The sequence below is a fragment of the Mesoplodon densirostris genome, chromosome 2 (assembly GCF_025265405.1).
Source record: "Mesoplodon densirostris isolate mMesDen1 chromosome 2, mMesDen1 primary haplotype, whole genome shotgun sequence".
NCBI classification, from domain to species: Eukaryota; Metazoa; Chordata; class Mammalia; order Artiodactyla; family Ziphiidae; genus Mesoplodon; species Mesoplodon densirostris.
The window spans coordinates 130,162,188-130,306,366 of NC_082662.1; the positions used below are offsets into that span (position 1 = coordinate 130,162,188).

The 144,179-nt window shown below is 37.5% G+C and overlaps 3 protein-coding genes across 5 annotated transcripts; all 3 read right to left on the reverse strand.

The window, feature by feature from the left end:
• Positions 1 to 10,239: 10,239 nt before the first annotated feature.
• On the reverse strand, positions 10,240 to 10,693 carry LOC132483132 (signal recognition particle 14 kDa protein-like). Its single transcript, XM_060088386.1, has one exon. It carries the CDS (start codon positions 10,691 to 10,693, stop codon positions 10,361 to 10,363), a length of 333 nt encoding a protein of 110 aa, XP_059944369.1. The 3' UTR covers positions 10,240 to 10,360.
• A 731-nt stretch (positions 10,694 to 11,424) lies between these two features.
• MAP1LC3C (microtubule associated protein 1 light chain 3 gamma) lies at positions 11,425 to 29,802 on the reverse strand. The gene is made up of 4 exons (XM_060088387.1): positions 29,745 to 29,802; positions 29,583 to 29,638; positions 12,370 to 12,476; positions 11,425 to 11,590 (listed from the first exon to the last, which is right to left on the reverse strand). The coding sequence occupies exons 1-4, from the start codon at positions 29,800 to 29,802 to the stop codon at positions 11,425 to 11,427; spliced, it is 387 nt and encodes a 128-aa protein (XP_059944370.1).
• A 10,450-nt stretch (positions 29,803 to 40,252) lies between these two features.
• EXO1 (exonuclease 1) lies at positions 40,253 to 81,436 on the reverse strand. Of its 3 annotated transcripts, XM_060088390.1 has the most exons (15): positions 81,251 to 81,436; positions 80,730 to 80,938; positions 79,353 to 79,526; positions 74,356 to 74,475; positions 71,492 to 71,615; positions 70,379 to 70,516; positions 69,217 to 69,429; positions 67,155 to 67,342; positions 66,377 to 66,473; positions 59,766 to 59,991; positions 56,496 to 56,742; positions 51,273 to 51,831; positions 47,134 to 47,235; positions 43,847 to 44,040; positions 40,253 to 40,955 (listed from the first exon to the last, which is right to left on the reverse strand). In XM_060088390.1, the coding sequence occupies exons 3-15, from the start codon at positions 79,511 to 79,513 to the stop codon at positions 40,817 to 40,819; spliced, it is 2,508 nt and encodes an 835-aa protein (XP_059944373.1). In that variant the 5' UTR covers positions 79,514 to 79,526; positions 80,730 to 80,938; positions 81,251 to 81,436; the 3' UTR covers positions 40,253 to 40,816. The 3 variants fall into 3 exon arrangements, with proteins under 3 accessions (XP_059944373.1, XP_059944372.1, XP_059944371.1); XM_060088389.1 differs by lacking the exon at positions 47,134 to 47,235 and having other exon boundaries at positions 56,496 to 56,739; XM_060088388.1 differs by lacking the exon at positions 47,134 to 47,235.
• Between the last annotated feature and the right edge of the window lie 62,743 nt (positions 81,437 to 144,179).

Here is a 144,179-nt window from a genome sequence, read left to right on the forward strand (position 1 = left end):
TAAGCATCAGCTGGTGACCATCTCACACAATTCCACAGAATTGGCTGGTATTCCACAATACCAGCCAATGGAAACTATCTGTTCTCATGTCATCCTCCTGGAACCAGAGCCCAACACTGGGCCAGTCTGGGATGACTCATATACACAAATCCTGGAGTTCCTTGGGGCATCTGGTCAACCCCAAGGGGAGAGTGGTTGAGGGTTGGAGAGCACCTTGGAATTTGGTCTGCATCTGTGGCACCTTGTTGCAATGGCACTGACAGCTCCAGCTGGTCCCAGCCAACAGAGGGGAGTCAGAAATTAAGGAGGACACTTCAAAGTACAGGGCTTCTTGAGGTGTGGGTCCTATAATGCAGGGCAGGGATCCCACTTGCCTGGGTTTAAGGATTACACTCTGAGTCTTTACTTTCCACTTAAAAATTCTATTTCTGATTTTAAAAATAATTACCTGTATATTATGGAATATTTACAAATTACAAAATATTTCCAGGAATCCCACCACTAAATATTAATCATTCATATTCATTTGACTATTTATTAAGTGGCTACTCTATGCCAGGCACTGTGCTGGGAGCTGTGAATAGAGCTGCATACAAGATAGGCACAGTCCCTATCTCCATGAAGCTTATACTCTAGCATGTTGATCGTATTTTTAATTACTAATTAAATTTTTTTCAATTAGATAATTCATTTACATGGTTCAGATTCAAGAGGTACAAAAGAGTAGACAACAAAATATTCCTTTTTAGGGCAATGAAAATACTTTGTATGACATTATAATGAATTTATTCTTTATACATTTGTTCAAACCCATAGAATGTACAACACTTGTATCTATGTGAGAAAATGGATATTAGCTGAACTTATTGTGGTAATCATTTCACAATATATATAAATCAAACCATCATGCTGTATGCCTTAAACTTATATAGTGATGTATGTCAATTATTTCTCAATAAAACTGGAAAAAATAAAAAGAATGTACAATACCAAGAGTGAACCTCTTGGTAAACTATGGACTTTTGGTAATTAAAATGTGTCAATGCAATTCATCCATCGTTTAAAAAAAAAAAGTACCTGTTTGATGAGTGAGTATATGGGAAATCTTTATACTTTCAATTTTGTTGTAAATCTAAAACTTCTTTAAAAAAATAGTCTTAAAATATTTTCCTGTCTTCACTCATTTTTTCTCCCTGAAGGCCATCAAAATTACATGTATATAATAAAATACATCCCAAAGTATGCATATTCCTTCTCACCACTTTTATTTAAAGCTAAGAGTAACATAGAAAATACAAACCACTTAATACATATGTATCTAGGTTTTTTCATGTAAAATACACCTTGGAGATTATTCCATATGAGTTCCTAAGGAGTTTTCCCTTTCTATCTTATAGTTGCATAATACTGAGCCAAATATTGTCAATTATTTAATGAGTTCTCCCTGATGGATGTTTCAATTTATTTTCCACACTATGCTGCATTAGTAAACTTTCACTTATGATAATATATTGCAAATCTGTGAGCATACCACAAAATACCCTTACAAATGGAATTGTTGCACCAAAAGGTGTGTGAATTTATAATTTTGATAGGTATTGCCAAATTGTTTTCAATGGAGTTTGTACCAAATAACATTCCAGCCAGCAATGGATGAGAGTCTTGATGGCTGGTGACACTGACGTATTCCCTTTCAGGCTTAGTTTTCTTAACCACCTTCAGATCATATAGCACACACAGTTTGATTTTTTTCCTTTGTAAAACTATTTTATTCTCCAAGTAGAAAGAAGTGATCTATTCTTTTCAGAAAAGTGATCTACTATTTCCATCATACTCTTTTCCATGTTTCATGCATAGTTGACACCACCCAAGGTTATAAAAAGCTGAGCCATATTATAGTTTCCTTTTATATTTTATTTTCCTGTTTTTAGAACTTAGTAAGTACAAATATTTAGTAAGCAGGATTTAGCCAGGTAACCAATCATATTTACACTGGAAACCATCAGGCCATGTTCAGAGCCAGGCCACTTATCTTTGCATTAGATGGAGGGAAATAGCAGAAGTCAGCAGCAGGGCAACAGCAAAACAGTGAGGGATAGTGCTTCTGCTTGTGCTGGCTAGATCATTTCCCCTGATTACGGTGATCTAGGATGTGAAGTGTGAGAAAAGAGAGATGTTTAAAATGCAGTGATAAGCAGTTTTTACTTAGCTTTGCTCAAATCTGCTCACACACACACACATTCTAAGAAAACAAAGCTGCTTTCATTTTATTTTTTAAATACAAAATATTCAAGAATACCATTCATCCATAAATACTTCCCAAAATTTTAAAAATTGTGTACTGTTTGTAATTTACTTTTTCTCATCTAATGTATCAAAATAATTTTATCATGTCATTAAATAGTCTTCTCCAGCATTTTTAATAGCTACAATATATCCATCATAGGGTGAACACATATTTATTTAACCAATCCTCCAACATTTTAATGTTTGGAGTAGGTTTTTGTTTTTTTGTTTTAGAAGCTGTGACATCAGCATATTACCTGGAACAAATGGGTCATTTTCGTACTCATATTCCCCATAACAATATCTTATGAAAATATTTTTAGGTTTCTTATTATTTGCAAGGGACAGCTTTATATGCATTATTGGAAGCAGAGCTAAACCATTCATAAAAGAATTGTATTCTGTTTAGAAATCCAGATTATTTACAAATTTAACAAGATAATTAACATACAAGGCAGTGTGGGCTCTGTCCCAATGAATGATACAGTCAATAAGAGAAAGGATTAAGAAGGAGAGATTACTGGATTACTGGGTTTCAGTGTGTCAGGAAAGGCTATATGTAGACTGTGATACTCAACATGTACAGTGACTCATCTGGGCCTCACCCCCAGAGATTCTGATTACACTGGTCTGGGTGGGACTCACACATATGCATTTTAATAGCCATCATGAGGACCACTGGTTTAGAAGGTGTACTTGTAGGATAAGTAGATTCACATAGAAAAAAATAGTGTGCTGGGTATTATAAATGGGCAGAGAAGGTTGTGAAGATCTATATAAACAATGGACAGAGATGAGAAATATTCATCCAGAAATATAGACTCTTGGAATTTAGAACTGGGAGGAACACAAAGACAGTCAAATCACTCTGCTCACATACCTTTCTAGTTCCCTTTAGATGACACAATAGTTCACAGGAACTTTTACCTACAGAATCTTATCTGACTTTCATACTTACTCTGTGGGGTAGGAAGAGATGATTAACCTTGTGTTACAGTTGAGGAAACCCCAACAATTCTTGGCCAATGACTAATATTGGACTGTGCACAGACTTAGTAGAAATGAGAAAAAGAGTAGAAAGATAATTAGGGGAATTTCCATTTTCCATGATGGCAGGCTATGTTATATTTCTACTGAAGACAACTTAAAATGATACAGTATGAAAAAAACTTAAAAGTTATTGAGGGCCTCCCTGGTGGCGCAGTGGTTAAGAGTCCGCCTGCCGATGCAGGGGATACGGGTTCGTGCCCCGGTCTGGGAGGATCCCATATGCCGCGGAGCGGCTGGGCCCGTGAGCCATGGCCGCTGGGCCTGCGCGTCCGGAGCCTGTGCTCCGCAACGGAAGAGGCCACAACAGTGAGAGGCCCGCATACCGCAAACAGAAAAAAAAAAAAAAAAAAAGTTATTGAAGAGATAACTTTTTCAAAATTATTGAAGAGATAATTTCTTTAAAGTTATTGAAGGGCTTCCCTGGTGGCGCAGTGATTGAGAGTCTGCCTGCCAATGCAGGGGACACGGGTTCGTGCCCTGGTCCAGGAAGATCCCACATGCCGTGGAGCGGCTGGGCCCGTGAGCCATGGCCGCTGAGCCTGTGCGTCCAGAGCCTGTGCTCCACAATGGGAGAGGCCCCAACAGTGAGAGGCCCGCATACTGCAAAAAAAAAAAAAAAAAAAAAAAAAAGTTATTGAAAAGAAAGCTCAGAATTAAGAAGTCAAGAAACAAGAGGGAGGTGGCAGGCCATAGTTCACTCTTGCCTGGGGCATTTGCAGATCTGGCTGGAAACTGGAGAAATTGAGCTGAGACTCAAAAGGGCAGACTGAACCAGAGTATACCTGCTTCCCTTTTTTTTTGCTTCCCTTTTCCTATTTCTTTTCAAGTGGGAGGAGTTTGGGGTTGAGTGGGGAAAGAGAACTTGAGTTTGGAAAACGAATGGTGACCTTATGAACACTTGCAGCTCAAGTTAACACTATCAGGCACTAAAATATATTTACTTTTAAATGGTTACAGATTCTTGGTATACAGGTGCTTGGCATTTGCAAATGCGAAGCCTCTCTGGAGGAAAGAATGCTTATCCTCGGCCTCTGGAAAATTTCACAAATAAACCTTCAAGGGAAAAATGTAGCACAAAATCAAAGATAAGTTAGCACAACAAGGAAATAAAGTGACATGAACCAATAGAAAAACCAGCATAAACTAGCCCCCAAAGACCTCAAATGCTAGAAAGAGATTTTTTTTTTTTTTTTTTTTTTTTTTTTTTGCTGTACGCGGGCCTCTCACTGCTGTGGCCTCTCCCGTTGCGGAGCACAGGCTCCGGACACACAGGCCCCGCGGCCATGGCTCGCGGGCCCAGCCGCTCCGCGGCATGTGGGATCCTCCGGGATCGGGGCACGAACCCGCGTCCCCTGCATCGGCAGGCGGACTCTCAACTACTGCGCCACCAGGGAGGCCCTAGAAAGAGATTTTTAATGATAATTATGTATAAAAATTTTGACAAGCTTAAAAATATCTTCAGGGAACAGGAAACTAACAAATGGAATAATAGATTTGTAAAAGAACCAAATAAAGCTTCTACACATGAAAAAATAAAATAACCCAAATTAACATTTCAGTAAAGTGGGTTTTAGGGTAGATTGAACACAGAAGAGAAAATGATAGACCTGGAAGATAGGTCAGAAGATATTATATAGAGTGAGAGAGAGAGAAATATAGAAACTAAGGAAGAGAGGATAAGAGACTTCAGGGAAGAGTAAGAAGGTTCCAGAAGGAGAGAGAGCATTGGCAGAGGCTGTATTTGAAAAGATTATGTTTGAGAGTTCTCCAGAAGGGTGAACCGTATCAATCTACAGATTCAAGAAGCTTAATGAACTCCAAGGAAGATAAACAAAAAGAAAACCATAGCTAAACACATCAGAGTAAAACTGCAGATGATCAAAGAGAAAGAGAATATTTTAAAAACATACACCCAGAGAGAGAGAGAGAGAGAGAGAGAGAGAGAGAGAGAGAGAGAGAGAGAGATTACCTTCAAAGTCAGATTGATAGTTAACTTCATTAGCAAAAAATAGAAACCAAAAGAATATGGAAGGACTTCGTTAATTCATTGAAAGAAAATAATTGCAAACCTAAAATTCTATGCTGAATAGAAACATGTATAAAGAATGAAGATAAAATAAACACATTTTCAGGTCAAGAAAAAAAGAGAGTTCATCACCAGCAAACATCAATAAATTAAATGATAAAAAGAAGTGATACACATATGGATATGAATGAATTCTGCATCAGGCAGCAAAATTTGTCCTTTAGTTACCCCTCCTTCTCTGTTTTTCTCTTCCTGCTTTTCAACATCCTATAAAAATGTCTTGTGTAAAATATCTCTGCTTGTAATATCTAGAGGGGTTCCTGTTTTCTGCTCTGCTTCATGATTTTCTGCTGTTCTTTCTCGGTTCTTCTCCATGTGCCACTTCCTGGACCAGCTTGACTTCCTCAGGCTCCAGGCCCTTCAGCTACATCTTCAGTGTCTCCCTCTCATTCTCACTCTCCTACTCCCTGCTCTCCAAACAGTGTTTGCAGTTCTGACTCTCATATTCTGTGACACAGAGGAGTGTCCGGCCACTCTAAATGGTCACTGGTGTCCTCCTCACACAGTGGACGAGCCAGGTATTTTTGGACTGAGAGGATATAAAATAATGTCCCTGGTGATCTTTGGTTTTCCCTAAAAACCTTTGGGATATTCTGTGTGTATTATCCCCAATTTGGGGGCATGGTCTGTGAAAGATACCACCCAGTAGTTAGTCGGCACCTTGTCTCCCTCTCAGGCCTGAGCTGTGGTGAACGATGGAACTACTATGTTTGGGGTGGTGCCAGAGTCCAGTGTTTCCATGAACTCGTCCATTTTTGGAGTCTGGCTAATGTACTGCCTTCCAATGAAGCACACAGAGCTCCCCGATGCCAGCAGCATTCTCATCTCCATTCCAAACCTTCTCCATCCCCCCCAGCTTCTCATCTCTTTATGCCCTCCTAGAAGCTTCTTCTAGAACATCATACCTCTAGGATACAAGTCTAACTTTGTCACTCTCTTCCTTAAAATCTTTCAGTTACCTAGATTGGATTAGTATCTTTAGTAACTTCAGGACATTAACCTTTATATAAAGGATATTAAAAACTTCCAATAGCTTTCTTTCTTAGGCAGGGTGAGCTTTCTAACATGGAACCTGAACCATGGCACTCCAGACCTTAGAAGCTTATACCATCCCTTCCAGTCTTCTCAGGATAAAATTCACTCTTCTTAACTGTCCTTCAAGGCCCTCACCTCCTATCCAGCCTCATATGGCACTGTTCCTTACTTGTTCCACTCACTTCTCAAAGTTCCAGCCACACTGGAATGATTTTAGTTCTTCAAACATTCCATCCTGTTTTCTGTACCCAGAATATCTTTCCTTCTCTTCTTGGTCTAATTCTTTCTCACCATATATTTACTTCAACATCACATCCTCCAGTAATTATTCCTGGACTCCAAATTTGAGTGGATGCTATATGTACCTATCTAGAGCACCGTATCCCCTTATCACACTGCACTGTAATGTGCTGACCCATTGTGAGCATACAGTAGAAACCTGTTTCATGAAATAAAGTCAAATGTATGTATTTTACCATGCACCTATCATATGTCACTCTCTAGCACTGACATGACAACATCAAGCTTTTACAAGGCACCATTTATATATGTATATATATATGTATATATAATATATATTAGCTAATGTGTGTACATATTTGTACACACATATTAGCTAATATGTATATCTATCTATCTATCTATGTACCTTAGTTAAGCACTATATTTGGCAGATATTTACTCTAAAGCAGAGAGACTTTCTGGATTATGGTATATGAGTGTATTGGGGTATAGATCACAAGAGCAAGGACCAAACCTCTGCGCACTTAATAAGGAAGAAGGTAATTATTTCAGCCCAAATACCCATACTGACCAAGTGGCTACAGTAAGGGTGGAGAGCCACAAGGCCATTCTCCCTGGAGTCCAGCAGGAGACAGAGTGAAGCTGGAAGGCTAGAGCCAGCCACAATCACCACTGGCCCAGGAAGGCAGAAGACCAAAGGCAGGCAGAGAAGAAAGGGTGAAAAGTGAAGAAACATGCATTTATTGGTGAAAAATAAATCACAGAAAGCATAGGATGTGGTTGGTGGAGGAGTGGGCCCGGTGTGCTTTTTAAAAGTATGTGGTTGATGAAATATGGCCACAGATTCTGAATTGAAGTTTTTTCCATCAAGAGGTGCTGTTTCCCCCACCGCCTTAATCTGGGCTTTACCAAAGAATGTGGCAGAAATGACACTAGGCAGGTGTCCAGAGCCAGAGCTACAAGAGGACTTGCATTTTCCACTTTGCCCCCTTGGAATGAAGCCCTGAAGCCCCCATTTGAGGAGCTGACCTAGCTTTCTGAGGACAAGAAGCAAAGCGAGTGGTCCAAGCCACCAGCAAATAGCCAGAACCAAAGGCTGGGCCTGGTGACAGTGGAGGGCAGCACTTCTCAGAACTTCCAGTTTCGGTTCCTCCAGCTGAGTGAGTGAGCCCAGGTGAAAACAGCAGAGGAACCTCCAACCAATCCACAGAAGCATGGGAATTACCACGATTTCTCCATGGAAATAATAAACCCTTGTTTTATGTCACTGAAACTTAAAGTGGTTTGTTATGCAGCAATAGTTAACAACAAAGTTGTGTTTTGTGTCGTTTTTCTTCTTGGTGGTAAAGGCCTGAATGGAAAATAAAATGGAAGTAATTGATGGGAGGGAACATCAAAAACAGGCTGAGTACAGAAGAAATAGTTCCTGAGGAATCTTCTCTTGAATCTTCCTACTTCTACCGTCTGTATTCCCACCCCTCTAGTCATTTCTACTTCCATTCTGGTGACTAATGGATAATTTTCATTGTTGTTATTTTTAGTTTAATTGAATGTAACGTAATCATCTAAAATAATAGTTAAGTTTAATTTGGTTTAATGTTACAGTGTTCATTGTTCAAGATAAACTGGCCCAGATTATTCTGTGGGGGTGGTAAAGAAATTGTCAAATGAAATAACTGAAGACTGGGTATAAATGAAAGCAAGACTCATTAGAGACTCCAGGGTCTAGAGAAAGGACTAAAAGAAAGTAGCTACCAATAAATTATTTGGTGAACCTTTATTATGTGCCCATTGTAAATAGAGCCACTGAAAACATCCTGCTCCAACCAGAAAAGTCAAAACATGTAGGGAAGCAGCATCAGTAAAAATCCTGGAAATCAAAACATCACAGCTCACTTTCCTGCAAAGTGTACAAGCTCTCCCCCAGATCTATGCAGGGCGGGCTTCTTCTCCTATGGGCTCATTTCAATTGTCACTCCTCAGCGAGGTCTCCCTGACCACCAAGGTAAGGTATCTCCCCATCTCTGTCCCAGTACCCTGCCTCCTGGCCTTCATACCACTTATAATGCTTCTCTCTGTTTTCTCTCTTCCCTCACTGGAGAGAGCTGCATGAGGCTGGGCCCTTATTTGTCTTGTTTCCTGCTGTAGCTCCAGTTCTTTGAAGCGCCTGGCACACAAGAGATGCTTAATCAATGTTTACTCACCATAAGTGAATAAAAAAACAAACAAAACAACAAATTAATAAAGGGAAACTTCACTAAAATGGAGTCAGGAGGCCAAGGGGGAGCTCTCACTCAATGTCAATACAGATCCCAACAGAAAGAGATGGTATCTTGCATCTTCTGCAGGAAGTGACACTACTATCACCAGCAAGATTTTCTTCTTGCAACAGCTCAGCCAATGAGAGACTGTCACAACTCAGACAATGTTTGTTCATAACAACCCCTCCTAACTTCCCCTTCTCCTCTATAAAAGATTTTCCTCTCCTTTGTTTTACCAGACTTGCATGTGGTTTGTCATAGTTGCACGTCCCAAACTATAATTCTTTGCTGCTCAGGAATAAACCCATTTTGCTGTTAAAAAAAAAAAAATTATCCTTTCTCATGAAATTACTTTTTCCTTCTCCAAACCGAGTTCAGACTGCACTCCCCTGGAAGCTCTCCCTCCTTCGGGCTCCCCCACGCTCCCCATTAACTATTTTTATGTGACCAACCTCCTCCACATTTCTGTGTTCACAACTGTGTCTCCCACGCGGGGTAGTAAGCAAGTGTAACTCAGCTTCAATTCAAGCACTAGTAGGTTCTCACCAAGTGAAGAAAAGAAGACTGGTAGAAGGGATAAGAGACTGGGTTCTACCCCAGTCTGCCTGATTTCAAAACCTGGTTTTGTTGCTTGCTAGTTGTTAGGTGAGTTTCTTGACCTTTCTCTGACTCAATTTCCTCATCCTTAAAATGGGAGTAATAATACTTAAGAGATGAAATGATTATGAGGACTTAATACATGTAGAGTGCATTGAACAATGCCTGGCCCATAATAAGGATTTTTTTTATCATCATTAACTTGGAATCTCTATTCTTGATGATTTTGTAATAGGCTTACCCTTAGTTTGGTTAAGCAAACTATCATTTGGCTATGAGAACTCTTTAAATTTGCTAAAGAAACTATGATGATAAAATTATACAGCAAGTTGGGAAAAATACCCATGAAATAACACAACTTTTTGTAAAATTGTCAGGTTTCAATTCCAGTAACCCATAAGACAGGGCTTAAAGCCTATTCATAATCACATCATTCCAAAATGAGGAGCTATTGCCAGAAACTTTTTATGGGGTGGGAAAAGGAATAAAAGATGGTCAGTGCTGATAAATACTGGTTTAATGATACAGTGCTCTTCACAGATGGCGACAGAGACTGTAAACTATTATCCAGAAACGTACAACCATACAACACAGACCACTTAGCCAGACCTAAATTAAACCGGCTTCTTGTAACTACCCTGTAGACACTACAGCCCTTCTTCCATCCAAAAATGACCCTAATCTCACATGAAAACAGTTACTGTAGGGGAATCAGAAACCCAGCTTTGTGGCCAAAAGTAAAAACCAAAGGAAAAATAGCAATTCAGTGGTTAGCTGGTGAAAGCGGGAAATCTGGTGCCCTTCACTGCACTGCTTTGCTCTTCTTAGTCTTGCTCTTTTTGCCCCTCTTCTTCAGCCCATCCATGCTAGCTCTCAGTAGGTTTGAACAAGCCATCTGAAACATATTCACTTCTTTGGAGCTCACCACAGTGCTGATCTTCTTTTTCCCATCAGTAGCTTTTAACAGACACTTGTTTTCTGAGGGCTCAAAGCCCTCCACAGAACCCTTCCTTGGAATGGGTTTAGTTCGACCATCATACTTCTTCAGGGTGGTGCACATGCTGCCCGACAACTGGCACTTCTGGAAGAGCCTGGTCAGCTCCGTCAGGAACTGTTCTCTCTCCAGAAGCACCATCCTGGCGCTGCTGGCTCCACTCTGTCAGCATAAGCCCCAAGCCCCATAATAAGGATTTAAACACAATTCATTATTTAAAAAATTCTATTGCAAGGAAAACTAATCATTTAAATTATTTGAAACTGAGCAGTAACAACTTTGGCATAAATCTGTGTGGCATAGACAGACTAAAAGAATATAAGGGGAAATAACCAAGTCAAGTGAATGCTGTGGAAATAACAATAATCTTTAACGACACAGATAAGACCACTTCCCCTCTGTGTCTATCCCCCTGCCATCCCCACCATGAGGCAGTTCACACTGGTTGCATTAGGCTCCACGGAGACTATCCACACATCTCAGGTTCTCCATGCCCAAGCATACGCATGACTCCTGCCCACAACAGGGTGATCAAACCCCTCAAGGGACTCTAGCCTGGCTTCCACTAGAGGAGACGCTTAAAATACCTCCCCAGTTCATTGCACAAGTTAACCACTTAGAAAAGACTTACTATTTACAAAATTCTCAAGAGCCACCAAAGAGCATGAGCATAAAAGGGAATCAAGACAGGCATTGCCTCACTGTCATGGTTGGTGCTGATCACTGCAGGGCGTCCTTGCCCCCTGGACCATCACTGCACACACAGAAAGAAGTCTGTGTCTCCTGCATTGGTGAATGAATTGGTTAGAGGATACGTGTTATAGAGGATAGCAGGGCCTGCCCCCAAGGTTGCTCCCATTCTTAGGGGCTGCTCACCCCAAGCAGCCAAACATCTGGGAGGCATAGGTCATGTACACGAAGCCATCCTCATCCTTGTAGTCCCTGTAGATTTCTGCCACGGTCACATTCATACTTCCGAAGCTCTTTTTGTTCACCGGCAAGTAAAAGGATTCAGTGGCCCCTAAGACCATGCAGCTCCTGGGTTGGGGAAGAGGGTGTGTGTGTGTGTGTGGAGCGGGGGCTGGCAGGAAGGGAAAAAGTTAACCTGGAAGGGAACGACCCCTGATCCATAGGCTTTCTTACCTCTGTTTGGCTAGTGTCTGGCCGTATCAACCCAAGATGCCCCCACCTCCCCACTCTAGCCCAGTTATCCTCAAACTTTAGATTGTTTTGATAGCAGAGCAAGGTGAATCTGTTGGTAATGGTTAGCCCTATCTACCCACCCTCAGACCATACATTAGAGGCACAGCCAGTACACTCCCAGTCTCAGCTAGGAGGGGCTAAATTTATGTTGTGGGTGGGAGAGGAAATAGTTTCAGAATGTGGTTAACCAACACTGGATAATCCAAAGCCCTGCCACAAAGGGGAAAATATTTAGAGGTAAAATGCTGTCACTGGGCTTTTAAAATCCTGAAAACAGAGGGCTTTGGGCCAGTTTCCAAAGATTCCTTTGAAAAATTCTTAGAGAAATTTGAAGACAGAAATTAAAACACAGTGCCACTAAAATGTTGAAGCAAAAGAAAATATAGCTGGTACATCAACATTGGAAGCTCCCGCTTATTTTAGTGTTGTAGCAAGGTACTGGACATCTTTTTAAAATTGGTTACTTATGAGATCATCCTTTTTAAAGGCAGAGTTGAAGAGAAAAGGTGAAACACAAATCCTTCTCCTTTTCTCTCTGCCATATCACATCTCTCATTATACCAAAAAGCCCAGGGCCACACAACACACATCCCCATGAGCACTTTGTTACCTACTGGATCACACTGAGGAACTGGGTCACGGTCAGCTCCTGTGTGACCAGGAACTTGGTCTTGTCCAGTGAGGGCAAGAGCTTCTCCCTGGTGTAGCGCTCCACTGTCACCTGTCAAGAGTTTCGACCTTAATCTCTTCTGAAGAAACTGCCAAGAATACGCCTCAGTTCTCTATGTCTTAGAAACTTGGAATAGAGAGAAGGAAGTCATTGGCTGTTTTTTTTTTTAATTTTTAATTTAATTTTATTTATTATTTTATACAGCAAGTTCTTATTAGTTATCTATTTTATACATATTAGTGTATACATGTCAATCCCAATCTCCCAACTCATCACACCACCATCAACCCCTCACCCCCCGCCACTTTCCCCCACCGGTGTCCATACGTTTGTTTTCTACATCTGTGTCTCTATTTCTGCCCTGCAAGCCAGTTCATCTCTACCATTTTTCTGGTTCCACATATATGCATTAATATACGATATTTGCTTTTCTCTTTCTGACTTACTTCACTCTGTATGACAGTCTCTAGATACATCCAAGTCTCTATAAATGACCCAAATTCATTCCTTTTTATGGCTGTGTAATATTCCATTGTGTATATGTAACACATATTTTTAAACATCTTTCTTGAAGTATAATTGCTTTACAATGGTGTGTTAGTTTCTGCTTTATAACAAAGTGAATAAGCTATACATATACATATATCCCCATATCTCCTCCCTCTTGCATCTCCCTCCCACATTCCCTATCCCACCCCTCTAGGTAGTCACAAAGCCCTAAGCTTATCTCCCTGTGCTATGCGGTTGCTTCTGACCAGCTATCTATTGTACACTTGGTAGTATATATAAGTCCATGCCACTCTCTCACTTCATCCCAGCTTACCCTTCCCACTCCCTGTGTCCTCAAGTCCAATTTCTACACCTGAGTCTTTATTCCTTTCTTGCCCCTTGGTTCTTCAGAAACTTTTTTTTTTTTAAGATTTCATATATATGTCAGCATATGGTATTTCTATCCTCTTTCTGACTTACTTCACTCTGTATGACAGACTCTAGGTCCATCTACCTCACTACAAATAACTCAGTTTCATTTCTTTTTATGGCTGAGTAATATTCCATTGTATATAGGTGTCACATCTTCCTTATCCATTCATCTGTCGATGGACAATTAGGTTGCTTCCATGTCCTGGCTATTGTAAATAGAGCTGCAATGAACATTGTGGTACATGACTCTTTTTTTTTTTTTCCGTACACGGGCCTCTCACTGTTGTGGCCTCTCCCGTTGCGGAGCACAGGCTCCGGATGCGCAGGCTCAGCGGCCATGGCTCACGGGCCCAGCCGCTTCGCGGCACGTAGGATCTTCCCGGACTGGGGCACGAACCCGCGTCCCCTGCATCGGCAGGCGGACTCTCAACCACTGCGCCACCAGGGAAGCCCCATGACTCTTTTTGAATTATGGTTTTCTCAGGGTATATGCCCAGTAGTGGGATTGCTGGATCATATGGTACTTCTATTTTTAGTTTTTTAAGGAACTTCCTTACTGTTCTCCATAGTGGCTGTATCAATTTACATTCCCACCAACAGTGTAAGATGGTTCCCTTTTCTCCACACACTCTCCAGCATTTATTGTTTGTAGATTTTCTGATGATGGCCATTCTGACTGCTGTGAAGTGATACCTCATTGTAGTTTTGATTTGCATTTCTCTAATGATTAGTGATGTTGAGTATCCGTTCATGTGTTTGTTGGCAATCTGTATACCTTCTTTGGAGAAATGTCTGTTTAGGTCTTCTGCCCATTTTTGAATTGCATTATTTGTTTTTTTGATATTGAGCTACATGACCTGCTTCTAAATTTTGGAGATTAGTCCTTTGTCAGTGGCTTCATTAGCAAATATATTCCCCCATTCTAAGGGTTGTCTTTTGGTCTTGTTTATGGTCTCCTTTGCTGTGCAAAGGCTTTTAAGTTTGATTAGGTCCCATTTGTTTATTTTTGTTTTGATTTCCATTTCTCTAGGAGGTGGGTCAAAAAGGATGTTGCTGTGATTTATGTCATAGAGTGTTCTGCCTATGTTTTCCTCTAAGAGTTTTATAATGTCTGGCCTTACATTTAGGCCTTTAATCCATTTTGAACTTATTTTTGTGTATGTTGTTAAGGAGTGTTCTAATTTCATTCTTTTACATGTAGCTATCCAGTTTTTGCAGCACCAATTATTGAAGATGCTATCTTTTCTCCACTGTATATTCTTGCCTCCTTTATCACAAATAAGGTGACCATATGTGCATGGGTTTGTCTCTGGGCTCTCTATCCCGTTCCATTGATCTATATTTCTGTTTTTGTGCCAGTACCATACTTCTTGATTACTGTACTTTGTAGTATAGTCTGAAGTCAGGGAGCCTGATTCCTCCAGCTCCATTTTTCTTTCCCAAGATTGCTTTGTCTATTCGAGGTTTTTAGTGTTTCCACATAAATCCTGAAATTTTTTCTTCTACTTCTGTGAAAAAAGCCATTGGTAGTTTGATAGGGATTGCACTGAATCTGTAGATTGTTTTGGGTAGTATAGTCATTTTCACAATGTTGTTTCTTCCATTCCAAGAACATGGTATATCTCTCCATCTGTTTGTATCATCTTTAATTTCTTTCATCAATGTTTTATAGTTTTCTGCATACAGGTCTTTTGTCTCCTTAGGTAGGTTTATCTCCTACAGAGATAAACCTAGGCTTTGTCTCCTAGGTATTTTATTCATTTTGTTGCACTGGTAAATGGGAGTGCTTCCTTAATTTCTCTTTCAGATTTTTCATCATTAGTGTATAGGAATGCAAGAGACTTCTGTGCACTAATTTTGTATCCTGCTACTTTACCAAATTCATTCATTAGCTCTAGTAGTTTTCTGGTAACATCTTTAGGGTTCTCTATGTATAGTATCATGTCATCTGCAAACAGTGACAGCTTTACTTCTTCTTTTTTGATTTGTATTCCTTTTATTTCTTTTTCTTCTCTAATTGCTGTGGCTAAAACTTCCAGAACAATGTTGAATGATAGTGTTAAGAGTGGGTAACCTTGTCTTGTTCCTGATCTTAGTGGAAATGCTCTCAGTTTTTCACCATTGAGGACGATGTTGGCTATGAGTTTGTCATATATGGCAATTATTACATTGAGGTAAGTTCCCTCTATGCCTACTTTCTGGATCATTTTTATCATAAATGGATGTTGAATTTTGTCAAAAGTTTTTCTGCATCTACTGAAATGATCATATGGTTTTTATCCTTCAATTTGGTAATATGGTGTATCACATTGATTGATTTGTGTATATTGAAGAATCCTTGCATTCCTGGAATAAACCCCACTTGATCATGGTATATGATCCTTTTAATGTGCTGTAGGATTCTGTTTGCTAGTATTTTGTTGAGGATTCTTGCATCTATGTTCATCAGTGATATTGGCTTGTAGTTTTCGTTCTTTGTGTTATTTTTGTCTGGTTTTGGTATCAGGGTGATGGTGGTCTCATAGAATGAGTTTGGAGTGGTTTTCCCTCTGCTACATTTTGGAAGAGTTTGAGAAGGATAGGTGTTAGCTCTTTTCTAAATGTTTGATAGAATTCGCCTGTGAAGCTATCCCTTCCTGGGCTTTTGTTTGTTGGAAGATATTTAATCACAGTCTCAATCTCAGTGCTTGTGATTGATCTGTTTATATTTTCTATTTCTGCCTGGTTCAGTCTTGGAAGCTTGTACTTTTCTAAGAATTTGTCCATTTCTTCCAGGTTGTTTATTTTCTTGGTATACACTTGCTTCTAGCAATCTCTCATAAACCTTTGTATTTTTTTTTTTTGCTTATACAGCAGGTTCTTATTAGTCATCAATTTTATACACATCAGTGTATACACGTCAATCCCAATCACCCCATTCATCACATTGCCACAGTCACCACCCCCCCGCGGCTTTCCCCCTTTGGTGTCCATATGTTTGTTCTCTACATCTGTGTCTCAATTTCTGCCCCACAAACTGGTTCATCTGTACCTTTTTCTAGGTTCCACATATATGCATTAATATACGATATTTGTTTTTCACTTTCTGAGTTACTTCACTCTGTATGACAGTCTCTAGATCCATCCACATCTCAACAAATGACTCAGTTTCATTCCTTTTTATGGTTAATGCTCCACTGTATATATATACCACATCTTCTTTACCCATTCGTCTGTTGATGGGCATTAAGGTTGCTTCCATGAACTGGCTGTTGTAAATAGTGCTGCAATGAACATTGGGGTGCATGTGTCTTTTTGAATTATGGTTTTCTCTGGGTACAGGCCCAGTTGGGGGATTGCTGGATCATATGGTAATTTTATTTTTAGTTTTTTAAAAGAACCTCTATATTGTTCTCCATAGTGGCTGTATCAATTTACATTCCACCAACAGTACAAGAGGGTTCCCTTTTCTCCACACTCTCTGCAGCATTTCCTGTTTGTAGATTTTCTGATGATGCCCATTCTAACTGCTATGAGGTGAAACCTCATTGCAGTTTTGACTTGCATTTCGCTAATAATTAGTGATGTTGAGCAGCTTTTCATGTGCTTCTTGGCCACCTGTATGTCTTCATTGGAGAAATGTCTATTTAGGTCTTCTGCCCATTTTTGGATTGGGTTGTTTGTTTTTTTAATATTGAGCTGCATGAGCTGTTTATATATTTCAGAGATTAATCCTTTGTCCATTGATGCATTTGCAAATATTTTCTTCCACTCTGAGGGCTGTATTTTCATCTGGTTTATGGTTTCCTTTGTTGTGCAAAAGCTTTGAAGTTTCATTAGGTCCCATGTGTTTATTTTTGTCTTTATTTTCATTATTCTAGGAGGTGGATCAAAAAAGGTCTTGCTGTGATTTATGTCAAAGAGTGTTTTTCCTATGTTTTCCTCTAACAGTTTTATAGTGTCCAGCCTTACATTTAGGTGTCTAATCCATTTTGAGTTTATTTTTATGTATGGTGTTAGGGAGTGTTCTAATTTCATTCTTTTACATGTAGCTGTCCAGCTTTCCCAGCACCACTTATCAAAGAGACTGTCTTTTCTCCATTGTATATCCTTGCCTCCTTTGTCATAGATTAGCTGACAATAGGTGCGTAGGTTTATCTCTGGCCTTTCTATCTTGTTCCATTGATCTATGTTTTTGTTTTTGTGCCAGTGCCATATTGTGTTGGTTACTGTAGCTTTGTAGTATAGTCTGAAGTCAGGGAGTCTGATTCTTCCAGCTCCGTATTTTTCCCTCAAGACTGCTTTGGCTATTGGGGGTCTTTTGTGTCTCCATACAAATTTTAAGATTTTATGTTCTAGTTCCATAAAAAATGCCATTGGTAATTTGATAGGGATTGCATTGAATCTGTAGATTGCTTTGGGTAGTATACTCATTTTCACAATATTGTTTCTTCCAATCCAAGAACATGGTATATCTCTCCATCTGTTGGTACCATCTTTAATTTATTTCATCAGTGTCTTATAGTTTTCTGAATACAGGTCTTTTGTTTCCTTAAGTAGGTTTATTCTTAAGTGTTTTATTGTTTTTGTTGCAATGGTAAATGGGTGTTTCCTTAATTTCTGTTTCAGATTTTTCATCATTAGTGTATAGGAATTCAAGAGATTTCTGTGCATTAATTTTGTATCCTGCAACTTCACCTAATTCATTGATTAGCTCTAGTAGTTTTCTGGAGGCATCTATAGGATTCTCTATGTATAGTATCATGTCATCTGCAAACAGTGACAGTTTCACTTCTTCTTTTTGAATTTGTATTCCTTTTATTTCTTTTTCTTCTCTGATTGCCGTGGCTAGGACTTCCAAAACTATGTTGAATAATAGTTATGAGAGTGGACCTCCTTGTCTTCTTCCTGATCTTAGAGGAAATGCTTTCAGTTTTTCCCCATTGAGAATATTTTCTGTGGGTTTGTCATATATGGCCTTTATTATGTTGAGGTAGGTTCCCTCTATGCCCACTTTCTGGAGAGTTTTTATCATAAATGGGTGTTGAATTTTGTCAGAAGCTTTTTCTGCATCTACTCGGATCATCATATGGTTTTTATTCTTCAATTTGTTAATATGATGTAGCACATTGATTGATTTACATATATTGAAGAATCCTTGCATCCCTGGGATAAATCCCACCTGATCATCATGTATGATCCTTTTAATGTGTTGTTGGATTCTGTTTGCTAGTATTTTGCTGGGGAGTTTTGCATCTATATTCATCAGTGATATTGGTCTGTAATTTTCTTTTTTTTTTTTTTTGTAGTAGCTTTTTTGGTTTTGGTATCAGGGTGGTGGTGGCCTCATAGAATGAGTTTGGGAGTGTCCCTTCCTCTGCAATTTTTTGGAAGAGCTTGAGAAGAATGGGTGTTAACTCTTCTCTAAATGTTTGATAGAATTCACCTGTGAAGCCATATGGTCCTGGACTTTTGTTTTTTGGAAGATTTTTAATCACAGTTTCAATTTCATTAATTGTGATTGGTCTGTTCATATTTTCTATTTCTTCCTGGCTCAGTCTTGTAAGGTTATACCTTTATAAGAATTTTTCCATTTCTTCCAGGTTGTTCATTCTATTGGTATAGAGTTGCATGTAGTAGTCTCTTAGGATGTGTTGTATTTCTGCAGTGTCTGTTGTAACTTCTTCTTTATCATTTCTAATTTTATTGATTTGAGTCCTCTCCCTCTTTTTCTTGATGAGCCTGGCTAATGGTTTATCAATTTTTTTATCTTCTCAAAGAACTAGTTTTTAGTTTTATTGATCTCTGCTATTGTTTTCTTTGTTTCTATTTCATTTATTTCTGCTCTGATCTTTATGATTTCTTTCCTTCTGGTAACTTTAGGTTTTGTTTTTTCTTATTTCTCTAGTTTTTTTAGGTGTAAGGTTAGATTGTTTATTTGAGATTTTTCTTGCTTCTTGAGGTAGGCTTGTATAGATGTAAACTTCCCTCTTCGAACTGCTTTTGCGTCAGCCCATAGGTTTTGGATCATCATGTTTTCATTGTCATTTGTCTTTAGGTATTTTTTGATTTCCTCTTTGATTTCTTCAGTGATCTCTTGGTTATTTAGTCACGTATTGTTTAGCCTCCATGTCTTTGTGTTTTTTACGTTTTTTCCCCTATAATTCATTTCTAATCTCATAGCGTTTTGGTCAGAAAAGATGCTTGATATGATTTCAATCTTCTTAAATTTACTGAGGCTTGATTTGTGACCCAGGATGTGTTTTATCCTGGAAAATGTTCCGTGAGCACTTGAGAAAAAAGTGTAACCTGCTGTTTTTGGATGGACTGTCCTATAAATATCAATTAAATCTATCTGGTCTATTGTGTCATTTAAAGCTTGTGTTTCCTTATTTATTTTCATTTTGGATTATCTGACAATTGGTGTAAATGAGGTGTTAAAGTCCCCCACTGTTATTGTGTTACTGTTGATTTCCTCTTTTATAGCTGTTAGCAGTTACCTTATGTATTGAGGTGCTATGTTGGGTGCATATATATTTATAATTGTTATATCTTCTTCTTGGATTGATCTCTTGAACATTTTGTAGTGTCCTTCCTTGTCTCTTGTAACATTCTTTATTTTAAAGTCTATTTTATCTGATATGAGTATTGCTACTCCAGCTTTCTTCTGATTTCCATTTGTATGGAATATCTTTTTCCATCCCCTCACTTCCAGTCTGCATGTGTCCCTAGGTCTGAAGTGGGTGTCTTGTAGACAGCATATATATGGGTCTTGTTTTTGTATCCATTCAGCAAGCATGTGTCTTTTGGTTGGAGCATTTAACCCATTCACGTTTAAGGTAATTATCTATATGTATGTTCCTATTACCATTTTCTTAATTGTTTGGAGTTTGTTTTTGTAGGTCCATTTTTTCTCTTGTGTTTCCCACTTAGAGAAGTTCCTTTAGCATTTGTTGTAGAGCTCATTCGTTGGTGCTGAATTCTCTTAGATTTTACTTGTCTGTAAAGCTTTTGATTTCTCCATCGAATCTGAATGAGATCCTTGCTGGGTAGAGTAATCCTGGTTGTAGGTTCTTCCTTTTCATTGGATTAAGTATATGAAGCCACCTCCTTCTGGCTGGTATAGCTTCTGCTGATAAATCACCTGTTACCCTTAAGGAAGTTCCCTTGTATGTTATTTTTCATTTTTCCCTTGCTGCTTTTAATATTTTTTCTTTGTATTTAATTTTTGATAGTTTGATTTATATGTGTCTTGGTGTGTTTCTCCTTGGATTTATCCTATATGGGGCTCTCTGCACTTCCTAGACTTGATTGAATCTTTCCTTTCCCATATTAGGGAAATGTTCAACTACAGTTGCTTCAAATATTTTCTCCATCCCTTTCTTTTTCTCTTCTTCTACTGGGATGCTTACAATTCGAAAGTTGGTTAGTGTAATATTGTCCCAGAGGTCTCTGAGACTGTCCTCAATCCTTTTCATTTTTTTCTTTATTCTGCTAGGCAGCAGTTATTTCCACTATTTTATCTTCCAGGTCACTTATCCATTCTTCTGCCTCAGTTATTCTGCTATTGATCCCTTCTAGAGAATTTTTAATTTCATTTATTGCACTGTTCATCATTTTTGCTTGTTTAGTTCTTCTAGGTCCTTGTTAAAAGTTTCTTGTATTTTCTCCATTCTATTTCTAAGATTTTGGATCATCTTTACTGTCAATACTCTGAATTCTTTTTCAAGTAGACTGCCTATTTCCCCTTCATTTTTTGGTCTGCTGGGTTTTACCTTACTCCTTCATCTCCTGTGTTTCTCTGTCTTCTCACCTTGCTTAACTTCCTCTGTTTGCATCTCCTTTTTGCAGGCTGCAGGTTTGTATTTACCGTTGTTTTTGGTGTCTGCCCCTAGTGGTTAAGGTTGGTTCAGTGAGTTGTGTAGGCTTCCTGGTGGAGGGGACTAGTGCCTGTGTGGGGTAAGGCTGGATCTTATCTTTCTAGTGGGCAGGACTGCATCCGGTGGTGTGTTTTGGGTTGTCTGTGATCTTATTATGATTTTAGGCAGCCTCTGTTCTAATGGGTGAGGTTGTGTTCCTGTCTTGGTAGTTGTTTGGCATAGGGTGTCCAGCACTGTAGCTTGCTGGTCATTGAGTGGAGCTGGGTCTTAGCATTGAGATGGAGATCTCTGGGAGAGCTTCCGCCATTGATATTACTTGGAGCCAGGAGGGCTCTGCTGGACCAATGTCCTGAACTAGGCTGTCCCACCTGAGAAGCACAAGCCTGAGACCCGGCCAGAGCATGAAGACCTTGTCAGCCACACAGCTCAGAAGAAAAGGGAGAAAAAGAGAAAGAAATAAAGAAAAATAATAATAAAGTAATATACTTATTAAAATAAAAATAAAAAATAATTATTAAAAATAAAAAAAAGTTTATAGTAATAAGAAAAAAGAAAGAAAGAAAGAAAGAAGAGAGCAACCAAACCAAAAAACAAATCCACCGAGGAGTCCTTCAAGACGGCGGAAGAATAAGATGTGGAGATCACCTTCCTCCCCACAAATACATCAGAAATACATCTACATGTGGAAGAACTCCTAGAGAACACCTACTGAATGCTGGCAGAAGACCTCAGACTTCCCAAAAGGCAAGAAACTCCCCATGCACCTGGGTAGGGCAAAAGAAAAAAGAAGAAACAGAGGAAAAGGAATAGGGAGAGGACCTGCACCTCTGAGAGGGAGCTGTGAAGGAGAACAAGTTTCCACACACTAGGAAGCCCCTTCACTGGCAGAGACAGTGGGTGGCGGGGTGGAAGCCTCAGAGCCATGGAGGAGAGTGCAGCAACAGGTGTGCAGAGGGCAGAGCAGAGAGATTTGTGCCGATCAGAACTTACTAGCCCGAGAGGCTTGTCTACTCACCTGCCAGGGCAGGTGGGGGCTGGGAGCTGAAGCTTGGGCTTTGGAGGTCAGATCCAAGGGAGAGGACTGGGGTTGGCTGCGTGAACTCAGCCTGAAGGGGGATAGTGAGCCACAGCTAACTGGGAGGGAGTCCAGAAAAAAGTCTGTAACTGCCTAAGAGTCAAGAGACCATTGTTTTGGGGTGCACAAGGAGAGGGGATTCAGAGAACTGCCTAAATGAACTCCAGAGACAGGCGCGATCCACGGCTATCAGTGTGGACACCAGTGAAGGGCGTGAGACACTAAGGTTGCTCTGCAGCCACCAAGAAGCCTGTGTGCAAGCACAGGTCACTACCCACACCTCCCCTCCTGGGAGCCTGTGCAGACCACCACTGCCAGAGGCCTGTGATCCAGGGACAACTTCCCCAGGAAAACACACGGCATTCCTCAGGCTGTTCGAATGTCATGCTGGTCTCTGCCACCGCAGGCTTGCCCCACATTCCGTACCCCTCTGTCCCCCCAGCTTGAGTGAGCCAGAGCCCCCTAATCAGCTGCTACTTTAACCCCGTACTGTCTGAACAAAGAACAGGTGCCTTCAGGTGACCTACATGCAGAGGCAGGGCCAAATCCAAAGCTGAACCCCAGGAGCTGTGCAAAGAAAGAAGAGAAAGGGAAATTTCTCCCAACAGCCTCAGGAGCAGCAGATTAAATCTCCACAGTCAACTTGAGGTACCCTACAACTGTGGAATACCTGAATAGACAATAAATCATCCAAAAATTGAGGCAGTGGACTTTGGGAAAAACTGTAGACTTGGGGTTTGCTTTCTGTATCTAATTTGTTTCTGGTCTTATGTTTATCTTAGCTTAGTGCTTAGAGTTTACTATTATTGGTAGATTTGCTTATTGATTTGGTTGTTCTCCCCTTTTTTATATGTAGATATATATTTTCTTTTTGTGTGTGTGAGTGTGTATATGTATGCTTCTTTGTGTGATTTTGTGTGTATAGCTTTGTTTTTACCATTTGTCCTAGGGTTCTTCTGTCCGAATTTTTTTTTTTAATGTAGTGTTTAGCGCTATATATCATTGGTGGATTTGTTTGTTGGTGTGGTTGCTCTCTTTTTTCATTGTGTTAAAAAAATTTTTTTATATTTCTTATTTTAATAACTTCATTTTATGTTATTTTAGTTTTTCTTTCCTTTTTTCTTTTTTTGTCCCTTTCCTTCTGAGTTGGGTGGCTGACAGGGTCTTCATGCTCCAGCCTGGTGTCAGGCCAGTGCCTCTGAGGTGGGAGAGCTGAGTTCAGGACATTTCTCCAGCAGAGACCTCCTGACTTCATGTAATATCAAATGGCGAAAGCTCACCCAGGGACCACCATCTCAATGCTAAGCCCCAACTCCACTCAATGACCAGCAAGTTACAGTGCTGGAAACCCTATGCTAAACAACTAGCAAGACAGGAATACAACCCCACCCATTAGCAGAGAGGTTGCCTAAGATCATCCTAAGTTCACAGACACCCCAAAACACACTGGTGGATGTGGCCCTGCCCACCAGAAAGACAGGACCCAGCCCCACCTACCAGAAGAGTCACCACTCCCCTCCACCAGGAAGCCTACACAACCGACTGAATCAACCTTAGCCACTAGGGGCAGACACCAAAAACAATGGGAACTGCGAAACTGGAGGCTGTGAAAAGGAGACCCCAAACACAGTAAGTTAAGCAAAATGAAAAGACAGAGAAACATACAGGAGATGAAGGAGCAAGGTAAAAATGCACCAAACCAAACAAAAGAAGAGGAAATAGGCAGTCTACCTGAAAAAGAATTCAGAGTAATGATAGTAAACATGATTCAAAATCTTGGAAATAGAATGGAGAAAATGCAAAAACGTTTAACAAGGACATAGAAGAACTAAAGAGCAAACAAACAATGATGAACAACACAATAAATGAAATTAAAAATTCTCTACAAGGTATCAATAGAAGAATAACTGAGGCAGAAGAACGGATAAGTGACCTGGAAGATAAAATACTGGAAATAACTACTGCAGATCAGAATAAAGAAAAAAGAATGAAAAGAATTGAAGACAGTCTCTGAGACCTCTGGAACAACAGTAAATGCACCAACTTTCAAATTATAACGGTCCCAGAAGAAGAGAAAAAGAAAGGTACTGATAAGATATTTGAAGAGATTATAGTTGAAAACTTGTCTAAAATGGGAAAGGAAAGCGTCAATCAAGTCCAGGAAGTACAGAGGGTCCCATACAGGGTAAATCCAAGGCGAAACACACCAACACACATATTAGTCAAACTATGAAAAACTAAATACAACGAAAAACTATTAAAACCAGCATGTGAAAAACAAGAAATAACATACAAGGGAATCCCCATAAGGTTAACAACTGATTTTTCAGCAAAACTCTGCAAGCCAGGACATATTTAAAGTGATGAAAGGGAAATACCTACAACCAACATTACTCTACCTAGCAAGTATCTCATTCAGATTTGATGGAGAAATTAACACCTTTACAGACAAGCAAAAGATAAGAGAATTCTGCACCACCAAACCAGCTTTACAACAAATGCTAGGGGAACTTGGATAGGCAGGCAACAAAAGAGAAGGAAAAGACCCACAATAACAAACTCAAAACAATTAAGAAAATGGTAATAGGAATATACATATCGATAATTACCTTAAAGGTAAATGGATTAAATGCTCTAACCAAAAGACATAGACTGGCTGAATGGATACAAAAACAAAACCCATATATATGCTGTCTACAAATGACACAGTTTAGACCTAGGGACACATACAGACTGAAAGTGAGGAGATGGAAGAAGATATTCCATGCAAATTGAAATCAAAATAAAGCTGGAGTAGCAATTCTCCTATCAGACAAAATAGACTTTAAAATAAAGATTATTACAAGAGACAAAGAAGGATGCTACAAAATGTTCAAGAGATCAATCCAAGAAGAAGATATAACAATTGTAAATATTAATGCACCCAACATAGGAGCACCTCAATACATAAGGCAAATGCTAACAGCCATAAGAGGGGAAATCGACAGTAACACAATCATAGCAGGGGACTTTAGCACCCCACTTTCACCAATGGACAGATCATCCAAAATGAAAATAAATAAGGAAACACAAGCTTTAAATGATACATTAAACAAGATGGACTTAACTGATACCTATAGGACATTCCATCCAAAAACAACAGGATACACTTTCTTCTCCAGTGATCATAGAACATTCTCCAGAATAGATCATATCTTCTTGATCACAAATCAACCTTTGGTAAATTTAAGAAAATTGAAACCATATCAAGTATCTTTTCCGACAAGAGTGCTATGAGACTAGATATGAATAACAGGAAAAAAATCTGTAAAAAATACAAATACATGGAGGTTATAGAATACACTACTGAATAACCAAAAGACCACTGAAAAAATCAAAGAGGAAATCAAAAAATACCTAGAAACAAATGACAATGAAAACACGACGGCCTAATACCTATAGGATGCAGCAAAAGCAGTTCTAAGAGGGAATTTTGTAGCAATAAAATCCTACCTCAAGAAACAAGAAACACCTCAAATAAACAACCTAACCTTACACCTAAAGCAATTAGACAAAGAAGAACAAAAAACTGCAAAGTTAGCTGAAGGAAAGATATCATAAAGATCAGATCAGAAATAAATGAAAAAGACATGAAGGAAACAATAGTTAAAATCAATAACACTAAAAGCTGGTTTTTGAGAAGATAAACAAAATTGATAAACCATTAGCCAGACTCACCAAGAATAAAAGGAAGAAGACTCAAATCAATAGAATTAGAAATGAAAAAGGAGAAGTAACAACTGACACTGCAGAAATCCAAAGATCATGAGAGATTACTACAAGCAACTATATGCCAATGGACAACCTGGAAGAAATGGACAAATTCTTAGAAAAGCACAACCTTCCGAGACTGAACCAGGAATAAACAGAAAATATAAACAGATCAATCCGAAGCATTAAAATTGAGACTGTGATTTAACATATTCCAACAAACAAGAGCCCATGACCAGATTACTTCACAGGAGAATTCTATCAAACATAAAGAAGTGCTAACACCTATCCTTCTCAAACTCTTCCAAAATATAGCAGAGGGAGGACCGTTCCCAAACTCATTCTACGAGGCCACCATTACCCTGATACCAAAACCAGACAAAGATGTCACAAAGAAAGAAAACTACAGGCTAATATCACTGATGAACATAGATGCAACAATCCTCAACAAAATACTAGCAAACAGAATCCAACAGCACATTGAAAGGATCATACATCATGATCAACTGGGGTGTATCCCAGGAATGTAAGGATTCTTCAATATATACAAATCAATCAATGTGATACACCATATTAAAAAATTGAATGAAAAAAACCATGTGATCATTTCAATGGATGCAGAAAAAGCATTTGACAAAAATCAACACCCATTTATGATAAAAACCCTCCAGAATGTAGGCATAGAGGGAACTTACCTCAACATAATAAAGGCCATATATGGCAAACCCACAACCAACATCATTCTCAATGGTGAAAAACTGAAACAATTTCCTCTAAGATCAGGGTCAAGACAATGTTGTCCATTCTCACCACTATTATTCAACATAGTTTTGGAAGTTTTAGCCACAGCAATCAGAGAAGAAAAAGAAATAAAAGGAATACAAATTGGAAAAGAAGAAGTAAAGCTGTCACTGTTTGCAGATGACACGAGAACCCTAAAGATGCTACCAGAAAACTACTAGAGCTATTCAATGAACTTGGTAAAGTAGTAGGATGCAAAATTAATGCACTGAAATCTCTTGCATTCTTATACACTAATGATGAAAAATGTGAAAGAGAAATTAAAGAAACACTCTCATTTACCACCACAACAAAAATAATAAAATACCTAGGAATAAACCTACCTAAGGAGACAAAAGACTTGTATGCAGAAAACTATAAGACATTCACGAAAGAAATTAAAGATGATACAAACAGACGGAGATATACACCATGTTCTTGGATTGGATGAATCAACATTGTGAAAATGACTATACTTCCCAAAACCACCTACAGATTCAATGCAATTCTTATAAAACTACCAATGGCATTCTTCAGAGAACTTGAACAAAATCTTTCACAATTTGTAGGGAAACACAAAAGACCCTGAATAGCCAAAGCAATCTTGAGAAAGAAAAACAGAGATCTAGGACCATGCTCCCAGTCTTCAGACTATACTACAAAGCTACAGTAATCAAGACAGTATGGTACTGGCACAAAAACATAAATATAGATCAATGGAACAAGATAGAAAGCCTAGAGATAAACCCATGCACATATGGTCACCTTATTTTTGATAAAGGAGGCAAGGATATACAATGGAGAAAAGACAGGCTATTCAATAAGTGGTGCTCAGAAAATTGGACAGCTATATGTAAAAGAATGAAATTAGGACACTCCCTAACACCATACACAAAAATAAACTCAAAGTGGATTAAAGACCTGAATGTAAGGCCAGACACTATAAAACTCTTAGTGGAAAACATAGGCAGAACAGTCTACAACATAGATCATAGCAAGATCCTTTTTGACGCACCTCCTAGAAAAATGGAAATAAAAACAAAAATAAACAAATGGGACCTAATGAAACTTAAAATCTTTTGCACAGCAAAGGAAAACATAAACAAGATGAAAAGACAACCCTCAGAATGGGAGAAAATATTTGCAAATGAAGCCACTGACAAAGGATTAATCTCCAAAATTTACAAGCAGCTCATGCAGCTCAATATCAAAAAAACAAATGACACAATCCAAAAATGGGCAGAAGACCTAAATAGACATTTCTCCAAAGAAGATATACAGATTGCCAAAAAACACATGAAAGGATGCTCAACATCACTAATCAATAGAGAAATGCAAATCAAAATTATAATGAGGTATCACCTCACACCAGTTAGAATGGCATCATCAGAAAATCTACAAACAGCAAATGCTGGAGAGGGTGTGGAGAAAAGGGAAGCCTCTTGCACTGTTGGTGGGAATGTGAATTGGTACAGCCACAATGGATAACAGTATGGAGGTTCCTTAAAAAACTAAAAATAGAACTACCATCCGACCCAGCAATCCCACTACTGGGCATGTGCCCTGAGAAAACCATAATTTTAAAGAGTCATGTACCACAATGTTCATTGTAGCTCTATTTACAATAGCCATGACATGGAAGCAACCTAAGTGTCCATTGACAGATGAATGGATAAATATGTGGAATATTACATACTGTACAATGGAATATTACTCAGCCATAAAAAGAAAAGAAAATGAGTTATTTGTAGTGAGGTGGATGGACTTGGAGTCTGTCATACAGAGTGAAGTAAGTCAGAAAGGGAAAAACAAATTACGTATGGTGACACATATATATGGAATCTAAAAAATAAATAAATAAGTTTCTGAAGATCCTAGGGACAGGACAGAAATAAACACACAGATGTAGAGAATGGACTTGAGGATATAGGGAGGAGGATGGGTAAGCTGAGAAAAAGTGAGAGAGTGGCATGGACATATATACCTTACCAAATGTAAAACTGATAGCTAGTGGGAAGTAGCCACATAGCACAGGGAGATCAGCTTGGTGCTTTTTGAGCACCTAGAGGGGTGGGAAGGGGGGAGACGCAAAAGGGAAGGGATATGGGGATATATGTATATGTATAGCTGATTCACTTTGTTATACAGCAGAAGCTAACACACCATTGTAAAGCAATTTTACTCCAACAAAGATGTTTAAAAAACAACAACCAAAAAATAAATCCACCAATGATAAGAAGCACTAAAAACTATACTAAATAAAACAAAAAACAGACAGCATCCTACAAGCTTCTTGGGCTGGTGAGTGCTGGTCAGCACTGATCGTCTGTGCGGGAATCTCTCTGCTTTGCCCTCTGCACCCCTGTTGCTGCACTCTCCTCCATGGTTCCAAAGCTTCCCCACCCCCCCCACCCCCTGTCTCTGCCAGTGAAGGGGTTTCCTAGTGTGTGGAAACCTTTCCTCCTTCACAGCTCCCTCGCAGAAGTGCAGGTCCCGTCCCTATTCTTTTGTCTCTGTTTTTTCTTTCTTCTTTTGCCCTACCCAGGTACGTGGGTAGTTTTTTGCCTTTTGGGAAGTCTGGGGTCTTCTGCCAGCGTTCAGTAGGTGTTCTGTAGGAGTTGTTCCACGTGTAGATGTATTTCTGATGTATTTGTGGGGAGGAAGGTGATCTCCACATCTTACTCTTCTGCCATCTTGAAGGTCTCTTCCTGGGTTTTGTTTTCTCAAAGAACAGGATATCACAGGCATCCCCTGAGGAGTTCAATGTCTTACCGGGATCTTGCCAGGGAACTTCACTCGGATTCCAGCAACTTCCTCCCTTCTGGTTGCTGTGAACATTTAAGATTAAATGAACACATCAGCATGGAACAGAAGTCTGTATCTTCTTCTCTCCCTGTCTCAAGGGCCAAAACCTAGCTATTCTGAGAACTTTACCTAAGCTCTTTCTCTGCTTGAAAGGTCTGAGGCTTGGGCTTTTCTGTGGAGTCTGCATTTTGCTCAACAGCTGTGTCTGTGTGTGATTAAAAAAAAAAAAATCTCACAACCAGGACCTAACTCATTCTTCCAGCTGCTTCCAAACTGCCTGTAGGATCCCAAAGGAGGCTTTTATGTAGGTCTGTGTGACATCAGCCTTCTCCATCCCTCCCTTTTCCAGATCCCACCTCCCTGGGCAGGAGCAGGTCAGTTCTGAGAATGGGAATGGAACAGCCACCTTCTTCTGGTTAAAGAAAGTCACTTCGCTCACTGCCATTTAAAAATTTGTCTTTGCTCAAGAAATTAAGATTTACAATGTAGTGCATTTGTCGTCAGTATAAATGGTCCTGTGAGCTAAGGAGTTATGGATAGAAACAGTCTTGTGTGAGGACATTTTAATACTATAGTAATGAAGTAAGGTGAAGATCAATTCACCTTACCCTGAAATATGCTGCTATTTTTCACAGTAAGAAATAGGTATTCCAGAACAGATGAGTAATTTGTCCAGATAAAAAGATATAAAGCCAGAGTTAAAATCCAGGTGTGTATCAAAGTAATATTATACTCTGCAGCTTACCAACATATTTTGTCATATTTTTTACATGGTCTAGGTAAATGTGTGTAGGTCTAGGAATGTGTGTAGAACACTTATTATCACACTCCGGGTCTTGCATTTAAAAGATGATGAAACTGAGATCCATGGAAATTGACTCACTGGCCTAGGGTCAAATGGACAGAGACAGACCCAGTTCTCCTTGTTCTCAGACCAGGATCTTCCACACCATCGTGCTTCTTTTATGCATTAATTATGGTTTTAGTGGTTCAGCTTCCCCATTTGATGCTGACTACCTCCCTACCTCACATCCAGGAGCACAGTGGTCCCTCTGCATTATTCAGAGCCATCCATGTTCTGAGAATAAATAGGACCATTTGAATCTTCTCTGCTGTCTCTGAAGGTACCATGATCTTCACAGGTCATCCCTGGTCCCATTCCATGCAGGACAGTGGACATTAAAAATTCTTCAGCCTAATGATGATGACATAGAGAAAAGTGACCAAACAATCTCCAGGTTTGTTGAGGGACAGAAAGAAAAGTAGGTTATTCTGCTCTTTACATAACTACTTAAAAACTTCTCTCTCTCTCTCTTTTTTTTAAATTTTGCTTTTCCCTGCCTAGGAAACTAGGACAGTAGTTGCTGGACTCACTCTGAGTCCTTTAGTCCAGAGGGAGGAGAGGAAACTTGGCTTCAGTAGTTAGAAGGATGTCTTAGAAGGCCTCCAGAACCTAGAGCCACTCCTCCATGGACAGCATCCTTCCCCGACCCTACGCAGGCCCAGTGGAGTAAGTTGGGGCAATGACTTGAGGTGCTAGAATCCAGTTATGGTCTGACAGTCTTCCACAAAGACATGATTGCCTTGGGACCATTTTCTCTTCCCTTGCTTGAACTCCCCCTTCCTCTCCATCTCCCCCAATATCATCTAACCAATCCCTTAAGCTCTGGGCTTTCAAAATGTCTTTTCCATTACTCAAGAAGAAAGTCTCCTACATATTTCATATTAACTTTATAATATTTTCCTTTCATAGCTACCTATATTTTATTTGAGAAAAGTAATCATTATTACCATTAAATGGTTCTATAGTTAGGATAGGCTATGCAGTAAGAAATATACCCCTAAATTTAATAGCTAAACATAAAAAGGTTCATTCTCACCCACATTACAGTCCAGTATATGTAGGAAGCCCACCGTCTGGCACTGTTCCAGAAGAAATTCGGGTTCATATGCTGCTTTACACTTGCAATTCTGTCATCTCAAAGTCCTTTGTTTCCACAAGGTCAGATGAGAAAAATAGGTGGAAAAGACACACTTACACTTAGCCTTCTCAGACTTAATGTGCTTAAGGTGGTACCTATTGAGTGTTCATTCACCTTCCGTTGATGAACACTAATCATATGACCCTAGTTATAGAGAGGCGTCTAACATAATCACTACTTTTTCCACCACAATGATTATATTCCAAGCAACTCCTATGTTCTTTATTAATTTTATATTTTAATATTCCACAAGAAAAGTGTGCTCTGGGAGTTATACCACTTGGGGCTGAACTCTGGATCTATCACCTACTAGCTGTGTGACCTTGTGCAAATTGATAAACCTCTTTCTCTGCCTCAGTTACCCTGTGCGTAAAATAAAAATAAAAATAATATCTACCTTGTGGGACTGTGAGCATCAAATGAATTAGTTAATATATGCAAACACTTAGAACAATGGCTTATACATACAACTCAATAAACATAAATTAATGTTTTCACCATTTGGTTGATGAATAGCCTGAGGATCAGAGGGGTAACACAGCCTATGAAAAAGGTCAGTCTGGACAACAGACTTGGTTTATCAACATCACGAATGTCTTCATCATCACTATTATCCTTCATTGGAATAGGGAGGAAGCACACTTATTGTGTTTGACACTGTGCTTACTAAACACTACCTATATTTTCTCAATTATTTCTTCTGAAAAACAAGAACTGAAGCTCAGAGAAACAGAATAACATGCTCTGGATTGCACAGCTGGTGAGATTTGAACAACACAAAAACCATGCTCCTAATGTGTTCTGGAATTTTAAATTAAAAACTTGGGAGTAGAAAATCTTGTGGTCTTAGGGGAAATATTTTCTGAAACATTTCTCTAGCAGCCTCCTCGTCCCAGCAGTTCTGATATGGACAGCCTGTCACCCCACTGTATAGATCTTCAAAGTTCAGATCAAAATGAAGAATGCACCCTCTATTCCCCCAAATGCAAAGACTATTTGTTCCTTACTCCCCAAACACCATCATAGATGGTCGCTTCAGAAATCAAAAGATGGAATCCCAGAACAAAGGTGAGTAGGCTGCCTTCAGGTCCTTTGGATGTCAGGGTAAATGATTTAAAGTCCTGTCCCACAGCTCCAAAAATCCACTGTCATATTCCTTGGTCTCCTTTCATGAGTCAACTTTGCAGGTGTTTGTGTCTTATGGAAAAAAAGCTGTTCTGACATCAAAGCATCCCTTGGACATAGGAAAGTAGAAAGGGGAAAATAAGCTTAATATGGATTTGGAACACAATTTGGAAACCAGATTGGGGAAGGTGGCAGGCCTTGATGGAATCAGCCACAGAGGGAGTTGCAAGCCCATTTTTCTAAGATCCTAGACAAATTCTTGCTTTCTGCACCTCATTATTTATTGTAATGTATTCCTGAAGACACCTGGCCATTGGCCCTGTGGCCTCCTAAGAAACCTCTATTTTTAGAATGGTCTGGTTAAGCTAGTTTCACTTTTCTGTAAACATATTCTGTGCATCCCTTTCTCTAAGCTTTGGTCACGGAAAGCATCCTCCTCATCCCAACTGCCTCTTATCTATCTTCATTTCATACACCCCATTCAAGCACAGTCAGGTTCCAAATTCTAAAAAGGTCCCAAAGAAGATATATCTATTTCTCCGGGAATATCTGCTATAGGTACAACTCATATCCAACTAATATGACCAAGCACGTGTATATTTAACTTTTCTTGTGTACATGACATATAAATGGCTCTGGCTCATTCCCATCAAACATTTCCTTCAAAGTGTAGAAGATATAGAGGTAACCAAGACACAAAACCTACCCTCACTGAGTGGCCACACTTGAACATTCCTTTCTTGTCCCTGTTCTGCATTAATTGGGCCATTTGTTGCCTAGGTCTAATCTTATCTAAGACAAAAATATACCTGTGAAACACCCTAACAGGAATGGTATCCAGAATGATTTATATCATGAAATGGAGTAAACCTTCCAAGGAAGGCTGTCAAGTGTTTCTCCCTCTTCTAGCCCCTCTTCTGTAAACTGACTTTATATATCTTTGTGGCTAATAAAATTATTAAAACATTCTTATTTTGGTTTAATAAATTAGCTTTAAAATCTTAATTACCATGAAACCGAGAGTTTATTTTTTTCCAAAATGCAGTATTGAAATATTTGATGCAACATTGTTTAAATACTGAAAACATTATCTAAATATTAAGAAATAAGTAAATTATGACATGCATTTTATGGAGTTAAAGAGAGTAATTAATGGTAAACTAATCTATGTATATTAACAGGAAGAGATGTTCAAATCCTATGTGGATTAAAAAAAGTTAGTTTCAGAAACTATGTTTTAAAGAAGTTACAGACCCAGCAATCCCACTACTGGGCATATACCCTAAGAAAACCATAATTCAAAAACACACATGTACTGCAATGTTCATTGCAGCACTATTTACAAGAGCCAGGACATGGAAGCAACCTAAATGTCCATCGACAGATGAATGGATAAAGAAGATATGGCATATATTATACAATGGAATATTACTCAGCTATAAAAAAGAATGAAACTGAGTTATTTGTAATGAGGTGGATGGACTTAGAGTCTGTCATGCAGAGCGAAGTAAATCAGAAAGAGAAAAACAAGTATCGTATGCTAACACATATATGGAATCTAAAAAAAAACAGCACTGATGAACCTAGTGGCAGGGCAGGAATAAAGATGCAGATGTAGAGAATGGACTTGAGGACACAGAGGGGGAAGGGGAAGCTCAGACAAAGTGAGAGAGTAGCATTGACATATATACATTACCAAATGTAAAATGGATGGCTAGTGGGAAGCTGCTGCATAGCACAGGGAGATCAGCTCTGTGCTTTGTGACCACCTAGAGGGGTAGGATAGGGAGGATGGGAGGGAGGCTCTAGAGGGAGGGGATATGGGGATATATGTATACATATAGCTGATTCATTTTGTTGTAGAGCAGAGACTAACACAACATTGTAAAGCAATTATACTCCAATAAAGATATTTAAAAAATAAAAGGCCTTGATATATAAAAATAAATAGATAAATAAATTAAAAATAAAATGTCACAGAAAACAAAACTTCATAAAAAAATACCCACCAATTGGACAATAGGGAAGATTAGGATTGGGGGTATTAATCAAAAGAGACTTGAAGTTGGTCTGTAATGTTGGAATTTTTATAACAATATATTTTGTGCCCTACTTGTATAATTAAAAGAAACAAAAGTAAAACATTGTATACTAGGGTGAGTTTTTAAATAGACTTAAAGCATGTGGAATTCTCTTCAGACCTTAAGCAATGTGGAGGAGCTGCCCTCTTGTGGAGCTTTTGGAACAGTCTTTAAATAGTTACTCATAAATCAAAGAATTTACTGTTTGGTTCACAGAATTTTGGAGTTGTAATTTCTGAGTTAGATGTCAACCCCTCATGTTTGTCCTGTGAGAAAAAAGAACACAACATAGGTTCAGTGGTTTACCTAAGGTCACTTCGAGTTTTCGGCAAGTCAGAATTATAAATCAAATCTTCTGATCCCTATCTGGAATTCAGTTATTCTTCTGCCTCCCCTAAACCATGAGTCAACAAGTGTTAAACACTGACATTGTGTTTAGAGAGACTTCAGGTGCTATACAATATACAGTGCCTGGTAGCCATAAGTCATTTAATAAGAATGTGGAATGCTGACCATATTGCCAGGAACTTGCTGGGGGTTGAGAAACAAAGGTGGATAACACTTTCTGTAGTGGATTGTAAAGTCAAATATAATTGACATAGTTTTACATTACCCTCAGCCTGCATCTAGTCATTAAACAAGCAACAAGTAACAAGCAACAACAGTCTATTGCTGCAGAGGGGCGAGGGGTTGGAGATAGACCCCTATGAGGCACAAGTGCATGAGGAAGGCCAGAAACTGAGGATAGAGCAGGAACACTGAAAAACAAACAAAACTAAAAACGCTAGCACCACACTAGAGGAATTTGAAGTCAGTGGTGCACTTGTCATAGCAATAACAAACCCAAACCAATTAAACTCCTGACAAGAGTTTACAATGTCACACTCTAATCCCTAGTGGAAGAGGCATGCCCATTTCCAGGCATATCATTTACTTTAGTCACTACTGTTCTATATCAACATATGGCATGCAATCAAAAAATATGAGACACACACATACACACACAAAACAAGGAAAAAGAAAACAATGTCAAGACACAAGATACAGAACCAGACTCAGAGATGACCCAGATATTAGAAATACCAGAAAAGGTATTTAAAATAACTATAGGTAATATGCCTTGTGTAAAATATGGATATGTGCATGAGCAGATTGGGGGAATGTCAGTAGAGAAATGGAAACTGTAAATTAGAAATGCTATAAATAAAAACAAAAAGCTCAAGGAAATAATTGGTTAACTAGAAAATGGGTTCATGGAAATTACCCGAACTGAAATACAAAAACAGAGTAGAAAGTAATCAGAACAGCACTAATAGCTGTGGGACAATTTTGAGCAGTCTAACGTGTGCAATTGGAATCCCAAAAGAAGAGCGAATGGGAACTACATAGAGAAGTGGGACTGGGAATCATACTGCTCAGTTTATTTTCACTTTATCCCTTCTTTTCAGCATTGAACCTCACCTTTCCCTCAGCTGTGCTTCATGTCCTTCAAGATCAGAGGTTGTCTGGTGCCAATTGTCCAGAGTTAACTTTGGGAAATGATAGTTGCTTGATTTTGTGCATGAGGGACAGGATATGTGACATCAAATTGCTGCCGTTCCTCTATCCTAAGGTACACATTTTAACATTGTTGAGAATAAATAGTGTGTACCTTAAAGTTGATGGAGTTTTTTTCCAATGGTACATAAAATAATGATGCATCTTACAATCAATTATATCTTCAATTTGATGGAATACTAATACTATTTAAAAATTACTGTAAAACAGAAAATATGAAAGACCACACAAAACAAGTAAATGGCTTAATAAATTATAAGGCCAACATTTTACTTTATGATATGGATAGCCTAGTAAGTTATTATAAGCAAACTCTGTCATAAAATACACCACCCAGGAAATAAAACTTTGCCAGCAATTCCCAGAATCTGTTCCATGTGCTTTGCTTTAATATCAATGTCCAACCACCCCACCCCACCCCCTGTAACCACCACCCTAAATTTTAGTTATCACTTCTTTATATTTCTCTATTGTTTAATCACCAGAGTGTGCATCCCTAAATAATCTAGTTTAGGTGTCTTCAGCAGCCATAGCTCACGGGCCCACCCGCTCCGCGGCATGTGGGATCTTCCTGAACCGGGGCACGAACCTGTGTCCCCTGCATCGGCAGGCAGGCGGACTCTCAACCACTGCGCCACCAGGGAAGCCCTGTCCTTTTTTTAATATGGAATTTTCCTCTCCATTCCCTTCCTTACAATTTATCTGTTGAGAATCCAAGGGCATTTAACCTGTAGTTTCTTGCAGACTGGATTTTGCTAATTGCACACACATGTTGCAGTCCCACATGTTCCTCTGTCCTCTGTATTTCCTGTAGTTCGGCAGCTGGATCCAGAGGAATGATCAGACTCATCTCCAATCCCTTGGCAAGACTACAGAGGATGCTGAGTTCTTTCATTATGAGACATAAAATGTCTGGTTATGATGTTAATAGCAGCTGACGCTCAAAGCCTAAATCCATTAATCCACTGGGGGTTGCAAAATGGTGATATTATCTCTTTTTCATTATTAGAACAGTAAAAAGAGATTTATCTTGTTTTATTATGCATTGGTACAGTACAGACAGGGAAAATGCCTGATATTTCTTTTATTTCCCCATATTAAAGATAATGAATTGATATTCTATCATCCTCTGAAGGTGACCAATTTTTAAAAATATGTTTATGATGGGTTCCAGTAAACAATTATTATCTTTTCAAGATCAAATTCTCCCATGTTTGGACAGTGGGGGCCTCTTCAGGTGTCTCCTTAATCATTTTGAAATTACATTAGTAGTCAGTAAAGGCTTCTGTTTTAACAAGATATCCCAGGCTTGTCTTTTACACTTCCTTTCCAGACTATTTTTCCAAGAAGCTCTCATTTCTTTTGGTGAAAAATGGTATTTTAAGACTACAAGCTGAGTGGTAGGGATGCTCATTGGTACTGGATTGGTTAATTTTTTTCTGGGTCTCTTCAGTATGTATATATATGTATATACATGTATATATATAGTATGTGTGTATATACATTCATAAGTCTCTATCAGTACTCCCAACTCAAGTTTATAGCTACATTAAAAAAATTAACCTGTTCTGTATTTTATCTGTATCTCCTCTCTAGACATTAAGAATCCTGGTTCTCAAGAAAATTGGGGATGAATTAAAATATCCCATATTCATTTATTCTATCCCACATTATATACAGAATGGTCCTAAAATAACAATATCAGACTACTACTACGAGCTAAACCAAATGTTTTGCATATGGTCTCTCCTCTGTAATTGTACTACCTGTGTCATCTGGACATACAGCCACTGCATAACATACTCTCTCCTTTACCTCTCAAATTTTTAATTGCACAAGTCACTATGTTTGATGGTCACCACCAATCTTTATGGTGCTGTTTCTCTATTTTAGTTATTTTCTGATTCCTCAGAAAGAGCTTAGTGAGCAGTATTTTCCAAATTATTGTTCGATGGATAAGTTTGTGCCCTTTATAATTGAAAGTTGATTTTGTTGAACATAAAAGCCTTTGCTTACATTTTCCCTTGAGTATCTTTAACACGTTACTCCATTTTCTTCATGTATAAAGAATAATTGTGAAAAAGTCTGATGATCATCTTTTTTTTTTTCTTACATGTCACTTGCTGTTCTTGCCTGCCCAGAGGATTTTTCCTTTCTTTAAAGTAACTTGTTGTCACTTATGTTTTGGTGTTGGCAGTTTTGGATCAATAATCTTGGGTATAATAGTGCATTTAAAAAATATTGTTTCAAATCTTTTAAAAATTAAGTTTTCTGAAAATAGGTTTTTTTTTTCTTCAGAGACTCCTATTATCTGTATATTGGACCTTCTGCCTCATCTTCAACATTTGTCACTTCCTACTCTTTTAAAGTGTTTTTTTCCATTTTGTTTTGATTTTTACCTATTTCTTTTAAGGCATCATCTATCTGTATGTTTATTTGCTTGTGTTCCTTCTATTTTAGCCTTAATTTCCGAAATTTTTTTCTAATACTTTCCTGAGCTTATCTTTTTCTCTTCTTCTGAGTTTTTCCAATTCTAAATTTCCTTCATATCCTACACTATTTTCTTAATAACTTCTAGCACATTTTGAAATAGACTGGTTTTGATCTGCTCTGGGGACCTTTCTGGTAGATTTTCGTTATTTGTAAAGATGTTATTCTGCTCTTGACTCTTTTAAATCAATTTTGTTAGGGATTGATCTAAAAACTTTTATGTGGTTTCTTTTTAAGTAAAAATAATTTTCTTTAACTTTGAGGAGGCATGGGTCATGGGAGCTTCTCAAACCTCAGCTGTTTTGTTGTTGTTGTTTTTGTTTTCAGTGTTCAAAAACAAAAACAGTATTCTGCTGAGATTTCTTGGTCAACAACTCCTCCCTTCACTGTATTTAACCTTATATTCCTTTGTGTCTATTGTCAGTCTCCTGCTCAATTTTGGTTTTGTAGCCAGCAGTTTCTCTTCTGTGGAGCCTTGACAAATATGGCAAATCATTTCAAAAGTTCATATGGACTACATTGCTTCATTCCTTCAGAAATTACTGTAGGTCTCCTGCACTCACTCACCACTGGAATGCTCAAAGCCTCTCCCAGTTTCAAATGGCTGTTTGCAACTTGGCCTGCTATGTGTTTCAACAAACATTCTATATAAGTTCTGTTCTCAGGTCCATTTAGATGCCCTATTGCCATCCTCTACTTCTCCCAAATAGATGCCAGTACCACTTTGTGGTCTTGTGGCTTTTGGTAGCTTGTCTTCACCCACTTCTATTTCAGGATTTAAGTATATGATGCCATCTAAATTTGTTGTAATGTTGTTCATTAGTATTTTGACTTTGCTATCCAGTTGTTGCTATGCGACAGTTCGGAGATTGACAAACTACAGCACTGCTGCCATCTTCCCTTTCTTAATTTGTTCTATAACAGGAAACATTCACAGAAAGTTCAAATTTGCTTTTGTTCTTTGTATTTGATCTTTTCCAGATTTAAAAAAAAATTTTTTTTCTTTTAACATTTTTATGCTGTTTCTTACAATGTTACGTTTTTTGTTCCACTCTGACCTCCTCCACTAAGTCTCATTTAAAAATTAAAATGCTCTGGATCCCTTTCCTTTATCCTCTATATCTCAGACACGTTTACAATTCCTTTACTTCCTGTCAGACTGTCACTTACTTCACTTCCTTACTTCAGATCTTCACTTGCATAGCTGGTTTTCTTTCCAAGAATCTATTTCTTTGCAGAGTATGTACACATCATAGACCCTGCAGCTTTAGTATTTTACATTGCACCTAGGATACTAGTTTTAAATATACGTTAAGGAATTTTTAGCCCGCACTTCAAAAAAGACATATAAGAGAAACAGGCTATTTTGAAGGTTAAGAATATTAATGATATAAGTAGTTCCTTTCATATGATGCTGAAACCAATTTTCTTTTACCGTCAATCTGTAACCCAACCAAACTCTTCAGGGAAAACAGAGCACTGCCCCATATATGCAATGATCTTCAACCCTTCCAACTACCCCTCCCATCCCAGCAACTGTATTTCCAATTCAACGCTGAAAGACAGACAGGAAAGGCAGGTGAAAAAACTATAGCTCAAAGAAACACAGTAATTTCCTCTAGTATAAAATGACCACAGAATTGTGGTTTCCCATTTACCATCCTTGTACTTGACAACATTACAGAAATCTTTAGAGTAGATTTTTGTAAGTTCCAAGGGACTTGCTCAATTAACATTAAAACTTCAAAAACCTGTCAAAACCAAAATTATTTCTCTAGTTAGCTTATGAAAATATAAAAAGCTGAACAAAAAGTTACATAGTTAATATACAAAATGTACTCTATTTAAAAATAAATAGCACAGATCTAAGAACAAATCTTTCATACTGATAACTGCTTCATTCTCAAACAGGACATGAAATTGATAGAGATTCTCTTGCAGGCAATAGCCTCCCAGCTGCCTGTGTTTATTGGAATATTGCTCTCTGAACACGCATACAGTCAGAATTGTTAAATATATCCTCTTCTTCTGGAGTTAGTTGGATGTTATCTTTGACTGGAGACAGGGGATCTGGCTTCTTATAAGAAGGAAGCTTTTCAGAATCTCTGCAAAAGATAATATAATAAAATGAATTTATTGGGTATTTTTAGGGTAGTGTTAATTAGAAAATAATCTACCTGGACAAAATAGAGGTATGTAAAGAGGATAAAACCCTCTACTGTATAATTTGTCTCAATTTATTATATGACACATTCAGGTTCTCCTCTGAGTATGCCCAATAAAATTTGAGTTTTGCTTCTTAGTACCCATGACTGCTTTCTAAATCACCTTTCAAAGTAGGTGCCAAGCCACTACTAAATATATACTAGCTAAGGCACAATGGTTCCAATAAACAAACTTTAGTTCTTTTCTCTCTAGAACCCTTCTCAAGTCTGGCTGAGGACCAGAATGAGTGAAGCATAAACAAATGTTTAAGCCCTATCTTTTTACTCCTCCCCTTCTCCCAACTTTTGGAAGGAAGTTCTATGTCTATAAAAATTAATCCTATTATGAAGATAACAAAACTGATTCTATGTCCTGTCAACAAAAATTCAACAGGAGTAATTAAGTCTTATTTTTCTAAAAGGCATTTAAGAATACTGTTGCACCCTTAATTTCCCTCTAGTAGCAGTTCTCAAAGTATGAACCACAGATGCCTAAAAATTCCCAAGACACTTTCAGGGGGTTTGTAAGATCAAAACTATTTTCATAATAATATTTAGACTTTATCTGCCTTTCTTACCGTGCTGACATTTGTACTGATAATCCAAAAGCAGAACTGAGTAAAGCTGCTGGCAACTTAGGAGGAATCAAGACAGTAGCACCAAACTGTTTAAGAAATACTAATAGTATTAAAAAAAAAGTCTGTCTCAAGAACATTCTTGATGAGGTAGTAAAAATCATAAATTTTATTAAATCTCAACCCTCTCAACTTCTTAACATTCTGTGACAAAATGAGAAACACACAGAAGTCACTTTTGTTACATGATAAAGTATGATGTCTATCTCAAGTAAAAGCATGTGTGAAACCATAGTTATTCAAATTTAGGTATTTGGCAAAGGGCTTCTCTAGAATGAACAAAGAGAGACTGTTTGTTACTTCAAAGAAAAAAACCTAACAGTATTTGTTGCCAATGACAAAACTCAAGCTTTCAAGTGAAAATTAGGATTTTGGAAAACTGATATCTGTCACTTGACAGCTTCCCAGTACTTAAAGACTTTGCTGATAAGATTGTGATTTTTAAATATTGTATAATGAAATGTGTCAACAATTGGAAGATAAGCACAACTCAATAAACCCACATTTTCCAAATAATCAATGCCAATGTTATAAAATCATGCATGAGTAAAAGATGCACACAAAGTAGAATATGGACCAATGGACTGTAATGTTACACAGAGTATAAAAAGTCAATTTATATGGTTTCATATTCTACATTACAATTAACTTTTAAGAAACTACCACTTGTTGAATTTTGGTGTAAAATAAAAGAAAAATTACAATTAAATAAAAATACTATTATGCTAAAATGCATTTTCCAATTACAAATACATGTGGGGCCAGATTTTCTTCATATAATTCAACCAAAGCAACATTTCATAACAGATCAAACACAGAAGCAGATACAAGAATGCAGCTCAGTTCTATTAAACTGGACAGCAAACAACTGCAAAATTATAAAACAATGTGATTCTCACTTTTTTGTTTTGAAAAACATAGCTATTTTTTGTAAAAATATACTATCAATTTTAAAATGTAATGAGATTGTTGTCATTTAAAAATAAATAAATATTTTTAGATGTCCATTTTAATTCCTAAGATGGTTAAATGTTGACAAATATAACCCACATAAACCAAAGTACTTTTGGGCACTCAATAATTTTTAAGACTAAAAAGGGTTCCTAAAGGCAAACAGTTTGAGAACTGGACTTCCCTGGTGGTCCAGTGGGTAAGGCTCTGTGCTCCCAATGCAGGGGCCCAGGTTTGATCCCTGTTCAGGGAACTAGATCCTGCATGCATGCCTCAACTAAGAGTTCGTATGCTGCAACTAAGAAGCCCACATGTTGCAACTAAGAAGCCTGCATGCTGCAACTAAAAAAGATGCCAAGTGCCACAACTAAGACCTGGCACAGCCAAAATAAATAAATAAATATTAAAAAAAAATGTTTGAGAACTGCTGCTATATGGTTTAATCTAGACTTAACACAATGTAAAGTAAAAACATAATTGTCCAGCACTTATTACAAAGTGTTTCCACTCATACTATCTCATCTGATTGTGATAATATTTCTATTAGGTAAGGTTTAATCTTATCCCATGTAAGTCACCTACCCCCTTCCCTCCCTCCCTTTCTCTTTGTGTTTATTCTTAGCACATTTGCTTTAATAAGAACAAGAAAATAAAGTAATTATAAATCTATGTTACTTTGTGGCTAATTTTGTTGTCTAACAGATGCAATTTGGTTCAAAAAATGTAGATATATAGAGGGTCAATTCTCTTCAAACAGTGTTTACTACATACATTAGAAATCTAGTTAATTCATCATATAAACTCACTGATTCTTCCCATTTTAGATGTGATAATTTAGGGAAACAAACCGCTTTAAATCCAGAAGTACCATAGAGCATTACCTTCCCACTCCCATGTCTACAACAACATTTAGAAGAAAAATAAGACACTTAAGGCCTGGAAAAGTAATTTGCTTAACAACAGAGAGACCCCAAAGCCAGACTGAGAACTGACGTTTTTAGTTTGCCACCTTTTCACTAAAAGAAGGTACAGAAACTGAAGTTAAATATTCTTACAAAGAGTCAGTTAAAGGGACTAGAGGAAAATAATTCTCTTAGGGTAAGAGAAAAAGAAGTTGATTCATATGAAAATAGAAAGAGGAGACAGGGATTGAAATTACAGAAAAAAATTATTTATCATTTTAGAATAAGTTATGAGATAACTCACTTTTTAAATACAAAATTTTTCCAGAGTTCATTGATTTTTATCTGTAATCCCGGCGTATTCTCAGCATTATGATGATTTCTCTTATGGATGCTTGATGGCTTCTTGCTCAGCCCACTGACTCTGGCAGGTACTAAAGGTTTGATCTTGGTTGTAGAAAGATTGTCCACAGAACTAGATTTATACAGCCCAGGAACCTGAAGATTAAATGTCTGTTTTAATACTATTCTGTTAAAGCAATTATTATTATTTAATTTCAAATTATTATTTATACACTGGAACAAAAAATAACCTATAATCGATATGCAAAAGTGTGCTTATAAACGTCTACAAAATTTATCATAATATTTTCACCAGGTAATACATGTACCTGGCACTACATCAAGAGTATAAAAGAACAGACAGAAAAGTGAGTCTCCCTTACTCCCTCACTGCCTTTAGGCAGTCACTGCTACCAGTTTCCTGTACAACCACTGAATTCATTCACACACACACACACACATACATCCCCCACACAACTGGCAGCATACTACAAAATGTCATGTACTTTGTTTTTCTTGCCTAATATATCTTGATTTTACTTAAAAATGTATCTTGGAGATTTTTCCATTTCACATGTAGAACTGAATTTTGTTTTGAATAGGTTGCTTGTTTTTTCCATTGTATAAATGTGCCATAATTTACTTAAACAGATCTCTACTGACATTTAAGTTGAATCCATTGATTTTTTTAAATTGAGGTATAATTTACAACATTGTGTTAGTTTCAAGTGTATAGCAAAGTGACTCAGTTATATATACAAATATACAAATATATCATATATATATTCTTTTTCAGATTCTTTTCTATTATAGGTTATTACAAGATACTGAGTATAATTCCCTGTGCTATACAGTAGGTCCTTGTTGTTTATTTTATATATAGTAGTAGGTATGTTAATCCCCAACTCCTAGTTTATCTCCCCACCCCTGCCCCCGCTATCCCCTTTGGTAACCATAAGTTTGTTTTCTATGTCTGCGAGTCTATTTCTGATTTGTAAATAAGTTCATTTGCATCATTTTTTTTTAGATTCCACAAATAAGTGATATTATATGATATTTGTCTTTGTCTGACTTGATTTTTATGCTGTGTGAAATATGGAGCCATTAAAATTTTGTTGCTATTTTTTTGGATAGTAGGAGTGTAGTAATATAAAACAAGCCTTTAAAATTAATGAATCTAGCAGAGGGTGTATAAAGAACCGAAGGACTCACACATGAAAGGTGAAATCTTGAATTAGAATGTTGGTGATGGGAAAAGGGAGAGCAAGAAATAAGACAAAGAAAGAAACAGGATTTAGATAGGTATTGTTATTTGGTTGTTTTTCTTTAAACCCTGAAAAAGAAGGATCCAACTGGAGGTTATGAGGAAAGAGGACAACCGTAAGATTTTGAAACTAAGTGACATAGAACAAATATTATAATTTTATATAACTGATAAAAATGCTCTGAGAAGTACTGGTTAGAGGTTAAAAAAATATGAGCTTGATTTTAGATACTGAATTTGGATACTAGGGAGCAAGAAGGAAGGTTCATCTGGGGAGTTGTCACCAAAACAGAAGTGACAGTTAAAACACTGACAATGCAAATCTGACAGAAAGAATAAAAATAATAAAAAGATGATGTTTTAATGTCCTCCTTTTGAGGACATTAAAACATCATTTTTAATATAACTCCTTTTGAGAAAGTACTTTCTACATCTCTAATCCTATCGTCAATAATTTTGGTATCTTTCCAGACTTTTTACTATGATTGTACAAACATACACACGTGTGTGTATTTTCCAGCATTTAAGCAAACAAAAACACCATGCTATTGTGTTCAATAATGTTTAATAGCATGGTTTCCCTTTTCATTCAAAAATAATATGGACATCTTTCCAAGACAGTATCTGTTTGAAAAAGCCTTTCTCACTTAAAGATTTTTAAAAGAATCTTATATTTACATATTTTACATTCATATCCTTATTATCTTTCAGTTTTATATAGTATGAGATGGGGACTTTCTTTCAAATAGATATGCCAGGCCATTTATTTAAATTTTTTGTAAAGTTTTTATGCTTTTAAAAATACGCATAAGAAAATAATATGTTAACTATATGAATATAGTTTTCTTGTATAAATATAAGAAAAATAATATAGGTTCACTATAGAAGAACATGAGAAAACAAAGAAAAACAATTCACCTATATATCTACCAGCCAAGAGCTAAAACTAACAACATATTTAATGTATTTCACTCTCTTATTTCTAGATATTTAGATTTTTTCCCCCAATTTTTCATTATTGTAACCAATGCAAGAATTAGTGCTCTTGTGTTTAAACTCTCATTATCTCCTTAGGCTCAAGTTTTATAATGCACTTACTGGGTTAAATTATTTGAACTCTTTCAGATTGCTTTCCAGAAATGGCACAGCAATTCTTACTCTCCTAAACATGTGACTATTCAACTCACTATACTCTTATAAAATGAGTAAATTAAAAACTTTTTTGGAAAAGTGAGAGGTAAGAAATTATATTTTATTACTTTGATTTGCATTGATTAATAATGAGGTTGAATGTGCTTTTATATGTTAATCAGCTATTTGTGCTTTTTCTTTTGTGATTTCTGTTCATGTCCCTTGCCCATTTTAAGTCAGGAATTAGTATTTTGATATTGACAGGCAAGAACACTTAATATATAAAATAGGCTTTAACTTACGAGCTTTCACTATGCAGTCACACATATATTTACATATTTTGATAAAAAAAAAAAGCTTGGCTTATCAGGTACCTAATTTCTAGAATGGCTTTTTGCAATATACATCAAAGCTTTAAACCATACATGCCTTTGGACCAGTAACACCAGTCCATAGAATTCACCCCTAAGAAATAAGCAAAAATGTGTACAGTACTCAAATATTTACCAACAAAATCTTCGTTGCAGTACTCTTTGCTACAGCAAAAATTTTTAGGGTAAAGGACAAACATAAGAAGATTAGCTAAACCCATATGATGGCATATTTTATTCATTATAAGTAATGTTATGTAAGTAGATAGAAAAAGTTCGTTATACTGTAAGAGAAAAAGAGCAGGTTTCACAATTTAAACACCTACAAATCATGCACAAATACGGTTCTAGATGGTTTGAAGGTAGACATTTTGTGTAAATAAGAATATAGGCATTTTGATTTTTAATTTTGCTTATATTTCTTATTGCCTGGTAATAAGCATGCGCTGCTTCTGAAATTTAAAAATAATTTAAGTGTTTTACCTTGTTCCTTAGAAGCGTGTCTTTTTTTGAAAAATGAAATAAGTGTAGCTTGGATTTCTGATTACCTTGATTATCAAGTGACTTAAAATTGCAATCAGATTCCTAGATCCCCAAGATGAAAAAATAAAGCAAACTTAGATTTTTACTATCAAATTTTTATGACAACTGACCAATATTCAACAAAACATAAAACAAGTAAATTGAGAAAATCAGTGTAAATAAAATGTAATTTATCAGAAAAAAAAAGTATAAAAAGCATGAAATAGAATAAAAGAAAATTAATCTAATGTGGAAGAATGGTGTTTGCTAGTTTCACTAAAGAAAACTAGCTGAAGTAAACTGTATACAATATAAATTAAAAAGCTATAAGCAGGGCTTCCCTGGTGGCGCAGTGGTTGAGAGTCCGCCTGCTGATGCAGGGGACATGGGTTCGTGCCCCGGTCCGGGAAGATCCCACATGCCGCGGAGCGGCTGGGCCCGTGAGCCATGGCCACTGGGCCTGCGCATCCAGAGCCTGTGCTCCGCAATGGGAGAGGCCACAGTGGTAAGAGGCCTGCATACCGAAAAAAAAAAAAAAAAAGCTATAAGCAAAAAAAAAAAAAAAAAACTGTAAGGGTGGGGGGTGGTGGTGGGATGAATTGGGAGACTGGGATTGACATATATACACTAATATGTATAAAATAGATAACTAATAAGAGCCTGCTGTATAGCACAGGGAACTCCACTTTGCTGTACAGTAGAAACATAATACAACATGTAAAACAACTATACCTCAACAAAACAAAAAAAACCCAACATGGAGATCACTGTCCTGGGAGAAAAAACAAAAAAAACAAAAAACGACATGCCAAGCATTTACTGCCCTCCTTTTTAATGGACAGATGGCTGCAGTGATTCATTTCTTAATCACTTCAGGTCCAAACATATAGGAGTAATTTTCACTGAGTCTTTCCTGCCATGATTAAACCATATTGACATGATAGATCTCAATTCCTCCTCCCAAGTTTGCAATGTTGGGGACCTGGATCCTACAACAAAATCCATGTTCAAGGTCATCTTTGTACTGGATGTTCTGTGTATCCCCTTCCAAACTGTGAGCAAGGCACAAGCTGTGTCACATAATGTTAAAGCCAACCCAGTGTCTGGTATATTGTGATATAATCCAGAATCTACAACTGCTCCAGGCAATGGAAGACTATACTTGAAATTTTCATGCATCCCACATTGCCCCAAAATAAAAAAGAAAGAAAGAAAGAAAAAAAAAAAAACCTATAAGCAGAGTCTCCAGAACCAGAGGGAGCACACAGGTCTTTTTAAAATTGAAGGTGTTTATGCTTGAGATGAAACTGACTTCTATCTATGCAAGAGGTATGCTTATGTGTACAAAGCAAAGAACAACACTGTAACTCATGGTGGCAAACTCAACAAAACCAGAGTAATCTAGGGAAAAATAACTCGTGCTCATGGAAACAATGGCATGGGGTTCATGCCAAATTTTGAAGCAATCTTCCTGCTAAAGCCATTGGACACAGAATACACGTGATGCTGTACCCCTTCAAGGATTTAAACTTTTTGGAAAGTAAATAAATAAAAGTGTGGATTTGTTCTCTGGTTAAAAAAAAGTCTCCTGCTGTAACATCATTTGTAAACTTGGCCAATAGTTTTCATAAATTACTAGGTACAAAACGTTGAACCAGTATAGTTCTACATTTCTTTTTAATTGTGTAACATGTTCAACATTAAAGAGAAAAAAGGCATGTACTTTCAAGAAGTAGAGTAGCACTGTATCAAATGCACAGTTACCTTCAGCAAAGATTTTTAGGACCTACCCTCTACACCCCAATCCCATCATGTAAGATTTTTCTATAGACAGAATAATCTGGATTCCCACAAAAATCAAATAAAAAAGGACAATGAATGCAAATTCAGAAGGCTTTACATTTCTGCATTTTTCAAGAGTTTTTTTTTTTTTAATATTTATCTTGGGATTCTACATAGTATTATATATTTAAAACAATCCAGGGCTTCCCTGGTGGCGCAGTGGTTGAGAGTCCGCCTGCCGATGCAGGGGACACGGGTTTGTGCCCCGGTCCGGGAAGATCCCACATGCCGCAGAGCGGCTGGGCCCGTGAGCCATGGCCGCTGAGCCTGCGTGTCCAGAGCCTGTGCTCCGCAACGGGAGAGACCACAACAGTGAGAGGCCCGCATACCGCAAAAAAAAAAAAAAAAACAATCCAAAAGTGAAAAATACTCCATTAATTTGGATTGTAACTTACAGAAACTCTTAACATTTCTTGCTCATAGTAGTGATGACTCTGGGCTATATCATTTCTTTAAATAAAGATCAAGAGTAAGATCCTAAGATTAACTAATCTCCAATACCGTTAATGAACTCAATATACAAAGAACACATGGTTGTTGCTTTTCACAGTGAACCACCAGTGGAAGTCTCCAATGCATTTTCTTCAGAACCATACAGTAAAACTTGATATTCAAAATGAAGCCCCAGTGGCACTATGGCTCTCTAAAACACTTTCTGAATAAAGATTACACAGTTTTTATGTTACCTGCTCTTGTCCCAATTATTTGACAATTAATTCATTTATCCAAAGAGGAATTTACCACATCTGGTGGCAAGAGATGACTTAATGAATGATTCTTTGTTTGTTTGTTTTTGAGGGGAGAGAATTTATGTTTCTATAATTGATAATCACAAAAATGGTTAGCCCAGAAGACAGAAGTGTGGAGAGTTCTGTCACCATCATGAGCCCATAGGCTGTGAGCTGGTAAGGTTTCTCAGTAAAACATGCTAAAAGCTTTACAAAGTTAGTAAAGCAGGAAGATGTCTGCTGGAAAAGGAACAAGAACACCCCAAAGGAGCTCAGCAGACTTGAAAGTATCCTCACAAAGAGACAGTGATTTTTAAAGAAAGATGTTCAAGAAATAGCAACTGTGATGGTACCCAAATGGTGCCACAAGAAAAATGCAGTAAGATGTGGAAAATGAAAAAGATGACATTAAAATGGAGGCTCATATTAAAACAAACAGTCTTCTAGAACAGTATGGATAAACTGAAGGCAAAGTGAGTGAATGGGAAAAGAAAAGCAAAAGCCTCAGGGTTTGGTTTGGCATACTCTTACTTAAAAAACACTACATGGAATGGATATTGGATTTGCATATATTAATTGATTTCCGCTTTCTCCAAATGAAAACAATTTGCTTCCATATTGTAACTAGGCTTTTGTCTTTAATTTGAGTCCAATACAACTCAAGTTTCCTTTAGGAACTGGAATAAAATACTTTCCTTTTCATAAACACAAGATATACTGATTTATTAGATGTTTAATATTCAGGATTATCAGACCTCAAAGTTCTGTCAAATATTACCAAGGCTGTAATTGTTCTTACAACTTGGTAACTGTAGTTGTGAACATAAAATGAAGTATGTTAAATTGGTAAATTTAAGATAACTCAAATTAAAGAATGTTATTATGCCATCATGTCATTTTAAAATATGATGTCACTGGGTCTTATGAGCAGTACTTATCTGGAGCTTTGATTTTACTTAAGTAAGGATTTAGATATTTTACAAATTAAAAAAAATGGCTAGGATGCTTTTATTAATTTAAACAGAATAACATAAAATCACTTGTATTACTATTTTGTTTTGTCATAAAGGGGAACTGCAAAAAGAATAATAAGAGTAAATAAAAAATGTATTTCTGAAGTACTAAAACTTAAGACGAACACCATCCCATTAACAGGGCCATTTCATTATAAGGTTTCAAATGTTGTCTGAATTCAAAAGTATATTAAGGATTTAAATATTAAATTTATAACAACTTTTCATGAAGCTTATCATCCTGCTTAGGCCTTAAGTGTTCCACAACTTGAGACACCTATCAATTGAACACAGTGATTCAAGAAATATAGTTAGATTAAATGTATAAGAGTCTAAAATACAGAGAAGCCCTTCAGATGAATAAAACATGAACTTTCTACACAGTAAGATCTAGAATGAAAAATTAAAACAATCAATTATTTCCATAATGTAGGCAAAATTTCCTCAATTGTCTTATAAACACCCTATTTTCTCTTACATATGAATTTGAAAACAAACGTTTCATAATGTGACTTACCTCTGAATCTAAATCCTTACTAGAAGGCTGAGAAAGTTTTGATGCATTTAAATTGTGTGGTGACAAGTCCATGCTTTCCTGAGACTGTGAAGACCAATCCAGTTCATGTAAAGGATGAGATTCATCACTTGACTCATCACTCTTTAACTGAGATACATCAGACGGCTCATTATTCTCAGGCAGAGAGATGGAAGAATCACTCTTTCTAAGGAACTGCTGCAATGCTGTGCTTGGAGAGGGGCTTGGTGTTCTTGAAAACTCTCCAAGACTTCCAGACCAACTGAAACAACTTCTTAGTGTACCCAAGGTGGGTGGTGAGATGGTCCTCGTGAATCTGCTGGTCTTAAAAGACTGAGACTCTTCAGCAATCACAGCCACATCATCTGGAATACGCTCACTTGAATTATGTGCTACACTGATATCTAACAACTTCTTACCATCTAGACAATCTGATTCATTTACATTGGCTTCTTTATCTGTGACAGCAGTTTCATCTAGAGACTGGCTGCTTGCTTTCTTTGATATACAGTCAGCAGAACACAGAGAATTGGAAAAAAACCTAACAGAAAAAACAACAGAAAGAATGCAGAAGTATTTTAGAGTTTTCTCACAAAGGTGACAAGATTCATAATGGAAAAATCGTTCTTTTAAAAAAATCTCATAAATATATTAATTTCATAAATAAAGGCAAAATAGATTTTACACATGGCTGATACTCAAATATTTGAACAGATATAGAAATATGCAACAGAAAGGACACTTTATAACTATGGTCTCTAATTTTGTAAAAGCAAAATAAATTAGCCATTTACCCCTAATCTTAGCTTACCTCCTAGTAGTAGCAAGCCATCTGGGAACTTGTAGTAGTATACTAATCTACCAAGCTTTTCATATACCCTGTAAACTTCTACACTAATTTAAATATTGAGGTTAAGACTTTCAAATCAATTATTCAATTCTGTATTACTAAAGAGGTATTACTTATTCAGGGTAGCAGCTTTAAAAAAAATCACTTTTAAAAACTCCAATATAAATGAAACAAAGATCAGTATCATTACTGGGAAGGATGTATTCAAGGAGTGTTTTTTAGGTTTAAAAAGAAAATCCTAGAGTGTATGATCAGCTAAATATGAAACTTAAAGAGAATTTACCTCATTAATAAGCATTAGTTCAAATCCAAGATGATTAAACAGAATATTTACTAAATGCTGGACAGTAAATATCCTCTCTTATATTTACATCAAACCCTTAGCTGATGTGTGTGGGTACAGGGCAGGAAGGAAGCAGCACGTAAAAGGAAAAGTCTTACTTGGTTTTTCACTGATCAAGAAACATCAGCTCCTTTATCTGATCACATAATTCACTTTTAAGCAAACAATAACCCCTATGATAGCCAAACATTTTTCTATATATTATTTCGTAGGTAAGAGAAGTTACAGTAACAGAGCCCAAGGTTATAACATTAATCAACTAAAGAACAGAATTAAAACCCAGAACCCCTCCTAGTTCACGGCTGTTTCTTTCCAAACAGCCTATGGTGTGACTTAACTGATAATTATATTTCTAGAACTGAGAAAATAAATAGGCATTATTCTAGGATAAGTATCTATATAATAAAGATAAGACTTAAAACAGATTTCTAAAAAGCAAACAGATGGGAGACAATCTTTTGCATATTTAATACCTCCTGTTATGTTATATTAAAAAGAATGGGGTGGGAATGACCACTGGCATATATATTAGTGACTGGGCACTCTGCCAGGTGTCTGATATATATAACTTCTGCTAGTCTTAAAACAGTCTTATGCATATGATCATCCATATTTTATAGTTAAAAAAATAGGCTCAGGGAAGTTAAATGGCATATGAAAGATCACTCAACTAATTAAACGATAGAGTGAGAATTCAAGTCCAGGCCTATAAGATTGTGTGCTCCTTTCACGGTACCATGCCAACTATGACTAGGAATCTTTCCTATCACTAATACTAACTATACAACCCCGGGAAAGTTTCTTAACCTCTGAGAGCCTCAATTTCTTAGCCCAAAATAGAGAAAATAACACCGACCTGAATATCTCATAATACTGTTGTGAGGAATAACATAAAAAGAACTTTGAAAATCAGCTAAGAAAACTAATTTAACAATATCTAATTATTATTAGATATTGCTCTATAATCTAGATCAGAAAATTATACATCAAAGATTTACTCCCAATTATTATTTCACAGGAAGTTGATGCAGAAAAAAATATTTCTCCAAGCATTTCTTAATGTTTCCTCTGAACAATTTCTTAGCCAAACAACTAACTAAGCTATATAAAGCAGCTATTTACAGCTTCAAACAGAGATTTCATTAAGCTTCCACAATGACTTAATAGCCAAGACCTGTAGAGACACACAAATATTATTCTCATTAGCTGTCTCCAAAGAGGCAGAAAAAGGAAATTCTATTTTCACCTAAATGGAAAGAAAAAGAGGCACTAAGAGGCAGAAAATGAAATCCTATTTTCACCCAAATGGAAAAATAAAACACGAGTTCCAAAAATTTCTCTGAATGACAGAAGTCAACTTTCTAGAATGTATAAATCAGCATAAGTCATCTAGAACACTATTTTCCATCTTTTGCGGCCTACTTTTTCATTATTCTACTGTTAACAAGCACCTTTAATGAGGGTGACTAACAAAGGAAGAATCAAAATGATCATTTCATTGTACTGTGAATGTTTCCTTGGAAGGACTTGATGGGAGAAGGGTTTGAAACATCCCCTAATGGAGGCTTAGGGATTATCGGTGGTTTATTCCTTCATGTCCTTCTCCTATCATCATGGTTAGACAAATCTGGCTGCAATCTAGTTTATTAAACTTGAAAAATAAAAAATATTCATTCTAAGTGTTCTAGAGAAATACAGGGGCTGATAAATTTTCTCTTTCTTAAAGTTACTAAATCATGCCTAAATAACTTCTAACACTTAAATTTCCTGTTTCTAGTTGTGGTACCACTATCCGAAATCAATAAAATAAGAACTATTTATTGTATGTTTATCATCTGTTGGGCAATATTTTATGCACTTTACTTATGGTAATAATTTAATTCTATCAGCGATCCTAAGATTGTTATACTTATTAGCCTTGAAGAAACGGAAGCACCCAGAAATTAACTTGCTCAAGTCGAACATCTCATGAGTAAACAGGACAGGATTCAAATCCAGGTGGTCTAACCCCAGGGTCCAAATACCTAACCCCTAAGTTCTACTGACTCTTCAAATTCTCATCTTCACTAGCGGGGACTATGGCAACTTTGGCCCTAATCTTTCTGCTCAGCTTTGGCCCTCTAGAATCCATTCTTCACAGTGTGTTCAGAGTGGTCTATCTAAACCAGGAATCAAATCATACTCCTCCCCTGATTAAAACCTTCTAAATGTTTCCCATCACCCCTAAAGACTCAAGTTCCTTAGATTGGCTTACAAGCCTTTCATGAACTGGCTTGCTTATTTCTGCTCCCTCATCATCTACATTTCTGCTCCCTTTTCATCCTTTTCCCAACTTACATTGTGGCAGAAGTAATAATAGCAGTGATCAACAGCAAAGAGTCAACCCCATGCTCCGTGCTGTTGCTCACCTCCATGCCTCTGTCCAAGCTGCATGAGTCTGCTGGGAAAGTACCTGGCTCCCTTCTTTGCTTCACCCACTCATCATTTAAACCTAGGTAACAGCACCTAACACTCATCCTTTCCCTCTCACCCTTTCCAACCATTGCCTCAGCATTAGATGCCCTCAAAACACCTCATGTAGGGGCTTCCCTGGTGACGCAGTGGTTGAGTCCGCCTGCCGATGGAGGGGACACGGGTTTGTGCCCCGGTCTGGGAGGATCCCACATGCCGCGGAGCGGCTAGGCCCGTGAGCCATGGCTGCTGAGCCTACGCGTCCGGAGCCTGTGCTCCGCAATGGGAGAGGCCACAACAGTGAGAGGCCAGCGTATCTCAAAAAAACCCAAAAAGAAACAACACCTCATGCATGATTTTGTCATTGTACTTACCACACTGTATGGAAAGATTTTGTTACTGACCTATTTCTCCAACTACGAACAACTGCATGTTTCTCAAGAGCAAAAACAATGTCAAGAGCAAAAACTATGTTTCTCATTTTTGTAACCCAGCATCTAGTATGGTATTAGATTATCAATTAATATGAGAAATCCATAGTCATCTGTACTTAAATAGATTTCTAAAAATACTTTGCAAAATTATATTTATCTCTTAAAGAAACTAAAAAAATAGAAACAAAGTCGGGGGGAGGAACCCCCAAAGGAACAGAGTTTTTCTTTTCTTTTTTTTTTTTTTTTGCAGTGTAAACATGTATTCTTTTTTTTATTTTTTGCTTTATAACAAATTTAATCAGTTTTACATATACATATGTTCCCATATCCCCTCCCTTTTGCGTCTCCCTCCCACCCTCCCTATCCCACCTCTCCAGGCGGTCACAAAGTACCGAGCTGATCTCCCTGTGCTATGCGGCTGCTTCCTACTAGCTATCTACCTTACGTTTGGTAGTGTATATATGTCCATGCCGCTCTTTCACTTTGTCACAGCTTACCCTTCCCCCTCCCCATATCCTCAAGTCCATTCTCTAGTAGGTCTGTGTCTTTATTCCTGTCTTACCCCTATGTTCTTCATGACATTTTTTTCCCTTAAATTCCATATATATGTGTCAGCATACAGTATTTGTCTTTCTCTTTTTGACTTACTTCACTCTGTATGACAGACTCTAGGTCCATCCACCTCATTACAAATAGCTCAATTTCATTTCTTTTTATGGCTGAGTAATATTCCATTGTATATATGTGCCACATCTTCTTTACCCATTCATCCGATGATGGACACTTAGGTTGTTTCCATCTCCGGGCTATTGTAAATAGGGCTGCTATGAACATTTTGGTACATGTCTCTTTTTGAATTATGGTTTTCTCAGGAACAGAGTTTTTCTAATGCAAAATGTAGTAAGGTCTACAATTCTTATTTTGGTTCTCCATGGAGAGATTACAAAAGTAACAGAAGTTCAAGGGAACAGTGGAACTAAAGCAATACATGATAAAAAACTGTAATTGGATTAAGCCAGGTCTTACACCTATCCCATTAGATTCAATGTTATTCAAGACAATTAAAATAAATACCAACAGAGTATATAATACAACAGACACACAACATTCTATAGATATAACTATACCTGCTTCTGGTTCCTGGAACCACAACTGCACCACTTTCTTCATTTTTTCTCTGTAAAAATGTTGCAAATTTGTTTCTTGTCCTAGGTGGTGTGCTTAAGCTTTTTTTAATAGTAGTTCCATCTACCAGGTCAGGCATAAACCGTTCAGAAGAGTTCAATAATTTATTACCTTCACAACTATTTTTCTTGATCTTCTTCGTAAAGGAAGTAGAATACTGACCCAATAGATCATCTTCTGATAGCTCTTCTAAGTAAAAACAAAATTATCTGTAAATCTTTATTTCATGTATAGTTAGACATTTGGTCTTAGTTTCACAGTCCATGTCCTACTGTCCTAAAGATAGTCTTATTTTTTTTTAAACTATGCATCAGAAAAGGGAATAAAAGAATGACTTAAAAATATCCCCTTGTCTGTGTTTTATGATTTCAAAACTTGGCTATGATTTAATGTCAATTATTTGTATGATTTTATGTGAAATTACCTAAACCAAAATTTCAGGGTACAATCATTTCTGTAAGGCTCTACACTCATTATATAATAAGGGCCTAATTCTGAATTTTTTAAAAAAAGGAATTAAATGTATGATTAAACTAATGTTTGGTTAAAAAAAATGTTTCAACATTTAAAAAAAAATGCTTCAAGGAGGAATATATACACACCATCACTGAGTTACAGTTTTTGAGGTGTATTTGATTGTCTTGTAGTCAAAAGTAATTTGTGCTCTAGCTCTTATCTTCATTACATAGCTATGGGGCTCTAGAAGACTGCTGTGTAACGAATGCATTTTATACCAATAAAATTCTTATACCAATAAGAATAAATCATAAGACTAATGTAAGATGTTATAGCTGAAATGGGCAAGGACATAGAGATAGCAGTAAGGTACTTTAAATTAGTCCAACTAATTCTCAGTCTGAATAGCTTCCACTCACATGGGAGTAAATGCTCATGACTCTAAGAAGTTGGTAAAACAGTTGAGGGTGCCAAAATACTACAGATAAGGTGATACCTCAAATTCAAAAATGTATAGAGTAAAAAAAACCTATAGGTCAGTAAACTTGTAAAAATCGGTTTATTATGCAGGGAATTGGGAGCTCTTACAGAAGAGGAAAAAATAAATATTGTAAGATCCCCAGCAAGCCTTCACCAAGAAGCCACACCACACTAATCTCATTTTCTTTTTATAAGGTTGTTAGACTAGCTATTTGGAGAAATTCATAGACTTAGTATACATATTTTAAGCGAAACTTTAAGACATACTTGAGCCATACTTCTCAAATTTCCAGGTGACATAATACCCATGTTAGAAGACAATATAAAGTTTCAAAAAAGAAAAAAAAATAGGCAGAACAATGGGTTATAATGAATTAAGATTACCTCAGTAAGGATAATGTAACCCATATTTAAGTTTAAAAATATAACTACCTGGCTTAACAGCAACTGGTGGATTTCGATTATAAACTCAGTAAATGCCAGCAAAATGACAAGAATACTACTAAAAGCTCATGTTATCTTAGTTTGCAGTAGTAAAAGCAGTTTCTGGATGAAGGACTGAAATAGTGCCACAATTCTAAATATGATCTATGGTAAGTGGACCACATCTCAACAACCACTCCCTGTAGTAGTTACAAATTATTAAAAAATTTGTATTGTATCCAAAGCATAACCTGGATAAGGAACTTTTAGCTTGCAAAAGAAATTTAGGAGGGTCACAATGGCTGTCTCTAAATATATGAAGGGCTGTCACATTAAAGAGGGAAAACATTTACTGTTTTTTGTTTTGTTTTTGTGTTTGTGTGTGTACCTGTGGATAAAATCCATTGATAAATGGTAGTTATAACAAAGCAGACTTAGTCTGACACAGGTAATTTACTGATGACCTCTCTACATAAAATGAATAAGCCTACCTTGATGGAAGAAGAAGGGAAGGAACTAATATGTACAGTGTACCTGCTATGTACCAGGGCTTTTTTATATTTATATCACATATACAAAAATTTGTGAGATAGGCAATATTGTTCCCATTTCAGAAGAGGAAACAAAGGTTCAGAGATATTATCATGGAAAAGATTTAGGTTCATAAGGAATCAGGACACTTTGGTCAAACATGAATAATCTATACCTAAATTTAAAAGATAAGGGCATGAACTAAAAGTTTGCAAGGGCTTTGTTTTGTTTTTGTTGTCAGATATTCATTCATGTAATGTCTGAGGGAAAGAAGGAAGAGAGAAGAAATGGATTACAATTATTCTTTCCACTTCTAAACATGTTCTATGGTGGAAAGAAAAAACCTTTTCCCAATACTTAGTATTCCATTCTCAGCACTTTTGTTCAACACTGTAATGGAGGTTCCAGTAGGCAAGAAAAAGAAATAAAAGGTATCCAGACTGGAAAAGGAGAAGCAAGACTATCTTTACTTGCAGGTAATAGGACTGCCTACATAGAGAATCCTAGAGAGTCTAAAAAGAGATACTAGAACTAATAAGTCATTTTAGTAAGGTTGTAAAACACAAGATTAATATACAAAAAATCAAGTGGATTTCTATATACTAGCAATGAACCAGAAATTGAAATTAAAAATACCATTTACAACAGCATCAAAAATCTGAAATATACAGATAAATTTGACAACATATGTGCAAGACCTGTACACTGAAAACTACAAAGCATCTCTGAAGACTTAAACTAAAGAAGACTTAAATAAATGGATCAGAAAACTTGATATTGTTAAGATGTCAATTCTCCCCAAACTTATCTATGGATTCAACTAAATCCCAATCAAAATCTCACCAGGCTTTTTTTTTTTTTAATAAATTGACAAGCTGATTCTAAAATTTGTATGGAAATGTGAAGAACACAGAATAGCCAAAACAACTTTTCAAAAGAAGAACAAACTTAGGGACTTACACTACCAGATTTATACTACTGGATTTCAAGATTTTGACTATAAAAGCTACAGAAATCAAGACAGTGTGTCTGGCATAAAGACAGGAAAAGAGACCAATGGTACAGACCTGCACATATGTGGTCAAATGATTGTCAACAAATGTGCCAAGGCAATTCAATGGAAAAAGGATAATCTTTTTAACAAATGGTGTTGGAACAATTGGATTGCCATATACAAAAAAAAGTGAACCTTGATCCTTACCTCACACCATATAAAAAATTAATTCAAAAAGGATCAAAGGCCTAAATGTAAGAACTAAAACTATAAAACTTCTAAAATGTGACCAATTCTCACTAGTGTTTCACAAAAACAAAATACATACCACTTCTTGGTCTTTTTGCAATGGATGACTTCCTTGGAAGATTTAACCCTTTAGTACTAATCACTAGTTCAATGCCCACAGTACTTGGATTTTCCTTCACCTTTGTAGCATCTGAAACAATGTCCAGCTCAAGTCTAGGGCAATAGTTCCTATGCCAAATGCTATTAATATTAGATGACTTTTGACATGTTTTGTCAGTCCAACTATGACTGCTTGATTTGGCAGGCTAAAATAGTAAAAGGAAAAAGGTTACTTTAAGAAGAAAACAGTTAAATCATTTCCCTCTGTATCAACATAAATTATAAGTAAATAATTAAATTACCCCTTTGAACAGCTTTTGATGAAATATCTGTCCTCTAATAATAACATTTTCTACTTTGCTGGTCCTATACTTTTCCATTAAATGTGTCTTGTATTCCTAGGTCTGTTTCTCTCCCAATGAGGGTCAAGCAAACTCATTAGCTCATTTCTAAGAAATAAAAAAATGAATCTTCCTAAGATGAACAGTGCAAGAAATAAAACTACACTTGAAGAAACGTTACCAGAAAAAAACGTACTTTTAAAATTTGAGTATTAGTTCAATATACAATACTAATTAGTTTAATAATCATCTAGCAATAAACCTCTAAATAATCACTGACATACCCTTTACAAAGGACCTGAAAATTAAAACCATAAAATTATGTATTTAATCAACTATCCCATCTCTAGAACTTGGATGAGTTCAAACCAAAACAATCTAATTCACAAAACAGTTTCTTTAGTGGACAATACCTATGTATTAAATAGGTATGTATTAGTAGACAATACCTATGTATTAAACAGAAAGCTACTTTTGTCTACATTGAGTCATGCATAAAACTTTCTCCAAGAAAGAACTTATTGACAGTAAGGATTGGTAAATAATCATTTTTAATGCTAAAACAAGTTATTCACAATTAATAACTATATTATTTTATTATTTTTTCTAAATATATTTTAGATGAAAATGATCTACTAATAGGATGTCAGTGATATTCTAATAGTAGGAGAGGCACAGGGAAAAATTAACACTGGTACAAAAAATGTTGGTACTAGGGTGTGAATTCCATCTGACAAAAGTCCCACCTGAATCTGGAATCTAATCTTTCACTTAAAGAAAGGACTAAAAATAAAAATAAATAAATAAAAAACGAGGTGACATTATTCATAATATACTCTGAGAATTAACAAGGAAGGTAACTAAGAATAATTGAGAGAATAGGTATAATAAAGACAGTTTAAGCAGTACAGCTCATGGCATTAGATCCCACTGATGGTTTTATTTTAAAAAAAAAAGAGAAATAAGCAAGTAGAAAACTTGACTGGCAAGAATAAATCTTAGATAAATAATAAGAATTAGTTTGATGTACAATTAGTGGTTCTGAAAGAAATTTCTCTATGAAAAAAATAATCTGATAAGGATTTGGACTTATGAAGGATGGCCATCTTAGTGAGCCATAACATTCCCTATTGTATCTGAACATTTTCATTACAACCAATTATTTTTGAGTTTCTCAAAGGAAAAACTTGAGAATCATTCTGATGAAATTATAATATCAGTAATTCAAATGTGTAAAGAAGATAGCAAAATAAAGACTTTTCAGTTCCCTTTTCCTACAAACTTCCAATTATAAGGTAAATAAGCCACAGAACTATAATGTACAGTACAGGGAATATAGTCATCCCTCAGTGGCTGCAGGGGATTGGTTCCAGGACCCCCTCAGATACCAAAATCCATGATGCTCAAGTCCCTTATATAAAATGGAATAGTATGGTCAGCCCTCCATATCCGCGGGCATCTGCAGATTCAACCAACCACAGACCCAATTTGATTGAATCCTTGGATGCAGAACCCATGGATATGGAGGGCTGACCAGTATAGTAAATAATATGTGACTTCCCTGGTGGTCCAGTGGTTAAGACTCCACGCTCCCAATGCAGGGGGCACGGGTTCGATCCCTGGTCAGGGAACCAAGATCCCTCATGCTGCACAGCATGGCGATAATAATAATAATAATAATAATAATAATAATAATAATAATAATATTGTAGTAACTCTGTATGGTGACAGATGGTAAATAGACAGATCATGATAATTTTATCAGTCCAACTATGGACTGACAAAATATTGAATATTGAATCACTATGTTGTACACCTGAAACTAATATGTCAATAAGTCAATAAGAAAAAAATCATCCCCAAAGCAATAAGAAGAAACAAACACAAATACCATCTACAGAAAAATTAGGAGATATCTGTAACTTCCAAACAACAGTGAAGACAAGAGTATAGAGAGAAGAATTTAAAGAACCTAGCCCAAGGAGGGAGGGGCAAGATAGGGGTAGGGGATTAAGAGGTACAAACTACTAGGTGTAAGAAAGCTACAAGTATATATTTTACAATACAGGGAATATAGCCAATATTTTATAATTATAAATAAAGTATAACTTTTAAAAATTGTGAATCACTATGTTGTACACCTGAAACTTACATAATATTGTAAATCAACTATACCTCAATAAAGAAAAAAATAAAGAACTTAGCCCAAGAAAGATCAAAGTGTCTTCAAGCATCTGCAGAAAAGAATATCAGTAAAAAACCAATTCTGGACTTCCCTGGTGGCACAGTGGTTAAGAATCCGCCTGCCAATGCAGGGAAGATGGGTTCGAGCCCTGGTCTGGGAAGATCCCACATGCCGCAGAGCAACTAAGCCCATGCACCACAACTACTGTGCCTGCACTCTAGAGCCCACGAGCCACAACTACTGAGCCCACATACCACAACTACTGAAGCCTACATGCCTAGAGCCCGTGCTCCACAACAAGAGAAGCCACAACGAGAAGGCTGCACACCGCAACCAAGAGTAGCCCCGCTCGCTGCAACTAGAGAAAGCCCATGCACAGCAACGAAGGTGCAATGCAGCCAAAAAAACAAACAAAAAAAAAACGCCACAAATTCCGCATACAGAAAGCTGAAGACTCGGAAATTTAAGGGATCAGGTACCATGGAGGCCACAAGTAGGGGGAGGGCTAAAAAAAGGTTTATTTGACTCCTGGGCGCTCATGTTCAATCTGTTCATACAGTCAGTTCACACCCATCTGCTTTCAGAGTGACTGGAACTTTGAAACCCAGAAACAATAACATAAAAACAGTAGGTACTTCAGAAGATGAAAACATCCATTTGTCTAAAGACAGAGATCAAATGAAAGGCTAAATAATGAATAGTGGGAAACAGCCCTACCCCTTCCTGGTCCACCCCAGCTCATTTCCCTATCTTCCTCTCAAAATGCAAACAGCCACATTTACATAGTTAAGTAGAAATTGGAGGATCCCTTTTTGGAAAAAAGAACTGTACAGAGAAAACATGCTGATGTTTGGGAATTCACAAAACAAAGGCAACTTGTTTCCAACCAGTTCACCAAAGAGTAAAACCCAAGACTATAAGCCCCACTCATTCACACAAAGCTTCTTAAGTGCCTCTCCCAAACAGGAACAAATTGACAAGAAGCTCTAGGTGTTTGAAAAAAGTCTCCACCATGAAAGAGAAAAGTCAAAACACATAGAAAAAAAAAAAAATCCAAAGCAAACAGAGATAATGCAGAGAGCAGAAGAAAATGTACAAGAGATTATAATTAATATTCTGAAAGGGGTGGGGGGAAAGAGGAGATTACAACCATGAAATAAAACAAAATCTTTAAAAAACCACAATTAAAGAAAGGGTTCTTAGATATGAAAATGATAGTAAAAAGTAAAAATTCAACAGAATTTTCTGCAATGATAGAAAAGTTCTATGCTATCAAACATGGTAGCCACTAAGGACTTTAAAAGTGGCCAATGCAACTGAAGAACTAAAATTTAATTTAATGTTAGTTTAAATAGCCACATGTGGCCAGTGGCTACATACTGGATAGTTCAAAGTTGAAAGACAAAATAAAAAAAAGTTTTTCCCAGAAACAGCAAAAGACAAAGACATGAGTAAGATAAGTTCCAGAATTTGAAGACCAGAAAAATCCAATATCTAATTAACAGAAGTTCCAGATACAGAACAAGAGAAAACAGAAAAAAGGAACTAGCAACCTGAGTGTAAGGTTTATATAATTTGAGTTGATGAACATAAAGTTCTTTTTTAGTATCAACATGAATTTGTGCTCTCTTAATAAGCTTAGTTTATTTCAGCTAACAGTAACGATCCTTTTCAATGCTCAACTGGTCACCAGTTTGTCAGTGGCCATCTTCTCTAGGCTCACCTCTTTTTCTTTCTCAAGGTGCTCTGTTTCCCTTACCTGGTAAACACTAAGACATTCTTGGTACAGCCAGAATGAACTACTTAGAGTACCTTTAACATGTTATCCTCTTTCACACATGCTGTTTTCTTCAACGTGGAACCACTCACCCATCTTGAAAATCCCCACTCATCTTTGTAAAGCCAGGACACACACTAGTTCCTCTATAAGGAGACAGTAGAGGGCTTGGCTTGGAATCAGAGCTCCCCTATCAATTAAATTTGTGAGCTGGCAAGTCACCTAACCTCCCTCTAATTGTTTCCTCATCTGTAAAATGGAAATAATGGTACTGACCCCAGAGGCTTGTTAAGGAGTAAATGAATTACTATGTCTAAGTTGGTTAGGATGGCACTTAGAACACAGCAAATGCTCAAGAAATGTTTGTTATGATTATTAAAAAGTATTCTCTCCTAGGGACTTCCCTGGTGATCCAGTGATTAAGAATCCACCTTCCAACGCAGGGGACACAGGTTTGATCCCTGGTCAAGGAACTAAGATCCCACATGCCACGGGGCAACTAAGCCCTCATGCCGCAACTACTGAGCCCGCATACCACAAACAGAGAGAAGCCCACGCACCGCAACAAAAGATCCCGCATGCCACAACAAAGATCCCAGGTGCTGCAACTAAGACCCGATGTAGCCAAAAAAGAAGTATTCTCTCCTTAGGTGGAGTTAAGTGCATGCCCTTTGTTTCCAGAGAGCCTCGAATACATCTATTATAGCACTTACCATATTTCTATATATATAACCATGTGTCTCTCCCTTAGACAATGAGTAGCTTACAAGCAAGGATTATGCTCTGTTTTTCTTTATATCCCAGAACACTAGCTAACCTAACTATGCTTGTTATAGCACTTAACAAATGCTTAGTAAAGAACTGAATGGTGAGTAAGGGTAAAGATCTGGATAACTATGAGAAAGGAGAAACTATTAACCAGAAAGACAAAAAAGAAGCAGAAGGACTTAGCAATGAAAAAGAACCCAGGGGTGGGGGAGGAGCAAAATAGGTGAAGGAGATTAAGAGGTACAAATTACAAGATATAAAATAAATAAGTTATAAGGATGTAATGTACAGCACAGTCAATATTTTATAATAACTTTGTATGGAGTATAATCTACAAAAATATCAAATAACTATGTTGTACACCTGAAACTAATACAGTTGACCCTTGAACAATACAGTTAATCTGAGTATAATTTATAGTCAGCCCTCCATATCCGCAGTTCTCCTGCATCTGCGGATTCAGCCAACCAATGACCGTGTAGTACTGTAGTATTTGCTATTGAAAAATACCCCTTTGTAAGTGGATGTGTGCAGTTCAAAGCCACACTGTTCAAGGGTCAACTGTATAATATTGTAAGTCAACAATACTTCACTTAAAAAAAATTAAATCCCAAGTCTTCTAGTCTGAATGAAAGAGATCATGTAACTGACATTCATTCATTCAACAAAAAAAGTGGTAAATATAATATGGCAGTGAATATCACAAAACCCTGCCTTTATGAAGATTACATTCTACCGGGAAGAATCAGAAAATAAACAAGAGACATAATTTATGGAGTAACAAGTGCTAAAAAGAAAAAATGTTATTAAGGAAAGCTGATAAGAAATAAAGAGTTTGCTTTTGACTGTGGATAGATTATAGGAAAGCATTTATGTAGATTCAGGAGATATTTAGAATTATGTGATTGGTATACAGACTACAGATTGGGTTAAAGATGTGCGAGTTCTCTGCATAAATGAGATAATTAGAGTCATAAGAACTTACTTAAGGAATAAATCTGAACATAAACGAGAACAGAGTCTGAATGGAAATATGAACAGAAAAGAGAGAATGGTGGGAGAGTGTATCATAAGAGATACATACATACAATTGGGGAAAAGTAGAAGAAAACAGGAAAGGGCTCAGAGACACATAGCAGGGGTGCTCAGTAAGTATTTGCTAAACTGTGAATGAGCGAAAAATCAGTTTTTACTCCCCAAGGGAGGTATTTCTAGGTTTGGTCTTGCCAGAGGCCGAATGGGGTGAGATGAAAAAAGGTCATCAAACATTTGGTATATTCAAATGAAATGTTCAAGTGTAAAGGTTTGATAATACATTTTGTGGTCAATTTTTAATTTAAGGAAATTAACCAATATACATATTTTCTCTAACATCGAGTTGTTTTCAATCTACACCCTGCATAATGCCTGGATATAGAAATGCTTAAAAGCTGTTTACTAAATGAAGATTTGCCTCTAGTCACAGTTCCCGAGATATAATTAAAATGTGCTCTTTTAGAAAGAAGTCTTTAATATGTTACCACAGCAGTGTCTGGATTGTAGTCATCAATCTGTTCGAAAGTATTTATATCTTTATTTCCAAGTGCTATTTGAAGAGCTATAGAATCATCAACATATCTAGGTTGGTAAGATTAAGGAAAAATGCTTTTATTAACAACCAAACAAATGATACTGTAATAAGACAGAAAAGTGTGTTGTACTGTCACAGGTTTATGACTTCAATGGACCCTACTTACTTTCCACATTCAGCTTTACTGAAACCACAGTCATAGTTTACTAGTCACAACAGGAGTTGCCTATTTTCTGAAGCAAAGTCCCAAGGCATCACTTATTCCCTGTCAAGGGAGACGGAGAGGAAAGTCTTGGCGACTACCTATGTGACTCACAGCTCTACATCACCCTGGATGTATGTGGCCAGTGGCTATGGGAAGAGCATCCTCAACTGGCATACTCATATGCTCAGAGCATTCTTCTTGGTTAACTGAGCTTGCTTGCCATGAGGGGTTCTCTTAAGTGCCACCTTTGGAGTATGTACCTTAAGTGACTGACTGTACATGTTTCTGTCAAGTCAATCTAAGTAATTAGCAAGTTATAATGGATGAGCCTCAGGTTTATAAACAAAATGTTACTCTAAATTTTCGCTAGCATTGTAATTAAATTTAACAAAATAAAGATTTCACTATAAAAAAAGAAAGCAAAAAACAATTTGCAAACTTTTTACTGAATGTCTCACTAAAAAATCACCACAAAAATATGGAAGAAGTGCAAAGTTCTACCATTCTGGTTCAGAAAGGATACTGCCCAGCATAGCTTAGTGTTTCAGGATCAATGTCATCTTCATAGGCATTCAAAGGGATGAGTTTCCTTTTGATGGGATCAAAAACTAGCTGATAGAGGAAGGTATTATTGGCCCGAATAAATCCTTTGATGTAATCTTCTGGTACTGTTATATTCATCTTGAGATAATGTCCAATTTTCTTGATAACCTAATAATGAATGTAAAAATATTTATGAGTTATCTGCAGATAAAGAAGACGGAACACATTGTTCCCAACACCCATCACTTTACATTAGAGAAGGATGAGGAGGGATAGAATAATCAATTGCTTTTATCTATATTAAAAACCTCTAACAGTAAACACAACCATGTCATGACTTAAAATTCTAAGTCTCTATAACAGTATTTTCTTTGGTTTTTCTATTATTAATCCAAAGAATGAAAAATTCAGTTACACATCAAATTTACATTCCTAGGTATAACTTTAAGATACATTCTTCACCCTCAAAGCCCGTTTCATCTAGAAAGCAAAAAACAAACAACACACAAAACCTAAGAATTAAAAAAAATCCAAATATTCATAGATCATATTTTAAAAATGAAGTCAACATTCTAATTCCTGTTAGAGTCATGGATGATTAAAGCTGGAAGGGGCTTTAAATCTTATATATCAAACTCAGAGACAAAGAAGAGAAGATCCAGAGAACTGAAGTGATCCTGTAGTCACAGGCTAATTAGTGCATGTCGCTCTCTTCCGAAATCTGCCACCATCTCCCAACCTTGAGATCTGTCTATTCTAGTACACCACCCTTAGTCCTGAGGACTCACATCTTGTACCCTTGGAGACAAAAAATGGAAATTCTTCTCTGCAAACTCTAAAGGCTTAAGAGAACTACTCAAGGCGGGGTGGGGTAGGAATAAGCTTCTTTAATGTATGTTTAATTTTTTAAGGTAAAGACATCAGAGAAATTATAGAGCAGTGATGTATGGGGTCTCAGAGTTTTCTAGAAAATACATGACACATGATACCACATCAAATTATGAGGAAGTAATACAAGAATCCAGTTGTACTCTATTAAGCCACATTAAAGAGATTTACATAAATGTGCAATTCCTCTCATAACTTTCACTTGTTTTAGAAGATAACTACTTTTCATAAAAATATGATATTTATGTTAAAATGTAATGAATTAATTATTGTTAATTTTAAGTGAATTAATAAACATTTTGATTTTTCTGTTTCAATTTCTTTTTTTGGGGCTGCATTGGGTCTTCGTTGCTGTGTCAGGCTTTTCTCTGCAGTTGCAGCGAGCAGGGGCTACTCTTCGTTGTAGTGCACAGGCTTCTCATTGTGGTGGTTTCTCTTGTTGCAGAGCATGCGCTCTAGGCACACGGGCTTCCGTAGGTGTGGCACGCAGGCCCAGCAGTTGTGGCATGCAGGCCCTGGAGCAGGTGGGCTTCAATAGTTGCGGCACACAGGCTCTAGGGTGCGCAGGCCTCAGTAGTTGTGGCACATGGGCTCAGTAGTTATGGTGCACGGGCTTGGTTGCTCTGCAGCATGTGGGATCTTCCTGGACCAGGGATTGAACCTGTGTCCTCTGCACTGTCAGGCAGATTCTTAACCACTGCGCTACCAGGGAAGTTCCTTCTGTTTCAATTTCTGACTCAGTAAATATCAATAGCTATAACTCATATAAACAAAAATAATTGCCACAAAGAGATCTTAAGATTGTAAAGGGATCCTGAGACCAAAAAGTTTGAGAACCACTACTACAGAGTAACAGGACAGAAATCAAAAGACTATACGTTTTAACATTAATTCTACCCTAGAATATCTTATCCTTAAGTTTCTTTATATTAGTCTTTATTTAAAAAAATTACTACTTGTTTTTTGTCAGTTGCTGAAAACATGGTTCATCCGTTGCCAAAAGCAAAGTTCTAGTGTTTTAGTCATTTTCTCCTTTCAATGACACCATATTGGATATGGATATAATAGAATATTTAAGATCCATATTCTGAGTTCATCTATTATTTAAGAACTGCTTCAGAAACTGAATATGACACTTGGTAAATCACTCTTACCTTTAAAATATCTGGATTGTTGGCTAGTCTTAGTACTTTGCAGGCCTTGGCTAATCCAATCCCACGCAGCGATGAGAGATAGTCACAGCCTGAAAGAATGCACATATAACGGAACTTCTCTTCTGTGAACACATCCCCAAGCTGTTTGCACATTCCTAGCCGAGCCTGATCAACTTCTAGTCCATTTCCAAACTGGTCCATTTTTAAAATAACCTTCAAGAGGGATGGAAACTGTTAACACCTGAAAGAGCCATTTTTATTTTTCATCATCTAAGACATTGCAGTATTCTAAGAAGTCTTTCTTGTTCTTTATCATAACTGGGAAGAGAGACAGGTAGGTCAGTTAATTACTGTGATATTTGCAAATAAGTTAAATTGAAGCATAGGTTACGGCTAGACAAGGTCATACGCCAGAACTCAATTGTCTTGACTCTGGTATAAAGAAGGCCCTTTTTGACATGATAACCTATTACAGGGTTATCATGTCAAATAGCAATTCATACAAAAAGCATTTTCTCCTTACCTTCCGCTTTTACATATTAAAGTAACCCTTTTGCTTAGTCTTAAAGTAATACATGTCCATTGTAGAAAATTTGGAAAACACAGAAATTCAGGAAGAAGAAAACAGAAGTTGCCCCAAATGTCTCATCTATCACTGTTACCCAGCATTAACCTTTTCACAGATCCTTCTTCATCTATGAAATAAATAGATAATATAAATAACATAGATATTAACAAAAATGAAACCACCCTATAGTTTTGTATCTTAATATATCATAATAAAATTTTCCATTAAATAGTTTTATACATAATTCTAAATAACTGCAGAACATCTCATTAGTAGATAAGTTAGCTTATTTACCTAACCGAATTGAAAAATATAAAGCATGTAAGTTATCATTATTAAAAAATAAGACCACATTCCACTAAAGAATTTGGAGAAAACAAAACCCTCTAATTGTAAGGGCTTACTCTGAAAAATTGTCCAGATTACACAAATGTCAAGCAGCAAAACCTTTCTTTTCATTTTAATAAAACAATTATTAACAACTGTAAGTAAATATTAGTTGCAGGTATTAAATAGGATAAAAAACTTTAGCTCCTGATTTACACTATTTCCATCCACATAGAAAAATAGTATGGAGTAGTTGTAGTTAGGTACCTTTTTACAGCCAAAAGCGAGGAGATCAGAGTCTTCTGTAATTACAGCTTGTACAATACCAGCCTTGTTAAGATAGGCCAACTGTGCATCTGCTTCATATGGAGCCACAAGACAATCTACTCCCTGAGACCGAGCAGCCTATGGGAAAGGATTGGTCAATCTAAAGAACAGCATCTGCAAAGCACTGAACAACTTCCTGTATCAAAGCCATTTTATTACCCGCTTCAACATGTATTGAATACTTGCTAATATTATTTTTGAAAATCATTTCCTTTGAAGTAAGTTTTTCTACTTTTAGTCCTATATATATTGAACTAATCATACAGCCACTAAGAAATCTTTTTAAAAAATCAATACATAAATTAGGAAAAAAGAAATATTGCTGTACATTTGGGGGCAAATACAAGCTATAAAGCTTAATTATTTCAAATTATAGAAAGCTACCATCTTAAGAATGATTATGCCCTAAAAAGAACACAAGTCATGCGTTTCCCCAGGTTCTCTTATCACAGAACACGAGTCTGACACTGTACTGATGAAACAACAGAATTTAATCACTATCTTCCCATTTGTTTACCAAGCAGTTTGAACACAGAACTGAAAAGGGGGAAGTGTGGGCTGTGATTTTGGGCATGCTGACACTAAGATTTATGGTAACAGGTAATAAGGAAATAAGCTTCTAAGAAGCAGATCAAGTAGACTAGAAGTCTGTAGAGATCCTGAGTTGGCCAGGCTACTTCAACAGATCTCTGACAGTCATTGATGAGTGAAGGCTACAGTAACTGTCGAAGACTATGAGAGTGGGGGAGGATTGAACCTCCAGGAATTTATTCCTTGCATCTCTGTGGAGCACATTTATCTATGTAAGTACACATCTAAAAAGGGAGAGCTTCACTTATTCCTTAGGATTTCTCCCTTGGAAACTGTTGGACTCCTCTCTTCTACCTACAGATACTGTTCCTTCTTCCTCTGACACCCAGCTTTCCTGAAGGTTAGGCCTAGAATAATTTTCCTCCCTTTACTTCCTTAACAAACAACTCAACAAACAACTTATAACTACCCTAAATGAACCCAGTAATTTGTTACTTTGGCTTAATTTCTTATTTAGCTCACCTTAATTACGTTGTGGGCCATAGCGTGTGTGATATTGATAGAACGGGTGAAACATTCTCTGGCTTCTGAGACCTTCCCCTCACGAAGAAGCTGCTTTCCCTTAAGAAGATTGGCTTGTCTTCTTCTGCAAGATAAAAAAAAAGGTGAGAGAAGGACTCAAAAAATTACAATAAAACTATAATTCAAGAATTTTTCCTAGAATAAAAAAAGTTTGACTCATTTGAAAGTGCACATCTAATTCTTGAGAATATTAACCCGGATCTTTCGGGCTTCTAGACAAAAAGAACAAGGATTTACAGTGCCTGTACACACAAGCTTATCATCAGACTTTCCCATAGCAATGCTTCAGGTCAAAAGAAAATGGAGTAATGAAGACACTTAAGAAAATGTAAGTCAAGGCTTTTACACCATTAAAACTAACTTTCCAGTGTAAAGGGTGCAAATTTATCAACATACTAAGAACTTGAAGTATACTGTTTCCTGTGAGTTTCTCTGTGGAATCTATTAATACTAGAGGACAAACTATGGAAAAACCAAAATAACACGAGAGACATTAATATAAGGACTGTTAATAGCCATCAGCTATATGGTAATTTGTAGACGCAAGACTAAATAACTACTGCTCTCTCCCTGTTTAGGGAGAGAGCAGTAGTTATGTGCCCTGACAATGTAGTACCACTATTTTTGAAATGGGGGGAGAGAGTGCACATGCAAAGGAAAGAAAAAGAAACTGTAACAGTTTTCAACAATCATATTGGTAGTGGTAGTATTCGTATTTTATTCTGAATCTATTGTTGAGTATAATGTGGGGTAAAATAAATGAGCTATTATAAGATATTCTAACTTTATTATCCTTGTATCCTTGAAAACGAGGATTCTCAGTATGAAAGAAAGGAGCAACGGACACAATACAGAAAAAGTTAAGTAAAAAAAACCCTGTAGTCTTGAATTTGAATTGAAGTATCAGTATGAACTCGTGAAGTTTACCTTTTAAGTAAATGTGCATATACACATACACACAAATTTCCTAGTTCACTTTTAAACTGAGCTCCAGAGATGAGGAGACTTTGTAGAAAAGGATTTTAAATGCCCCTCCCACCACTACAGTGGCACAAAGAAAGCTGATCCTACAGAGATAAGTCAGAAAGAGCACTCAGGTCAGAGACAGACAGCTGAAACATTTTTTTAGCCTTTCTTGAAGTTAGCAAGAGGAAATAACTCTGTAATTAGAATTAAGAACAAGATGGGGGACACCCAGGTGGGATATGGCATGGACTAGTCCCTTAGCTACACTGGTTTAGGGTTGGCACCAATCCTTTAAGAACTAACCTGGAACTAACTTTTTATTAAAAGTATTTTTAATAAACTGTGTACTATTCCTACTAGAATGTGGGTGCAGACAGTCTCAGTTAACCCTTTTATAAACTTTATAAAGTTCTGACTTTAAGAATCAGAGCTCACTAAATACAGCTAGATTGAAAAACCTAGACCTGAAGAGCCCTCTCTAATTTGATTCTAGGCCCAGAGATGGCAAAACTAGGTAAGCAGCACTCTCACAAAATGATCACTCAGTGAGGTTTACTTCTATTTGGGGCTAACTCATACTACCTTTAACAACTAAGCCCAGTGCTCTTTCCTGTACAGCACAATGACTCCTGGACCTAAAAACTAACACAGGGTAAAAACAAGAACAGATGAAAAGTGGCAGAATAGGTGCTTCAATAAAATACAGAAATTCTTTAAAAAAATACAAAAATTCTTTCTAAGGTCTGTTATAAAAATACTAGATTATGTTGAGTTAAATATGAATGATAAAATTTCAATTATAACTACTAAAAGAACAGAAATAAAGTACATCACTTTTCAACTAGAAACAAGAGACAACAATAAGGGTGAAAAAAACAATCAACCCAGATTAAGCAAGGTAGGAGCTATAGATTAGTAATTAATGATCAATGTAAAAAGAATAAAACTCTCCAGTTTTAAAAATGACAAAGATTGGGCTTCCCTGGTGGTGCAGTGGTTTACAGTCCGCCTGCCGATGCAGGGGACACGGGTTCGTGCCCCAGTCCGGGAAGATGCCACGTGCTGCAGAGCGGCTAGGCCCATGAGCCACGGCTGCTGAGCCTGTGCGTCCGGAGCCTGTGCTCCGCAACGGGAGAGGTCACAACAGTGAGAGGCCCGCGTACCGCAAAAAAAAAAAAAAAAAAATGACAAAGATTGACAGAATGGATAAAAAAATTACAGTGATGTGTTCTTTATAGAAGACAGACTTAAAACCAATGACACAGTAAAACTGAAAATAAACAGAAAAAGACATTAGGAACATACAAAAGAAAGTTGTTACTGCTATACAAACATCAGACAGGATAGACTTTAGAACAAAAAAGCATGGAGACTAAGAGTCACTACATATTGCTTCAATTTGCCACAAAAATATAACAAATTCCAAACTTGAATGCAACCAATAAAATAGCTTCAAAATAAACAAAGCAAAAAAAATTGGACAGAACTACAAGGTAATTGACAATTCCACTATCATAGTGAAATTTTAATGTACTTTTCTCAGTAATTGATGAATTAAGTAGACACACATAAAAAACAAACAAAAAAACCATTAAAAAACCCAATAAGGATATGGAAGATTTAACATTACAACCAATAAGCTTGATTTACTGGACAGACATAAAACCATCCACTCAATAACTGAAGAACACACATTCCTTTCTAGCACACATGGAACATTTAAGGAAATCTGTTCATGTACTAGAGATTAAAACAAGCCTCAACAAACTAAAACAAAAAGAAATTCATACTATACAGACCACAATGTCAGATCTTAAAAAGTTAAAGAATTAACTTACTCTCTTCTAGACTTCTCCACTTCCTTTTTAGAAGGTAAAGTACATCCATCAAATACCAGGATAGGCTTGATCCCATGAGATAGTAACATATTTACAAATTTCATACAAAACCCTACATACCTATGAAAATGAAGAAAAGTAATTAAATGCTTTGCATCTTTAGGTAATACTTTTTCTCTTTTTAAAACTAGATGAGACAGGTTATGAAAAGAGGTTTCTGTGTTTTTAAGCAAATGTTTTGACAGGAAATGCAAACTCTAATTTAGACTTGGATCCTAATGGGCTATGGGATATTTGCTTTCCTCATGTGTAGATTAAAAGGCTTTGACATCCCTTTCAGTTCTGACATTGTGTGATTCCATATCTAGCCTTTTTACCCCATTTTCTTTTTTTGTTTGTTTTGAGAAATTTCGAATCTATTGAAAAGTTGAAAGAATAATAGAAAAAATACCTGATTTCTCCAACAACACCATTATCATATCCAAGAAACTTAATAGCCACAAAATACCATCTAATATACAGTCTACATTAAAATTTGTCTGATCGTCCCAGTATTGTTATAACCAGTGGCGACCTGCTAAATGTTTTAACAACAAGTTCTAGAGAAAGTGGTACCTAATATGTAGCATTTGTCAATCCCTGACATGAATATTCTACAGTGGTGGATAAACTACCAATGTGGGCTCACTAAATGCTGAATTGGGAGGAGATGGTGTATAGCTAGCTCATAAAAATTGACTCCAGCACAGCACTGCTACAATTTTTTCCCCAGTGCAGGATGCAAACAAGAATCAGGTATTGCATTTCAATTTTTATTCTGGCAAGACAGTTAACAATAGCTACACGTAGATTCATTCCAGGGTCACATGGATGGCTCAACATAGGCAAATCATCACTGTGATACACCACATCAACAAAAGACAAAAACCATGTGACGATCATCTCAATAAATACAGAAAAAAACATTTGACAAAATTCAACATCCATTCATGATAAAAACCCTTACGAAAGTGGGCATAGAGGGAACATATCTCAACATAATAAAAACTATTTATGACAAACCCACAGCCAATATAATACTCAATGGTGAAAGCTCAAAGCCTTCCTGCTAAAATCTGGAACAAGGCAATGATGTCTGCTCTCACCACTTCTCTTCAACATAGTATTAGAAGTCTTTACCACAGCAATCAGACAAGAAAAAGAAATAAAAGGTATTCAGATTGGTAAGGAAGACATGATATCATACATAGAAAACCGTAAAGTTTTCACATAAAAACTACTAGAACTGATAAATGAATTCAGCAAGGTAGCGGGATACAAGATTAACATACAGAAATCTGTTGCATTTCTTTACACTAACAATGAAATAGCAGAAAGGGAATGTAAACAAACAATCCCTTTTAAAATACTTAGGAATAAACCTCACCAAGGAGGTGAAAGACTTATATGCTGAGAACTGCAAAACATTAATAAAGGAAATTGAAGATGATTCAAAGAAATGGAAAGATGTTCCATGCTCTTGGATTGGAAGAATATTGTTAAAATGGCCATACGACCCAAAGCAATCTACAGATTTAATGCAATACCCATCAAAATACCCAAGACATTTTCACAGAACTAGAACAAATAATCCTAAAATTTATATGGAACCATAGAAGACCCAAAATTGCCAAAGCAATCCTGAGAAAAAAGAACAAAGCAGGAGGCATAACCTGCCCAGACTTCAGACAATACTACAAAGCTATAGTAATCAAAACAGCATGGTATTGGCACAAAAACAGACATACAGATCGATGGAATCAAATAGAGATCCCCAAAATAAACCCACACACCTATGGACAATTAATCAACGAAGGAGGCAAGAATATACAATGGGGAAAAGACAGTCTCTTCAGCAAGTGGTGTTCGGAAAGTTGGACAGCTGCATGTAAATCAATGAAGCTAGAACACAGCCTCACACCATACACAAAAATAAACTCAAAATGGCTTAAAGACAAATATAAGACAAGACACCATAAAACTCCTGGAAGAGAACATAGACAAAACATTCTCTGACATAAATCATACCAGTGTTTTCTTAGGTCAGGCTCCCAAGGCAACAGAAATAAAAGCAAAAATAAATAAATGGGACCTAATCAAACTTACAAGTTTTGCACAGAAAAGGAAACCATAAACAAAACAAAAAGACAACCTACGGACTGGGAGAAAATATTTGCAAATGATGTGATTGAAAAGGGCTTAATTTCCAAAATATACAAACAGCTCCTACAGTTCAATTACAAAAAAACCCCAAACAACCCAATCAAAAAATGGGCAGAAGACCTACATAGACATTTCTCCAAAGAAGACATACAGATGGCTAATAGGCACATGAAAAGATGCTCATCATCACTAATTATTAGAGAAATGCAAATCAAAACAACGGTGAGACAGTGAGGTACCACCTCACACCATAGAATGGCCATCATTAAAAAGTCTACAAATAATAAATGCTGGGGAAGGTGTGGAGAAAAGGGAATCCTCTTACACTGTTGGTGGGAATATAAATTGGTGCAGCCACTATAGAAAACAGTATGGAGGGAGGTTCCTTAAAAATCTAAAAATAGAGTTGCCATATGATCCAACAATCCCACTCCTGGGCATATACCCAGACAAAACTGTAATTTAAAAAGATACATGCACCCCTATTTTCAGAGCAGCACTATTTACAACAGCCAAGACATGGAAACAACCTAAATGTCCACTGACAAATGAATGGATAAAGAAGATGTGGTATACATATAAAAGCAATGAAACGATGCCATTTGCAGCAACATGGATGGACCTAGAGACTATCATACTAAGTGAAGTAAGTCAGAAAGAGAAAAACAAATACCATATGATATCACTTACATGTGGAATCTAAAATACAACACGAATGAACACATCTATGAAACAAAAACAGACTCACAAATATAGAGCACAGAATTGTTATTACCAAAGGGGAGGAGAGGTTGGGGAGGGAAGGATTGGGAGTTTGGGATTAGTAGATGCAAACTATTATATATAGGATGGATAAACAACAAGGTCCTACTGTATAGCACAGGGAACTATACTCAATATACTGGGATAAACCATAAGGAAAAAGAATTTATATATATATGTATAACTGAATTACTTTGCTGTACAGTGGAAATTAAACACAACATTGTAAATCAACTATACATCAATAAAATTTAAAAACAATAGCTACACGTACAACTTCCATCAATTTTAACTCAAAAATATGAATAAAAAGACACAATCTTAAAAGATAATCTTCTAAATCAAATATATTCATCTTAATGGAAAATTCACTACATTGTTCTTTTTTTCCTTTTATTGTAAACCAGTGACAATAGACCTTGATTGGTCTACAGAACAATGATTGGGACCTACTGATTAAGTATCAAGTAAAAATAGAAGAAAGCAAACATAAAATTGTAATAAATTTTAAAGGAAATTTACTTTTTTATTAAAAACTACACAGAGGGACTTCCTTGGTGGTCCACTGGTTGGGATTCTGTGCTTCCACTGCAGGGGGCATGGGTTCAATCCCTGGTCAGGGAACTAAGATCTTGCATGCCATGCAGCATGGCAAAAAAAAAAAATTACTAGAGAGAATATAAACATCAGACACCTGGTGCCCTCACTTTATATATTTTAGACATCTTTCCAGGTCAGCACATATAGAGCGACATCATTCTTTATTATGGTCATAAAGGTTTATCTTAGGCTTATCCAAATTTTCTGACCTTTTCTGGTTAATATCCCCATCCAAAGGTAAAAAAGAAAAGGAAAGTAAACTATCAAATGTGACTTATTAGTTGCAGTGGTGAAAAAAAATTACACAATACTTTGCTGAAACTTTCTAGTTCAGTAAACATTTACTAAACACCTACAACATGGTCAGTCCTGTGGAGTTCATCTCTGACAACAAAGGATACTCCCTGTACTCTGGACGACTCTTCCAGTTAGTCAAAAATCGCAGAATCCTTAAAAATTACCAAAAAACTAGAGATAAAGTTTCCCCCCAGTGAAGACAATTCAAAGAAACACTGAAGGTAGCACTGAAAAACTTGCAGTCTTCAACCATAATTGCAACTGCTCAAATTTAGTGGTGGAAAAGAAATCACTTTCAAAAAATGATTATAACAGTTGGAGTGGCAGAAGTGCCCAGACTCCTTCAGATCCACACAAACTGTAACAGGTCACTTTTGGTCAAATTAACTTCATAGGCCTGAAAGCCCAAAACATACATTCACCTTTCAATAATGACTTCTCTGTTACTCTCCATCCCCACCCCCTCCCTCCATCTTCTGTAAACAAAAAGGGTTATTATTGTCCATTGTGCTTAAGTGAATCAGACTAAGATCTATGAGCCTTTCCTCTAGGAGATAAATTATATATTGCAAAAAAGAAAACACATAATAGTATCCAAATTCCTGTGGGAAATCTCTGTCCAAAAACTATGCTTGCTTGTTTTTCTAGTGTTTCTATTTAAAAAATAAAGAGGACATTCGTCCTGCCTCAAATGAGGTCACAGAGTTATGACTGGATGTCAAAATGGTCACCAGTTTTGGCCCCAAGTGAAGTAAAAGGGAGTCAGAACAACGTGTCCCTTAGAAGCAACTACCTTGTTTTGCTAATAGGGCTTAGCAATGTGTTGTCTGTACCCAAGAAAGTAGGAGTCTGAAATCACCATGGATTTTTAGAATATTGTTAAAGAGTTTATCTTAGATAAAGAATAAAGAAGACAGTCTTTGTCCATTAGTGTCCTAATACTCTGGCTTAGTAGAAAGAATGAAAACTAGGACTATAACATAGAAGGAAATGTTCCCTGATTTGGCAATATTCTAAAGCCCATACTCTCACGTCTTGATAAACCTGGCATTGAATAAAAATGATCCCTTTCTGAAAAAAGGCATTATAAGTCTCATTCTTAATTGGCAATGAATTAATATAAGGTCCAAACTTACTTATCGGTAGGTTCACCTTTGGCTAGTTTTTCAGCACAAGCAACAGCTCCTTTGTGAAGCCAGCAGTATGTATCCACAGCTACTACCTGCCCTTTATACTTCCTCATGTGGATAGGTTCAGAAGCTTCTTTGATAAATTGAAGTAATCCTTGTATCCCCATAGTGCCAAGTTAACTACATGATACGAAAAGAGAAAGACAAAATTTAAAGCAAAATATATTTACCCAAAAGTGTTGGAAAAATAAAGAAAAAGAGCTTGGAAACTGATATAGCAACTATTATCATTCAGATATATGAGAATCATGCTCTTTAATATTTTAAGTGGGCTCCTCCTCCCTGTCAAACAATTTCCATAGTCTAGAATATTTACCCTAATCACTAATACTATCTCTAATGCCACTTCATAGTTCCTTAATGTTTATTTTTTCTAAAGTGCCTTCCCACTTGGAATCATAACATTTGCTCCAAGCCCTTAACACAGTATGAAGCAAGCAGAAGGTACTAAAAAGTATGAGTCTGTCTTCTCTCCAAAAAGGCATTGTTAAAATCTATAAAACTGTGTATGCTATGATACCACATTGCCTCTACACAGGCATTATAAGAAATAACATTCAAAACAGTTTGTAGAACATTTTAACTGAAAAATAAAATAATCAAACACAATAATAGAACTAAAGCTGTACTTTTCTAGGACTGAAATTTACTGCCATCAGAACGCTTTATTCCAAGCAATGAACGTTCTGTTTATAAGCAGTGGTGGGTGGCGTCCAGGGGCAACTCCACTGGACTCTCTGAAAGCTATCCCCAAATAATGTGAAACCGTGCCTGCTGTGCAAATAGTTTCAAGAAAAACGTTTTAGCTTCCCACCCTCTTCCGTCTAGGTTGCAGCTCCCAAGCCCTTTCTATATGGAAACCTGTCTGTAGCTGCCAGTCCTTTCCCAAGCAACTATTGCCCCTTCCCCCAACTCCCCTGATAAAAAAGTAAAAGCAGCAGACACTGAGCAGCTGCTCAGCATTTCCTAAAATAAATCTCTCCCATAAGGCATTACATTTGGGAGGAAAGGAAGAAAGTACAGGATCAGAAGTCAGACATACCCTGTTGAAACCCTGTATCAAAGCTGTGATATTCTAGTTCAGCAGTTCTCAAATTTCAATTCTTGGCACATTCTCAACTCCACTCCTAGGGACTATGATTCACTAGTCCTGGAGTGAGGTGGGAATTCTAAATTTTAAATATGGCAGGTAATTTGGACGCAGGAGGTCCTCTAGCCACAGTTTAGGAAAAACAATTAGTCTCCTACCTCTCAGATGTTCCTGAAAAGAGTTTTCTTTCTCTGGGGAAAACTGACATAGTATATACATTTCGTGAAACTTACAATTTTTTCTAAGTTAGGTAAATATTCTCGAATAAATGTTTCCTCTTCAGCACAATGAGAACGATGGGGGGCCTTAGGCACAAAGCATCCTCAGGAGCCCGCCCGCAGCACCAAGTAGTAGTGACAGCACAATGTCACCGCTCCATCCCGTCTCACAGGGATTGGCAGGGCGGCCCACAAGCCCTTTCCAGGAGACACGTTCCTTTGGTCTGCACAACGTTAAGAAAACAATGTACTTGTCAAACATTTGGAAGCTAGGAGGTTGCATGTAAAACTGACCTGATAGCTTCCGCAGGAAAACAAGAGGACCCTCCCTCCATTCGCCGAACCGCAGCCCTAGCCAGGCCGAGCGCGCTCTCCCGGCCCATACACCGCCGCACTACAAATTCATTTCAGGGGTGCCCCCCAGCCCCGCGCCGCCCTCAGGGCCACTGCAGGGTCCGGAAACGCGTGAGACCCTCCCGTTCAGCCCCAAACACCCCGGATCCCGAGGGCAGGGGCGGGAACCAGCGGGGACCCACCGCGTGCCCTGCACAGCCCGCTCCGCTCGCTTCCCGGGTAGGTCGCCCGCCGTCCGTCCGAAGGCAGCCCGGTGAGGGCTCAGAAGCCTATCCCCACGGCCCCCACTCGCCTGGGCCGGAGCACGCTAGGCGGCTGCGGGGAACTCAAGGGGCAGGGGCGCATGGACACAGCTGTGCACCAGCGGCCCAACCTTTCAATTTGCGCGGGATGGCCCGCGACCCCGCCCAGAGGAAGTGACGTCACGCCCCTTTGCGATGCCGGCTCCGCCTCCCACGGCCTCCCGCTTCCGGCCTGAGCCCGGATCTCGCCGCTTGGATTCGGCACGCTGGAGCTGCAAGTGCTTGGTTCCCGGGGCAGCCTTCTGGAGGGGTGAGCGGAGCTGGCTCTGCTGGACAACAGGACACGGCGCCCGGGATGCGCATTGAGTTCCTCTCGCGGGCTGCTGGGAGTCGAGGATCTCTCCCGACTGCGGCCTCAGGTCCGAGGGCTGAAGCTCTGAGAGGTCCGCAGCGTGTTTGTGTTGAGGTTTCTAAACTTAAAAAGGGTCCCTGCTGGAATTGTCCCTAGTCCTTGTGTTGTGCTGCTAACCCTGGCTCTTGACAGGCAGCTGCACGTGGGCTCCAGGGACACAGAAAGTGCAGTTTGAGATATTTATTCCCTGAACCCTTCCTGTAGACTTTGGGAAGGGGAGGGAGCGCTTACTAAATAATTTAACTGATAAGTGACAGAGAGTCTTTCCTTAATCGGGCTGGCCAGGCTTCTCTGCCCTCTTCTCAAAGCCTCAACCTTGGCATGTAAAGACTTGAACAAACACTAACATGGTCTTTTAACATCAAATCCACATCCGTCGAGTGACCCCAGCCCCATTCGAAGTGCCTGCCTGAGAAAGCTCAAGGCTGCCAAAAGAATTTAGCATTTGTTCCTATCAACATCCGAAGGTAGGATCTCTACCCCCACGTTTCTAGGAGGGGAGGAGCCTAACTGCCATAAATTCTGGTTAGCAATCCCAGGTGAGTCTCCAGTTCTCCTTCCCGATTCTTTTTTGTTTTTCACTCCCTGCCTCTACTGAGCCACCACTCACTTACACCCCCATTTCCTCTTGTAACTGCCCAGTAACTTATGTACAAATCCAGGGTGAGTTCATTTCATGCTTGACACTTTTCCCTGTTGCAATATATTATTGACTAAAATCTGTCCTGACTACTTTACGTAGTGTCCAGCTTTGTTTACCTTTGGCCTGGGGAAACTATAACCAGTCATGAAAATGGGTCTATGGTGCACAGACTTTAAAGACGTTTTTGACTTTGGTGGCGGAAGCTTCAAGTCCTCATAATGCTCTAGACCTGGTTACTGTCTTCTTAGAAATATTGTGGTAAAAAGAAATTGGGAAGAACCTTAGGTCAGACCACAGAGTGTACTCTGGGCCCAGAGATGGGCACGAATGATAATTCAGACTCAATTTAAGGAGTTAAAGGGGAAGAAGTGAGCACATTTAAAAAAATGCTCCCTTTTTGAGTGCCTATGCTGTATGTTTCTCTCAGGTTTCTTTTTAAAGTTTTTCATGATCAATCTAACATCTATCACGTCAACATATTACCTTATAAATTGTTGGAAAGGTGCCACTTGGGCAAGTGTGCTTAGTGGGAGCAAGGCTGCCTCCCTAGTTCTGGTCTGAAGAGCTGAGGCTAGGAGAGGAGGTCAGAAAAATTATCTTCCCTTGTGATTCTAACAGCTGAATAGCGGTAGACCTCACTCTGGACCAGCTTGGAGCTGACTGTAGTGGAAGGTGGGGGACAGTTCCAAACTGTAGGTTGAAGAGGAACTTAAGTGTGAGTGGGATGTGTTTGTCAGTAGTCAGTTTGGACTGACTACCTACTGTAAGTACTGCTTCAATATGTCTGATCCAAGCAAGAGTATGCCACACATGAGGGTCTTAGGAAGGAGCCCAGGTATCAAAAATGTACCCACAGCATCATGAAACTAACATAGGTTACTGCCCTACAGACAACCCTTATCTTTATTACTAATTTGACTCCAAAGTTACCAGACTGGATTCTTGGCTGCAGTGTTTAAAAACTAAAAAAGAGAACACCAGTTAACAGTGATTTCATAAACAGAATATTTTTACTCTTTGCGAAGATAAAACCTTTTGAATCCATTCATGCAGTTCCTTACTACACGCCTTTGGTGTGCCTGTCAGTACTAGGTGGTATGGGGAATGCAAAGAACCGGTTGCTGTCTTCAAGCAACGTAGGATCTAATTCTGTAGACAAAACATATATTCATCAAAAAATTAAATCATAACTCATGATGATGTGTTATTAAATTCTGAAATGAGTGGTACACACCATAAGTTATCAGCTTAAGATTCAGTCTTACCAGCTCTATGAACTCTTCCCTGACATGTGCCCAAACATCCTGTGATGACCTCTGCCCTGACCCTTCTCATACTATTTTATTTGACTTTGTCCCCCAGATTTACTAAGTAATAATACAGACCCAGTTACAGATAAATTTCAGATAAACAACAGATACATTTTTAATATAAGTATGTCTAGTGCAATATTTGAGACATTCTAAAAAAAAATTCCATGTTTATCTGAAATTCAAATGTACCTGGACAGCTGTATATGTACCACATCTTTATCCATTCACCCATCAGTAGACACTTATGTTGTTTTCATATTCTGACTCTTGTAAATAATGCAGTAATGAACATAGGGGTGTATATAATTTTCAAAGTAATGTTTTAAGGTTCTTTGAATAAATACCCAGAAGTGGAATTGCTGGGTCATATAGTAGTTCCAATTTTAAGTTTTTGAGGAATCTCCACACTGTTTTTGATAGTAGCCGCACCAATAGTGTACAGGGGTTCCTTCTTCTCCATATCCTCTCCAACATTTATTTCTTGTCTTTTCGATAATAACCATTCTAACAGATGTGAGGTGATATATCATTGTGGTTTTGATTTGCATTTCCATAATAATTAGTGTGGTTGGACATCTTTTCATCAATGGCTTGTTGGCCATTTTATGTCTTCTTTGGGAAAATGTCTATTCAGATCCTCTGCCCATTTTTGTATTGGGTTGTTTGGGTTTGTTTTTTGGTTTTTTTGATGTTGAGTTGCATGAGTTTTTTATATATGTTGGATGTTAACACCTTAACAGCTACATGATTTGCAGATTTCTTCCCATACTGTAGGTTACCTTTTCGTTTTGATGCTTGTTTCTTTCATTGTGCAGACGCTTTTTAGTTTGATGTAGTCCCATTTGTTTATTTTTGCTTTTGTGTCACTTGCCTTTGAAGTCAGATCCAAAAAAACCCATGAAGATAGATGTCAATGAGGTTACTGCCTATGTTTTCTTCTGGAAATTTTATGGTTTCAGGTCTTACATTCTAGTCTTTAATCCATTTTGAGTTAATTTATGTATATGGTACAAGGTAGTGGTCTAGTTTCATTCTTTGCATGTGGCTGTCCACTTTTCCCAGCACCATTTATTGAAGAGACTATCCTTTCTCCATTGTATGTTCTTTGTACCTTTGTTGTAAATTAATTGTCCATATATGTATGGGTTTATTTCTGAGCTCTCAGTTTTGTTCCATCGAGCTGTTTGTTTGTTTTTGTGCCAGTACCAACCTGTTTTGATATCTATAGCTTTGTAGTATAGTTTGAAATCAGGAAGTGTGATACCTCTAGCTTTGTTCTTCTATCTCAAGATTATTTTGCCTGATGGGAATCTATTGTGGTTCCATACAAATTTTAGAATTATTTGCTCTAGTTCTGTGAAATACGCCATTGGAATTTTGGTAGTTTGCATTGAGTCTATGCTGCTTTGGGACAGGGGCATTTTAACAATATTCTTTCATCCATGAACATGGAATATCTTTCCATTTATTTGTGTTTTCTTTCATTTCTTTCATTAGTGCCTTATGGTTTCCAGTGTGTAGGTCTTTCACTTCCCTGGTTAAATTTATTCCTAGGTATTTTATTGTTTTTGATGTAATTATAAATGGGATTATTATTTTTTGTTTCTCTTTTTGATAGTATGTTATCAGTATATAGAAATGTTACAGATCTGTATGTTGATTTTATAAACTGAAACTTAACTGAATTTATTTATTCTAACAGTTTTTTGGTGGAGTATTTAGGATTTTCTATATGTAGTATCATGTCATCTGCAAAAAGGAGAGTTTTGCTTCTTCATTTATGATTTGGATGCCTTTTCTTTTTCTTGTCTAATTGTGATGAGGACTTCCAATACTATGTTGAATAAAAGTGGCAAGAGTGGGCATCCTTGTCTTGTTCCTCATCTTAGAGGAAACGCTTTCAGCTTGTTACAGCTGAGTGTGATGTTAGCTGTGGGTTTGTCACTTATGGCCTTTATTATGTTGAGGTACATTCCCTCTATACCCCCTTTGTTGAGAGTTTTTATCATAAGTGGATGTTGAGTTTTATCAAATTTTTTTGCATCTATTGAAATGATCATGTGGTTTTTATCCTTGATTTTGTTAATGAGGTAATCATTGATAGGTATGTACTTATTGCCATTTCATTGTTTTCTGGTTGTTTTTGTAGTTTCTCCCTGTTCCTTTCTACTCTTTCTGTCTTTTCTTGTTTTTTGATGGTTTTCTTTGGTGTTATGTTTAGATATGTTTAGTTTTCTCATTTTCTTTTGTATAATTACTATAAGTCTTTTTTGTTACTGTGAGTTTCACCTATAACATCTTATGTAAGTAGTAGCCTGTTTTAAGTTGGTAGCAACTTAAATTTGAAGATATTCCAAAGCTTTATCTTTTGCCACCCTCCCCTGCATGTTTTGTGTTTTCAGTGACACATTTTACATCTTTTTATTTTATGCATTCCTGAACTATTTATTGTAATTTAGTTAATTTTCCTACTCTTGTCTTTTAACACTCATACTTGCTTTACAAGTGATTGATCCACTATTTTTATTAATACCTGCCTTTTCCAGTGAGATTTTTACTTCCACATGTTTTCTTGTTATTATTTAGTGCCATTTCTTTTCAGCTTAAGGAAGTTCCTTTATCATTTCTTGTAGGGCCAGTTAAGTGAGGATGAACTCCTTTAGCTTTCACTTATCTGGGAAACTCCTGGTCTCTCTTTCAATTCTGAATGATAACTTGCTGGGTAGGGAATTCTTGGTTGGAAGTTTTTTCCCCTTCAGAAGTTTGACTTCATCATGCTTCTCCCTTCCAGCCTGTAAAGTTTCTACTGAAAATCTGCTGATAGCTCTATGGGGTTTCCCTTTTATGCAACAAGTTGTTTTTCTCTTACTGCTTTTAGGATTCTCTCTTTGTCTTTAACTTTTACCATTTTAATTATAATGTGTCTTGGTGTAGTCTTTTTGGGTTTATATTTCCTGTACTTGGATGTCTGTTTTCTTCCCCAAATTAGGGAAGTTTTCAGTTACTATTTCTTCAATTAATTTTTCTGGCCCTTTCTCTTTCTCTTCTTCTAGAACCCTATAATGTAAATGTCATTCTGCTTGATGTTATCCCAAAGGTCCCTTAAAATGTCCTCATTTTTAAAAAGTTCTTTTTACATTTTGCTGTTCTGTCTGGGTGAGTTCCATTGCTTTGTCTTTCAGTTCTCTGATTCATTCTTCCACTTCATCCAGTCTGCTGTTGAACCCCTCTAGTGTATTTTTCAGTTCATTTATAATTTCTGTTTGGTTCTTTCTTATATTTTCTGTCTCTTTGTTGAAGTTCTCATTGTGTTCATTCATTCTTCTCCTGAGTTCAGTACGCATCTTCATGACCATTACTTTTAACTCTTTATTAAGTAAATTGTTTATCTCCACTTCTTTTAGTTCTTTTTCTGAGATTTTGTCATGTTCTTTCTATTGGAACATATTCCTCTGTCTCATTTTGTCTAATTTGCTGTGTTTGTTTCAATGCATTAGGTTAAATATCCATCTCTTCCAGTCTTCAAGTAGTGGATTTATTTAGGAGATGTCCTGTTGTGGCAGGGCCATAGCTGCTGCTGTGTGCACTGGTGGGTGGGGCGGCCCTTGGCCAGGATGCAGGGTGCCTGGCTGTGGCTGTTGGGCACCTCTGTTTTTTTTAAATATTCTATCTTGCTGAAAGATCACGTACCCTGATATTTAATTTGGAAAATATTGCCTCCATTGTTATGAAGCAGTGTATTCTAAGATGTGGAATTGGGGAGGTGATTTAGGGCCTTAGAACTCAGTGATGTGATCACTTGCAGCCTCTCTGGGATGCCCTCCTAACTTTACCTTGTTTCAGGCAAGGTTGCTACAGCCACAGCTGAGCAGCATCTCCCCAACGCCCATACTTATGCACATGTCAGCACTTTACAAGAAGAGATGTGGGAATGGAGGTTCTTTTCAGTCAGCAAGGGAGGGCTGTTTTTCAGAGCCTAACTTCCCTCCAAGCCAGGGAGACACAGAACTGGGGATGACCTCAAGTTCTGGTCAGGTCAGCATCCTTTTGTCCTAGAGTTGTGAGGATTGTGTTTTCATTTTTTTCTCTGTTGAACTCAATATGAATGTTTGAAATGGGGTTCTTAAACTATAAGAGATAGTTATGGAAAAGTGAGCAGAGGTGGTGATGGTTATATAGACATAGAACAGAATGCTTTTTTTGTCTGAGTGATGATTAACAGCTCTAGTTTTCTGACTGAGGAACTTATTTTTTAGCTCAATTAGATTAATTTATTTACACTTAATTGTTTTTACATTTTTAGATTATTTTAACTGAATGGCTTTTTCATTGTATTTTTACAGTTTTATTATGTCAAGTGATTCTTATAATGTTAATATGAAATTTTCTTTTTAAATAAATTTACATTAAATATGAGTCAATGTAAAGAAAACCTAAGTAAATAATAGGACAGGTGTTTCTTATTTATGGCAAATATGGGAGTTTCCAAAACAGTCATTTCTCTCTTCTTCAAAATTACCCTTTGGCTATTGTCCCACTTCTCAGCTCCCATTGTAAAATTTCTTGAAAGAATTGTGTGTACTTGCTATATCATATTTTTCCATTCATTTCTGTATATTTTTCTTTTTTAATTTTTTTGTATAACATATGTACAGAAAGGTTCGCAAATGCTAAGCAAATTACCACAAAATGAACATACGTATTACCTCCACTCAACCCTCCCAAAAGACCGTTTGTATCCCCTTTCCAATAACAAATATCTCTGTTCTCCTTAAAGGCAACTGTAATCTTTCTTCTAACTGTAAGAACTAATTTTGCCTTTTTTGTAAAGTTTATGTAAGTGAAATCATGCAGTTTTTCTTCTTTAGCTTTGGCCTTTTTTTGCCTAATACTGTGTTTGAGATTCATCCATATTATTGAAAGAACCTATAGTCTTTTTTCTTTTCTGTTTCTATGTGCAATTCCATTATATAAATGTAATTTATCCATTCTACTACTAACAGAGATCTGAGTTGTCTCCAGGTTTGGGCTATTATTAGTAATGCTTCTATGGACATTCTTGTGGCTTCAATTTCTGCTGTTCTTGCTGCTGCTTATTCTACTTAGCCACACTAGTTTCCTTGTCATTCCTTGAACATGCCAGATACACACCCACCTGTAGGCCTTTGCATGTGCTATTCCTTCTTCCTAGAATGTTCTTCCACTAGATATCCACGTGACCTGCTCCACTTCTCTCAGGCCTTTGCTGAAAAGGTTCCCTCTCAGTGAGGCATTCTCTAACCATTATATTGTAATTCCTCTGCCTACCCTGGGTCACCCAATTTTCCTTTCTCTGACTTTTTTTTTCTCCATGTTACCTTCCATAATTTGGAATATTACGTATTTTAGTAATCTATTTGTTCACTGACCCTCTCCCTCCCCACTATAATGAGAGCTCTACAAGGGCAGCGCGTTTTGTCTGTGTAAGCAGCTCTTTGCAGGAAATCACCCTCAGCAGGAGACCTCTTTTTTCTTGCCACTTTAGCAAAGCTATATTGGAACTAATCTTAAGCCAGGCACCCCCATGCTCTACTCATGTCCAGCCTAAGCACACCTTTCAGATCTTTTGATCACACAATATGTTGCTTAACCTGTTGGTTTTTTCCATAGATCAAAGAAGTAAAAATGAAGAATAAATAACAGATGACCAGATCACTCCCCTACCTTCCCCTTCAGTAATCTTGCGAACAAACTGTGTGTATGAGGTAGCATTTATAGAAAGATCACGAGTCAACAAGCTTCCACACAGTAGGAAATGGCTACAAGTATGACTCCCTATGTCTGTCTATTAACTGAGGTTACTTCCTTTTTTCCCTTTAAAAACTTTCATGGCCAAGCAAAATCTTCAGAGTTGGTTTTGGGGGACACGAGTCTGCCTCCTCCCCATATTGCCAGCTTTTCTGATTAAAAACAACTTTCCATTCTACCAGCACTTGCCTCTTGGACATTGATTTTCGAGCAGCAAGCAGCCAAACCTGAGTTTGGTAACATTTGTATTGTATAACACTACCTGGCACAGAGTAGATTCTCAGTAAATTCTGGTTGAATGAATGAATATTGAAATTATCTACCAGGGACTTCCCTGGTGGCACAGTGGTTAGGACTCCCCACTCCCAGTGCAGGGGGCCCAGGTTCGATCGCTGGTTAGGGAACTAGATCCAACATGCATGCCACAACTAAGAGTTCACATGCCACAACTAAGGAGCCCATGTGCCACATCTCAGGAGCCTGTGAGCCACAACTAGTGAGCCCGCCCAGCACAACCAAATAAATAAATAAATAAATAAATATTTTTAAAAAAGAAATTATCTACTAGCCTGTATCTGAAAGTAGTCACTGATATTTTTAGAACTTTGAGTAATAAAGCTATTTGCAGTTACTTGACTGTCAAAGAATCAAAAGGTTGTCAACATGAGTTTTATTTGAATAATCTAGGACATCAGATGCAAAAAGAATAGATGTAGGTTTTTATTCCCTACTATGAAGGAAAAACGATTTTTAAACAGCCTTTTTTTTTTCCTTTGCAAAAACCTATGTAGTGCATTTACACAAAATGACACCTCTAAAAAATAATATAGTTGGTCCCAAAATACACATTTTAGAGAAACTGGCATAGGTATTTGGCAGAGCTCTCTTTTAAGGGATTGAAATATTAAAATAAACAGAAAATCTCTATCTTAATCTGTATAAATTATAAGTTTTACTCTAAGAGTCCTGAATTATAACACTTGGCAAACACTGAGTATGTTTCAGGTTTGTTGTATATTTTACCTGCTTGACTTGTTTAACACTCATAACAATACTATGAGGTTGGTAAATTTATTATCCCCAGTTTACAGATGAGACAAGTGAACTACAAAGTGATCTGAACTCAAGGTAGTTTATAGACTATGTGCTTTTAATCATTACTTTTCAATGGCTACTATATGTACGTATCCATAGAGAAATAGATATCAGGTTAACATTTTCAAAGTTATCAATTTACTGATCCCCTTCAGAATTATTTGTTTCATTTTTGAGATGATTTGCGAAGAAGAAAGGAAAGGAACTTTTATTTAGAATGTACTGTGTTTTGGGACTCCCCTGGTGGCACAGTGGTTAAGAATCTGCCTCCCAATGCAGGGGACATAGGTTCGAGCCCTAGTCCAGGAAGATCCTAAGCCCGTGCACCAAAACTACTGAACCCGTGATCCACAACTACTGAAGCCCACATGTCTAGAGCCCATGCTCCGCAACATGAGAAGCCACTGCAATGAGAAGCCTTCGCACTGCAACAAAGAGTAGCCCCTGCTCACCACAATTAGAGAAAGCCTGTGCGCAGCAATGAAGACCCAATGCAGCCATAAATAAATAAATTAAATAATTTTTTTTAAAGTTCTGTGTTTTGCATGTTGTACCTTATTTAATCCTCAGAATAGCTCTGAAAGGTAACTATTATTGTCCCATTTACAAAAGAGAAAACTGAAGCACAGAGAAGTAAATAAGCTTATCATAAATACTATATGATGTGATCAAATGTGATTCAAATCTAGGTCTGCCTCACTCCAAAAGTGTATATTCTTCACAATGACACATAGCTACATGAACTGGCATTACCCAGTGAACAGTGGAAATGAAGGAGAGGAGGTGCAGTACACAGTTTCAGCTGGGAGCAGGCTATAATGGGGCTGTGGAATCAGGAAGACTGTAGACACAATTGCAACTGGAAATTTCTGGATCCACAGATCTTTTTTTCTGACCTTGGCCCTCAGAGCTATTATACATTCCCAGGTGAGTGCTAAGTAGGTGCATGGAACAGGGCCTCTGATCACAACCAGGCTAACTCTTCCTTATATGAGATCTTTAATAAATCATACATCTTGGGACCCAGTGGCTGAGACTGAGGAAGCTCTTCCTGCTTTGGGAGCAGCAATCAAATCTCTTAATGATTCTCAGTGTTACCATAACTTTTTCATAGGCCAGGATTATTCACTTGTCTCAACACTTCAACTTTTTGGTTTGGGGAAAAAAAATACAAAAAGCAAAAATGTCAGAGAAAGCCGTCCACTTCCCTGGTGAGCTTGGGATCAGTCATACCATAGGCATGAAATGGTTATTGCTTTTTTGACTTTAGTGGGAAGATGTGACTTGTAACAGGATATCAAAATAATAGTTACAAGGTAAGCTGATGGAGGATGTTTATTCACCAGATACCTAGAAGGGATCCTTCTATTGAAAAACTCAGTAAAATGTAACCTGGAGCAGTGAAACAGACAATCAATACATCAAAGAAATGAGAAAAACAGTAACATATTGCTTAATGAGGTGACATTCAAGATGGAAAGGCTCAGCTTGAACAAAGGAGTCACACTGATTATAAGGCAAAGAGTGGTCCTTGTGTGGTGAGAGTCAAATTCTACATGAAGCAGCTGCTCTCAGAATGAAAGAGTAATGAATTTTTGTCTACTTATTGAGCACTTAGCCAGCTGTTCTATTTTCAGGACCAAAAGAGAAATAAATGCTTTAATTTCAGCATTTAAAATCTAAATGTTTTTACCAGACATCTGTGGCCAATTTTTCCATTGTCCTTGTGTGTGTGTGTGTGTGTGTGTGTGTGTGTGTGTGTGTGTGTGTGTGTGTAGATGTCTTCTGTTATTCCTTATACTACCTTACTTGGTAAAGAGTTTAAACTCTGGACATATATTACTTGGATTAAAATCTAGACTACACGGTATTAGCTGTTCGTTAGCTGACTTTGGAAAAATGTCTTAGTTTCTTTATTTTTCAATTTTCAACACTGAAAACTGGGACAAATAATACGTCTAACCAAACTGCTTAATGGAATTGTGAAGATTAAATGAGGTAATGTAAAGCAAATACAGTGTCTTAATATTGGTTAAGTGGAAAAAAGCCCACAATACTTAATTGTATAGAGTGATCTATAGTTTGCCAAGAGGTTTCACACGTTTCTCATTTGGTCTGTTTTTTTTGTTTGTTTGTGTTTTTTTTGGCTGCACCATGCAGCTTTTGGGATCTTAGTTCCCTGACCAGGGATTGAATCCTTGCTCCCTGCAGTGGAAGCATGGAGTCCTAACCACTGGACAGCCAGGGAGTTTCCCTCATTAGGTCTTCAGTTACCTGGTGTGGGACTTCCCTGGTGGTCCAGCGGTTAAGACTCTGTGCTTCCACTGCAGGGGGCACAGGTTCAATCCCTGGTCAGGGAACTAAGATCCCATGTGCCACGTGGCACAGCCAAAAAAAATAAAAACAAGTGAATAAATAATTATTCAGAAATAACTGAATTGGTTAAATAAAAATTGTGCCTATGCATATTATTACCCATTTCTGGAAACTTACTGGGACTTAGAATATTTGGTTACCTAAGGGAAGGAAATTGAAATTTACTGAGCAGAAGTCTTTTGGTTGTAAATGACAGAAACTCAACTCACATTAGCTCTTATAATGAAGTTATCCCCTCTGTTATGGGTTGAATTTGGTCTCCCCCCAACCCCCCCAAAATGATATGTTGAAGCTCTAACTCCCAGTACTTCAGAATGTGACCTTATTTGAAGATAAGATTATTATAGAAGTAATTACTTTAAAATGAGATCATTAGGGTATGCCCTAATCTAATGTGACTATTGTCCTTATGAAAAGGGGAATTTGGACACATGAACAGAGGGAAAACAATGTGAAGAGACACAGGGAGGAAATGGCCATCTACAAGGCAAGCAGAGAGATCTGGAACAGGTTCTTCTCTCATAGTCCTCAGAAGGAACCAATATGCTGACACCTTGATTTTGGATTTCTGTCCTCCAGAACTGTGAAACAATTTTTTTATTGTTTAAGCCACTTGATTTGTGGTACTTTGTTACAGCAGCCTTACCAAAATAAGCACCTTCTTGTACCTGAATAGTTCAGCAGTAGCTTAAGGATTTAGATATGGGTGGATCTAAGGAATATAATGGTATCATTAAGATTTTATATAATTCTTCATCTCTTTTTCCTCTGTACTGCTTTTACTATATTTCATCAATTCTACAGTGCACATTTTTCTTCTCATTTTCACATCTCTGAAGTCAGCATGCAACTTACATTTTCTTCTTACATTTCTTCATTCTTAGTGGAACATAAAAAAATGGTCTGTCATAATTAATAGCATTTTAGGAAATCTTAGAGTGTTTATGGGCAGGCTGTGCATGTGGGCAGTCTTGGCAGCTCAGAGCTTGATATCTTAAGTCACTTAGCAACCCCCATGGAACAAGGGAGCCTTTTCCCAATTGTCTCAGCAAATGACCCAGAACAAATGTTCATTGGCTCTAATTGATCTGGCTTTGGTTATACTCAAGCTTAAAAATCAGAATTGGGGAGGAAGGCGCAGGTAGACTCAGCACCATTGAAATCTGATGACCCAAGAGTAGTAAAGTGATTTCCCAAAGGTGTTTGTTCACAACCTTGGGAGTTCCCCAGGTGAAATTCAAAACTGACCCCCGTACATGGAGGGCAAGAAAAGACCAAAGTGGCAGACCACTCCAGATTGGTAGGAGGCAGGTTTAATAAACAAGAGGATTTACATAACAGGCTTGTCTTGGGTGGCCTCCACTCCTGCCTGCCAGAATATTAGTCTACTGAGAGGCCTTAACAGGGTTCAGTAACATATGCAGTACAGATGGTCTCAGCAGCACATGACTGTCTCCAGGCTGTGTCCTTGAAACAGCAGTTAGTATGACAGTAGTAGGCTGAACATACATTCCAGGGACGGGTGGGCGTAAGGAGCCTTAGATTGCCAGGGTCCAGCTCTCAGGTCAACCAGCAGTCATATTCTCTTGATGACCTCCTCCAATAAAAAATAAGTGTTGTTACCAAGAGGGGGGCTGAATGCTCTAGAAGGCCTGCATTACCACAAAGTACCTGCCTGTGCCAAGCACTGTCACATTACATGTCCTTAATCACACTACCCATTTCACTAATCAGGAAACGGAGGCCCAGAGAATGATAGACCTACTGGCAGTGCTGAATGTTACCAAATAGTTATAAAGTGCTTACAGTGTATAGACATTCTAAGGGTTACAAATACAGGGATGAATACTGTCCTTGAGCCTAAGATACTGAAGAGACCAGCTTGCCCTGAAATAAAAGTGAACCACAACAGAAATAGGAACATTGTACTATGAAATAGTTAAATTTGCCTTGGCAGAAAGGAGGGATCCAATATGGAATAGAAGCTGAGAAAGGTTCTTTGCACACTCTTTTAAAAAACCTTTCTTAAACTTGTGACAAATCACATCAGAGCACCAGGAAGCAAAGATATTAAATATTGCAAAGAACCTGGTACATGGGAAGTATGAAATATTTATGGAATGAGTGATTGAAAGAGTGATGTGGGTATCACTTGAAAAAGCTAAATGTCATTAGGACTTGGTGGTGTTTTACAGGCTCTGAGTCTTTAGCTCCATGTGCATTTTCAGAGTCGGTCATTGTATCCAGGAGTTCCATCTTGCTCATTTCCATCTGATTTCAAGGGGACTTATAGCTCTGAAGTTTGCACTGTCTTTTCCGCTGAATTTTGAATAACTTCCTTCTGTTCTTTTTGGCTGTTTCATTATGAATCATCTCCTCATATTAATAGAAACTTGTTTTCCAAAATCTGTTGCATTTAGTTTTCAAAAAAATTTTACCAGGTCATAATTATAGTTCACTACTGCTCTGCTTGATTAGTTTTCAGAAATAAAATAGGTAATGACTTTAGAAAACATAGAGACTTTTGTAAAAGTTTGGGTCTCAGTTTGTAATAAGATGATATATATTTTCATTTCTAGTCTACTGATTTGTGATGATCACATTTTACAATGGCAAAGTAGCTAGCTTGTTTCCACATCGCTGCCCTCCAAGCATCCTTGCTCTTCCCTCCCCTACTTTCTGGAATCACTCTTTTCCATCTCTGAGGTGCTCACTACCCAGTTGTACTTTCATGATATTCAGTGTCATTGATAGGACCCTTGCCCATTATCATGGCTGATAGTCTCAATTACCTTTCCAAAATTAAAATTTGAGTTCATTGACTCTCAGAGTTATTTAGGAGTTGGATTCCTTTTCTATACAAACCACCTCCAGCTGGTCTCTAGGCTGACCTATTTCTGCTCACTGGAGACAAGATCATCAGCTACTGAGGCTTGTCTCAAGAAGTGTCTCAGTCATGGTGAACCTACCATATTCCATTGTGAGTCTGCCTCCATTAGGCATGGACTTAGGTTTTCTGCATCAAAATTCCTGGAAGGCAGTGTAAAATTTGTAAATATTTTTGGCAAAAGCATACCTGGGTTTGTATAAGCCAGATATAATTACCCTAATCTCAAGCCATTTTATCTTTATAAACCTATCTTCAGTAGCTCTTCAAATGATATAATTACTTTTATGACATTTTGGATTTACAGGTTTATCTGGAACTGATACTAGGGAAACGCTGCTGTATAGCTTCCTAGAAATTATCAGAACCACCGAGAGATCCCTTTTGGGTAGAAACTAGTGATATAAAGCACCTTATGGGGCTTCCCTGGTGGCGCAGTGGTTGAGAGTCCGCCTGCCGATGCAGGGGACGCGGGTTCGTGCCCCGGTCCGGGAAGATCCCACATGCCGCGGAGCGGCTGGGCCCGTGAGCCATGGCCGCTGAGCCTGCGCGTCCGGAGCCTGTGCTCCGCAACGGGAGAGGCCACAACAGTGAGAGGCCCATGTACCACCAAAAAAAAAAAAAAAAAAAAACCACCTTATGTTTGAAAAGGGCATTAGCTCTATTCATCAAAAATTCTCAGACTGAGTGAGAGTTTGATGTTGAATGTGCATGGAACACAGATCATCTATTGCTTCTGTCTTACTCTGCACATCAGAGCTCCTCTAAGGATCTGAATGTAGCAGTCAGAATCCTGGTGGACCACAAGCCCACCTTTCCTTTCACTGTTTCTTTGTAAAGGTCTGGATCCTTAAGATCAGCAAGCGTAAGATTGCTCCTGGCAATTTCTCTGTCATCCTTAGGTGGCATTTCTTAGACCAGATGGCATGTCCTTCCTCAGATTACCTGTTCATCACAAGTCAAGATGCCCTCATGCCTCCTAAATCAATGCATATTTTCTAACTATATTGGAAATATATATTTTTGTAGTAACCTTAGGAAAATACAGAAATGTGTAGCAAAGAAAAATCCTCAGTAATACTGTAGTACTACTATTTAGAGATAACTGCTGTTAACATCTGATGTATTTTCTGGCACTGTATATAAGTGTATTCTATAATTTTATATGTTTCTCAGATATCATTATTTCATGAGCATGTTCCTGTACAGTAAAAATTCTTTGAACACATCATATTATATATTCCTTCATTATGAATGTACCAATGATTTACCTCTTTACCTATTGCTGGATGCTTAGATGTTATCTTTTATTGTAAATGGTGGACATATTTATAACTTTATTCTCTTATCCAGTGATCTACTTAAGATAAATTCCTTGAAGAGGAATTGCAGAATTAAACGGTTTGATTATCCTTATCTTTAATGTTCTTCATATATACTGCTAGGTTGCCCTTCAGGAAAGCTTTAACAATTTAAACTACCAGCTCTTTATGAATACCTCTTTCAATATTCCCCCAATAACGTAGAATACTTTTCATTAAAATTTTTTTGACTATATGACAGATGAAAGATGTTATCACACTTTTCTTTTACATTTTATTTCTTTGGGTACTAAGAAGTTGAACATTGTTTCTCATATGTTTTTTTCCTTATTTGCGTTTATTTTGTATGTTCACTCTTTATGTCCTTTGCCTATTTTTTCTATAAGGTTGTTAAAGTTTTCTTTTTTGATATTGGACCTAAGCTGAAAAGAGTTGAGCTAATGATACTTCTCTTTTCATGTACATTACCAGGCTTACTCCCTTTTATCTTGACTCACTGATTCCCATTTTACTCTCCCTCCCTCCTACTAGGAAACACATAGGCAAGTTTCCTAGTATATTCAATGAATGTCCTTTCATTTATGTAAGCTGTTATAAAATGTGTACTATTGTAAGCCTGTATTTTCATAAATCAAATGGTATTACATATTACATTTAATTCTGTTGCTTAGTTTTACTTGGTACAATTTTAAAAAATCCATCTGTATTGCTCTGTGTATATCTTGTACTTTATTTCTTATTGTTGCAAACTATTCCATGGTGGGTGCTTTCACCATATTTTGCCCAGGTGCTTCTCCAATGAGGGTCACTCTGATGTCTCCCAGATTTCATCTCCACTGTGCCACTGTAAACAATGCCACAATAAACATACCTCTACATACTATACTGCTTTCAAGCTTGTGAGAATTTGGGGGGAATATATAGAGAGATATAGACACACACACACATACACAAACATACACAACACACACACACAGGAGTAGAATTGCTAGGTCATAGCAAGTTTGACTAACCTGCCAATTGCTTTTCAGATGGTACTTCCAGTATGAATTCCCACCAGCAGTGCATGAGAGTTCTGAAATCCCTACATTCTTTCTACACTTACGGTCCACTCTAACAAGTAAGAGTGATAAATTATTGTTTTAAGTTGTATTTCTCTGACTGCTACTGAATTTGAACATTGCTTTTTAGGTTTTCTCTTGTGTATATTGATAGCCTTCACCCATTTTTCTATGTGTTTCCTGTTTTTTTCTGATAGATTTCCAAATCTCTTGTACATTTTGCTCTATTTGTAGGCCATGTTTGAAGTTTTCTCCAGTTTATTTTACTTTTAATTTTGTTTATGATGTTTTATACATTTCTAAGTTTTAAATTTATTAGGTAGTTAATGCTAATATGTTTATATGATTTCATCCAGTGAATTTATTTATGATATTTGGCAAAATAGTTTTTTTTCTTTGTTTTCTTCTGTACTTTCAATCTATCTACTTTGTTGCTTTCCTAAAATAGTTCTCTGTAGAATGTCAGACAATAATTCTAAAAGTGTGTTGTCACTTTTGATCCACTAGAGGCCAACACTTACTTGAAAGAAATTGATGTCCCTTCCTAAAATTCATATTCTTTCCTCTCTGAAAGGAAGGAAACTGGCAGAAAATAAGTAATTTCATTTAAATTAAATGACTGGAAATTATATAGAAGAGTCTGGACAAAAGGAAAGGACGATTTTGAAAGACAATTATAATAAAAGGATTCAGGGCTTCCCTGGTGGAGCAGTGGTTAAGAATCCACCTGCCAATGCAGGCGACACAGGTTTGAGCCCTGGTCCAGGAAGATCCCACACGCCACGGAGCAACTAAGCCCGTGTACCACAACGACTGAGCCTGCACTCTAGAGCCCATGAGCCACAACTACTGAAGCCCACATGCCTAAATCCCATGCTCTGCAATGAGAGAAGCCACTCCCTTCTGGCTTGTAGAGTTTCTGCTGAAAGATCAGCTGTTAACCTGATGGGGATTCCCTTGTGTGTTATTTGTTGTTTTTCCCTTGCTGCTTTTAATATGTTTTCTTTGTGTTTAATTTTTGACAGTTTGATTAATATGTGTCTTGGCTTATTTCTCCTTGGATTTTTTCTGTATGGGATTCTCTGTTCCTCCTGGAGTTGATTAACTATTTCCTTTCCCATATTAGGAAAGTTTTCAACTATAATCTCTTCAAATATTTTCTCAGTCCCTTTCTTTTTCTCTTCTTCTTCTGGAACCCCTATAATTCGAATGTTGGTGCGTTTAATGTTGTCCCAGAGGTCTCTGAGACTGTCCTCAGTTCTTTTCATTCTTTTTTCTTTATTCTGCTCCACAGCAGTTATTTCCACTATTTTATCTTCCAGGTCACTTATCCGTTCTTCTTCCTCAGTTATTCTGCTATTGATCCCATCTAGAGTATTTTTCATTTCATTTATTGTGTTGCTCATCATTGCTTGGTTCATCTTTAGTTCTTGTAGGTCCTTGTTACATGTTTCTTGCATTTTGTCTATTCTCTTTCCAAGATTTTGGATCATCTTTGCTATCATTATTCTGAATTCTTTTTCAGGTAGACTGCCTATTTCCTCTTCATTTGTTAGGTCTGGTGGGTTTTTATCTTGCTCCTTCACCTGCTGTGTGTTTTTCTGTCTTCTCATTTTGCTTATCTTACTGTGTTTGGGGTCTCCTTTTTGCAGGCTTCAGGTTCGTAGTTCCCGTTGTTTTGGTGTCTGTCCCCAGTGGCTAAGGTTGGTTAAGTGGATTGTGTAGGCTTCCTGTTGGAGGGGACTGGTGCCTGTGTTCTGGTGGATGAGGCTGGATTTTGTCTTTCTTGTGGGCAGGTCCACGTCTGGTGGTGTGTTTTGGGGTGTCTGTGGCCTTATTATGATTTTAAGCAGCCTCTCTGCTAATGGGTGGGGTTGTGTTCCTGTCTTGCTAGTTGTTTGGCATAGGGTGTCCAGCACTGTAGCTTGCTGGTCGTTGGGTGAAGCTGGTGCTGGTGTTGAGATGGAGATCTCTGGGAGATTTTCGCCATTTGATATTATGTGGAGTTGGGAGGTCTCTTGTGGACCAGTGTCCTGAAGTTGGCTCTCCCACCTCAGAGGCACAGCACTGACTCCTGGCTGCAGCACCAAGAGCCTTTCATCCACCCGGCTCAGAATAAAAGGGAGAAAAAGTAGAAAGAAAGAATTAGTAGAAGTAGAAAGAAAGAAAGAAAGAAAGAAAGAAAGAAAGGAGGGAGGGAGGGAGGAGGGAAGGTGGGAAAAAAAGAAAGAAGGTAAAGTAAAATAGAATAAAGTATGATAAATATAATAGAGTTATTAAAATAAAAAAATTATTAAAAAAAAACGGACGGATAGAGCCCTGGGACAAATGGTGGAAGCAATGCTATAGAGACAAAATCTCACACAGAAGCATACGCATACACATTCACAAAAAGTGGAAACGGGGAAGAAATCATAAATCTTGCTCTCAAAATCCACCTCCTCAATTTGGGATGATTCGTTGTAAAAAGAGGAAAAGGGGAAAAAATCATAGATCTTGTTATCAAAGTCCACCTCCTCAATTTGGGATGATTCGTTGTCTATTCATGTATTCCACAGATGCAGGATACATCAAGTTGATTGTGGAGCTTTAATCCGCTGCTCTGAGACTGCTGGGAGAGATTTCCCTTTCTCTTCTTTATTTTCACAGCTCCCGGGTCTCAGCTTTGGATTTGGCCCCGCCTCTGCGTGTAGGTCGCCGGAGGACGTCTGTTCTTCGCTCAGACAGGACGGGGTTAAAGCAGCAGCTGCTTCGGGGACTCTGGCTCACTCAGGCCGGGGGGGAGGGAGGGGTACGGAATGCGGGGTGAGCCTGCGGCGGCAGAGGCCGGCGTGACGTTGCACCAGCCCGAGGCGCTCCGTGCGCTCTCCCGGGGAAGCCGTCCCTGGATCCCGGGACCCCGGCAGTGGCGGGCTGCACAGGCTCCCCGGGAAGGGGGCGTGGACAGTGACCTGCGCTCGCACACAGGCCTCTTGGCGGCGGCAGCAGCAGCCCCAGCGTCCCACGCCCGTCTCTGGGTTCCGCGCTTTTAGCCACAGCTCGCGCCTGTCTCTGGAGCTCCTTTAAGCAGCACTCTTAATCCCCTCTCCTTGCGCACCAGGAAACAGAGAGGGAAGAAAAAGTCTCTTGCCTCTTTGGCAGGTCCAGACTTCTTCCCGGACTCCCTCCCGGCCAGCCGTGGTGCACTAACCCCTTCAGGCTGTGTTCACGCGCCAGCCCCAGTCCTCTCCCTGTGCTGCGACTGAAACCCGAGGCTCAGCTCCCAGCCCCGCCTGTCCCGGCGGCCGAGCAGACAAGCCTCTCGGGGTGGTGAGTGCCGGTCGGCACCGATCCTCTGTGTGGGAATCTCTCCGCTTTGCCCTCCGCTCCCCTGTTGCTGTGCTCTCCTCGGTGGCTTCGAAGCTTTCCCCTTCCGCCACCCGCAGTCTCCACCCGTGAAGGGGCTTCCTATTGTGTGGAAACCTTTCCTCCTTCACGGCTCCCTCCCACTGGTGCAGGTCCCGTCCCTATCCTTTTGTCTCTGTTTATTCTTTTTTCTTTTGCCCTACCCAGGTACGTGGGCAGTTTCTTGCCTTTTGGGGGGTCTGAGGTCTTCTGCCAGCGTTCAGTAGGTGTTCTGTAGGAGTTTTTCCACGTGTAGATGAATTTCTGGTGTATCTGTGGGGATGAAGGTGATCTCTGCGTCTTACTCTTCTGCCATCTTCCCCTCTCTCCCTTAAAATGTATTTTTATCAAGAAATTACAGGATGCTATATTGAATGCACTTTCTAGTCTGGGAAATGTAGTCTAGCTGTATATCCAGTAAGAGATAATATAGGTTTGATGAATAGCTGGCAGTTTTTATAATATAACTAGATGTGTGTGTATAAACATATATGATAATAAAATTTTTATTGTTTTAATTTTTAATATCAGAATTATAATAGATCATGGGTAAAAGATACAAACAATTCAATTAGCAGATATAAAACAAACTACTGTTTTAGACCCAGTAAAATTGGTTATCAGTTACATGATTAAAACTAAGTAATTCCAACCATGCAGTATCTTGTCTGATTCGCTTTTCACTGTCTATGGCTAAGAAGTATCACATTTCTCAGGTATGTTCAGAACCCTGAGCCTCAGTCCCATAAATCATCCTAGATAATGTTGGACAGGATAACTGCTGAAATGGGCACTGTTACTCCTGAAGGATGAGACCAGTCTATCCCTTGAAGAAAATCTATGACTTGTATATTACATGCAGAAGTATTCAATAGACGATTGGCACCTGAGAAATGTCCAGGCCTTTTAAACTAAGGGCTTTGTTCAATATGCATTGTGAAGGAAACTCAATCTTCCAGAGGTTCTCCAGCTCTGCTTGCTTTTCATTGACAGTAATGAAGTCCTTATATAGTCTGTGTGGCTTCTTTTTGGACCCAGAATGTACAGAGAGACACAATACTAATCTCTAAATGCATACAGTATTTAAACTGCATTATTATTATTATTAATCAGCTGTCTCATGCTCCAATTTATAGCTATCTATAAACATGCCTTATTTGTACTTTAGATTTTGAATCCTTGTATATTAGAAATTCAACCCGATCTTTATGTGGTTTATCATGTCTAGTCCAGAGCAGTTGTGTAATAAATGTTTGTTGAATGAAACATGAACAAATGCATGCAGCGTCCCCAAGACAGTTGGGATGGCAGATAATTGTTTTTATATACTAGACCTTCCAAATTAGGAGGTTAATTCTTAAAATGGCCAGTAGAGACAACTATTAGGTAAAAAATTCTTGATGTTCACCAAAATAATGCTCAGGAAATACCTTGTCCTGGTTTGGCGTTTTTTTTTTTTTTCCTTCTGCAAGAACTGTTTTTTCAAGCTCATCAAATGTCCCTGCACATTTAACACATTCAGCTATGTTTAGCAAATCTGCTTTTAGAGTATATTTTGAGTCAGCAGCTGCTACATACTGCACATGGAGCAATCAACAAGAGTATTCTCCTGAGAAAAATGTGTTTTCAGTTATTGAGGATTTGCATTTTCTACTAACCGAGGCTCCATAACTGTGGCAATTCAATAAATTACACATGGTGAAAAGAATTAGCTGCTTGTCAGTCATACTGCTAAATGTTTTCTTGCCTTTGGAAGAGTGCTAGAAACACTATAATTAGCAAGTTTTCAAAGCTGAAATGGGGATCTTATAATAATTAACACTGAGGTTAGTGAGAGTCAAATGCTTTAATCCATAAGCACTGAAGTGGTTTGAGTCCCAAAACATTACCAAACACATTTTTTTCCCCAGAACTGATTAAAATACTTAAGACTACAAAGTGTACAAAAGTTGGTCTGTTCCTTTTCTCTTTTTTTAAAAAAAATTAATTAGTTTATTTTTTTAAATTTATTTTATTTTTGGCTACATTGGGTCTTTGTTGCTGCTCACAGGCTCTTCTCTGATTGTGGTGAGTGGGGGCTACTCTTCGGTGCAGTGTGCAGTCTTCTCATTGTGGTGGCTTCTCTTGTTGCAGAGCACAGTCTCTAGGCACATGAGCTTCAGTAGTTGTGGCATGCAGGCTCAGTAGTTGTGCCTCGCAGGCTCTAGAGCACAGGCTCAGTAGTTGTGGTGCACGGGCTTAGTTGCTCCGCAGCCTATGGGATCTTTCTGGACCAGGGCTTGAACCCATGTCCCCTGCATTGGCAGGCAGATTCTTAACCACTGAGGGACCAGGGAAGCCCTGGTCCATTCTTATGTTTTGCATTCTTTTGTGTGGGAACGAGGGGTTGTCCAAAGGAATTGGTTAAGGTTAATGTGACAGCATATCTTTCAGAACAATCAGATTTTAGAAATCAAATCTCACTGTAACCATGTATTTAAGTACTACTTTTTCAAAGACTTTGTGTGCAGGGCTCAGGTTGAAGCAGGACAGAGGCCATTGCTTTTATCTAACTGAAGACAAGCTGCGGTGAATGCAGCATCCACTGCAGTCTGATTCTCAGGCAATTTTGCTGCTTACTCTCTCACCACCAATATACTCTCCTTCCCTCACCTCTTGGAGCACCTACTCCCTCCTTCTGACTTCCGGCCGGGGCCATTGCAAGTAATGAGCCAAGATAGTCAGGAAAGGGCAATGGGGAATCAGGAAATTATGATATAAGCATTCTACTTCTTTTATTGAAAACATCTGATTTTAGTATTTCTTCTGTTCCCTTATGTGTTATAGATCTCATTATGGAGCTCTCTACATGGTAGCCTTAATTAGTACAGCTTAAAGAGTTGGATTCCTGTGTGTGTTTAGAATCATCAGTATTAATTGTCAGGAAACTTACCCCCAGTCTAAGCCGTGACTCCCACATATTGCTTTCCAGGTTCTTATCCAGACACCTTTCTTTCTTTTCTTGATGTCTTTAACTGAAATGTAGGTTTATGACCAGTTAATGCTTTGTTTTTCTGAATACACGAAGCTGTGGCTATATATTGAATAACATCTAATTGGAAAACTGGGCTCCAATTTTTCAAAAGGACAATTTAGTTTATCTCCTATGAACAGGAAGTTTTTAAAACAATAGTATCAGAGTATTACATTCAAAAGAATCTTAAAATTTATGTAGTCCAACTTCTTCATTTTACCAGATAAGGAAAATGAGCACCAGGCAGAGATTAAGTGATTGTTGAAAATCATACAGTTGGTTAGTGGCCAGGCTATGACTAAACCCAGTTCTTCTATCTTCTAGTTCACTGTTTTTATTAGTTTTGCTTTCCAGTAGACTACAATAAAATTTTTAAAAATAAGATTTGAACCACAATCTAATTTTAAGTAAGTGTTGTGGCAGGCCCAAAGCTGAGGACAGAATTAAGTATAAACTTTAAATGCACAGTGTACTTGAAAAAAAATTAACTTTATGTCCTCAAAGGAGATTACCCTGTCATGAAGTGAAAGTGCAGCTATCATTATGTGTACCTCAAGGCTGAGGCAGGATACTCTTTGTAGGAAACCATATATTGCCTGCTGTGTGTGTTTTGGGAGAAGAAATTTGAAGAAATCTTACATGGAAGGGGGCCAATAGCACTTATTCATCTAACATCTCGCCTCCTTTAGTGAATATGTGTATTCTAAGCATTTACCAAATGGTATATTTGTTGATGTTTTTGATGGCAGGGCTTTCTTCTTCTTTTTTAAAATCTTTTTTGCTCTTTTAAAGTTCAGATCTCCAGTATAGGCCATTTTCTTGATGTTTATTTGTTTGGGTTTCTGTTTTGCTCATTTACATCTTTCAAGTCCGCATGCCCCTTGTTTCCTTTAAGGTGACCCTGATCTCCTTGAGGAGCCTCTGGGAGCTCATCTTCTCCAACACGCAGGCAGCCTACGGAGTCCTTAACAGCTCCTATTGCCAGACAGATCTTTTCCCATCACCAGTAGGAATATCCTCTCAGATGTCTAAATGACACTTGATATTTAAGTTCAAAATTGAAATTTTGTTTGCATTGTTTCTCCATATAAGCACCCTTTTCTCAATTTCTATGTAATTATCAATGCAACTGCTATTCTTCTATGTTTCCCTCCTTACAAACTTGGAGCTGGCTGCTCCCTTTTATTAATCCCCAATATCATTCTCTCTCCAGGTCTTATGAATAATTTATTTTTCCATGTCTTAGGGACTGACTCTTCCTTTTCTTTTTCTAGAGCACCTACAATAACTCAGACCCTCACCATCTCACTCATGACTTCTGTAACAGCCTCCTAATGAATTGCAGATTTCAATTTATTCCAACAAAACCTGTATGAGTTGATCAAAGTGATTGTGCCTAACTGTTGTAAATGAATTGAATTAATAATTATTGATAACCTACTGTGTGCCAGGAATACCTTACCTCAATTAATCTTAAACACTACCATATGAAGTAGGTGTGTTTTTTTGTTATGGTTAGCATCAGTATTAGCAAATTTGGATTGAAGACTTATTACGTGCAAGACCCTGTGTAAGTACTTTATTCTTATAATACCATTATGAGTAGGTATTAATATCAGCTCCATTTTTCAGGTGAGATTGAAGCATACAGGAGTTAAATAACCTATCCAAGGCCATACAGCTTGCCAGTAAGAGAGCCAGGATTTGTTCCTAGGCAGTCTGACTACAGAGCCCAGGCTGGAAGCCATCACAGTCTTAGAACCTCAGTATGATAGATAAGGAGTCTGAGGCCAGAAGAATATTTCAGTCCATCACCTTTCCCCTCAAGTTTCTTATATTTGTCATCTTTCCTCCTACTCTCAGCAGATAATCTTAGCCCTTAAATGTTGGTATTTTTCAACACTCTATCCTTGGTCCTCTTCTCTGTTAATGCTAAACCATTGGCTCTTGACCTTTTTGTCAGGGACTCCTTTGAGGATTTGATAAAATTTTGGACTTTCTTTCCAGAAAAATGCACATAGACACACAAGTATTCAGCCGCAGGGGCTATAGGACTCCCTTAAAGCTCACACATGGGTCCCAGGCTAGGAATTCATGCTCTCACACGTTGAAACAAGTTCTAGAGAGATTAAAGATTTAAAGGTAAAATGCAAAACAAACAGAAAATTACAGTAAATATGGGAGAATTTGTTTCAGACATTCACAGGCTGGGGAAGGCCTTTCTAAGTGTGCCACCAAATCAAAAAGCCACAAAGAAAAAGAATGACAGATTTGACTTTATACAAACTTTAAAATTCTCTAAAAGTTTTTTCTAGCAGTAAAATGCTATAACTGTATGAAACTCTATAACTGTGTTAATTAAGGAGAGCACTATTTGCAAAGTAGAAAATCTCTGTGTAACATGAAATGTCCTCTTACCTCCCGTGACAATCACATTTCCTTTTATACTGTAACAAAAAGTGTTTGCTCCTCTTGGCATGGAAAACTCTCTGACAGGCCTGCAAAACACAAATTAGATATAAAACTTGTATATTTTTCCTTCTAAAGCTAATTCCAACTTCTAAATAGATTGTGTTCAAGAGGCTCACTTCTAAGTTGTTATGAATCCATTTAGCCACAGAAAATATTATAAGCAAAGATTAAATTCTCACTGACCCACAGAATCTACTTACTCCATAATATGATATTAATGCAGCATTTGCATTGTTTCTGTTTAAAAAGAAATCCTTTCCTCCACCCTGGAGTTGCGGTTGTTCTGGTGTTAAGGATGGGCAGAGACATATCACGTCTTAAGCCAGAAAGTATATTGCTCAGCTAAATGAGTGTAGTACAGAATGGCAGGAATGTATTTGGACACTTCCCCCTCGCTCACTACCCACATCCGACTTGCTGTCAAGTCTTGTTGATTTTACCTCCTAAATAGACATGAAATCTGACCACTTCTTCCCATTTCCGTCACAATGTCTTGGTTCAACTCTCCATCCCCTCTCACCCGAACTACTGCAATAAACTGCTAATCTCTCAGCTTCTACTATTTCCCATTTTCTTTCCCCAATCCCACTCCAAATCCTGTTGTCAAGTTGCAGCCAAAGTGATCTTTCTAAAACATGAGTTGGATCTCATCACTTTTCTCCAGTGGATTCCTGATTCTCTAACAAACGCCAGGTTCCTTCACCTGGCCCACCAGGCCCACGTGGTGCTGGGTGGTCCTTGTCACCTTTTCAGGCTCACTCCATGCCCTCCTCTTCCCCTGGATCCAGCCATGTGGTCTCTTTAGCCTCCTTTCTGGCCTCACTGAACTCTTTCTCCTCAAGAGCTTCTGCACAGGCCAAAGATTTTCTTCCCCAGGATCCTAACCACACTAACAGACACCCTCCTGTAAGTGTCAGCTTAAATATCACTTTCTCAGAAAGGCCTTTCCTGGACTCCACCCTCCTGCCCCCACCAACTAAATAAAGTCTTTTGTGTTATTTTCTAGTCTAGTACCATGTTATTTTCCCTTAGGCATAAAGCACCTGACCTTTGTCTCCTCTTGCCTTGTATGTTTCCTTTTCTTTTCTTTTTTCTTAAATAAAATGGTAACATATACTCTTCTGTTCCTTGGTTTTTTCACTTAATAATATATCTTGATGATCTTTCCAAATCAGTAGGTAAAAAACTTTCTCATTCTTTTTTCTAATTGTCATAGAGTATTCCTTTGTAAGACTAAATCATCATTTAATTTCTGAGGGACATCAAGCTGTCTCAAATTTTTTGTGATTACAAATAATACTGCAACTAGCAGTCTTTCTTATAAAAGTGCCATTTCATATGTATGTATTTCTAAAAGACAAGTTCTTAGAAGTGGTATTGCAAGTCAAGGGGTACATGTATTTGTAATTTTAAATTATATTGCAGTTTCTTTTTGCCCACTAGGCTACACTTCTTTAAATGTGGTTCTTTACAAAAACTGGGCCTCATAAAGCATAACTTCTATGTAGCTTATATTTTGGGGTTATCTTTGAGATAATAAATCTAAGGGGCAATACCCAGAAGCATCTTGGATTGCAATTATCACCCTAAACTTCAGGTGAGAATATATTTTCATTATAAGTGCCCAACGTGGATTTAGGTTATAAAAGAAATGGATATTAATTAAACACAAGCTGTAGATTTCTCAGAACACAATCACAAAGTCAGTGAGAGAGCATGTAAATGAAGTCTGAATTGCAGTCTTTGGGAAGATGCAGATATAAGATTTGGCTGAAACAATTTTGTTTAATGTCAGAAAAATTATGAAGAAAAATTTGCTCAACTAAATTCAGGAATTTACATAAGAGGCTCTTACTGGAAACCATGGATCATGTGTAGTTTTTCCAATTATGTTACTTTTTATTCTTCCTTAAACCTAAGGTAAAGAGTATTCTTTAGACCCCTACATCCAACTTCATCAACCTCTTAACTTAGAGGTTAACTTCATTAACCTCTTTACTTAGGTCAGAAATTCTCATGACCTTAGAGCAGTGGTTCCTAAACTTGGAATCAGAATCACTTTGGATGCTAAAATATAAATTCCTGATCCTATCCCTAACTTAGTAAATCGGAATCTCCAAGGGGCTCAGAAATTCATATTAAATTTTTTTCCAAAATGTCTTCTCACATATATGCCTATAACATTTACTTGTAAATTATATACATATATTACACAATTAATATAGTATGTATATTATAAACAAGCAGCAATAAAAGTGAGATAAAAATTTAAAAGAAAGGGAATTTCTAGAATTTTCTACCCACTTTCTGATGGCTCATCTTGCATTCCCTCTGAGGTATATGCACCCTGCTTTTGAGTTGGTTCCTGATAGTTTCAAGAAAGAATATGAGAGCTCTTTCTGATTTTTTTTTTTAAACAGGAGCCCCAGTAGGAGGAGGTAGTGGGAAGGGCAGACTTCTGTAGGGACCTGCCATAAAACGGATGGAGCATGACAGGGCAAACTGGTGAAGTGGACTTAGAATGCACCCAGGGCTGAGGTCAGGAGGCCTAGATTTTGGTCACATTATGTTGCTAAATATATGACATTAGAAGCATCACTTAATTTTGCTGAACTACAATTTCCCCACTTATGAGACCAAGGATTGGATATAGCTTAAATAGCTTCTATTATTTAAAATCTTTGATTTTATGCTTTCTGTGTGGATGTGGCTGGGTAGGAGTCCAACAGGTCACTGCATAGCCTATGTAGGTGATGGCCAGCACTATGCAGCACACAACTTGCATAACTGTTACCAGTGTCCCCTGGGTTGGGGCAGGGGAAAGTACATGAACAGAGACTCCAATGACTCATTGTACTTTCTAATCAGTAGTGTAGCTCCCCCGTGTGGGGGAAGAAGTGAAATTAGAGCAGCTAGAGGGTTATGGGAGAAATAGATCTGAATTTATGGATTCATTGAAGGTTGTTGACTATAGAATTTCCATATTGGAAATGTTCAGGATAGTATGTTTGAAAATTGTTCCTGCCTTACCTAAGATTATTAAAGCATTAGATTTCTGTATTAAAGAATGTCTGCAGTTGGCAAAGGAGTGGGGGAGAGGGCATAGTGAGCTAAAATTATACTTTGAAAGGGAAAGTAATCATGAGAGAGAAATTCCCCAATGACAACAAGGCCTGTGAAAGAATTTTGGGGGACACTCAGTAGGGCCTCAACAAAATTTACTGAGTACAAACTGAATGTCCAGCACTGGTCTAGAGGAAACATCAGTGAACTGTGATAGCAGAGGTGAGAGTGTTCATTAGTTAAGATGTGTACAGGAGCCACGCAGGTAAACTATATGAGCGAAGCGGGCTGGCTAGGAAACTACAGGGAGTGCACAGAGAGTGCATGTCCTGTGGAAAGTGGGAGCCAAGGCCCAGAGTCAGTTGACAAAACCAAATAAATGACCGTAAATGCTACCAAACAAAACACCATTTGCAGGTTGCATTTAGCTCGTGAGACTACCAGTTTGCAACCTCTGAATGAGACAGCTCCTATATTTTAAAAAACATGCACGATGATAAAATAGCAATAGTTTAGACAAAATTTCCAATTTTAATAAGTGAGAATGATCATTTAGAGGAGAAAAAAATAGCTTTTTTTGTTTTAAAGTTCAAAAGTAACACAAAGTATCAGTAGTTAAGTCCTAAGTGGGAAGTTTACTAAATAAACAGAGGAATAGATTATACTACTTCTATGTAAAAAGATACCTCTAAGGTATTTTAAAAGCTCTTTTCTTCCAAAAATTTTATATCTAGTTTATAGTAGTAATTTTTCTGACTAGCTAATGCAAAGGTAAACTATAGTCCTACTTTATTCAAATGACTACTTATTCACAGTTCATGAAAAGCAGCCCTAATTCAGTAACATAAATCTAAAGTCAGATTTTAGAATTTTGAAAATGTTTAAACGTTCCAGATAAGAAGTAGTTTCTACTTACCTCTGGTGACTTATTTACACTTTTGCCAATGACATGCTTTTCTGGTTGACTGAATGAACTGAACTCGATTAGGTATAAACTGGGAATGGCATTATTTTCTTCTACCCTTGTCTCCAAACACAGCCTCTTAGTACATCATCTTGCCCCAGCAGCAAGTCTTCTTGGACCAGTTTCCATTAGGAAGGGAAATTCCTGCTAAATCACTGACTGTGGCCCGCAGGAAATTCACACAGGCTAGTCATGCAGGACAGTGTCAACCTGAATGCATCCCCACCCTATTGCCCCTACCTCCTGCCAGGTAGGAATGTGTGCATTAGGCACAGCAGGTGCAGAGCTGAGGGCCCACAGTAATTTGGGGGCACACAGAAATGTTCTAATTGTTCTTAAAATCAAAGGAAAAAATTTAAGTTTAGGGTAAAGAGAAGTGTTTTAATTTTTTCTCATATCAGAAAAACTAAAATTTTTAGAGCCTAAAACATTAAAAAAGTTGAAGTCTTTAAAATTATATCAAAAATAACGTGCAGGGCTTCCCTAGTGGCACAGTGGTTGAGAGTCTGCCTGCCAATGCAGGGGACACGGATTCGTGCCCCTGTCCGGGAAGATCTCACATGCCGCAGAGCGGCTGGGCCCGTGAGCCATGGCTGCTGAGCCTGCGTGTCCGGAGCCTGTGCTCCCCAACAGGAGAGGCCGCGGCAGTGAGAGGCCCGCCTACCGCAAAAAAAAAAAAAAAAAAAGAAAAAAAATAACGTGCAATATTGATAGCGTTATGGTGGGAGGGACACATGAAGGCAAAAGTGCTCAGGGCCGCATGTCATAATATGGTCCAGCCTGCAGCCTTCAGAATTCCCCATGGGGAAGCAAGTAGTGGTCATAATGTGCATATGGCACCTGTCAAACTTGCCTAAGGTGAGCCTGTGTCCTTTGGGGCCTCAGCAAGTAGCCCCTGGGGAGCCAGATATATTTCCCCACTTATTTGGCTCTCCTGGAGCAGGTTGTCCTGGAGCAGGCTCCCCTGGAGCTCTCCTCCTGTGGTCTGAGGTGGGGGAAACTCTCTCCCACCTCCACTCTCACTCTGGGGATGGCAGACCAAATGCCTCAGCATTCCCCATAGTTCCACAGCTAGGTAACTGCATCCTTCTTTTCAACTATTTTAGAATTGCTTGTTGTTTCTTCATTGCTGTGGGTGACTGATAAGATAAGAGTCATGGGACTGGTCTGACTACCTTCTAATAATTCTGTGAGGATGGTTTAGTATATCTTTCTTTAAATGGAACTTTGGCTGAAATTCTAAGATAGCAGGAAAAGAAACATTTAATGCCCTGTTAGTTGATTATGGATCTATCAAACATTTTTACATCAATGTCTCAGCATGTAAAATGGGGATCATACATACTTCCCATTAATTTTTTTTTTTTTTTTAAATACCTGCCTATTAGATCAAATTAATCTATTTTCCTGGTCCAAATAATTAAATGGACCAGAAATGGATGAACTGTGTCTTTCAGTAAAGCCAGTTGCAACTAAGAAAGTCCATATAATTGATGTCAACTGGGAAAAAACTTAAAAGATGAGCTGCTTTTCAGATATTTTATATACATATTCAACTCCATAGTTTTTAACAGATTGCTTTCTTATTCTGTAACTAGGTGTAATTTACTCTAACTGGTACATACCAGAGTGTTCCCTAAGAAAGTTATGATAATATTAACTAGTATTTCCACAGCATTTTACATCTGAAGAATGAGGAGAGTTTTCACTCAACATCTTACAGTGCAGTGAGATATCTGGTTTGGTGTTTGGACTTGAGCTCAGGTCCTCCACACCATGGTCCCTCCTCAGGGATGGGGTGGTAGACCAGGGGTGGGGGGTGGACCACCCTCTTGTCTAGGATGCCTCAGGGGGACCCACCTCTAAACACTGACCACAGCAAGATAACACTAGACTCATAATCTTATGTACAATGTTGGCCCATATTGTCCATTCCATAACAAAATAAAATGTAGATACCATGGGCCTTTGAACACAGAAGGCTCCCAATAAATATGTTTGAATACCCTTCAGGGACAAATACCACTGGCTGACAATACTGTACCAGTTTTCAGAGTCACACAGAATAGAAATATATTGATTCTGGGAAGTTCACTCTGAATTTTTCCCTGAGATAATAGTACGTTTGAAGGAGAAACATTTTCTAATAATTTCTTCAAAATGAAACAAACAAACACTATCAAAAGACCTTGCCTGAATCATAGCATACCTCACCTCAGTTTCCCTGCTAATATTACACAAATTCGTGAGCTCTGATATGGAGAGGGAAGCAGGGTATCAGATGGAATGTTACATAATTAGGGTTATTCACTGAATGTAATACGATGCTCAGACAGGAAAGCATTCCGGGGGATCATGTAATTGCTAAAGGTGAAGGGCCATTGAGAAAGCTTGTATCCTCTCTTATCTTCCCTTGGGGTGGGGGTAGATGGGAGGAACGCAGGGGACAAAGAAGTCATTTTTATTTCCTCCTTGATGATGTAAGGCGGGAAATTTGCGTGCCTCAGGTAAAGGTATTTTTTTAAAATAGTGGTCCTCACTCTGGGTTACTGCCTGTGATTAATCCATATTGTACCCATTCCCAAAGAACAAGACAAGGTGCAATAGAAAACTTTAGATGAGGGTATGGTAAACTTTTTCTTTAAGGATCCGGATAATAAATATTTTACACTTTCCTATTTACTCTCTGCCACTGTAGCACAAAAACAGCTGTAAATAATACATAAACAAGTGAGCATGGTTGTGTTCCCATATAACTTCATGAGCAATGAAATCTGAATTTCATATAATTTTCATGGGTCATGAAATATTATTCTTCTTTTGATTTTTTCAACCATTAAAAAATGTAAAACCTATTCTTAGTTTGCAGATGCTACAAAAACAGATGGCCCACTGAACATGGCACATGCCATTTTCTGACTCCTACTATAGAAGTGGGAACACAAAGCACAAACCAGTACAGGTCTACGGTAACTCCACCTGATCTCAGTATTAAAATTCATTTTCTGATGTATTTCAGTATTTTTATTAAGGGAACAAAAAGAGGAACTTTTACATTTATTGAGCACTAACTATATATATCATGCATTAATCTAGGCACTTTACCTGAGTAACTTAGGTTAATTTTTACATACCTTATAACACTACAAGGTAGGTATATTCATTCCCATTTAAAGATGGAAAAACTGAGACTAAGTAGAGCTAATGGTAACATGTTCAATGGTCACAAAGCCTTGAGTGCCAGACAGAAACCAGTTCTGACTGGCTCCATAGCAACCCTACTGAGAACCACTACATACTTTCTAATATTACAATTTGCTTCCAAGCTGGGTAACTAATAAAGAGTAATGCTAAGTAGTTAATTGCTCATCTCTTGGAATTGCCAAGCTATTAAAGGGTTAACGGTTCAACTTATGTCTTGCAATAGGCCAACATTCTTTACATGTCAATATTAATAGCATATGTTCATTTTCCTGCTGGTACATTTGTGAAATTACCATACAAAATTATGACCAGAATGGTAATCATTTCTTAAATGGAAAAATTTTTTTGAGAGGAGTTTTTTCCTGCCTTTCTGGGAGCTGTACTGGCTTCCATTTTAGCAGCTGGCCAATTATGAATTAGTATAAATGCAGTTTCATCTGTCTCAGTTTAAGACTTATCATAGGAAATTGCAGAGATAGGAATATGATGAATCTAGGGATGGAGTGGACTTGACTCTCTTTCTACTGAAATGACTCCTCAACGGCACTGACAGTTCTGGAAAACATGATTACACTGCATCACTTGAGAAATCTCTTTAGCTTCTAGATTTAGGAGAGTGACCCAAGGAAGTAGTTGAAAAGTCAGCCAGAATTTGACAGAATAGATCAATGATCATTATTTGCTGAGTTTGTGTATTTTTGTCTCACAGTTTCCTGACCCTCTTGGGCCAAATTCCAGGAGATATGGTGAATACTAGGAGGCTCTGAATTGAGCTTAAAGACAAACTCCTGCCTATTGCAAAATAGATGCTCTTCAGACCTAAGACCAGAAAGTACTGGCAAGTATGAAAAAGAAAACCTTCTAGATAATTTAAGTGTTTACAGCTACAAAGTACCAAATCTACAGAACCCTGTAGAGAGGAGGAATTTAAATTCCCTACAATAACATTACATAAATAAAAAATACATACTAACATTCATTTTGAAGAAAACATATAAATAAAAAGATTTATTAAACCCAAAGAATGGTTGCATTTGTGTGTGTGTGTGTGTGTGTGTGCGTCTGTTTTTGCACATAAGTAAAAATGGAATGGGATACAAGGATAAAAAGAAAAATGGAGCTGGAGGAATCAGGCTTCCTGACTTCAGACTATACTACAAAGATACAGTAATCAAGACAGTATGATACTGGCACAAAAACAGAAATATAGATCAATGGAATAGAATAGAAAGCCCAGAGATAAACCCATGAACATATGGTCACCTTATCTTTGATAAAGGAGGCAAGAACATACAATGGAGAAAAGACAGCCTCTTCAATAAGTAGTGCTGGGAAAACTGGACAGCTACATGTAAAAGAATGAAATTAGAACACTCCCTACCACCATACACAAAAATAAACTCAAAATGGGTTAAACACCTAAATGTAAGACCAGACACTATCAAACTCTTAGAGGAAAACATAGGCAGAGCACTCTATGACATAAATCACAGCAAGATCCTTTTTGACCCACCTCCTAGAGATATGGAAATAAGAACAAAAAGAAACAAATACGACCTAATGAAACTTAAAAGCTTTTGCACAGCAAAGGAAACTGACACCAAGACGGAAAGATATCCCACAGAATGGGAGAAAATATTTGCAAGTGAAGCAACTGACAAAGGATTAATCTCCAAAATTTACAAGCAGCACATGCAGCTCAATATAAAAAAAAAAAAAAACAACAACAACCCAATCCAAAAATGGGCAGAAAACCTAAATAGACATTTCTCCACAGAAGATATACAGATTGCCAACAAACATATGAACGAATGCTCAACATCATTAATCATTAGAAAAATGCAAATCGAAACTACAATGAGGTATCACCTCACACCAGTCAGAATGGCCATAATAAAAAATCTACAAACAATAAATGCTGGAGAGGGTGTAGAGAAAAGGGAACCCTCTTGCACTGTTGGTGGGAGTGTAAATTGATACAGCCACTATGGAGAACAATATGGAGATTCCTTAAAAAACTAAAAATAGAACTACCATACGACCCAGAAATCCCACTAATGTGCATATACCCTGAGAAAACCGTAATTCAAAAAGAGTCATGTACCACAATGTTCATTGCAGCTCTATTTACAATAGCCAGGACATGGAAGCAATCTAAGTGTCCATCAACAGATGGATGGATAAAGATGTGGCACGTATGTACAATGGAATATTACTCAGCCATAAAAAGAAATGAAACTGAGTTATTTGTAGTGAGGTAGATGGACCTAGAGTCTGTCATACAGAGTGAAGTAAGTCAGAAAAAGAAAAACAAATACCGTATGCTAACACATATATATGGAATCGAAAAAAAAAATAAAAGAAGGTCATGAAGAACCTAGGGGCAGGATGGGAATAAAGACGCTGACCTACTAGAGAATGGACTTGAGGACACAGAGAGGGGGAAGGGTAAGCTGGGACAAATTGAGAGATTGGCATAGACATATATACACTACCAAATGTAAAACCAATAGCTAGTGGGAAGCAGCTGCATAGCACAGGGAGATAGCTCAGTGCCTTGTGATCACCTAGAGGGGTGGGATAGGGAGGGTGGGAGGGAGGGAGACACAAGAGGGAAGAGATATGGGGATATATGTATATGTATAGCTGATTCACCTTGTTATAAAGCAGAAACTAACACACCATTGTAAAGCAATTATACTCCAATAAAGATGTTAATAAATAAATAAATAAATAAATAAATAAATAAAAAAGGAATAAGAGTGTGAGAGTGTGACTAACTCAATTCTGCTCTTGAACCTATGTCACTGGGAAAAAAAAGGGAATTAGATCTTCCTAGAATCATGTCAGTTGAAGGGCATGTTTTTGCTGACAAAAAGAAAGTACCTATTAATATTTCATTAAGACCTAATACAAGCATTCACCACTTGATTGACAGATCCTAATACTTGGAAAAGGGAATAATGGCCCATACAAATTGTTCCCAAAGGAAAACTTGTGCCTTTCCTTTCATGCAGTGTTAGAGTATTTATTATTATCATAGATTTTGGCAGCATGCAGAAATCAGTGTTCTTTAAAAATCCAGTCTCCACAAAAGACCTTAAATGTCTATAAGCAAATAATAATACTTTCAGTTGTTAAGGAGTTTTAGTTTTCAAAGCACCTTCACCCTTTTCAACTTTTTTGAGTAGCACAAAAATCCCATGAGCTAAGAAAGTTAGTATTATTCCCATTTATAAGTGAGGTTATTGAGGTTCAAATAAGTTCAAATGCCCAAGACTCTTGGACAATGAATAAGTGGCAGGCATGATCTAGAACTCCCTTGCAAATGTATTCCTTTATTTATATTCTCTCATAGTGAAAAGCACAGCCACGTATATAGTTCCCCCAAACTGAGCCTGGCGTCTGCTGCTCTAATGCTTTTCTTCTAGATCTTTGGATGATTTGTTCTTCACCTCACTCAGATCTCTGATCACAGGCTGTCTCCTCAGAGCAGTCTCTCGTGACCATCCTGTCAAGATTACTGCCTCCCATCACTCTTTATCCCATAATGCTCCTTCATCTCCATCACCTACTCACCTAAGTCTGTATTATTCATTTGATTATTTGCTCTCCCACTAGAATATGACTCCAGGAGAGGAGAGAGTTAGTCTTTTTTGTATACCATTATATCACTTCTTGGAACAGTTTTTGATCTATAATAGGCATACATTAAATATTGTTGAGAATGAAAAAGTGAACATTAGATTCCTCTCTTTCCTTTATTTCTCTCATCCAGTAGGTCACCAATTCTTCTAAATTATACGAGAATCTGTTCTCTTTCCATCCTTACTTTCACTGGTTCAGTTCAAACCCCTATCATTTCTTTTCTAAACTATTGCCATATCTTCCCAACTGGTCTCCCTCTTTTCAATTTGCCTTTCCCCAATCCATTCTCCACTTTGCTGCTAGGATAATCTGTCAAAAACACGAATTTGATCACTTTTCTGTCTAAAGTATTCAATGGCTTCCTGTAGCCATCAGGTTAAAATTCCAAATTTATCATGGTATGCAGGTCTCTTCATGTTTGGCTTATCCAGTCTCATCTTTCCCAAATCTTCCTCTCTGTTCCAATCATACTGAACCACTTACAGTTTCTAGAATTCACCATCTTCTTCTTCACTTCTGTGCCTTTGTAAATGTCATTTCTTTAATGTGACTATGTATCAACTCTACTCTCCTGCAACTGTTTTACCTGGCTAACTCTTACCAGTTATTCAAAACTCAGTATTTATGACACTCTTTTTCAGGAAGCTTACCCCAATTTTTATCCACACCCCAATCCTACCTTAAGATGCTCTGAGAACTCTCTTCTGCTCCCATACAACACTCTTAAATCGATATCATGACACTTATCACCCTCTCTGGGAATCTATTTCCTTTCTCCCTCATTAGACATGAGAGCAAAGACCTAGTCTTATGCATCTTTAAATTTCCAACACCTAATACAGTGCCTTAAACAGAGTAACTAACCAATAATTATTTTCTGAAAAAAAAAATTGAATATTCAGCCTCCTGCTCTAGAGCTTCTTCTGTAGTCATCTATGTAGTTTTGTTCAAATTATAGGACTATCAAAAAGAAAATGTTGAATATACAAAAACTCAACAAGCTTAGTGTCTTGGAAAGACACATCCTTAAACATAATTAAAAGGTAATAAGTACAAAGACTGAAGCATGAAAAGGGTACCTAACCCAGTTGGGGAAGAGGTTTCTGGGAGAGGTTAGGAAAATTTCCTAGAGTTGGTATCACTTGATTCTTAAAGGATTTATGGGGTCAGTTATACCTCAAAAAACTGGAAAAAATTTTAAAAATAAAAAACTTCTCTCTTTTCAAAAAAAAAAACAAAAACACAGGATTATGGAGGTTGAGGTAGAAGAACTAAGAGGAAGAGTGGAGAGAGTATTTCAGGCACTGAACATGTACAAAGTCCCAACATGCAGCATCCAGGGATCAGCAAGAAGTTCAGAGTAACAGGATAACAGGAACCTAAGTACAAGGTAGTAAAGAGCAGTGAAGTGGATGAAGTGGAGAGGTTAACAGGAACCAGATAATGGGAGTGCTGTGACAGGTGATGGAGAAGTATGAAGGACATTGAGATGTTGGATATCATCCTTACAAGAATAGTTTGGAAGAATATTGGGACGAGAGGGTAGTTGGAGAGAAGAGCCTAGGACAATAGAGATACAGAATATAAAATAGATTCAACAAGAATTTTTAAGGCAATATAGACAAACTGGTGACTGATGATTTTTAGGGGTTGAGGGAAAAAAGAGTCATGTGGGGTTGCTAAATTTCTGCCTAGATGATTTGATGCATCATGGTGCCACCAAGAAAAATTTTAAATTCTATAAAAGGCATAGATTAAAATGTGGGGGAAGTGAAGTGAAATTTAAGGGGCTATGAGATATCCAGGTGGACATAGTGAGTAGGTATATGTAAGTCCAACATTCAAGATAGCTTGGGTCTCATTAGTGTACAGGTATTAATATGTTGGAGAAGAGGAACATAACCCAAGAATTGAGTAGAAAGTGAAAATTAAGGTTGGCTAAGGACAAAACTCTGGAGAATACCACCGCAAAAAGAGCAGACACAAAAAGAGGAATCACAAGGGAAAAGGTCAAACAGTAAGATACCAGGAGAAAACTCCGGCTTCCCAAAAGCCAAGAGAATAGAGTTTTAGGATGGGTGAGATCAGTAATGCTGAATGCTCCAAGTTTAATTTCCTTTGGTCTGACAATGTAGACATCATTGGCCAATTTGAGAGTCTTTTCCGTAGAGTAGTAGCCGGGAGGCTATATGAGAGAGGATTTTAGAGGGAATGAGTAATGACAAGATAGTGGGGATAGTGAATGCAGAGTACCCTTTCCAGAAGAGGTGTAGTATGATAGATCAAAGGGCACTAAAGGTCAAGAAAAGTGTTACTCAGATCACAACAGACTTGAGCATTTTAGGTTGAAAATGGGAGAGTGGGAGAAACTGAGGTAGCAAGATCCTGGAGAAGAAGTTAAGTGTAAGGTCAACAATGGAAGATGTGTTACCAACCTCTGAAACAAAAAGAAAAGACTTAAGGCTGGGTGTGGATATAGAAAATTCTGAAAAGATCTAGGGTGTTGGGGAATTACTCCTGAGGCCACAGGTTTTTTTTGTTGTTGTTTGGGGTTTTTTTTTTGATCATATGGAAGGACAGGACATCGGTGGAGGGTGAAAGGAGTTGAAGTTTGGAATAGTCACTGAGAGGAATGAGAGGGGGTTAATCAAAGGTATGTAAAAGGATTGGGAGACTGGGCTAAGGGCTCTGCTGAGCAAAAGGGTTGGGATTTTGCTGATTGATACATTGGACAGATAGGAGTATAAATCAGAAGAATGCTGATGAGATACAAACTCAGATGATTAACTTGGGATCCAGGCAGGTAGGAAGGGAAGAAAGTCAAGGAAAGGGCTGATAAAATTCAATCTACTGGCTTTCCTGGTGGCGCAGTGGTTGAGAGTTCGCCTGCCGATGCAGGGGACACGGGTTTGTGCCCCGGTCCGGGAAGATCCTACATGCCGCGGAGCGGCCAGGACCGTGAGCCATGGCCGCTGAGCCCGCGTGTCCAGAGCCTGTGCTCCGCAACGGGAGAGGCCACAACAGTGAGAGGCCCGCATACTGCAAAAAAAAAAAAAAAAAAAAAAAAAAATTCAATCTACTGAGAGATAAATGTATCAGAGACCTCAGCAACATCACTGAGTCAGTATAGTGCGAGTTGGAGTGTTCAAAATCTGATATGGTAAGACGTGAAGGTCTGAGAGAAGGATGTTGGAACTTAGCGCCTGTCAAAATTGTGCAGATCAATTTTTGATTTCTATTTTGTAATATTAGAGTGACAATAGACAACTAAACTTACCGATATAAAGACAGTCTTTAAGAAGGAAAAAAAAGCCACTTCATTCATCTAAAAGCCAACTAGCCACGTTTATTGTGTTTGCTTTAAACTTTCTTGTGTAATGAAATCACTGGCAAGTTACTTTACATAGTCCCCTATATAAGACTTCTTGTTCTTATCTCTATGGGCTTGCTGGAGGACCATTATTTATCACTTCCCTTTCTGAACTCCTATTATGCCTATAATCCTAAACCAGTCAACTGGCCTTTAACTTGCTCTTCTTTGTAATGCAAATTATCCTAAGTAGTAGTGCGCTGATAAATGTTTAACATTCATTGAGCTGGGGGCAGGAAAGTAGAGATGGGAGTGTGCCGTTAGTTTACAACATTTGCTGTTTTCCATGGTATAAATATTTCTCTCATGGCTGATTTCAAACCAGCAAAGGGACATCTCTTAACGTGGAGTTAGGAAAAGATACACAGTTGCACACCATTATAGAGTACTGTGTTCTTCAGGACATAAAACCCTCAAGAACATAGGTAATAGTAAAATATAGTAAAATAAATAAGAAGTAATGAGTTTTGAGTATTTATTGCCTTTGTTTTCAATATAATTTATTTGTGAGCTTATTTTAATCATGGCAGAGTTTAACAATAGGTAGGCCAAATTCCTGACATGAGCTGGCTGCACCGTACTGCTGATTTTATGTCTATATTTCTTGTCTTCCCACTTAGATTTTAAGCATTTTAAGGCAGGGGTCACGACTTAAACATATTTGTATTGTCCACAGTTCTTAACACATTCTGACTTAGTAAATATTTGTTGAATAATTGATACAGTTCTGGATTAAAGGTTGAACTACGTTACCTTATACAGCTTTCTGGTTGCCATATAAACTGTTAGAATTACCCTGGTAAGTGTACTGGTAATATTTGTTCTGTGGAAATCATGGTTGTAGGTTCGTATATCTTGCAAATAAAAATCCTTTCTCTGGATGTTGAAGTAGAATATATTTTTTCTATATCACCATGAGGACATATTTTATTTGTATATGTTTTCACAATGTTTCTTTATGATTATGAATGTATCATGAATTGCAAACATAGTATAAAATCAAATTGGAAATAAGGTGGCATCTAGTTCTTAATTAAATGTTTCAGAAATGTATTCCTTTAAAATGCCAGAGTATAATCACTAGCCAGTTACTTATGTCACAAAAACATAGAAATGATATTTGTGGTGTCAAATCTGGTGTCAAGAAATGAAATTGTTTTTAAGTTACTGAAGAAAATTTTAAAATCATCTCTCACTGTAATATGTTTTACACCAAGATAAACATTTTCACTTTTTTCTAGGTAAGGGGAAATATGTGTTTTTACTGAAGACTACAACTTCTAGGAAAACTTAAGGTAGTCAGTCATCTGACTGACTGTGATATTCTCATCTTTCATTAAATTTCTAATTCTGTTATTCCATTGCTTAAATTAAAAGCCTTGGAATTTAAAGAAATTCTAGCTCTGTATGTGCAAAGGCTATCTTTTGTTTCCCATTTTTTTGTGAGTTTCACTAAAACTTCAAGAGGACCTAGGAGGTATCTATCACTTGTATTTTGTTAGGGGGTCATATTTGTCTCTCCACCATTTTTCCCAGGACTTTTTAAAGTTGTACCCTAAATGCAAAGAGAAAAAGAAAGCAAGACTCCGTATCATTTCAACTCACTGATTCTTTAAACAGAAAAACTGAAATTCAGAAGAAAATTATTACAATTAAGAAAGTAAGTTTTAAGAATGGAATTGAATCACTAGGTAAGGGTTTTGCAGTTTTAAGTTTTTACCCATAGTGTTTTGTTGTATTTTATCTCATTTTTTCAGTTTTCACATATAATCATAAGTTGAAACTGTATAACATGATTTGATATATATACACATTGTGAAAGGATTCCCCTGAGTTAATCAACACATTCATCATCTCACATGTTTACTTTTTTTTTTTTTAGTGTGAACATTTACATTCTACTTTCTTAGCAAATTTCAATTATACAATACAGTGTTAACTATAGTCACCACATTTTACCTTAGATCCTCAGACATTTTATAGGTTTTATAAAAACCTATATGAAAGTGTACCAAACTTTTATGAACCCTTCCCTATGGAAAGGGAACCCTTTCCCTGGTGACGACTGTTCTACACTTTGTTTCTATGAGTTCTACTTTTTTTTTGGATTTCACATATAAGTGATACCATGCAGTATTTGTCTTTCTCTGTCTGGTTTATTTCACTTAGCATAATGCCCTCCAGTTTCATCCTGAAAACAAAGTTTAAAGAAGACCTTTCGCTTCTTGTTGCAGCAAGTCAGATTCTAATTTGTGGCTCAGTGCATTTTTTTAATAGACATTTTTTTTAAAGCAGTTTTAGGTTCACAGAAAAACTGAGTGGAAATTACAGAGATTTTCCATATGCTCCTGCCCTCCCACACATGCATAGCTTCCCCCATTATCTACATCTCTCACCAGAGTGGTACATTTGTTAGAACTGATGAACCTACACATTGACACATAATAATCACACAAAGTCCACAGTTTACATTAGGGTTCACTCTTGGTGCTGTACATTCTGTGGGTTTGGACAAATGTATAATGACATGTGTCCACGATTATAGTATCATATGGAGTATTTTCAAGGCCCTGAAAATCCTCTGCGCCCTGCCTATTCAACCCTCCCTCCCCCTGCATCCCAGTAATCACTGATTTTTAATTGCCTATCCACAGTTTTGCCTTTTCCAGAATGTCATATAGTTAGAATCATGCAGTATGTAACCTTTTCAGATTGGCTTTTTTTACTTTGTAGTATGCATTTAAGGTTCCTCCATGTCTTTTCATGGATAGCTTATTTCTTTTTAGTGCTTTTTGGTGCTGGATCATATGGCAAGAGTATGTTTAGTTTTGTAAGAAACTGCCAAACTGTCTTCCAAGGTGGCTGTACCCATTTTGCATTCCCACCAGCACTGAATGAGAGTTCCTATTGTTCTACATTCTTGCCAGCATTTGAAGTTGTCAGTGTTTTGGATTTTGGACATTCTAGTAGGTGTGTAATGATATCTCATTGTGATTTTAGTTTCCACTTCTCTAATGATGTAGAATGTGAAACATCTTTTCATATACTTATTGCCATCTGTATACCTTCTTTGGTGATGTGTCTGCTCAGATCTTTTGCCCATTTTTTAATCAGGTTGTTTGTTTTAGTGTTGAGTTTTAAGAGTTCTTTGTATATTTCAGATGACTGCCCTTTATCAGATATGTGTTTTGCAAATATTTTCTCCTAGTCTATGGCCTGTCTTCTTGTTCTCTTGACAGTGTCTTTTTCAGAGCAGAGTTTTTAATTTGAATGAAGTCCAGTTTATCAATGATTTCGCTCATGGAGTGGTATCTTAAAAGTCATTGCCAAACCCAATGTCATCTAGATTTTCTTCCAGGAGTTTTACAGCTTTGTATTTTATCTTTGGGTCTATGATCCATTTTGAGTTGTTCTCCTGTAACTGGTATAATGTCTGTGTCTAGATTGAGAGTTTTTATCAGGAATGGGTGCTGGATTTTGTCAAGTGCTTTTTCCGCATCTGTTGATGTGATCATGTGATTTCCTTCTTCTTTAGCCTTCCCTAACCCAGAGACCTCCCTTGTGACAACTTGGGGTCTTTGCTCCCATCACCATCCCCAGGCATCCACTAATCTACTTTCTATTTCTATAAACTTTTCTTTTCTGGGCATTTCCTACAAATGGGATTATTCAATATACAGTCTTTTGTGTCTGGCTTCTGTCACTTAGCAAAATGTTTTTGAGGTTTATCCATGCTGTAGAATGTATCTCTCTTAAAAATATATAACAGCTTTTTTATAGTTACTATATATTCATATACCCTTGCTATATATCAGTATAACTATTAATAAATATTTAACTAGGTAGAAAATAAGACTACACACTATTCAAACTCATCTGTCTATAAGAAAGCCATTTTGGGTATTTATTACACATGGAACATGATGGCTGTTCTACAGATACTCACAGGCTATTGACAGTCAATTGACCAGTAAGAATGATTTTTAAAGTATAAAGTTTTACCAACAGAACTATATTTGGAAAATATAGCTACACCAATATTGATTTACTTTAATAGAATATAGCAATAAAAACAAAGGAACAAAACTGCTTCTAGGAGGACACATCATGTTCAGATTTGCATGAGTAACTTCAACGTCCTCCTGAAAATCTAATTAATTTTGTTGAACAAATGGAATACTTAACATCTGATATGTCTAAAAACCAGTTTAAAAGCTCCAAGGCTGCCATGGGTTTCAGGAAAACACCTGAAAGTCACAGAATGTTTATGTATATAAACAACTGTACTTACATATTATCCTCAAGTCTTTTCAAGGATTCCAAAACTAATGAATGAACACTGTCTGAGGAGCAGGATCCAAAGCAATTTAGGGCTGAAATATATCTAATTTTCATAAGCCAGTCATTATGTAGCTTCCTTTTAACACTGAGAATTACAAGAAAAAAAGGGGGTTATGTTAGACTCACAAACACATCATGTGGAGTTTCTATTTGGTATTTCAGTTTTACTTTAACCAAATCGCAGCTCTGAGCTGTGGTAAAGCCTGCATGTGTAACACTATCCTATGCATTATACTTTCAATTGTTTAACTATATGATCGTCATCATATTTTAAATGAAAAAATAAAAGTTTATCATCAGATTTTGAGCTATATATTCATAATTAGAGGAATAATCTAGAAGAACCCCAGTCCAATATTGACATGATCATCCTTACCCTACTGAAAAAATCCTGATCATGCCAATGGAGAACTGTATTTTATATTGTTTTTTATCTTGTATGAGTCAACTCACTTTCATATTTCCCGTGAATACATTCAAAACTGAAGAACTAGGAAGTTTATAATCCCAGGTTACTGGTAAAGCTGAGGCTAGGACAGCCTTCAAAGTCTTTGTCAAAGGCTTGCTCATCAGTACACAGGACATTTGAGGGAGAGGTTTAGCACTAGAGGCCAAAACTGCCATAAAATTCTTCTTTTCTTAACCTGGAAGAAGCCATCTTCATGGTATTTTATTTACTCATATTTTATAGTGTATTTGTTTCCTCACCCACAAACACTTATTGAGCACTTATTGTATCCCAGGTACCAAGGACATAAAGATGATTAAGGTAAAATCCTTATCACCAAGTTTCTTAGATTGTAGTTGAGAAATAGACATATTTATAACTCAAGGCAGGAAAGTTCAACAGTATTGGATTAAACAGAGTGGGAGTCGGGGGAGATTCCTTTTTTTCCATGCCAGATTGTGTTAACTTTTGAACTCTGGATACTGGTTAGTTCTTTCTTTAATTTCTACAATGTTTTGCTTCAACACTCAGTTTATATATATATACACTTTAGTCTCAAATAATTTGTCATGTATATAATGATCAGCTGCATGATTAAATCATCTACAAAAGAACCAGTATGAATTAGCATTCATTTAACTGTACTTACATTCCTCAAATTCCTCAGATTCCCCCAATGTCATTTCTAACATATCTGTCTAATGGAAGCAGAGATGGAAAACAGGCCATGGAATTTTCTGACAAGTGACACTCATCTCAGTAAAGAGAAGATTCATGTCTCAGCATCTATTCTAAGAGCCTATCATAATTGGAATAAAGTGCTTGATAGTAAATAGAGCAGCACATCACATACTGGGAAACTCCCCCATCAGAGTCTAATACTTTGGTGGAACTAAGTAACACTGCTAATATATGAAGGATGGAAAATGAAGCCATATAATTATTGTGTCATTCTTAGGGTTCCAGCAATGGGCTAGTCTTAATTCTGTTGTAGCAATAGATGTAATGAACTTTTAATTGCATATTCTATCTCTGGAATAAAATATTTGCTATATTAATAACAAAATATAATCCTGTATTTTTCAAAGTTATTTTCTTATTCTAAAAGGAAAATTTTGTTTGTACAAAATTTAGAAAGTAGAAAACCATAGAGAAGAAAAGAAAAATCACTTCTCTGAAGTTCCAAAAAGAATCATTGTTAACATTTTGGGAAATTCACGTTCAATATTTTTCTTTCTAAGTAGAAATATGCAGACATACAAATGGACACATATACATACTGACACATATACATAAATAAAACTGGATTCAATGTACATAAAAAAATTAAAAGTTTTTTACTTAATATTAACATTTTCCATATTATTAAATATCTTTCAAGATATAATTTAATGGAGATGCATGGCATTCTCTAATATGGTTATACTATGATTTACTGAATGCCCTTAATGCCTTAAATATTTTTTAGGACTCTGACAAAAATGCAATTTACATATAAATGCATTACACATGTATGGACATATTTATAAAATATGTAATTATATTTATAGAATTTATATTATATCACATGTTTATATAATACCTGAATTATTTATTTAAATGATTACTTATTTAAATTAATTATTCCCCTATTGTTGGACACTAGATATTTTATTATTAGAAATAATGCTGTGATAATCATACTTATATTTTTAAACACATGGAGATCACAGGTCTCAATGTATAAATGTTTATTAAGACACATGATGCATCTGCCCAAATTGCTTTCCAGATGCGATTCAACTCATACTTTCACCACCAGCAGTATGTGAGAATGCCCATCTCACAGCATCATACCCATTTTTAATCTGTTCTAATTTTATGTGAGAAGTTGTATATGATTATAAGTTGTATTTCTTTGATTAATAAAAAGGTTGTATTTAGTATAAAACTTGTATTTCTGCTAATAAAAGTAATATATGCCTTACTCTAAGAACTTCAAAAACACTACAATTATAAAGCAGACAATAGAAATCACCCATAACCTCATCAGTTGGAAACTGTTCTTAGCATTCTTGCCTGATGATCAGTTTGAAATGTTTATTGACTGCTGTGTGGGCATGTGTGTGAATTATCTGTTCATTGTCTTTGTCAGTTTTTATCTTGAGAAATTATTGTTTTTTAAGTGAATTCTAAAACCTATTAAAGATTATTAACCCACTGTCTGTCATATTTGTTATATATATTTATCCCAGTTTGTTATTTACTTTCAAAATGTTATCTTTTGATGTGTATAGTCAAATCTATCAAACTTTTTCTTTGAATTCTGTATCCATTGCTTTTATGTTTAGAATCGTCTTCCATATTTAAATACTAGTGAACAGCCATGTATGTCTTTTATATTTTATTCATGATTTAATTTTTCACTGAACTCTTTAATTCATTCAAGTACCTATAGATTTTCATTGTCAGTAGCACTTAAAATAGGAATTTCAGTTGCTAATTTTCCTGTCTGTCTTCCCTATTATACTGGAAGTTCCTTGAAGTAAAAAACATTTCTTTTTCAGCTTTGTATTTAAAATCTCTACCATGGGGTCTGGCATATTATTTTCACTACATAAATACTTGAACAATGTCTATATTAAAACAATTGGCCTATTCCCATAATACCCTTACCTTTTAAAGTTCTTTGAGTCTAACACCTGATTTTGTAAATTTTTTTTTTGGATTTTGCCTTCTTGAGACCAAAGTCATCACTATTTACTGTGAATTTGTTCACAAAACCACCATCGTCCCCCAAGAGGATGTCATCTCGGCCGAGCTGGTCAGGCAGAGACACTACACACACACAGAGGCAATGATCCATACGTTTTATGACAAAATAGTTTTCCTAGAAACAGAAGAACACTTTTAATAAGTTATTGTGTTGCTCTAAATATTAAATTTAAATATTACTCTTATTATTTGATAAGATTTTACTTTCTGATGTTTCTCATTTTAGGTATTCCCATTGTTAAAGGAACTTGAAAAAAACAAAGTTAACTAAGTAGAAGTTAACGAATTAACTTCTCACTGTGAGCCCAACATTGTGCTTTTGGGTGTTTTGTGGGGAAAAAGTGTGAGGTACCTGTCTCTAGCTCAATAAATAATGAGATTTTCTGATGTATTACTGTGAATATTCCTTTCTTGAATTTGTAAGGCAATATTAACCGGAAGCATTAAAAAATTCAGGTGTTAAAAGACCACTGAAATAAAAATGAATGATAAGTAGGAAAATCTAATATCAAAGTCCCAATTACTTTACGAGGAGAAAAATATCCTAACATCTACATTTATCCAGAAATATTCAGCAAGCATTTATCAAGCTGACTCTATACTATTGAACTGAGTTCACTAAGCTATATGGCCATTGTTTTCCTGGAACTTAGTTTCTACCTAAGGAGAAGAAAAAAGTATTTAAAAATTTTTAAATTTGTTTTGTTTCCTGTAGAATAAGTGAGACTTGAACATATTTAGAGTTTCATTCAGTCTTTCAACAAATATTTATAGAGCACCTACAACATGGCAAGAACCATTCTAGGCATGGGCTTATGGTGATGAACAAAAGTTTCTGACTTTGTGGAGCTACTGTCCTAGTCGGGGGAGACAGATGAATTAAACAGATAATTCCAGATAATAGGATGTGCACTTAAAATAATAAGCCAGAGAGCTGTGATAAAGAGTGAGTTAAGAGGTCATTTTGGGTCCCATGGTCAGGGAAGGTGACCTTGGATCTGGGACCTGAATTGGTTGAGAGGAAGATTCAGAAGAGGTTGAAAAGAAGGATCCTAGGAGAAGAGATTAATGTCAAAAAAGATAGAAAGGGAAAAGGCTATGGAGTCTTGTCCTGGACAAGGCAGGAGGGGATGGGGGGTGTCAGATACAGGGAATGTCAGATATTTTGTCTTTAGAGAGAGGAAGGAAGAAAGAAAGGAAGTAGTGTTATATTGTTAGTTAAAACTGTAGGTGGAGGGCTAGAATTTGAAAGAGTACAAGCCTTTCAGACTCAGTATTCTCAGAAACAGGAAGAAGTTCATCTGTCAAAAGGGAAAGGGCTTGAGAAGAATAATGGAATTCTGGAATACTTGCCAGGAGTGGAAAAGTGAGTTGGCAAGAATAAGAAAGAGATTGATATATGCCACTGAGTGCTCAGGTGAGTCTGCAGACCCTGAATTTGTAGTGATGCCAAATAGTGTGGCTCTGAGTTTTTCTCTAGCAGTGCTTAGCCACTGCAAAGGAGCAAAGAAGGGCTATAGCATCTATCCGAGATTCAAGTTTTAAAGGACAGAGATTTAAGAGGTGATCCATCCAGGGGGTAATGTGAGAAGGGAAAGAGGGAAGAAGCAGGGATACTGAAGAGTGGAAGAAGATGCTTTCAATGAACTGGAGGCTTCTATGAGATTGAAAAGCAAGAGTGAAAACAGGAGAGAACGGGAAGGAAAAGAAGTTGTAATCAAACTATACCATATGAGATATTGACACATCACATAATAAAATACATTAAGCAAACAGCTGCCTTCTTTAAAATCATCTTGGTATCATTAGTTGGCCAATATTGTGGACAAGAATAGGAAGTTTACTATTTTACTGAGACTAGTATGGTACAGAGGAAGGTTAAATTATTTGTTAATCCTACATGTCCTTCAAAGTCAGCCTGCTTCCTGAGGGCATTTTTTTAATAACCCCAATGCTTAGTGATCTCATCTCTCCCTGAGTACCTGTTCTTTCTTACTGTATAATTTGCTGTACCATTATATTATATATTATGTTTGTTTGTGAGAATCTTCACGACTGAGTTTTGTTTGAGTGTAGGGAACATGTTCATTACTTCTATATGTCTACAGATGCTCAATAAATATTGTAAATTGGTTAAGTGGTAACATCACTAACTGAGGGGATTAACATTAACATCTGCCCATGAGATTTTTTTGCCAGGATTAGGCATTTGATTTTAATAGTTTTCTTGCCAAATGAAGCTGGACTGAAGAGAAAGGCTTTGAACTGGTTAACATGAGCATAACCAAAAAGATAATACGTGGATTCAGAGAAAGGTATAAAAGAAGAAAGGAACTAATCATTCCCTCTCGAAAACAAAACAAATTAAACATACACTAAATGGAAAGAGTGTTCCCTTTTAATTAAGACTCACAGAATATTGATGCTGGACTTGATTATCTTAGTTAAACCCCCTCATTTTATATATGAGGAAACTGATGTTCAATAGAGAAAGTGGGTTGCTCATTTCCTCCCAGTATGGAAAAGACAATCCAATTTCTTTGAGTATCTCTTGGCACAGTACCTGGCTGCTCCCTTGAGCTTTATAATCCCAGACAATAATGGTCCTTTCAGTAGTAGCAACAATTCTTTTCAGCTGAGAGAGGTAATCACAACCTGTAATCCAGGAGGTATCCTGATAGAAAAGCATAGGATTGGCATGTTGTGTTTTAGAGTATATTGTGTTTTGTTCTATCACACAATGGTGACTACTAAAAGAGCAGATTACTTACATTAAAAGCCCCATTTTGCCCCCTTATTTGAAGAGGAGCCACACAATGTCTCTTCTTCGATGTCCTGAGAAGAGGCTCCCATCATTTTCCCTTTCACCCTCAGCCTGAGTTTCTCAGCACCATCATCTGGAGAATGGCACAGCTAGTGCCTGGTGCAGCTCCATGGAAGCACACAGCCACTGACCAAGCAGTCATCTTTATGCACTGTTCTTTTACATGAGAACACTTCTGCACAGGAACTCAGTGAGACTAGACTTAGGGCACTGATTAAGTGAGTTTTCTGGCCCTGTCCTCATGCTTAAATTTTTTAGCTGGAAAAAGACCTTGGTGGTCATCTGGTTAGTGATCAAGTTGAGGTCAGTGAGTCTGCCTTATGCTTTCCTAAAGTCACCAGATTGGCATGGCTAGGATCCGTAATAATATCTCTGACAACACACTACTTTATGAGAACAATGGCTCCCACTTGTGAGTGTCTCCTGTGCCAGAAACTGCTGCCTGTGTTTCAGACATGCCCTTGAATCTTCTGTAAAACCCGTTAGGAATTTTAAGAAAGTTTAAGAAACGGAGGCTCAGAGACTCCTCTGCATGGCACCCTCAGTGCATTTCAGTGCATACAAGCAGGGTGAAAGTCAATCATTCTCCATCTCTCATAAAGCCACGGTGGGATTCTGAGAGCAATTCACTATAGCTTTACAATATCTGCCACAAGATTACTGTTCCAGTTAGCAATATGGATTAAATAAATTACAATATTGCACTCAAGTTTTTTATGCTGTTTTCAAGTTTAGAATAAAATGTTTTCAAATAATTTTCACTGGCTATTTCCTTGTTCTCACAACATGGGTTTTGTCTGTTTTTTACTTTCCTCAATAGTGAGCACTTAGAAAAACAGGCGAAGATTTTAAATTGAAGCTTCCAAGGAATAGTCACTTTCCAAGCAATTCTCTACAATCAAATTAACTCAGAAAGCAAGGTCTGTGTCCTCTTTGCTGTTGCTCAAGGTTTAGTTTGGATCCTAGTCAATAAAGATAAAGCTACAGTCTATGAAAACCCCTTATTTTCAGAGTGTATTCAAGCTCTTCATTGAGATTTTGATTAGTTATGGAGAAACCATCATCAATCAGTTTAACTTAATTAGGAACTTTTTAAAAGTACTTACTGTAACGTTGGTGCTGGTGTGAACTCTCATCTATAAGAAAAAGGAAGAGAATAATGATCCCCAGTGGGCACTACAATTAAAGATGAAAATGCCGTCTCTAGAGCAACACGGTATCTCCTTGGTTAATCTCACTTGTCATTTCTACCTTCTGTTAGTCTCCTTGTTCCTTCTGCCTCTGAAAAATCTAGCTATGTAAAATAATGCACTGTTTGCTTTGGGCCAGTTTATGTTTCTGTGGCTTGTCTTTAAGCCTGGTCACTATGCTCTTAGGCTTAAATTTTATTAGTTATTTTGTTCCTTCTATTTGCACACTGCCTCACATTCTTTAGCTATTCAGAGCAACCTTTGATACCAAAAATTGGGACTGCAAAATAATACTAACAGCAATGGCAAGAACGGTAAACAGGTCAATAGGAAAATAGATTGATACAGAAAAAAAACTTTTCATTTGATTTATCTCTCAAGTTACTGAGATTTAAGAACATTCTATCCAGTGGGCTTTCTCTTTTATTCAATAAATATGTATTGAATGAATATCATATCCTAAGTACTATGCTGGTTGAGAATCATAGATTTATCCAAGCAGAGCTAGTATGGTTTCTGCTGCATCTGATACATAGGCATGATGCATAGACAAAACAAAAGAGAGGAAGGAAGGAAGAAAGGAGGGAGGAAGGAATCTAAGCTTTCAAATTACGTGGCTATTCTAAAGACTATTATCAATCCTTTCTGAGAAGCTGTTATTAGTAAATCCAACTGAGGAATCTTGACAATGCACTTAATCACATCCCGTCTTCTACTACCTGTCGATGGCACAACACTCATTTCAACTCCTAGCAGTAAAGATCCTAAAAGTCACTTGTTAGTTTTATTTAAAAAAAGAAAAAGGAAACAACCAACTTTTTGCTAGAAAGGCTTTAGTTACTTAAAAATTAAAGTGGAATAAAACCAAAAAATGAGCAACTCTTGCTTTTTAATTATCCTTAGAGTTAGTAATCTGATGTTATAGTGCTTTCCAACTAAACACGGTGCATGAATTCCCAGAGAAAATGTAAGATCATACCCCATCCCACCTCCATGTGCACATTTCAGAGAATGAGTTTTCCAAATGTCTTTTAGAATCATTTCTATTTTAAGATCTTCACATCTCAGGAGATCTTTCTTTGAACTATCACCATGTGATTTACACAGAATAAAAACCTAATACTCCCTCAGGCTTTCCAGTACAAAAGAATGAAACTACATTAATACTGTTAATAAGGCTTTTTTTTTTTTTTTACTTCATGCATTTTGAAAAAACCACTTTCAAGTTTCTTTGCCTATGTGCTGAATGATAAAGCCACACATATTGGGCCTCTTCCCAGGATGATTTAAATCAAGTTTTTATAATTGTAAACTCTTAGAGAGGAAAAGCAAGTGAACAAATCTCATACTCCAGTATTATCTCTCTAATTCATGCATTCTCAACAGAGAAATTATCGCTCCCAAGGGGGTACAAATTGGTTCTTGGGCAGGGGGTAGGGGGTGGCGGTGGTGTGTGAATGAGTTTTACTCTCTGTGTCAAAAGCTCAGATATACATACAGTACATAGGCAGATACACAGTATATCTGAGGTATTAAAATGTCTGGGGGTCAACGGGAAGGAGGTTGAGGGGATTTGGGATGAGATTAGAAAGGAAGGTCCAAAAGACTCCTTGGAGGGGTCAATAATGAAAAAACAGGCACAGAATATTATCTTATTACAAGCCACCATCATTCTGTCTGCTTCAACTCCTTCCCCACTATAGACCACTTTTATCACAGAAACCAGAACATTTGAAGGGTAACTCAGGCCAGGCCTCTCTCCTCTCTGCAGCCTTCTCACAGCTTTCTGTCTCACTCAGAAGTCTTTAGCCTGTCCACAAGTCCTTGGACATCTGTGCCCATGCCACTGTTGCCTCTCTAACCTCATCTTCTACTATTGTCTCCCTACCACTCCACTCCAGCATGAAGTGTGTGGTTTGCTCTCATATCTCCTTCAGGTTTTCCCCAACTACCCTATTTAAAATCTCTCCAGGGCTTCCCTGGTGGCGCAGTGGTTGAGAGTCCGCCTGCCGATGCAGGGGACACGGCTTCGTGCCCGGGTCCGGGAAGATCCCACATGCCGCGGAGCGGCTGGTCCCGTGAGCCATGGCCGCTGAGCCTGCACGTCCGGAGCCTGTGCTCCGCAACGCGAGAGGCCACAACAGTGAGAGGCCCGCGTAGCAAAAAAAAAAAAAAAAAAAATCTCTCCAAACCAGCTTCTTCCCACACTCCTGTTTTATTTTTCTCCACAGCCTGCTTACTTTATTATTTTTTCTGTAGCACTTAATATACTTGTTTGATTTTTTTATTGTCTATCTCTCCCCATTAGAATGTAGACTCCATGACGTCAGGGATCTATGATTGTTTTTTCATTGCTGTGTCCCCAGCACTTAGAAAGTTACTTGGCCCACAAAGTAGACCTTAACAATTATTTGCTGAGTGAATAAACAAGTTACAGAACCCAAATGCTATCTATAAAGATGCTTTCGAAGTTCTAATTTAGGATGCCAGCAACATGTCTCCCTTACTCACTGGCCACTCTTCACTCAGTGATGACAGAAGCAGGGATAGCTCCCTTGCTTCTGTTCTTTGATGATAGTTCCCATGGAGGGGCCCAGAGGTTAGGCTCTGGTGAGGCCTATGGTTGGGCTAAGGAAGGGTCAAAAACAAGGGTGGGTTTTGCTCACAAAGGACCGGGGTCTTTTTTTTTTTTCTTTTAAGGAACACCAGATTTGACCTAGACTATGCCCTTTATCTCAGAATTTGCTATGAAACCCTGGAGGACGGGGCAGATTCCAGGGTTTGCCTTTCCTCACCTTGGACTTCTCCCTCCCTGTAGGGAAGAAAGGAAAGAAAACCCAAGTTGTCAATAGTGGAGAGGGAAATGAGTTCCTGGGGTCCAGTTTCAAATTTTAAAACAAATGACATATGTAAACTGGAGACCTCTTAACTTGGGGTAACACTCCTCTGTGATTGGCCCAAATTCACAGTTTTAGAGGTGTAGGGTTAAACCTCCATAAGATAATTAAGGGTGAGAACATGGGAAAGAGTTCTAATAAGTGAAAACTTGAAAATTCAATTTTAAGAATATTTATTCTTAAAAATGTGATCCATTTGGTACCAAAGCATGCATTATTGAGGTCACATTGTGGGTTGAGAGCGTTAACTTGAGATCTGAACCTTTTTAGGAAAGTGGGAATTTCCCTCCCTAACATTCCTTACTTAATGTCTTTCAGAGCAATTATATTTCCAACTCAACTGCAAGTTTCTTCTGATATTACATTCGAAACTGTCACTCCCCTTTCTTGTTATAAAGTATTGATCAAATAAATAAGATGAAAAATGGTTTAATTGAAATGTTATATTCCCAATATTTATTTTTGAGAAAATATTAAAACCCACATTAATCTGTTAGGGAAATTTAAATTATCACCTGAAATTACAACTCATTGTTTTCTAGAAACGAGGAAAACCAAATTTTCTTCATCCATTTGGGAAGAAAGAGAATCTTCTTTGGAGAAGTATCCAAAGATCTAAAATCTCAAACAACACATATAAACATGCACAATATCTCAGAAATGGCTGTAAAGTAAGAGATTTAATGTTGATTGAATTTGAAGTCTTAATTTGGATTAACAATCAACAGCTTGATTTATAAATATCAAGGGGTTCTGATATAAATATCAGAAGGCAGTTTAACGTATTCAACATACCGCATGCTGCTGGTGCATGATTTTTGAGCAGTTATTGATTTTTCTTTCCAGTAGATAAACTGATGTACTGGGCTGGTGTCCTTGCTCAGACTGATAGTTTAATTAGGAGCTGGCACTTGTTTGGAAATCAAATCAACCTCCATCAGACAGGGTCTCAGCTGAGAATCCTGACAATGAATTTGGCCACTCTCAAATAACTATTCCTACCCATTTTCCATAAATCTTCCTGAACAAGATCTTTCATTCCTTTTTAGGGAGAATGTTGGAATTTTACTGTTCCAAATCCTATCCTCCAGGTGTTGCATGAAAATTAATTACTATGAAAGGATATCTTGAAGTAAAAAAGTGCATTTTATTTGTGAATAAATTGTCAGATTATGTAATTCCAAGGAATTTGAAAAATAAGATAGCTGTTTTTCAGTTGTCTATGAATAAGCAGAAATAAAGTTCTTAGAAGTTAATGACACACTGTATTTCTTGTAAACTTGAGACTAATTGGTGCTTGGTAGTGAATAAACAGAATGAGCTTCTGAAATTCAAGTGTGCATGTGAACCACTGGGATCCTACTAAAGTGCAGTTCTGACTAGTAGGCCTGAGAGTGTGCATTTCTAAGAAGCTCCCCATGAGGGACCACACTTTCCATATAAAGGACCTAGTGACTAAATGAGTCAATTGAAGATAAATCAAAACCAACTGTATATCAGTTTGTTTTAATAACATTTGTCTATTTTGATGCTAGATGATGGCTTAGCATTATGTGTTAACATGTTCTTTCATCAGTTGGTTTACAAATGTTACTACTTCCTCCTTTACATTCTCCCCCATCCAAACCTAACAACATAAACCAGGTGCCTTAATAATTTCCTATAGTTAGATTTCATTCTTTGGGAAGATCAAGATTATCAAAGACTCTCTTGTATTTTCCATTTTTCTTCCCACCAGTAAAAGCAGTATTCAATTAAAAGCTTAAGTAATTTATTATCTTCTCAGAAATTGCTGCTAATTTTCCATGAGTACAGAACCTCTGCATTTAGTATCTAATTACCTCTGAAGGACTGAGAAAAGAGAAAGCAGAGAGCTTTCAATAGATCTCTGTTGGAACGGACAGGGATCTGTTGTCCCTGCAACTTCCTGTCATCACTCACTGATGCATTACCCAGTTAATAGAGGTGCATTGATCTGCAACTTAGCCCTTGTTGGGGTCCAGAGTAGGCCAACCCAAAATGTGCGCCAATGGCATATTGATTATTATGAATTAAAGTTACTTAAGAAACAGCCAACACAAGAAGGACACTCTGATCCTCCTGTCTCCCTGAAAGCAGGAAATAAAGCTTTTGTGTGAAAGGTACACTCCCTTTCACTTTCACATGAAAGGATGTACCAGCCTGCATCTAGAGGTAGAAGGGACACCCTTACTGCCAAAGAGAGAGAATTTGTGCCAAGAAGGGAGAAGCTTATATAAACAAAACTTGCTATTTCTTTAATTTACTACCCCAAGCCCAAACTCTGTTATATTCTTTACTAATGGGCACCCCACACCTAAATTTCTTTGTCCTCTCAAGTCCTCACAAATTTATTGTTTCTTTGTCTAAAAAGTACAAAAAGCTGCCTGCTTTGGCCACTTCTTAGATCCTATTTCTGTGGGACATCCATGTGCATAAATTAAAATTTGGGTTTTTTTTCTCATGTTAATCTGTCTTGTGTCAATTTTATTGTTAATCCAGTCACAAGAACTCAAGAGGAGTAGGGGGGAAGTTTCCCCCCTCCAACATTCTGTACCATTTAAAAAATAATGTTATTGAAGTATAGTTGATTTACAATGTTGTGTTAATTTCTGCTGTACAGCAAAATGACTCAGTTATACATATGTATTCTTTTTCATTTTCTTTTCCATTCTGGTTTATCACAGAATATTGAATATAGTTCCCTGATATTCTGTATCATTTGAACCCACAATATGGCCTTATGGCAAGAGCATGCACTGTGGAATCAGACAGTACAGTGTTTGAGTTCAGGCTCTCCAACTGACTGGTACTTAGAACTTGGATAAATACATTTAACTCCTTAAGTCTCAATTTTCTCATCAGCAGAATAAAAGGTCAAACTTCTGAGGGCTTTTTTTAATGGTGGTTAAATGATGTAACATGTGTAGAGCATTTCGCACTGTGTCTGGAATATAATAATTGTTTTTAAAATATTAGCTATAATTATCATTAGAAAGCCTAGATTAAGAAAGCCTCATGGAAGAGAGGAAAAAAATCATAAATTATATCAAGACCATAACCACTAATGAGAAAATTAGGCTCTCTCTGGAGATAGTACTTTAAAACTGTCAGTCCACTTGGGAATGGAAACGTTTCTTCTAAAAGAAAAAGACTAGTCAGATGGGTACTGCAGTAAATTGATGTGTGTGGAATCTCACTGGGAAAGATTTATATGACTCCTCAGCCAGTCAGAACTAAGAGAGAAATTCAGCCTCTTGCCCTTCCTCATTTATCAGGTCCCTGCAGCCTTCACTTCCTTTCTTACTCAGTTTAGAATCTGTGGTCTGTCACTTCAATTCCACATTTCCACAACCCTCCATCCTTTTCTACCACTGCATTGGCCTGACAGGAAACCCAACTCCTAGCTGGGTGCAAGGAAGCCAACTGCTTGTGCTCCTTGCACCCCAATTACTGTGGCTGATCACCCACAGAAAAAGTCTCCCAGCCCTATGGATGGGGCTATGAATCATTCATGAGCTCCAGCCTCCTGGGGCTTCAGTGCCGCCCAGCCATCATCCCATGCTTCCCTGGGTGATCTTGTATTACATTGTCCACAAAAGCAATGTCAAACCTTCTCCAGTCTTACCAAACATGTGCTCATTGTTACTCTTAGCAGCTGGCTTCATTTCCTACTTCAGATGATAGTAGAAGTCTCCAGACAAGAGCTTTCTTAGCATTTCCTGCCACCCTCTTCAAAAATTAACCTGGTTTTGGATTCCTTCTTTCTTCTCTTCTCCCTTTTAAAGGAAGATGTGTTTCTCCTTTCCTAGACTCATCCCTCCACGTATTCTTTGCAACTCGTCCCCTTTCATCTTCAGAGCTTGGCTCTTTTTTTCCCTCAGTATCTTCTATCTCTCCCTTTCTACTGCCTTGTTTTCAGCATGCTGGAATCTCTCCCATCTTAAAAACAAAAATACAGGGGCTTCCCTGGTGGTGCAGTGGTTGAGAATCTGCCTGCTAATGCAGGGGACATGGGTTAGAGCCCTGGTCTGGGGGGATCCCACATGCCGCGGAGCAACTAGGCCTGTGAGCCACAACTACTGAGCCTGTGCGTCTGGAGCCTGTGCTCCGCAACAAGAGAGGCCACAATAGTGAGAGGCCTGCGCACCGCGATGAAGTGTGGCCCTCGCTTGCCACAACTAGAGAAAGCCCTTGCACAGAAACAAAGACCCAACACAGCAAAAATAAATAAATAAATAAATTAATTAATAAACTCCTACCCCAAACATCTTCTTAAAAAAAAAATACAGCAAACCTTCCAAAGGTAATTATAATTAAAGATCATAGTCCTTAGTCCTTTTCTTGCTTTTCTCTTCTCCAGCTTCCTACTCCCAATATTGCAACCTCCTTTCATTGCTGTTAAGTTTGGATTCCTCTTGTAGCTACATTTTTTTTTTTTTTTTTTTTTGCGGTATGCGGGCCTCTCACTGTTGTGGCCTCCCCCGTTGCGGAGCACAGGCTCCGGACGCGCAGGCTCAGCGGCCATGGCTCACGGGCCCAGCCGCTCCGCGGCATATGGGATCCTCCCAGACCGGGGCACGAACCCGTATCCCCTGCATCGGCAGGCGGACTCTCAACCACTTGCGCCACCAGGGAGGCCCTTGTAGCTACATTTTGCTTTTTGCTGGTTGTAACAACAGACACACTCTTTCTGATCTTTGAGAGTCTCCCCTCTGTATTAGTTTCTTATTGATGTGGAAGCAAATTACTACAAACAAAGTGTGTTAAAACAACACTCATGTATTAGCTCATAGTTCCACAGGTTAGAAGTCCAACATGGGTCTCACATGGCAAAATCAAAATGTCAGTAGAGATGCATTCTTTACTGAAGGCTTGGGGTAGAGTCTGCTTCTAAGCTCATTCATGTGTTTGGCCCGAGGTCCTCATTTCCTTGCTGGCTGTCAGATGGGGCTGCCCTTACCTTTTAGAGGCCTCTCTTCAGTCCTACTACATAGGCCCCTGCATCTCAGCACAAGCAATGGTACTTAAATTCTCCACATTTAGAATCTTCTTCTGCCTTCTTCTCTTTTTAAGGACTTATGTGATTACATTGGGCCCACCCAGATAATCCAGGACAGTCTCCTTATCTTAAGGTAATTAATTAGTCATCTTAATTGCATCTGCAAAGTCCCTTCACAGCAGTACCTAAATTACTTTGATATTTGATTGGATAACCTGGGGACAGGAATCTTGGGGCGGGTAGCTGAGGTGGGGGACACCTTTTTTGCATTCTGCCTATCACATCCTCCTTTTATAAATGCATTTCAGTACAGTAAGTTATTTGTGCAAAATACAACAAAAACACCAATATTAGCAGCCAATTTAACCTCAGATAATAGTGTGAGAGCATTTTCAGATAATAATGTGAAATGACAAAGGGAATTAATATTTCTGTGTTAATGTCCTCTTTGCAAGTTCAAAACTGTCCACTGGGCACCTTTGCTGCCTTCCCAGATGGCACATCAGCCGTGCAATCTGTCATACATGTGGTTTACAGTCACATCTATGATAGGTGCCATCCTGTACAACATCTGCTCTTATGGAAATCATACATTTTGCTATTTTTAAGCTTATAGCGACACAATACTAAAATGCTTACCATAAACAATTTCCAAAGAACACTAAAAACATCAAATTACTAAAATTTATTGAGGAAAAATTTAAGAGACTTTATACCAGATAAACTCCTTCTGAAGAGACAGCTAAAGTTATTACATTTTGAAAGGAAATGTTTCAAATAATGTTTTTAAAGAGGAGACAATATCTCCTTTCTTGCGATGGGCTATAGCCTCATGGATCTCAAATTTCTCTTTCAGCAGTTTAAATTTCAGTCTAGTAATTGTGACATGCTTAGAGTATTTTATGACTATTAATGATGCTTTAGAGTATTAATTTTCTTTTAACTCTGTTATTTAAAGGGCTTGCTCCATGCATTAAGTAATCCATCTTTTCAGCTACACTTTTTTTTTTTTTTTAGGATTACATAAGGAACACATGTTCAATGTAGAATATTTGGAGAAAATAAAAAGCAGAGGAAAATAAAAATCAGTAGGCAACTCATTTTTTAACCTATCTTGGAGCATTCTTTTCACATTTTTGAAGTCAGCAAATAGTTTCAGATTTATAGTAGTTCATTTTAAATTCACTTTGGGGGAACACAGTTATAGGCATCCCAGATGGTGCTATATGGCTCTTCTGTGAATCAACTGGGTGTGCTCCTGGAAGGAACATGTTTATGAATTGCCCACTAGAAATTTAGACTGACACACTATTGTAGGATAAGAAGATTGTATCAATACCAGAATCTTCTACTGACTGGCTTTACAAATTTAAGACAATCACATTTCTTTAGATCTCTTTACATCTAATTTCTCTCACTATAAATTAAAGGGGCAGGTTCAGATGATACTTTAGTTGAGTTCTAAGGTTTCATTATTCTATAAATATCAGTTTTTTCAAGTACATTTGCATCTAAAACCTAGGAAAAGAAAGTATACCTTTTTGTGTCATTGCTACAACAAGGAGATTTATATCCACAATCAGGTTTGTATGTTTGTGCCAGACTTCAAAAGAATAAACCTAGTTTGTATTACCTGATAAGATTGACTGGCTTGGGGAGGGTGGGAGGGAGGGAGACGCAGGAGGGAAGGGATGTGGGAACAGATGTATATGTATGACTGATTCACTTTGTTATAAAGCAGAAACTAATTTTTTTAAAAAAGTTAAAAAAAAAAGATTGACTGGCTGATAAAAAAGACTAATTTCATTTCCTACCAAAATGAAATTAGTCTTCCAGCATTGAATTTCCATTTTATGGATGACAGATCTGAAGCCCAGAAAGGCTAGGTCACATGGCTTGAAATAGAAATGCCTCTTAGGAGCACTGGCACAGATAGTTTGTGAGGAAAATGACAGAAAAATAAAAAAAGAAACTTCCTGCACCATTTTTTCAAAGTTATTCTTCATATAAATACAGTGTGCCAGAGGCTGGTCACAAATTTTTCTAAAACTTGCATATAATTTATAGGAACCCAAGGGATGTAACAGGATAATGTAATTTGCAATTGCTATATAGAGAGGGAGAAAATCTCAACTCCAAGACCGAAACCAATTTTTTTGTGTGGCTTTAGACAAGTCAGTTAACCTTTCTGTGCTTCATTTTCTTCCTCTTTATTATTGCAATAATATTATCCTCCATAATCTACATCATGGGGCTGTTGTGAAGATTAAATGAGAACATGCATGGTAGGTTTCTGAAAAAAAAGTAAGTTGATCATTATGTTCTAGCTGAAAAGGGAAAGAGATGGAGAAAAAGAAGGATTGGGTGAGGGGGAGACTGAGGCTCAATTTCCTCATCTACACAATGAAAAGTCTGAATTTAGTTTTTGTTGTTGTTTTTGTTTTTTGGGGGGTTTTTGTTTTGTTTTTTTGCAAGGACAAGAAAGTGCTTTATTAATTTACAATAACAACAAAAATTTGTAACATAATTATCTTTCCTCGAAACAGATATCCATACAAAATACACAGAGGCCAAATTTTCAGCTGATGTAGAATTCATGTAAAAATGAACTATACTGTGTCTCATTTGTTGTCATTATGGGACATTTTTAGAGCATTGATTTCCTGAATCTAAGTGTGTAATATAATATAAACAGACTTATGTAACTTCCTGAAAGACATAAATTATTGATATTGACATGAATTATTTGTTATACACTCATTTTTGCATTCTTAGTGGTCTGAAACTATTGCATTAGAAATTCAAGGGCCTCCCTGGTGGCGCAGTGGTTAAGAGTCCGCCTGCCGATGCAGGGGATACGGGTTCGTGCCCTGGTCTGGGAGGATCCCATATGCCGCGGAGCGGCTGGGCCCGTGAGCCATGGCCGCTGGGCCTGCGCATCCGGAGCCTGTGCTCCGCAACGGGAGAGGCCACAACAGTGAGAGGCCCGCATACCGCAAAAAGAAAAAAAAAAAAAAAAAAAAAAAAAAGAAATTCAAGCACACAAACCACGGAAGGAAGGAAGGAAGGAAGGAAGGGAGGGAGGGAGTAAAAAAGGAAGGGAGAAAGAAAGAAGAGAAAAAGGAAAAAAAAACCTCATAAGCTCAGCAATCAGAATTCATTCTCTTTGACATATGGAACTTGTACCCCAGTAACCCCTTTTCATGTCTATCATGACCTAATTTAGATGTTTTCATATATATTTTGCTTTCATATTTTCTCTTTCGATGTCATAATCAAGTACAGATCTAAGTAAAAGACATACTTTTACTTTTCATTTCTTGCAAAAAAGAACATGCTTCAGAAACATACTCCACAGTAGAATCTTCATGCTCATCTGCA

What these genes read in the sequence shown, in the direction of transcription:
- MAP1LC3C (XM_060088387.1), bottom strand. Translation starts at nt 29,802, where the DNA reads ATGCAGACTCCACAGAAAAGCCCAAGCCTCAGACCTTTCAAGCAGAGA. An exon ending in CAAGCAGAGAAAGAGCTTAG is followed by an intron (nt 29,639 to 29,744) that starts GTAAAGTTCTCA and finishes AAATGTTCACAG; the next exon opens with CAACCAGAAGGGAGGAAGTT. An exon ending in CAGTTCCTCAGTGTGATCCA is followed by an intron (nt 11,591 to 12,369) that starts GTAGGTAACAAA and finishes TCCCCAACCCAG; the next exon opens with GAGCTGCATGGTCTTAGGGG.
- LOC132483132 (XM_060088386.1), bottom strand. Translation starts at nt 10,693, where the DNA reads ATGGTGCTTCTGGAGAGAGAACAGTTCCTGACGGAGCTGACCAGGCTC.
- EXO1 (XM_060088390.1), bottom strand. Translation starts at nt 79,513, where the DNA reads ATGGGGATACAAGGATTACTTCAATTTATCAAAGAAGCTTCTGAACCT. An exon ending in GTGGAGAAGTCTAGAAGAGA is followed by an intron (nt 71,616 to 74,355) that starts GTAAGTTAATTC and finishes TTTATCTTGCAG; the next exon opens with AAGAAGACAAGCCAATCTTC. An exon ending in ACACTAAGCTATGCTGGGCA is followed by an intron (nt 66,474 to 67,154) that starts GTATCCTTTCTG and finishes TTACCAACCTAG; the next exon opens with ATATGTTGATGATTCTATAG.